The 144,179-nt window shown below is 45.6% G+C and overlaps 3 protein-coding genes across 7 annotated transcripts in view; 2 read left to right on the forward strand and 1 right to left on the reverse strand.

Moving 5' to 3' along the window:
• Positions 1–3,383: 3,383 nt before the first annotated feature.
• On the reverse strand, positions 3,384–9,388 carry dscc1 (DNA replication and sister chromatid cohesion 1). 2 transcript variants are annotated; one of them, XM_071395779.1, is made up of 9 exons: positions 9,089–9,388; positions 8,060–8,231; positions 6,099–6,233; positions 5,448–5,538; positions 5,122–5,260; positions 4,691–4,743; positions 4,388–4,542; positions 3,787–3,935; positions 3,384–3,593 (listed from the first exon to the last, which is right to left on the reverse strand). In XM_071395779.1, the coding sequence occupies exons 1-9, from the start codon at positions 9,259–9,261 to the stop codon at positions 3,482–3,484; spliced, it is 1,179 nt and encodes a 392-aa protein (XP_071251880.1). In that variant the 5' UTR covers positions 9,262–9,388; the 3' UTR covers positions 3,384–3,481. The 2 variants fall into 2 exon arrangements, with proteins under 2 accessions (XP_071251880.1, XP_071251881.1); XM_071395780.1 differs by lacking the exon at positions 9,089–9,388 and adding an exon at positions 8,365–8,725.
• Positions 9,389–9,494: 106 nt separating this feature from the next.
• On the forward strand, positions 9,495–90,509 carry deptor (DEP domain containing MTOR-interacting protein). Of its 2 annotated transcripts, none has more exons than XM_071395777.1 (11): positions 9,495–9,621; positions 10,591–10,674; positions 11,082–11,177; positions 18,782–18,960; positions 21,675–21,798; positions 30,981–31,162; positions 45,509–45,691; positions 55,086–55,223; positions 76,159–76,229; positions 81,655–81,759; positions 85,047–90,509. In XM_071395777.1, the coding sequence occupies exons 2-11, from the start codon at positions 10,661–10,663 to the stop codon at positions 85,173–85,175; spliced, it is 1,221 nt and encodes a 406-aa protein (XP_071251878.1). In that variant the 5' UTR covers positions 9,495–9,621; positions 10,591–10,660; the 3' UTR covers positions 85,176–90,509. The 2 variants fall into 2 exon arrangements, with proteins under 2 accessions (XP_071251878.1, XP_071251879.1); XM_071395778.1 differs by lacking the exon at positions 9,495–9,621 and adding an exon at positions 10,207–10,456.
• Positions 90,510–120,077: 29,568 nt separating this feature from the next.
• Positions 120,078–144,179, forward strand: part of col14a1a (collagen, type XIV, alpha 1a) — a 220,185-nt gene continuing 196,083 nt past the window's right edge. The window contains exons 1-3 of one of the 3 annotated variants that reach the window (XM_071395784.1): positions 120,078–120,441; positions 122,527–122,645; positions 135,639–135,755. In XM_071395784.1, coding sequence (XP_071251885.1) covers positions 122,555–122,645; positions 135,639–135,755 — 208 coding nt within the window. In that variant the 5' untranslated portion in view covers positions 120,078–120,441; positions 122,527–122,554. The remainder of the gene's footprint in view (positions 120,442–122,526; positions 122,646–135,638; positions 135,756–144,179) is intronic. The other 2 variants (XM_071395782.1, XM_071395781.1) reach the window with 2 other exon arrangements.

Here is a 144,179-nt window from a genome sequence, read left to right on the forward strand (position 1 = left end):
GGAAAATAACCTGTCACTAAATGTCAAGAAAACAAAGGAGATGATTGTGGACTTCAGAAAACAGCAGAGGGAGCACCCCCCATCCACATCGACAGAACCGCAGTGGAGAAGGTGGAAAGCTTCAAGTTCCTTGGTGTACATTTCACTGACTAACTAAAATATTCCACCTACACAGACAGTGTGGTGAAGAAGGCGCAACAGCGCCTCTTCAACCCCAAGAGGCTGAAGAAATTTGGCTTGGCACCTATAACCCTCTCAAACTTTTACAGATGCACACAATTGAGAGCATCCTGTCGGGCTGTATAAACGCCTGGTACGGCAACTGCACCGCCGGCAACCGCAGGGCTCTCCAGAGGGTGGTGTGGTCTGCCCAACGCATCACCAGGGGCAAACTACCTGCACTCCAGGACACCTACACCATCCGATGTCACAGGAAGGCCATAAAGATCATCAAGGACATCAACCACCGAGCCACTGCCTGTTCACCCGCTATCATCCAGAAGGCGAGGTCAGCTGGGACCGAGAGACTGAAAAACAGCTTCTATCTCAAGGCCTTCAGACTGTTAAATAGCCACCATTAGCCCCTTAGAGGCTGCTGGCCTAAATACATACTGTAGACTTGAAATCACTGGCCACTTTAATAATAGAATACCAGTCACTTTCATAATGTTTACATATTTTCCATTACTCATCTCATATGTATAAACTGTATTCTATTCAACTGTATTTTAGTCTCTGCCGCTCCGACATTTCTTGCCCAAATATTTATACATTCTTAATTCCATTACTTTAGATTTGTGTGTATTGTTGTGAAATTGTTATATTACTGCACTGTTGTAGCTAGAAACACAAGCATTACGCTACACCTGCAATAACATCTGCTAAACATGTGTATGTGACCAATACAATTTGATTTTACATAAATGTAGTCTTGGACTGACCATATCTAAGTCCAATTTCAAAGTGTATATTCTGTTTGACACTAGGGGGCCCTCCACTCACTCCTCCAGCACATGGTAGGTGTAGGGATGGACTTGGTAAGGGTCCAATGCCAAGTGTAAGCTATGGATGTTCTGATTGGCCGAGAAGTCTGGGGGGGCTCCAAGTCTCATCTTTCATTGCTCTGATTGGCCGAGGAGTCATGGGGCGTATTCTATGTTGCTTATGGACTTTATAAGCGCCTCTAAGACCAACTCTAATATACAGACCCCTTCACTTTTTCCATATTATGTTACGTCCTTATTCTAAAATGTATTAAATAGTCCCCCCCCCTCAATCTACACACAATACCCCAATGACAAAGCAAAAATAGGTTTTTAGAAATGTTTGCTAATTTATTAAAAATGTAAAACTGATCACATTTAAATAAGTATTCAGACCCTTTACTCAGTACTTTGTTGAAGCACCTTTGGCAGAGATCACAGCATTGAGTCTTCTTGGGTGTAACGCTAGAATCTTGGCACACCTGTATTTGGGGAGTTTCTCCCATTCTTCTCTGCAGATCCTCTCAAGCTCTGGATGGGGAGCGTTGCTGCACAGCTATTTTCAGGTCTCTCCAGAGATGTTCGATCGGGTTCTGGCTGGGCCACTCAAGGACATTCAGAGACTTGTCCAGAAGCCACTCCTGCATTGGAAGGTTAACCGTCGCCCCAGTCTGAGGTCCTGAGCAGATTTTCATCAAGGATCTCTCTGTACTTTGCTCCGTTCATCTTTGCCTTGATCCCAGTACCTGCTGCTGAAAAACATCCCCACAGCATGATGCTGCCACCACCATGATTCACCGTAGGGATGGTGCCAGGTTTCCTCCAGATGTGATACTTGGCATTCTGGCCAAAGTTCAGTCTTGGTTTCATCAGACCAGAGAATGTTGTTTCTCATGGTCTGATAGTTTGCCTTTTGGCAAACTCCAAGCGGGCTGTCATGTGTCTTTTATTGAGGAGTGGCTTCCGTCTGGCCACTCTACCATAAAGGGCTGATTGGTGGAGTGCTGCAGAGATGGTTGTTCTTCTAAAAGTTTCTCCCATCTCTACAGATTAACTTTAGAGCTCTGTCAAAGTGACCATCGGGTTCTTGGTCACCTCCGTGACCAAGGCCCTTCTCCCTTGATTGCTCAGTTTGGCCAGGCGTCCAGCTCTAGAAAGAGCCTTGGTGGTTCCAAACGTCTTCCATTTAAGAATGATGGAGGCCACTTTGTTCTTGGAGACCTTCAATGCTGCAGAAAATGTTTGGTACCCTTCCCCAGATCTGTGCCTCGACACAATCCTGTCTCAGCGCTCTAGTGGCAATTTATTCAACCTGGTGGCTTAGTTTCTGCTCTGACATGCACTATCAACTGTGGGACCTTATATAGACAGGTGTGTTCCTTTCCAAATCATGTCCAATCAATTGAACTTAGCACAGGTGGACTCCAATCAAGTTGTAAAAACATCGAGGAACAATGGAAACAGGATGCACCTGAGCTCAATTTCAAGTCTCATAGCAAAAGGTCTGAATACTTAAAGGTATCAGTTATTTTTAATACATTTGATAAATTTTCAACAACTAAAAATTAACTTTGTCATTATGGGGTATTGTGTGTAGATAGCTGAGGATTTTTTTATTTATTTAATATGGTGTAACAAAATTTGAAAAAAATCAAGGGGTCTGAATACTGAACAAAAATATAAACGCAACATGTGAAGTGTTGGTCCCATGTTTCATGAGCTGAAATAAAAGACCCCAGAAATGTTCCATATGCACAAAAAGCTTATTTCTCTCAATTGTGCACACATTTGTTTACATCCCTATTAGTGAGCATTTCTCCTTTGCCAAGATAATCCATCCACCTGACAGGTGTGGCATATCAAGATGCTGATTACACATGATCATTACACAGATGCACCTTGTGCTGGGGACAATAAAAGGCCACTAAAATGTGCAGTTGTGTCACACAACACAATGCCAGAGACATCTCACGTTGAGGTAGCGTGCAATTGGCATGCTGACTGCAGGAATGTCCACCAGAGAACTGAATGTTCATTTCACTACCATAAGCTGCCTCCAACGGCATTTTAGAGAATTTGGCAGTACGTCCAACCGGCCTTTTGACCAACCTTCGACCCCCGGGCCCCTCACGCACAATTTAAAAAAAATATTTAGGAGAAAATCATGTATTGTGCTTTTTGTTTATATTTTATCCTAACCTTGTTTCCAACAGTAAAATATTGGGTTGGATAATTTTTATGTTCTTTTAGAAATTAAAACAAATTTTATTTGAAAGCCTTCTTGTCACTGCCCTTCTGCCTCTTGCCACTGGAGGTCACTAAATGATCAAACTGTGACATTATGAATAAAGCAGAAGATATACAGTATAGGTGGGAGGAAAAACACAAAGTAGGTAATAATTACAAAAACATTAGATTTTTATTACAACATTTTAACAAATACAACAATACACAGATTCCAAACAACTTTGCTGGTCAATTAAGATATCCAATCGTCTTCATGTTGCCACTGTCCTTCTTGAATTGAAGACTTTAATTCCGTTTTGCGTGGACAAACGAGCGTATTTGGTCAGAAGAGCTCCAGTCGTTTGCTTTTCTCCACACAAGTCCCTGTATGAAAATAACAACGATTGATCCTCAATACTTTAACACAGAGAGCTTTCCAGATAAAGCAAGAAAGTTGGACCAACACTACCTAGCTGTGTCTGACACCACAAACATCTGGCACACAAGTCTAAATCTCTAAAAGTCATTATTGTACAGTACAGAAACAACGGTCATTCTGATGCGCAGTTTTACTCACTGTATGTAAGGGGTGATGTCCTCCTCGGTCCACTTCTCTCTCATGGTGAAGAGATGGGTGAATCTCTCCAGTGTGTCCTCGGGAAGATCTTCCACTCTCAGCAGAAATATGGTCTCTGGTTTGGAGCTGCGGTCCACAAGGGCTAGACTCTGTATACAAACCCATAACCATCTGGATGATCTGGTAATCATGTCTGCCAACAACCACCACGTCTTTAAAAATGTGTAATTACCATATTTCTAAAGCTAAAATAAAGCCTGCTGTAATGCCTAAAACGTAAACATCCATTATGAGATATTTTGCTGTAGAATCTGAGAATAGTCTTGTCCACATGTAAAAAAAACTGTGTCGTTAAAGACATGCTCTGGAATTTTGACTAGTAAGTATTTTTTCAACTTCCCGAGTTGGGCTGGATGTGTCAATGTGTAGTTCATACATGCATAATCTGTGCGCAGAAAAACATCCTAACCTCAAATTAGCCACGAAATCCCTAATTTTCTGGAAGCTATGTGGCGCCATTTTCCCTACATTTTCTGCACTAGGTTTAATCTGGAAAACTGGCCCATCCATCTGTGCGCTGCCAGTCTGTCCCCTTCCTCACCTTCAGCTGGTCCAGTCTAGTGCCCATGCCCTCTGGGACACTTTGCTGCCACACCTCCTGGAACTCTGCCATGTTGAACTTCACCGCGTTCTGCAGCAGCATCTGAGCTGTGGCTCTGCACACCTTGTCCTCGTTCAGCGCAAAGAACACCTCATCTGAAAAATATGACATTTTCGTTTCTGTTTAATATCAATTAAATAGCTGTGAAGAGCCAAAATAGTGCATGAGGGAAGAGGTACTTGGCTTGTGTGTCACTCTACAGCACACCAAAGCATTAAAAACGTTCAGTACTTTCTTACTTACCGTTGTCCGTGTAGCGCCTTCCATAACAGTTCAAGCTGTGCTCTATCATCTCCCTGGGCAGGAGAAGGGGTTTGGATGAGTATTAAACGAATACATGTATCCCCCCCACATGCATGCACACTTCAATGTTGTCATGACGATTACATCCAACAGAACAGAGCTTCCGCACTCTTCGGTTGAATGCACATTTAAAGATATTTGTTGTCCTGAGCCTTTAGTCAAATGTGGCCTTTGACAGAGCTTACAACATGATGACTACCTAAGTATTACATCAAACTACTCTCCACTTTTACATTTTATTTAACTAGGCAAGTCAGTTAAGAACAAATTCTTATTTACAATGACGGCCTACACCGGCCAAACCCGGACGACACTGGGCCAATTGTGCGCCGCCCTACGGGACAGCCGTAACGTTGCCTAACTGCACCTACTGTGGCTCCAGACGTCCTAACTCCTCCAGACTGACACGAAGAGGGACTTTACTGAAGGACCAGGACTCAGAGTCCACCAGCTGAGTGATGTGACCCAGTAGCCTCATCTCATAGTCAAAATCCAACAGCCTCCAGTAGCCTGGAATACACAAGAGGGGAACATGTGAAAAGAGCACAGGACAAACAAACACATCCTCATGCATGTGGATACACCAAGGCCAGAATGATATTTCATGTATAGGACACAAACCACATACAGTAGATCACATATCTAAATGGAAAGTGTGAGAAAATAAACATTTGGAAGATTTGAGAATCATTCTTACTGTTGACCTCACAGGCATGAATAGTCTGTAGCTGGGCCTCCAGTTCCTCCTCACTTGCTTGGATTCTTTCAAGCAGGTCTCCCATAGTGTACTGCCAAAAGGAAACGTTTTATCAAGCAGGTCTCCCATAGTGTACTGCCAAAAGGAAACGTTTTATCAAGCAGGTCTCCCATAGTGTACTGCCAAAAGGAAACATTTTATCAAGCAGGTCTCCCATAGTGTACATTTTACATTTGAGTCATTTAGCAGACTCTCTTATCCAGAGCCATACTTTTTTTTGTCCTGGTCTCTCGTGGGAATCGAACCCACAACTCTGGCGTTGCAAACTCCATATTCTACCAACTGAGCCACACGGGACTACCAAAAGGAAACGTTTTTTAAAAACAGAGAACGTTAGCGTAGAGGCAATGATCAACAATCCATAGGTTCATTTTACTCAGTGTACAATAGAGATGATGTTCTAGGGTGTACTAGCCTTTCTTGCACGTGTCTTTTCTTAGCGGCACTAACGTCGCTGATAGTTGCTTTATTGAGGAAAAGTTGTACCGACTATGAATGTGACAGTCCTACCTTAAGATTAATGGACTGTAAGTCTCTCTGGATAAAAGCGTCTGCTAAAATAGCATATAATATAGTAGAGTTAATAAGTACCTTCCCCTCCGGGACATCCTCCTGCCCACTGACACCTGGCCCCTCGTACGGATTCTCCATCAGAAGTTTCTTCAGCTTCTTTAGTTTGGGATGGCGCTTCCTCAACTCCCAGTAACTGTTAGAAAAGCCCCAAATCTGTTGGGGGGAAAAGGGTCATTTCTTAGTCCTGTATACATTTCAGCATGTTATTTCACACCGCAACATTCTGTAGGTACTGGAGAGCATTATTTGTGTGTAACATTTGGGGAAAGTCATACAGTATTGAGAACATTGAATGATGTGGGTCAGGTATTCCCAAACTGGGGTAACGACAAAATCTTTCACATTTACAAACAGTCCATTTATATTTTCCAACGGGGCTATACATTTGGGTGAGTTTTTTTCCCTCGCCTGAGTATCCTCGTTTCACTGCCAAAAATAAACTGAAACCATCTAGTGTTCAGCGAAATAACAACAGTGTCAAATACAGGTAGCCTAGTCAAATAATTAACATCCAATCACATTAAGCGTTACTCTCTCGCGGGAAACCTTCAACATTGCGCCGATATTTAGAAACGAAACATGACAACTTGAAAAATAAGCCTAGGGAGTTTGAGCGAGAATAAAGATGACTTTCGAGTAGTAAGACATGTATAAAAGCAACAGATACCATGAATAAGAAGGGGCTAGAAGAGTCTTATATGGTGAGCTACCGAGTAGCTAGGACAGGCAAGCCCCATACTATTGTGGAGGACTTAATTCTTCCTGCTGCTGCGGATATGGCTGGGACAATGCTGGGGGAAAAGGCCCCAAAAACTATACAGACAATGACTTCATCAAACAACACTGTTTCACGACACATCATTGACCTGGCAGGAGATGTTTTGAAACAATTACTGCTTCGTATACAAGCCAGTGAATTCTATGCGTTACAGCTGGATGAGTCAGCAGACGTGGCGGGTCTGGCACAGCTCCTGGTATATGTCTGTTACGTTTATGGGAGGTCAAATAAGGAAGAAATCCTCTTCTGCAAACCACTGGAAACCAGGACAACATGAGGATATTTTTAAAGTATTGGACAGCTTTGTGACATCAAATGGACTTTGGTTGTCCCTTTCATGCCCAGCCTCCAGTCCACTTACCGATATCTGAACAAGAGAGCCTCATAGAAATTGCAACAAGCGGTTCTGTGAATAAATTCTATTTAACCGGAAGCCACAGCCAGATTTCTGGATTGGGCTGCACTCAAGAGTATCCTGCCTTGGCAAATCGAGCTGTTAATACACAGATGCCATTTGCAACCACATACCTATGTGAGTGGATTCTTGGCCCTCACTAGCATGATAACTAAATACAGGCACAGACTGTGTGTGGAAAATGATTTAAGACTGAAACTCTCTCCAATACAGCCCAACATTGCAGAGCTATGTGCATCCTGTCAAGCACACCCTTCTCATTACAATTTTCAGTGAACAAATAAGGTTTTATATGTAAGATGGCTAAATAAAGAGCAAAATTATTGATTATCATTATATTATTATTTGTGCCTTGGTCCTATAAGAGCCATGTGTCACAACCCGGCTCATGGGAAGTGACAAAAACTCACACTCATTCTTATGTTTAATAAATGTATTGTGTAGTGTGTGTGTGGCAGGCTTACAATGATGACAAAAAAACAACATTTGAGAGTGCGCTGACCCTGGTGTTAGAGGGGGTACAGCTGGAGGTTGAATGCTTGAAGGGGTACGAGACTATGAAAAGTTTGGGACCCACTAATGTAGGTGAACACAGTGCATTAGAAAAACATTTAATACATCACAATGAACTGACTGTGTTATAATGTCTATAACTATTTAGTGTGCGGGTGTAAGCACGGTAACGTCATATCTACTGTACAGACATTCAATTCCAGATCAGTGATTTTCAAAATGGCTGTCACACAGGAGACATTCATTGTGTTCAGATAGTTGATAGACTCCTACCTGTGCATGGACCAGCTGAGAACTGGCCTGGTTGTCAGTAGTCAGCTGATCTGGAGTCAGGCAGCCAGGCACTAACAGCAGCAGGTTGGAGGTGTCGGCTATCTTCAGGTCATACGTCTTGTCTTCACTGCACAGGACAGCCCTCTCATCCAGGTCTCCTCTGATAACCAGGCTGCAGTGGAGAACAAGGATAAAGGAGAGAGATTGTTGACATCGTTGACGTGTAGAGAGACTCAACATTAAAACAGTCTCTCTACACGTCAACGTTAAACAGACTGTTTAATGTTGACGTGTTTAATGTTGACGTGTAGAGGAAGTGGCGACAGCTGGATGAGTTGTTTTCACCAGGGCTGGACAACCCTCCTCCTATAGAGGTAGTAGCTGGGTAGCCCTTGACCATCACATCACACATAAGAGTCATTGGATGAAAGGGTATTCTGAAGGTTTAAACAAGAGTTTAAACAAGAGACACGACGCTCAGTCTATACATTAACCCGCATCTCTTGGTAAGGTTTTTTTTATGTGATATGAAAAGTAGTGGGATTTAGGTTTCTAGGACTGTACTGCAATTGTGAATCGATTCAAGTTTAGTTTGAGTATTTGGCCGTTTTGGCTTCTGGAGCCAATTTGCCCTTTAAACAGAACATGTAAAGTCCTTGGACTAAGGAGTAACGGTAGACTCCATAAACCTTTAAATCCATCCCTGTTTCCGTCCAACACACCTGATTCAGTTTATCAAGGTCCTGATGGGGAAGCTCAAGCATAGAATCAGGTGTGTTGGAGCAAATGCCTGCAGACATCCGGTAAGACGCCAGATGGGTTGCCAACGCACACTACATACACGTAATCTGTGAACCCAGAACAAAATCTCGCGTAAACCAACCCGTCACCTGCGAATGTTTAGAAGAGACAACACACCGCACATATCTATTTACATAACTAGCTACGTCTATTAACGTAACTGTGTTTAATCTCTTAACTGTGTATTTATGTTGAATTAGCTACATTGTAACTATGCAGCTACTTTACCTCTTTCCTGCTTCTATGTGTTTACAGAGTGTGTCATCCAGTTCCATCAGGCAGTAGTCTCCGGACGAGACGCTTTCTCCAAAAGTTAAACAGTGAATTGTGTTCTGCAAATCATTCTCTTTTAGTTTGGCGATTTGTATGGTAGCCTGCACCTCTTCTAATGTTCTCGACATTTGGTTCTAATATATGCGCTAACTATAAATGTAATGAGAAATAATCTATTTTGTAGTGTACTCCAACCAAATATGATTCTCGCTAGATTAATTTTCCCGCAATATATACCGGAAGTACGAAGGCATATTTGATTGACATCGGCATAGGCCAATGAAATTCTCGATTACGTCACGTTGTCCCTCCTACAGTACAGTCGATTTATGTCCCCGCAGCACGCTGAGTTCACCCTACATGGGTGCACGGTGCTAAAAATCTACCACTGGAAATTATCAGATGGAACCCAACCTTCATCTACGGTCACTGAACCTAACCATAGCGCCAAGGGCGATGCGCTTGATTTAGCTCGTTTAGCACACCGAGTGAGTGCAGTTTGTTGGTTAGAGACTCGTCCACGTATCCGATTCTGTAACATTTTCATATATCGCGCCTTCTTGGTTTACTTCCACAGTGCCCACTTGTCTTGAGCGTTGCCAATTTAGCAACTTTGTCGCTATATTAAGCGAGTTTTCAGACCCCTCCAGCGACTTTTATTGGTAAAAGATTCTAGCGTCAAATTCTGATTTTCTTTTTCAGGCTGCCTTTGGGGTTTTGACACAGAGGGTTTCTATGATTTTGATAGCATTTAGCGACTTTTCCCACTCAATTCTGCCGCAAACAACAGTGGGAGAAGCTGTCTGTGCAACAGAAATCACATCAACGACGCACTCACATGCTGCGTTCACGTACTAGTTGAAACGAGGAAACTCTGATATTTCCTGGTTGCACGCGTGTATAACTACAACCTTGTGGCAAGTCGGACATTTCCGAGTTTCTTAGTTCCAACTAACACTTGAATGCGGCAATAATCAGAGAAGCACAACGTGCGGTGGGCGAGGGCGAAAACGCGACGTGGGGACCGCAGTTTTGCCGCATCAAGGCAAATTCGTGTTGTGACGTCGTCGCGGAAACGGTAAAACGTAATCTAGCGTCTTCTAGCGACAAATCAAGGAGCCAATAGCAGTAATCACCGAAAAAAAGTCGGCAACACTGCACGATGTCAACGTGCTGTTCATGGTAGGATCGCGTAGTAAACAGAGACAGAGGTGCGAGTGGAGTTCATTACTACTGAAGAAATCTATGCACATTTCACAAGGAATCGCTGTTCGTTGAATGAAGCTTTACCGACGAGAAAACAATATGGATACGTTTAGATGGGTAGCGGACCAGTTACATTTTTAGAATACAAAAGAAGTTAAACATCAAGCTAGTGTCCCCTCTTGCATAGCTATAGATAGCTTCTGTCCATTTTTCACTGTGTGAAACTTGTTTTTTTGAAATGCATTTCTCAGATTATGCTGCTGGTTTGCAAATCTAGGACAACGTGATCTCGAGGAACAATAAATCAGCTATTTTTCATCCATGGTGGTTGCAAGGTAAATTCTTTTTTTTTAATTATGCATTTAAATGTGCAAGTAATGATCAGCACATGTGTGTCAGAGATGGCCCACAGTAGGGGTGTTTTACCTGTGATCATGGAGGATATGATTGCACTGTGAGCTAACGTTATCTAAACTATCCCGTTTATTTCAATAGATTGTGCTGTTGATTTTCTGCAAATCTTTTTTATATACAAATGACTGGTTACGTCACAGTTATGACACTGACACAGTATAGCTACAGTCATTAGGACAGAATACAGTTGATCTATTCAGACGGCTTGTCAATGACATAAGGATAGGCAGCTATGTATGGTGTACTTTAGGTCGTTTTCACAGGCTATGATGCCTTTGGCTTGTGTACAGTATTTACGGTGCTGATCATTTTCCCGTTATTTTAACAGTTGTAAAGCGATGGATGGTATCGGGAATACAATGCAGAAGAAGGCTGCGGAGCTCGAGCGCATGGCCGAGGTTCTCGTCACCGGAGAGCAGTTGAGGTAGGAGTGGCTGGCTCGAGCTGAGAGCTCTGTATGATCCTGTTCAAACTGTGTTGCGGCTTTTCAAACAAAGGCGTGAATTGTACCCATTCAAACCAACGCACAGATACAATACCTTTTCTGCAATGCCAATGTGTATTGCGTTGTACTGGCCTAGTGCACACAATATGATTATTTCAAGTGTCAAAGGTTTTTTTGCATTGTGTAACTGAAAGCAATTCATTCATTGTGGTGTTAATCCGAAGATCACTGCTGCTTGTTTTAGTGGAAGAGAAGTAACACCTGCTATTTGTGGAACAGAGCATACACACACACACTCACACTCACACACACACACCCTTGGCCCATATTAGTGGTGCCATAAAAAGCATGATTGAGAGAACAGTAAGGGACAGCAGTGAGTGTAAAACGTCAGTGAAATGACTCATTATAATTGGCATTGAAACGTTTTATCACCTGTCAGGATGTGTGTGTGGAGGGGAAGTTGCTGTGTGTTTACAGATCTTTAACCTCATCATGGTCAAATCACATGGGTCAGTCAATAAACTCAATGTCAGTGTTCCCTATCACGGTTAATCTTTGACCCGCTCTAAAATTGTCACACTTAACTAGGGCTGTGATCATATCAGTATCGCATTTTTTTTTTCTATGGCGAAAATGAAAACAGGAAGCAGACCAAATCAAATGTATTTATATAGCCCTTCTTACATCAGCTGATATCTCAAAGTGCTGGGTGCAGCACCTCAGGAGTAAATGTCAGTTGGCTTTTCATAGCCGATCATTAAGAGTATCTCTACCGCTCCTGCTGTCTCTAGAGAGTTGAAAACTGCAGGTCTGGGACAGGTAGCACATCCGGTGAACCAAACTCTTTGGTTCTTTTAAAAACCTGCTTTGTGTAAAATATTGTGCGCTGTAACTTTGATAAATAAATACGTGTCTCTGAATGACAACGTAATGTTTTCCTAAAGAAGTTAAATCCGCTTTGTTACGTTTCCTTGCCACGATACTAACAAGTATTCTCCCGGCCCTACTTTTAACCTGCATGGCACAGTACTAGTCTGGTCTAGTTGGCATGTATTATAACCTGGCACACTACTATTCTGGTCTAGTTGGCATGTATTTTAACCTGCCACAGCATGGCACACTACTAGTCTGGTCTAGTTGGCATGTATTATAACCTGGCACACTACTAGTCTGGTCTAGTTGGCATGTATTATAACCTGGCACACTACTAGTCTGGTCTAGTTGGCATGTATTTTAACCTGCCACAGCATGGCACACTACTAGTCTGGTCTAGTTGGCATGTATTTTAACCTGCCACAGCATGGCACACTACTAGTCTGGTCTAGTTGGCATGTATTTTAACCTGCCACAGCATGGCACAGTACTAGTCTGGTCTAGTTGGCATGTTTTTCTCCCAACAAAGTAATGACCACATGCTTAATGTAACTAAGAACAGGAAGACTTGTGTCTCTAAATCATATCATTGACTAGAGGTCATCTGGGGATAGACTATGTCTGCCTCCCAAATGGCTCCCTGCTGCCTTTCTAGGGTATGGGAATAGAGTGCCCTGTCTTAGACATGCCGACACAGATGTTGCTGGCTACTGGCTAGCACTAGCAGCGCTGCCTGGGATAACTGGTCACAGCTGAACATGGTGCACCTGCCTCCTTTTTGGCCCAGTTGAACAAGAGTACAAGACATGCTGTTGTGCTGAAGATTAGCTCGTAGCTAATCGGCAGGTAGCCTAGTGGTCAGAGCGTTGGACTAGCGGGTAGCCTAGTGGTCAGAGCGTTGGGCTACATTTACATTTAAGTCATTTAGCAGACGCTCTTATCCAGAGCGACTTACAAGTTGGTGCATTCACCTTATGATATCCTGCGTTGGACTAGCAGGTAGCCTAGTGGTCAGAGCGTTGGACTAGCAGGTAGCCTAGTGGTCAGATCGTTGGACTAGCGGGTAGCCTAGTGGTCAGAGCGTTGGACTAGCGGGTAGCCTAGTGGTCAGAGCGTTGGACTAGCGGGTAGCCTAGTGGTCAGAGCGTTGGACTAGCGGGTAGCCTAGTGGTCAGAGCGTTGGACTAGCGGGTAGCCTAGTGGTCAGAGCGTTGGACTAGCGGGTAGCCTAGTGGTCAGAGCGTTGGACTAGCGGGTAGCCTAGTGGTCAGAGCGTTGGACTAGCAGGTAGCCTAGTGGTCAGAGCGTTGGGCTACATTTACATTTACATTTAAGTCATTTAGCAGACGCTCTTATCCAGAGCGACTTACAAGTTGGTGCATTCACCTTATGATATCCTGCGTTGGACTAGCAGGTAGCCTAGTGGTCAGAGCGTTGGACTAGCAGGTAGCCTAGTGGTCAGAGCGTTGGACTAGCGGGTAGCCTAGTGGTCAGAGCGTTGGACTAGCAGGTAGCCTAGTGGTCAGAGCGTTGGGCCAGTAACCGAAAGGTTGCTAGATCGAATCCCTGAGCTGACAAGGTAAAAATCTGTCGTTCTGCCCCTGATCAAGGCAGTTAACCCACTGTTCCTAGGCCGTCATTGTAAATAAGAATTTGTTCTTAACTGACTTGCCTAGTTAAATAAATAAAAAACTAGACATTATAACAGGATGTAAGCCTTCAATTCGGTAGGGTTAGAATGGTATTTTGACCCCTGCCTTTATAATTATAGTGAGGAAACCAAGCCGTGTGGATTCATGGCGGGTTGCCCTGTGGGTTTAGGTTACTCGCTACATAGTGCACTACTTTGACAAGAGCCCTATAGGGCCTCGAGGCTCGGACTGAGCTGCCAAATCTAATCCAGGAGACGCTAGACAGTAGTAGATTCTACAGAGACCTCTAATCCAGGAGACGCTAGCCAGTAGTAGATTCTACAGAGACCTCTAATCCAGGAGACGCTAGACAGTAGTAGATTCTACAGAGACCTCTAATCCAGGAGACGCTAGCCAGTAGTAGATTCTACAGAGACCTCTAATCCAGGAGACACTAGACAGTAGTAGATTCTACAGAGACCTCTAATCCAGGAGACGCTAGCCAGTAGTAGATTCTACAGAGACCTCTAATCCAGGAGACGCTAGACAGTAGTAGATTCTACAGAGACCTCTAATCCAGGAGACGCTAGACAGTAGTAGATTCTACAGAGACCTCTAATCCAGGAGACGCTAGCCAGTAGTAGATTCTACAGAAACCTCTAATCCAGGAGACTCTAGACAGTAGTAGATTCTACAGAGACCTCTAATCCAGGAGACGCTAGACAGTAGTAGATTCTACAGAGACCTCTAATCCAGGAGACGCTAGACAGTAGTAGATTCTACAGAGACCTCTAATCCAGGAGACGCTAGACAGTAGTAGATTCTACAGAGACCTCTAATCCAGGAGACGCTAGCCAGTAGTAGATTCTACAGAGACCTCTAATCCAGGAGACACTAGACAGTAGTAGATTCTACAGAAACCTCTAATCCAGGAGACGCTAGCCAGTAGTAGATTCTACAGAGACCTCTAATCCAGGAGACGCTAGACAGTAGTAGATTCTACAGAGACCTCTAATCCAGGAGACGCTAGACAGTAGTAGATTCTACAGAGACCTCTAATCCAGGAGACGCTAGCCAGTAGTAGATTCTACAGAAACCTCTAATCCAGGAGACTCTAGACAGTAGTAGATTCTACAGAGACCTCTAATCCAGGAGACGCTAGACAGTAGTAGATTCTACAGAGACCTCTAATCCAGGAGACGCTAGACAGTAGTAGATTCTACAGAGACCTCTAATCCAGGAGACGCTAGCCAGTAGTAGATTCTACAGAGACCTCTAATCCAGGAGACTCTAGACAGTAGTAGATTCTACAGAGACCTCTAATCCAGGAGACGCTAGCCAGTAGTAGATTCTACAGAGACCTCTAATCCAGGAGACGCTAGCCAGTAGTAGATTCTACAGAGACCTCTAATCCAGGAGACGCTAGCCAGTAGTAGATTCTACAGAGACCTCTAATCCAGGAGACGCTAGCCAGTAGTAGATTCTACAGAGACCTCTAATCCAGGAGACGCTAGACAGTAGTAGATTCTACAGAGACCTCTAATCCAGGAGACGCTAGCCAGTAGTAGATTCTACAGAGACCCAGAGGAGCCAGAGGAGCAGCTGTAATGAACAATGGCTGTTTTTGTTAACGTTCTCCATTTAACATTATAGTGAATCACCCCGATAAACACAAGGGCTATTCAGGACACGTCTTGAGGAAGATGCCTTTTATTCCTAGTTGTTCTTTAACTCATCTGCCGTCTAGTAGTTGTAGTGTTGTTCAGGGTCACTCTCACTGACCAGTCCAAGAGGCTACATAACATTTCCGTTACTCCGCTATGAACGTGTACTGTGGGTACACTTTGAGACAGTGTCCTTGTTAAGGTTAAAGGATCATTCATTTCGACATCTTGACTCACTTTCGTTGGCCAATCAATGAGTTTTGTCTTGTCTGCCTCATCCTCTACTCTCCTGCTCGGTTTAGTTGCACATCTGCTGTCTTTCGTCATCTTCGTACTGAAAGAGGAGCCAGAATACACAAGGAACCCAGAGTGTGTAAATAGTTCTTGTTCTATCCTGTCTGTCTGCTGAGGCCTGGGACATTTATTTAACTGTGCATTTAATGACCTGGATAGACACTCCAAATCACTCAGACCCGACTGATTTATATGACGTGCACCACCTACATAACAGCCCCTTATACATACTGTGGTGTCAGTTAAAAAAATGGTTAATCGTTCATTTTAATGTTTCAGTTAGTTAATTTGTAATGAGGACACCTGTCACATTTTATTGGAAGTGCAGCACCTACATAAGAACTTCTAAATCTCTTCATCCTCCTCAGACCTGTCTACTTAATCCCTCTGTCCGTCCTCCTCAGACCTGTCTACTTAATCCCCTCTGTCCATCCTCCTCAGACCTGTCTACTTAATCCCTCTGTCCATCCTCCTCAGACCTGTCTACTTAATCCCTCTGTCCGTCCTCCTCAGACCTGTCTACTTAATCCCTCTGTCCATCCTCCTCAGACCTGTCTACTTTATCCCTCTGTCCGTCCTCCTCAGACCTGTCTACTTTATCCCTCTGTCCGTCCTCCTCAGACCTGTCTACTTTATCCCTCTGTCCGTCCTCCTCAGACCTGTCCACTTTAGGGCATACAAACAGTATAGGGCATACAAACAGTATACAGTACCAGTCAAAAGTTTGAAAACACCTACTCTTTCAAGGGTTTTTTATTTTTACTATTTTCAAGACATCAAAACTATGAAATAACACACATGGAATCGTGTAGTAATGAAAAAAGTGTTTTATATTTAAGTAGCCACCCTTTGCCTTGATGACAGCTTTGCACACTCTTGGCATTCTCTTAACCAGCTTCACCTGGAATGCTTTTCCAACAGTTTTGAAGGAGTTCCCACAAATGCTGAGCACTTGTTGGCTGCTTTTCCTTCACGCTGCGGTCCAACTCATCCCAAACCATCTCAATTGGGTTGAGGTCGGGTGATTGTGGAGGCCAGGTCATCTGATGCAGCACTCCACCACTCCTTCTTGGTCAAATAGCCCTTACACAGCCTGGAGGTGTGTTGGGTCATTGTCCTGTTGAAAAACAAATGATAGTCCCACTAAGCCCAAACCAGATGGGATGGCGTATCGCTGCAGAATGCTGTGGTAGCCATGCTGGTTAAGTGTGTCTTAAATTCTAAATAAATCAGATGGTGCTTACCTTGTAACACCATAACACCTCCTCCTCCATGCTTCACGGTGGGAAATACACATGCAGAGATCATCCGTTCACCTACTCTGCATCTCATAATGACACAGTGGTTGGAACCAAAGGACAGATTTCCACCGGTCTAATGTCCAGTGTTCGTGTTTCTTGGCCCAAGCAAGTCTCTTCTTATTGGTGTCCTTTAGTAGTGGTTTCTTTGCAGAAATTCAACCATGAAGGCCTGATTCACACAGTCTCCTCTGAACAGTTGATGTGTCTGTTACTTAATAAACTCTGAAGCATTTATTTGGGCTGCAATTTCTGAGGCTGGTAACTCCAATGAACTTATCCTCTGCAACAGAGGTAACTCTGGGTCTACCTTTCCTGTGGCGGTCCTCATGAGAGACAGTTTCATCATAGCGCTTGATGGTTTTTGCGACTGCACTTGAAAAAGCTTTCAAAGTTCTTGAAATTGTCTGACCTCCATGTCTTAAAGTAATGATGGTCTGTCATTTCTCTTTGCTTATTTGAGCTGTTCTTCCCATAATATGGACTTGGTCTTTTACCAAATAGGGCTATCTTCTGTATACCACCCCTACCCTGTCACAACACAACTGATTGGCTCAAACGCAGTAAGAATGAAAGAAACGACACAAATGAACTTTTTAACAAGGCACACCTGTTAATTGAAATGCATTCCAGGTGACTACCTGGAGAGAATGCCTACAGGGTGCAATGCTGTCATCAAGGCAAAGGGTGGCTAATTTGAAGAATATCAAATATATTTAGATTTTTTTTTTGCTTACTATATACTTCCATATGTGTTATTTCATAGTTTTGATGTCTTCACTATTATTCTACAAATGTAGAAAATAGTAAAAATAAAAACCCTGAAATGAGTAGGTGTATCCAAACTTATGACTAGCACTGTACCTACATAAGGAAACCATAACACAATCCTAATTCATCCATAGACATCCTCCTCAGACCTGTCTAACGCAGTACTGACAGATGTCCTACCCGGCTACCACTTTATCTGAGGAGCAAAACCTACTAGGTCACACTGAGGCTTCATAACACATTGATAATCCACACACAGTGCACTCACAAGCAGAATGCTCTGAATATCCTCGTTACAGAACTTCAAATCAACAATTTAACATGAAGGATATAAAACACGTCTAGCTTATTGACTTCAACAAAAGGAAAAATAACAGCCTATACGGTGAGTCAGTCAGTTACACAACAGCATGCTGTCTAACATAACCACAGTTCAGAGGCCACCAATGTGCACCACACTGTTTGTTGTTGTCACTTCCTCTTGGAGACAACCGCCAAGAAACTGCAACATGTGATAGGAATACACAATACAGGTACATGCATGTCCTTCCTGAGAGAACATGGAGTACAGACCAGAGACCTAACAGCTAAAGCTGTGTTATAAGAGACTGTACAGGAGAGAGAGAGGGGGAGGGAGAGGGGGAGAGTGTGTGTGTACATAATATCATATTTGTAATGTCTTTATTCTTTTGGAACTTCTGTGAGTGTAATGTGTATTTCACTTTTGTATGTTATCTATTTCACTTGCTTTGGCAAAGTTAACACATGTTTTCCATGCTTATAAAGCCCCTTGAATTGAGAGAGGGCGAGAGGTATGTCACTAGGCTACATAATTGTGTAGATACAGTTACAACACATGACGGAGAGAGAGAGAAGCTACACTACTGTATGTCAATAGCCTGACGTTGTGTTCCACAGACGATGTAAGAATAGTCTACATTACTAGCTGTAGGCGTTATCTTTTCCTGAACAAGTGTACTGTAGTTACAACACATGACGGAGAGGCTACAGTTTTTCAATAGCCTGACGTTGTGTTGTTCGTTCCACAGGCTGCGTCTCCATGAAGGGAAGGTGGTTAAGGACCGCAGGCATCACCTGAGGACGTATCCCAACTGCTTTGTGGCCAAGGAGCTGATCGACTGGCTGCTGGAGCACAAGGAGGCGTCAGACAGAGACACGGCCATCAGGATCATGCAGAAACTCCTGGATCAGAGCATCATTCATCACGGTAGGGCCTTCTGACATGACCAGCCACGTCTGGGCTGTGTTCATTAGGCGCCAAATGGAAGGAAACGGACTGAAACGGGGAGAGATTTCCTGGACCTGTCCAATAAGAAACACTCATTTTCGTTTTCCATTGCTAACATTGTTTTGTTATGGTGTGCCCTAATTAATACTCCTCTGAGCTTGGGGTTTTCTGGGAACAGCCAGATCCTGCTTCTCTACAGTCTTCAAATAAAATTGTATTCGTCACATGCGCCGAATACAACAGGTATACCTTATAGTAAAATGCTTACTTATGAGCCCCTAACCAACAATGCAGTTTAAAAAAAAAATACGGATAAGAATAAGAAATAAAAGTAACAAGTAATTAAAGAGCAGCAGTAAAATAACAATAACAAACCTGCTTCTCTACAGCCTTCTGACATGACTTCTACAAACCTGCTTCTCTACAGCCTTCTGACATGACTTCTACAAACCTGCTTCTCTACAGCCTTCTGACATGACTTCTACAAACCTGCTTCTCTACAGCCTTCTGACATGACTTCTACAAACCTGCTTCTCTACAGTCTTCTGACATGACTTCTACAAACCTGCTTCTCTACAGCCTTCTGACATGACTTCTACAAACCTGCTTCTCTACAGTCTTCTGACATGACTTCTACAAACCTGCTTCTCTACAGTCTTCTGACATGACTTCTACAAACCTGCTTCTCTACAGCCTTCTGACATGACTTCTACAAACCTGCTTCTCTACAGCCTTCTGACATGACTTCTACAAACCTGCTTCTCTACAGCCTTCTGACATGACTTCTACAAACCTGCTTCTCTACAGCCTTCTGACATGACTTCTACAAACCTGCTTCTCTACAGCCTTCTGACATGACTTCTACAAACCTGTTCTCTACAGCCTTCTGACATGACTTCTACAAACCTGCTTCTCTACAGCCTTCTGACATGACTTCTACAAACCTGCTTCTCTACAGCCTTCTGACATGACTTCTACAAACCTGCTTCTCTACAGCCTTCTGACATGACTTCTATCTGGTTGTCATTCATTAGGGCACTCAACAGAACATGTTTTGCATCAGGTTTTTTGTTTTGTTTTTCTGTATGCAGATAGTCCCTGCCTGTTTCAAACGTTTTTTTGTTGTTTTGTTTAGTACCTAATGTTCTTCCATTTTTAATGTGAAGAGACGAATCCTCTGTCTCTCTCTAGTGCTGTTGGTTGTCTTTCTCTCAGCCTGTTCGGATGTAGCCTAGTACAACAATGTCTTATTGAAGGTTAATATATTAAGACATTGTTGTACTAGGCTACATCTGAGTTTAAAGGGTTATGTTAGCTACTCCGCTTTCTGGAAAGTCATAGGTCATCAGACAGAAGCTACACACTGTGTATCCTTGACAGAAAGCGGAGTAGCTAACATAACACTTTAAACTCAGACCTCACCACTCAAAGAACAGCAAAGTGCTTCATTTGGCAAATTTCGTTCACTTCAGAGGATTGACTGGCGCTGGGCTGTCGAGAAACGTAATGGCATTATTAACTACGAAGCTTTCGGGTAAACTCAGCTCTGTTTAGTGGGGGGGAAGAAGAGGCCATTAGCAGTTAGCTAACTCAGCTCTGTTTAGTGGGGGGGGAAGAAGAGGCCATTAGCAGTTAGCTAACTCAGCTCTGTTTAGTGTGGTGGGAAAGAAGAGGCCATTAGCAGTTAGCTAACTCAGCTCTGTTTAGTGGGCTGTTAGTGTGGGGGGGGGGGGGGAGATGAGGCCATTAGCAGTTAGCTAACTCAGCTCTGTTTAGTGGGCTGTTAGTGTGGGGGGGGGGGAAGAGGCCATTAGCAGTTAGCTAACTCAGCTCTGTTTAGTGGGCTGTTAGTGTGGGTGGGGGAAGAAGAGGCCATTAGCAGTTAGCTAACTCAGCTCTGTTTAGTGGGCTGTTAGTGTGGGGGGGAAAGAAGAGGCCATTAGCAGTTAGCTAACTCAGCTCTGTTTAGTGGGCTGTTAGTGTGGGTGGGGGAAGAAGAGGCCATTAGCAGTTAGCTAACTCAGCTCTGTTTAGTGGGCTGTTAGTGTGGGTGGGGGAAGAAGAGGCCATTAGCAGTTAGCTAACTCAGCTCTGTTTAGTGGGCTGTTAGTGTGGGGGGGAAGAAGAGGCCATTAGCAGTTAGCTAACTCAGCTCTGTTTAGTGGGCTGTTAGTGTGGGGGAAAGAAGAGGCCATTAGCAGTTAGCTAACTCAGCTCTGTTTAGTGGGCTGTTAGTGTGGGTGGGGGAAGAAGAGGCCATTAGCAGTTAGCTAACTCAGCTCTGTTTAGTGGGCTGTTAGTGTGGGGGGAAAGAATAGGCCATTAGCAGTTAGCTAACTCAGCTCTGTTTAGTGGGCTGTTAGTGTGGGGGGGAAGAAGAGGCCATTAGCAGTTAGCTAACTCAGCTCTGTTTAGTGGGCTGTTAGTGTGGGGGGGGGGGAAGAGGCCATTAGCAGTTAGCTAACTCAGCTCTGTTTAGTGGGCTGTTAGTGTGGGGGAAAGAAGAGGCCATTAGCAGTTAGCTAACTCAGCTCTGTTTAGTGGGCTGTTAGTGTGGGGGGGGGGGATGAGGCCATTAGCAGTTAGCTAACTCAGCTCTGTTTAGTGGGCTGTTAGTGTGGGGGGACAAAAATATGACGCAATTATCAGTTCGCCAAATGTAAACAAACATTGTTCCTCTTTTTGTGTTGCAGTTTGTGACGAGCACAAGGAGTTCAAAGACATGAAGCTGTTCTATCGCTTCCGGAAAGATGACGGGACGTTTCCTCTGGACAACGAAGCCAAGGTCTTCATGAGGGGACAACGGATTTATGAAAAGTAGGTTCTCTTTTCAAGTGATAATATATTAGTTTATCAATCATGTTGATGGAGAGAGAAATTATATCCAGAGGAAAAACCAAGTAAAAAGCTTTTACTCATTACAGTGAGTGCTGATTCGTTATATACAATCAATGAAATATGTTCTGAGCAGTATTGTTTTTAGGTGGTAGGCATCCTGTTTGTGTTGTTGTTACCAGTCTAGTACACGGTGTTGTTCAGCAGGCAGGCGAGAGTGGTTAGAGCCTAATAGTTTCCATAGAAACGCCCTCCTCAACCAGATAGATCTCGTTCAGTCAGCTACAGTCAGCTACAGTCAGCTACAGTCATCTCTCTGTCTCTCTGTCTCTCTGTCTCTCTGTCTCTCTCTGTCTCATGAGAAAACAAGTTTTGATCAGTCATGGACATAAAAGTGCTGAAAACAAATATTCTCCCTGTTTAAAAAGATGGAGAACAAGCTATGAAGGATAAATACTGGAGTTTTGGTGCAGCTACAGACAACTAGCTATGAAGGATAAATACTGGAGTTTTGGTGCACAAAAATAATAGTGCGATATTTTCAAAACGATACAATATTTCGTCAAATGAATAATATCACTAAATCAAACCCCAGTCGCCAAGGGGGATGAGTGGTCTGGAGTTGTCTGCATTACTGCTAGACCAGACCCCAGGACATTAGCAGACAGTACATTCTAGCAGCATAGCCCATAGCAACATGCTGTTTGATTTGATATGCAATTTGTAGTTGGACCGTATCAAATGTAATTCATTCAGGATGGTTTCTATGGAATGGACCTTTCCTGCTCTCTGTGTACTGTCAGCAAATATATATATATTTATATCACCTTTATTTAACCAGGTAGGCCAGTTGAGAACAGGTTCTCATTTACAACTGCGACCTGGACAAGATAAAGCAAAGCAGTGCTACACAAACAACAACACAGAGTTTCACATGGAATAAACAAATGTACAGTCAATAACACAATAGAAAAGTCTATATACAATGTGTGCAAATGTAGTAAGGTTAGGGAGGTAAGGCAATAAATAGGCCATAGTGGCGAAATAATTACAATTTAGCAATTAAACACTGGAGTGATAGATGTGCAGATGATGATGTGTAAGTAGAGATACTGGTGTGCAAAGGAACAAAAAGTAAATGCTTTGTTACAATGCGTTAACTGACAACTTAAATACTCCACTCATGACAGAGACCGTTGTTATCCCTGTTGCTCAGAGAAAGTGTTGTAGTTCAGTGTGTTGATTAGTTATGAGTATTACGACAGGTTTGGAAGGCGGTATGTTGAAATTCACCCTCAGGCATCTTGTATTGGCTGCTACTACCGACCTGACTACGCAGTAAGAATGTCTCTCTCTTAGTTTATTCTTTAAGGCTGGTCTCCCTGCCCCCTCTCCTCGGGCTGGCCTCCCTGCCCCCTCTCCTCGGGCTGGCCTCCCTGCCCCCTCTCCTCGGGCTGGCCTCCCTGCCCCCTCTCCTCGGGCTGGCCTCCCTGCCCCCTCTCCTCGGGCTGGCCTCCCTGCCCCCTCTCCTCAGGCTGGCCTCCCTGCCCCCTCTCCTCAGGCTGGCCTCCCTGCCCCCTCCTCAGGCTGGCCTCCCTGCCCCCTCCTCAGGCTGGCCTCCCTGCCCCCTCTCCTCAGGCTGGCCTCCCTGCCCCCTCTCCTCAGGCTGGTCTCCCTGCCCCTCTCCTCGGGCTGGCCTCCCTGCCCCCTCTCCTCAGGCTGGCCTCCCTGCCCCCTCTCCTCAGGCTGGCCTCCCTGCCCCCTCTCTTCAGGCTGGCCTCCCTGCCCCCTCTCCTCGGGATGGCCTCCCTGCCCCCTCTCCTCGGGCTGGCCTCCCTGCCCCCTCTCCTCGGGCTGGCCTCCCTGCCCCCTCTCTTCGGGCTGGCCTCCCTGCCCCCTCTCTTCGGGCTGGCCTCCCTGCCCCCTCTCTTCGGGCTGGCCTCCCTGCCCCCTCTCTTCGGGCTGGCCTCCCTGCCCCCTCTCTTCGGGCTGGCCTCCCTGCCCCCTCTCTTCGGGCTGGCCTCCCTGCCCCCTCTCTTCGGGCTGGCCTCCCTGCCCCCTCTCTTCGGGCTGGCCTCCCTGCCCCCTCTCTTCGGGCTGGCCTCCCTGCCCCCTCTCTTCGGGCTGGCCTCCCTGCCCCCTCTCTTCGGGCTGGCCTCCCTGCCCCCTCTCCTCGGGCTGGCCTCCCTGCCCCCTCTCCTCGGGCTGGCCTCCCTGCCCCCTCTCCTCGGGCTGGCCTCCCTGCCCCCTCTCCTCGGGCTGGCCTCCCTGCCCCCTCTCCTCGGGCTGGCCTCCCTGCCCCCTCTCTTCGGGCTGGCCTCCCTGCCCCCTCTCTTCGGGCTGGCCTCCCCGCCCCCTCTCTTCGGGCTGGCCTCCCCGCCCCCTCTCTTCGGGCTGGCCTCCCCGCCCCCTCTCCTCGGGCTGGCCTCCCCGCCCCCTCTCCTCGGGCTGGCCTCCCCGCCCCCTCTCCTCGGGCTGGCCTCCCCGCCCCCTCTCCTCGGGCTGGCCTCCCCGCCCCCTCTCCTCGGGCTGGCCTCCCCGCCCCCTCTCCTCGGGCTGGCCTCCCCGCCCCCTCTCCTCGGGCTGGCCTCCCTGCCCCCTCTCTTCGGGCTGGCCTCCCTGCCCCCTCTCTTCGGGCTGGCCTCCCTGCCCCCTCTCCTCGGGCTGGTGCTGTGTTTTCATTACATTCTCAATTCAGATTGAGTTTCACTAGGACATCATGATGTCCACCATTATGTTGTAAATTACACTTGTTATTGCAGTTTTACACACCTGCAGAATGTAGGTCTAGTGCCTCTCTAGTTCAGTAATACGGTCTGACTGTGTTGTAGCTCTCTGCCAGCTCCACAGAAACCTTCTTTGTGCCAGCTCCGGCTCCAGCTCCTGCTCCTGCTCCAGCTCCAGCCCCTGTGGTGGTTGAGCCATCCTCCCCCTGAGCTGTGTGTGTGTGGCGTAACAGGAAGACAGGCAGGGCCAGTGTTAGGGTGTATTTATGTAGTCACCATGGTAGAGGGACACACAGCCTGGTTTAGTGGAAGTATGCAGGCTACACCTCAGTCTTCACACTCACCAGACTAGAGACTGGGGCCGCGACTCAAACAAGCACAGCTACAAACAAACTACCTGTGAAATGTGTGTCCTGGAATCCCAGCCTAAGTTCCCGGAATCCCAGCCCAAGTTCCCAGTACAGGAAGAGCTGTTGTATTGTTGTTGTGCCCAGTCTGGAAACAACGGGATAAGTCAACGGGGATAACCTCAAGGGGATATTTAACCACCTTGTTTGACTGACTGTTGTCTTCCTGACTGAACAACCAGGGTGAAGATAAACTTTACTTCCTGGTTGCCTGGTAAATGGGCCTATAGTGTTTAGAGGGTGGTGAACGAACACTTTGGAGAATCAACAAAGCAAACCTTTCCTTCTCAACAACAAGCAGGGTGGTCTCAGCCCTTAACCCAGGACTGTGTCCTTCCTCCTGCACAAGCAGTTTAATGTTTCCACTTGTCTCATTTGAAGGAGTTGTAAAGTCTACAGTGGTGATTACACGTTGGGAAGTCTACAGTGGTAATTACACGTTGGGAAGTCTACAGTGCACAGTGGTAATTAAACGTAAAGTCTACAGTGTATATTAAACGCTGGGAAGTCTACAGTGGTAATTAAACGTTGGGAAGTCTACAGTGGTAATTACACGTTGGGAAGTCTACAGTGGTGATTACACGTTGGGAAGTCTACAGTGGTGATTAAACGTTGGGAAGTCTACAGTGGTGATTAAACGTTGGGAAGTCTACAGTGGTGATTAAACATTGGGAAGTCTACAGTGGTGATTACACATTGGGAAGTCTACAGTGGTGATTACACATTGGGAAGTCTACAGTGGTGATTACACATTGTGAAGTCTACAGTGGTGATTAAACGTTGGGAAGTCTACAGTGGTGATTAAACGTTGGGAAGTCTACAGTGGTGATTAAACGTTGGGAAGTCTACAGTGGTGATTAAACGTCGGGAAGTCTACAGTGGTGATTAAACGTCGGGAAGTCTACAGTGGTGATTAAACGTTGGGAAGTCTACAGTGGTGATTAAACGTTGGGAAGTCTACAGTGTATATCTAACAGTGGACAGCGAGCAGGGCTCCTGTCCCAGGGTAGTACAGTCGACAGTGTATATTTAACGTTGGGAAGTCTACAGTGTATATTTAACAGTGTACAGCGAGCAGGGCTCCTGTCACAGGGTGGTACAGTGGTAATTAAACGTTGGGAAGTCTACAGTGTATATTTAACAGTGTACAGAGAGCAGTGCTCCTGTCCCAGGGTAGTACAGTCTACAGTGTATATTTAACAGTGTACAGCGAGCAGGGCTCCTGTCCCAGGGTAGTGGTGATTACGTTGGGAAGTCTACAGTGTATATTTAACAGTGTACAGCGAGCAGGGTTCCTGTCCCAGGGTAGTACAGTCTACAGTGGTGATTAAACGTTGGGAAGTCTACAGTGTATATTTAACAGTGTACAGCGAGCAGGGCTCCTGTCCCAGGGTAGTACAGTCTACAGTGTATATTTAACAGTGTACAGCGAGCAGGGCTCCTGTCCCAGGGTAATACAGTATCCATGTATCCTGTTATGGGTTGACTCATGGCTGTCACTGTCTAACTGCCCGCTTGGGATGAATAAAGTTTATTGAACAGAACAGAATGGAGTTGAATGTGGACAGGCTTTTCTGTGGACCATTCAGTAGTGTAATCCTGCTGGGCCTGATTTTGTTTTATATCTTGATACCAGCCGGGTCAAACGCTGCAAACTTCTATTTACTGTTCTGTTGATAAGAAAAACAAATAATTGTTTTTGAAGGATGGAGCTCAGACCGTGGCGTGATTCAGACTCGTGTTTTCCCTTTAATATATACGGCACACTTTTTGTTTTCCATTCTCCATTCTAAGTCGATAATGATTTATAAATTCTGCGTTACTGATTCTTAGAAATAACTTGGCTATAGTCTGTCTTTGTGAATTATTATCATAAAATCAAAGATGAACAACAGCGTTCATTTCAACAATAGGTTTGAAACTTCTTACAAACGTAGTCCAAGAAATCATAAAGAAACATTGCAAAGGTTTTTAATACAAACTAACGCTATTATGAATCCTCCCACCCACTGCTGATCTGCAGTGATTGGACCAGAGCCAGTTGGGCTAGCAGGGCTAAAGCTGACAGTCTGACCGTCACAGGAGACAGTGTTGGCACCCTAAACGGCACCCTATCCCCTACACCCTATCCCCTACACAGTGCACTACTTCTGACCAGAGCTCTAAGGGCACTAGATAGGAATACACCGAGTGGACAAAACATTAGGAACACCTGCTCTTTCCATGACAGACTGACCAGGTGAAAGATATGATCCCTTATTGATGTCATCTTCATAAATCCACTTCAATCAGTGTAGATGAAGGGGAGGAGACGGGTTAAAGAAGGAGTTTTAAGATAATTGAGACATGGATTGTGTGTGTCGTTGAGGGGCGGCAGGTAGTCTAGTGGTTAGAGCGTTAGACTAGTAACCGAAAGGTTGCAAGATCGCATCCCCGAGCTGACAAGGTAAAAATCTGTTGTTCTGCCCCTGAACAAGGCAGTTAACCCACTGTTCCTAGGCCGTCATTGAAAATAAGAATTTGTTCTTAACTGACTTGCCTCGTTAAATAACGGTAAAATGAGGGTGAATGGTTAAGACAGATGTGGATTCACGCTGCGTTCTGAAAGGTACACTATTACTTACCTTGGTCTAAAGTAGTGCACTATATAGGGAATAGGGCTCTGGTCTAAAGTAGTGCACTATATAGGGAATAGGGCTCCATTTGGGATGTGTCCTGGGTGTGTGGGTCAGATGTCGGCTTGTTGATCTTCCACACGTCAAGCTTCCAGACTAACGTGAGGTTAATGGATGGGTTAGTTGACTCAGTGATAAGGCGGTGAAACTTCAAACAGTCACACGTCATTTGCATTCTATGGAAAGAGGAATTAAGTTGTAAAGAAAGAATCGGTGCCCCGCCTTGGAGAAAACACCCCTCTATACTGTAGCCACACCATGATGACGTGGTCTGCCTTTGTCTCAATACAAGCAGTAACATGTACATTATAGTTTTCACTGCGTTGTTCATATATATATATATATATATTCCCATCATAGATCCACCTGTTTCCACACGGGTCTGATATTTACTGTGTGTGTGTGTGTACCAAACATGGCACGTGTATTCTCTGTCTGTTGGGATTCCACCCTTGTCGTCTTGGGATATTTATCTTGTACCAGGATCACTCAGTAGGAGGGTGCTGTGGTTAACTGACATCTATATTGTACCAGGATCACTCAGTAGGAGGCTGCTGTGGTTAACGGACATCTTGTACCAGGATCACTCAGTAGGAGGCTGCTGTGGTTAACTGACATCCATCTTGTACCAGGATCACTCAGTAGGAGGGTGCTGTGGTTAACTGACATCTTGTACCAGGATCACTCAATAGGAGACTGCTGTGGTTAACTGACATCTATCTTGTACCAGGATCACTCAGTAGGAGACTGCTGTGGTTAACTGACATCTTGTACCAGGATCACTCAGTAGGAGGGTGCTGTGGTTAACTGACATCTATATTGTACCAGGATCACTCAGTAGGAGGCTGCTGTGGTTAACTGACATCCATCTTGTACCAGGATCACTCAGTAGGAGGCTGCTGTGGTTAACTGACATCTATCTTGTACCAGGATCACTCAGTAGGAGGCTGCTGTGGTTAACTGACATCTTGTACCAGGATCACTCAGTAGGAGACTGCTGTGGTTAACTGACATCTATATTGTACCAGGATCACTCAGTAGGAGGCTGCTGTGGTTAACTGACATCTTGTACCAGGATCACTCAGTAGGAGGCTGCTGTGGTTAACTGACATCTTGTACCAGGATCACTCAGTAGGAGACTGCTGTGGTTAACTGACATCTTGTACCAGGATCACTCAGTAGGGGACTGCTGTGGTTAACTGACATCTTGTACCAGGATCACTCAGTAGGAGACTGCTGTGGTTAACTGACAAACATCTTGTACCAGGATCACTCAGTAGGAGACTGCTGTGGTTAACTGAACTGGTTGACCTGAAGTCCTAGTGCTCTTCCTGGAAGTTCAGCTTTATAAATAGTACAGGGGTGGCCAAGCTGCCCTCCTCCTGGGGACATGGGAAATACCCATCAGCAAGGTTTTCATTCCAGCCCTACGCTAACACACCTGGTTTTACTTCATCATTCATTAGCTAAATCAGGTGTGTGATTGGTCGGAGCAAAAGCCTGCACAGATAACTATTTAGATAGAAGTTGATGGGGAAAAGTCTGTTATTGTGTTGAATCAGGATGGAAAACGACAACAACGAACAATGTACACCTGATTTACACATCGTATAAAGTAGTCTGTATAAAAACACAATGTACACCTGATTTACACATCGTATAAAGTAGTCTGTATAAAAACACAATGTACACCTGATTTACACATCGTATAAAGTAGTCTGTATAAAACAACGTACAGATTTACACATCGTATACAGTAGTCTGTATCTAAATCTGATTTACACATCGTATACAGTAGTCTGTATTAAATCTGATTTACACATCGTATACAGTAGTCTGTATAAAACAACGTAGACCTGATTTACACATCGTATAAAGTAGTCTGTATCTAAATCTGATTTACACATCGTATAAAGTAGTCTGTATAAAACAACGTAGACCTGAATTACACATCGTATAAAGTAGTCTGTATTAAATCTGATTTACACATCGTATAAAGTAGTCTGTATCTAAATCTGATTTACACATCGTATACAGTAGTCTGTATCTAAATCTGATTTACACATCGTATACAGTAGTCTGTATCTAAATCTGATTTACACATCGTATACAGTAGTCTGTATCTAAATCTGATTTACACATCGTATACAGTAATCTGTATCTAAATCTGATTTACACATCGTATACAGTAGTCTGTATTAAATCTGATTTACACATCGTATACAGTAGTCTGTATTAAATCTGATTTACACATCGTATACAGTAGTCTGTATTAAATCTGATTTACATATCGTATACAGTAGTCTGTATCTAAATCTGATTTACACATCGTATACAGTAGTCTAAATCTGATTTACACATCGTATACAGTAGTCTGTATATAACACCTGATTTACACATCGTATACAGTAGTCTGTATATAACACCTGATTTACACATCGTATACAGTAGTCTGTATAAAACAACGTAGATCTGATTTACACATCGTATAAAGTAGTCTGTATAAAACAACGTAGACCTGATTTATACAGCGTATAAAGTAGTCTGTATAAAACAACAACGTAGACCTGATTTACACACATCGTATAAAGTAGTCTGTATTAAATCTGATTTACACATCGTATACAGTAGTCTGTATTAAATCTGATATACACATCGTATAAAACAACGTAGACCTGATTTACACATCATATACAGTAGTCTGTATCTAAATCTGATTTACACATCGTATACGGTAGACTGTATTAAATCTGATTTACACATCGTATACGGTAGTCTGTATCTAAATCTGATTTACACATCGTATACGGTAGACTGTATTAAATCTGATTTACACATCGTATACGGTAGACTGTATTAAATCTGATTTACACATCGTATACGGTAGTCTGTATTAAATCTGATTTACACATCGTATACGGTAGTCTGTATTAAATCTGATTTACACATCGTATACGGTAGTCTGTATTAAATCTGATTTACACATCGTATACGGTAGTCTGTATTAAATCTGATTTACACATCGTATACGGTAGTCTGTATTAAATCTGATTTACACATCGTATACGGTAGTCTGTATTAAATCTGATTTACACATCGTATACGGTAGTCTGTATTAAATCTGATTTACACATCGTATACGGTAGTCTGTATTAAATCTGATTTACACATCGTATACGGTAGTCTGTATTAAATCTGATTTACGCATCGTATACGGTAGTCTGTATCTAAATCTGATTTACGCATCGTATACGGTAGTCTGTATTAAATCTGATTTACGCATCGTATACGGTAGTCTGTATCTAAATCTGATTTACACATCGTATACAGTAGTCTGTATTAAATCTTCTCAACAGGCTAATGATGAACACAGAGACGTCCATCCTAGCGACTCGGGAAGAAGAGGGTGAGACGTTTGAACGGACGCTGGTGGCCTCCGAGCTTGTTGATTGGCTGCTGGCGGAGGGAGAGATGGCGACCCGAGAGGAGGCGGAGCATCTTGGACGGAGGCTTCTGGAACACGGGATCATGCAGCACGGTGAGTGGAAGGAGCGTTTTCATCTGTCCTATTTTTTATTTTGTTGAGACATCCCAACTAACATAAGGTCACGGTCAGTACCCCAACTAACATAAGGTCACGGTCAGTATCCCAACTAACATAAGGTCACGGTCAGTACCCCAACTAACAAAAGGTCACGGTCAGTACCCCAACTAACATAAGGTCACGGTCAGTACCCCAACTAACATAAGGTCACGGTCAGTACCCCATCTAACATAAGGTCACGGTCAGTACCCCAACTAACATAAGGTCACGGTCAGTACCCCAACTAACATAAGGTCACGGTCAGTACCCCAACTAACATAAGGTCACGGTCAGTACCCCAACTAACATAAGGTCACGGTCAGTACCCCAACTAACATAAGGTCACGGTCAGTATTCCAACTAACAAAAGGTCACGGTCAGTACCCCAACTAACAAAAGGTCACGGTCAGTATCCCAACTAACAAAAGGTCACGGTCAGTACCCCAACTAACATAAGGTCACGGTCAGTACCCCAACTAACATAAGGTCACGGTCAGTATTCCAACTAACAAAAGGTCACGGTCAGTACCCCAACTAACAAAAGGTCACGGTCAGTACCCCAACTAACATAAGGTCACGGTCAGTACCCCAACTAACATAAGGTCACGGTCAGTATCCCAACTAACATAAGGTCACGGTCAGTACCCCAACTAACAAAAGGTCACGGTCAGTACCCCAACTAACATAAGGTCACGGTCAGTACCCCAACTAACATAAGGTCACGGTCAGTACCCCAACTAACATAAGGTCACGGTCAGTACCCCAACTAACATAAGGTCACGGTCAGTACCCCAACTAACATAAGGTCACGGTCAGTACCCCAACTAACATAAGGTCACGGTCAGTACCCCAACTAACATAAGGTCACGGTCAGTACCCCAACTAACATAAGGTCACGGTCAGTATTCCAACTAACAAAAGGTCACGGTCAGTACCCCAACTAACAAAAGGTCACGGTCAGTATCCCAACTAACAAAAGGTCACGGTCAGTACCCCAACTAACATAAGGTCACGGTCAGTACCCCAACTAACATAAGGTCACGGTCAGTATTCCAACTAACAAAAGGTCACGGTCAGTACCCCAACTAACATAAGGTCACGGTCAGTATCCCAACTAACATAAGGTCACGGTCAGTACCCCAACTAACATAAGGTCACGGTCAGTATCCCAACTAACAAAAGGTCACGGTCAGTATCCCAACTAACATAAGGTCACGGTCAGTACCCCAACTAACATAAGGTCACGGTCAGTACCCCAACTAACATAAGGTCACGGTCAGTATCCCAACTAACATAAGGTCACGGTCAGTACCCCAACTAACAAAAGGTCACGGTCAGTACCCCAACTAACATAAGGTCACGGTCAGTACCCCAACTAACATAAGGTCACGGTCAGTACCCCATCTAACATAAGGTCACGGTCAGTACCCCAACTAACATAAGGTCACGGTCAGTACCCCAACTAACATAAGGTCACGGTCAGTACCCCAACTAACATAAGGTCACGGTCAGTACCCCAACTAACAAAAGGTCACGGTCAGTACCCCAACTAACATAAGGTCACGGTCAGTACCCCAACTAACAAAAGGTCACGGTCAGTACCCCAACTAACATAAGGTCACGGTCAGTACCCCAACTAACATAAGGTCACGGTCAGTACCCCATCTAACATAAGGTCACGGTCAGTACCCCAACTAACAAAAGGTCACGGTCAGTACCCCAACTAACATAAGGTCACGGTCAGTACCCCAACTAACATAAGGTCACGGTCAGTATCCCAACTAACATAAGGTCACGGTCAGTACCCCAACTAACAAAAGGTCACGGTCAGTACCCCAACTAACATAAGGTCACGGTCAGTACCCCAACTAACATAAGGTCACGGTCAGTACCCCATCTAACATAAGGTCACGGTCAGTACCCCAACTAACATAAGGTCACGGTCAGTACCCCAACTAACATAAGGTCACGGTCAGTACCCCAACTAACATAAGGTCACGGTCAGTACCCCAACTAACACAAGGTCACGGTCAGTACCCCAACTAACATAAGGTCACGGTCAGTATTCCAACTAACAAAAGGTCACGGTCAGTACCCCAACTAACAAAAGGTCACGGTCAGTATCCCAACTAACACAAGGTCACGGTCAGTACCCCAACTAACATAAGGTCACGGTCAGTACCCCAACTAACATAAGGTCACGGTCAGTATTCCAACTAACAAAAGGTCACGGTCAGTACCCCAACTAACATAAGGTCACGGTCAGTATCCCAACTAACATAAGGTCACGGTCAGTACCCCAACTAACATAAGGTCACGGTCAGTATCCCAACTAACAAAAGGTCACGGTCAGTATCCCAACTAACATAAGGTCACGGTCAGTACCCCAACTAACATAAGGTCACGGTCAGTACCCCAACTAACATAAGGTCACGGTCAGTATCCCAACTAACATAAGGTCACGGTCAGTATCCCAACTAACATAAGGTCACGGTCAGTATCCCAACTAACATAAGGTCACGGTCAGTACCCCAACTAACATAAGGTCACGGTCAGTACCCCAACTAACATAAGGTCACGGTCAGTACCCCAACTAACATAAGGTCACGGTCAGTACCCCAACTAACATAAGGTCACGGTCAGTACCCCAACTAACATAAGGTCACGGTCAGTACCCCAACTAACATAAGGTCACGGTCAGTATCCCAACTGTCACACTGATGAAATGACATATCTCTGAGTCCTGAGTAAGTTTAGTCCTGCAGTTTGGGAACCACTTCCCTCAGCAAATGTAATTATAGACCATTTTTACTGAAGCAGTTATGAAAGATGAATCTTTAGCTCATGCAGTACTTCTACTAGTCTACTATTTATCCCTACCTGGTATTTACTGAGGATTTACATGGTAATATGGTAATAATATGGTCAAATGGTAATTACACAATAATTACCTATCGTGGTAATAACATTTTACGCTGTTGTCAGTTGCTTCTTTAATTCTATGGCGCTGTAATTTCTAAGTTGACTTTGTTAGGTGAAAGAGGAGACTTGGGAGTGTTGATGTTAACACATGGTGGGCAGTCACATTGGGTCCTTCCCTTCCAAAGGGAATGCTGTACGGATCCTATTTTAGTCAGGGAACACGTTGTCTCTGATCAACGGCATACTGGTATCATCATCACCCACTTGGATTGGATCTGTCCTGTTTTTTCACACACACACACACACACACACACACACACACACACACACGCGTTTATTTTACTATTCTTGTTGGGACCAAACAATTGATTTCCATTCAAAATTGTATTTTTGATAACCTTAACCCTTTAATTCTTAACCCTAATTGTAAACTTAACCCCCTAAGCCTAAAATGTCCACACTTGTCCAAATTTTCCTTGTTTTACCATCCGGTCCCCACAAGGATGGTAAAACCAAACAACAAACAACACACACACACACATACACACGTTTTGAAAGTTTAGCAGAGACTTCTACTTGGCTCCCAGTATTTCAGATTCACAGAATATTGAGTTAACGTTGGATATGTTTTTATCGCACAACAAAGTTTCATAAAAAAACCACGTCACATTTATCTGTGAGAAACGCGTGCTTCCTGCCCCATGATCCTCAAATGACAGGCACAGGGCTCTGGTCAAAACCAGTATAGGGAATAGGATGCCATTTTATTATGTGCCCTAGTCTGGCTCACATGACTGGCTGAAAGGACTTGTGTTGTCACGGTGACATGACTGAGTGTCTGGTCACAGTAGATCATTATGGGATGTTAGTCTCTCTCTCTTTCGTCAGAGGTCAGCTGTGGTCTGTTGGCCAAGGTCAGGACTGGGGAGGAACACAGTAAAAGGTTTCTCTTATCAGGCCTGGTGGAATTCCTCTCTGTATAGTAACAGGACAGTCATTGGAATTAGTCTAGTAGAACACTGAAGAGGTGAATCACATCTCCAATTGGCCCTTCGCTCCACTAGGAGCTAAAAGCAGGAAGTCACACCAGTTACTCATGTACAGGGCATGGCCACCTGCATGGCTACAGAGTGACTGTCCTGAGTCTTCTGACAGTAATGTTCCTGTACTACTGCAGCTTAGGACAGGTTTTACAGCTGAGTTGTGCTGAGAGGTGGTTCCACTACGGGGGCTGAACCCCTGATCAGAGACAGATGGACGTCATGCCTCTGGGCTCTGGCCAGGGTGTTCCCGACAGAGAGCAGCTGCTCACCTCTGGACAACGGTGTGTGTGAACCGACCTATATTCACATACAACACACACACACACACACACACACACACACACACACACACACACACACACACACACACACACACACACACACACACACACACACACACACACACAATCATCGACCCAGACACACACACACACACAATCATCGACCCAGACACACACACACACACACACACACAATCATCGACCCAGACACACACACACACACACACATACAGCACACACAATCATCGACCCAGATACACACACCCACGCAGTGTATCTGGGTGGCATGTATTGCACACATGCGCGGCATACCAATGTCACGTGCACACCCACTAGACGCTCTCTGTCCTACACTCTGTCCTGCTCTCTGTGTCCTGCTCTCTGTGTCCTGCTCTCTGTGTCCTGCTCTCTGTGTCCTGCTCTCTGTGTCCTGCTCTCTGTGTCCTGCTCTCTGTGTCCTGCACTCTCTGTCCTGCACTCTCTGTCCTGCACTCTCTGTCCTGCTCTCTCTGTCCTCTACACAGGCTGCTGCTGCTGGGCTTCCTCTGTGTGACAGAGACAGACTAAAACACAGCAGGGAGTAGAGCTGTTACTGAGCCAGTCAACCTCCTCTTTCTACAGGATCACCTCTCTATTACTGAGCCAGTCAACCTCCTCTTTCTACAGGATCACCTGTCTCTATTACTGAACCAGTCAACCTCCTCTTTCTACAGGATCACCTGTCTCTATTACTGAGCCAGTCAACCTCCTCTTTCTACAGGATCACCTGTCTCTATTACTGAGCCAGTCAACCTCCTCTTTCTACAGGATCACCTGTCTCTATTACTGAACCAGTCAACCTCCTCTTTCTACAGGATCACCTGTCTCTATTACTGAACCAGTCAACCTCCTCTTTCTACAGGATCACCTGTCTCTATTACTGAACCAGTCAACCTCCTCTTTCTACAGGATCACCTGTCTCTATTACTGAACCAGTCAACCTCCTCTTTCTACAGGATCACCTGTCTCTATTACTGAACCAGTCAACCTCCTCTTTCTACAGGATCACCTGTCTCTATTACTGAACCAGTCAACCTCCTCTTTCTACATGATCACCTGTCTCTATTACTGAACCAGTCAACCTCCTCTTTCTGCAGGATCACCTGTCTCTATTACTGAACCAGTCAACCTCCTCTTTCTACAGGATCACCTGTCTCTATTACTGAACCAGTCAACCTCCTCTTTCTACAGGATCACCTGTCTCTATTACTGAGCCAGTCAACCTCCTCTTTCTACAGGATCACCTGTCTCTATTACTGAACCAGTCAACCTCCTCTTTCTACAGGATCACCTGTCTCTATTACTGAACCAGTCAACCTCCTCTTTCTACAGGATCACCTGTCTCTATTACTGAACCAGTCAACCTCCTCTTTCTGCAGGATCACCTGTCTCTATTACTGAACCAGTCAGCCTCCTCTTTCTACAGGATCACCTGTCTCTATTACTGAGCCAGTCAACCTCCTCTTTCTACAGGATCACCTGTCTCTATTACTGAACCAGTCAACCTCCTCTTTCTACAGGATCACCTGTCTATTACTGAGCCAGTCAACCTCCTCTTTCTGCAGGATCACCTGTCTCTATTACTGAACCAGTCAACCTCCTCTTTCTACAGGATCACCTGTCTCTATTACTGAACCAGTCAACCTCCTCTTTCTGCAGGATCACCTGTCTCTATTACTGAACCAGTCAACCTCCTCTTTCTACAGGATCACCTGTCTCTATTACTGAACCAGTCAACCTCTTTCTACAGGATCACCTGTCTCTATTACTGAACCAGTCAACCTCCTCTTTCTACAGGATCACCTGTCTCTATTACTGAGCCAGTCAACCTCCTCTTTCTGCAGGATCACCTGTCTCTATTACTGAACCAGTCAACCTCCTCTTTCTACAGGATCACCTGTCTCTATTACTGAACCAGTCAACCTCCTCTTTCTACAGGATCACCTGTCTCTATTACTGAACCAGTCAACCTCCTCTTTCTACAGGATCACCTGTCTCTATTACTGAACCAGTCAACCTCCTCTTTCTGCAGGATCACCTGTCTCTATTACTGAACCAGTCAACCTCCTCTTTCTACAGGATCACCTGTCTCTATTACTGAACCAGTCAACCTCCTCTTTCTACAGGATCACCTGTCTCTATTACTGAGCCAGTCAACCTCCTCTTTCTACAGGATCACCTGTCTCTATTACTGAACCAGTCAACCTCCTCTTTCTACAGGATCACCTGTCTCTATTACTGAACCAGTCAACCTCCTCTTTCTACAGGATCACCTGTCTCTATTACTGAACCAGTCAACCTCTTTCTACAGGATCACCTGTCTCTATTACTGAACCAGTCAACCTCCTCTTTCTACAGGATCACCTGTCTCTATTACTGAACCAGTCAACCTCTTTCTACAGGATCACCTGTCTCTATTACTGAACCAGTCAACCTCTTTCTACAGGATCACCTGTCTCTATTACTGAACCAGTCAACCTTTTTCTACAGGATCACCTGTCTCTATTACTGAACCAGTCAACCTCTTTCTACAGGATCACCTGTCTCTATTACTGAACCAGTCAACCTTTTTCTACAGGATCACCTGTGTCTCGCTCTGTGTCTCTCGCTCTGTGTCTCTCGCTCTGTGTCTCTCGCTCTCTGTCTTTCTGTCAATAAATGAATGCAGTGGTAGATAGAAGGACCATCTGTCGCACCGATTTAAAGCCTGCTGCCTCCCATCCTCTCCCCCCTCCCCCCGCCCCCTCTCTCCCCCCCCGCCCCCTCTCCTCTTCCCCCCCCCCGCCCCCTCTGTCATCTCTCCATCCACTGCTCTACAGCACTGATCCAGTGTATTAAAGCAAGGTGATGCTGCCCTGACCACCCACAGGGTCGTGGACTCATTACACAGACGGCATCTTTAACAGGAGCTAGAGGGTGGAGACATGGGTGATATGTCTACAGTATTACAGTCCTGCATCCTGCCCACACACTACTGCAGTAGGGAAGACCAGCATCAACCCTCTTCAGATAATTTATGACTTGTTAATAATGTCTTTGAGAGCTTGAGGGCTGTTAGGTTCAGACTTACTTGGTCAAACCACATCCTCAACACTGCAGCATGTCACTCAACTAGATTTCTACATTTCTATTTGACTGTATGGTAAAAAGACAGGGCTTTTCTATGGCTAGTCGGAGAGGTTTTCTCTAGTCAGTCTGAAGGAGTTGTAGGTATGTTGGTGTAAAGACTGCAGCCTGTCGTGTCGTCAGAGGCTCAACAGAACTGTTCATCTGAGCATTCACACTCTGTGTGTTCATCTGAGCATTCAGACTCTCTGTGTTCATCTGAGCATTCAGACTCTCTGTGTTCATCTGAGCATTCAGACTCTGTGTGTTCATCTGAGCATTCAGACTCTCTGTGTGTTCATCTGAGCATTCAGACTCTCTGTGTGTTCATCTGAGCATTCAGACTCTCTGTGTGTTCATCTGAGCATTCAGACTCTCTGTGTGTTCATCTGAGCATTCAGACTCTCTGTGTGTTCATCTGAGCATTCAGACTCTCTGTGTGTTCATCTGAGCATTCAGACTCTCTGTGTGTTCATCTGAGCATTCAGACTCTCTGTGTGTTCATCTGAGCATTCAGACTCTCTGTGTGTTCATCTGAGCATTCAGACTCTCTGTGTGTTCATCTGAGCATTCAGACTCTCTGTGTGTTCATCTGAGCATTCAGACTCTCTGTGTGTTCATCTGAGCATTCAGACTCTCTGTGTGTTCATCTGAGCATTCAGACTCTCTGTGTGTTCATCTGAGCATTCAGACTCTCTGTGTGTTCATCTGAGCATTCAGACTCTCTGTGTGTTCATCTGAGCATTCAGACTCTCTGTGTGTTCATCTGAGCATTCAGACTCTCTGTGTGTTCATCTGAGCATTCAGACTCTCTGTGTGTTTATCTGAGCATTCAGACTCTCTGTGTGTTCATCTGAGCATTCAGACTCTCTGTGTGTTCATCTGAGCATTCAGACTCTCTGTGTGTTCATCTGAGCATTCAGACTCTCTGTGTGTTCATCTGAGCATTCAGACTCTCTGTGTGTTCATCTGAGCATTCAGACTCTCTGTGTGTTCATCTGAGCATTCAGACTCTCTGTGTGTTCATCTGAGCATTCAGACTCTCTGTGTGTTCATCTGAGCATTCAGACTCTCTGTGTGTTCATCTGAGCATTCAGACTCTCTGTGTGTTCATCTGAGCATTCAGACTCTCTGTGTGTTCATCTGAGCATTCAGACTCTCTGTGTGTTCATCTGAGCATTCAGACTCTCTGTGTGTTCATCTGAGCATTCACACTCTCTGTGTGTTTATCTGAGCATTCACACTCTCTGTGTGTTTATCTGAGCATTCAGACTCTCTGTGTGTTCATCTGAGCATTCAGACTCTCTGTGTGTTCATCTGAGCATTCAGACTCTCTGTGTGTTCATCTGAGCATTCAGACTCTCTGTGTGTTCATCTGAGCATTCAGACTCTCTGTGTGTTCATCTGAGCATTCAGACTCTCTGTGTGTTCATCTGAGCATTCAGACTCTCTGTGTGTTCATCTGAGCATTCAGACTCTCTGTGTGTTCATCTGAGCATTCAGACTCTCTGTGTGTTCATCTGAGCATTCAGACTCTCTGTGTGTTCATCTGAGCATTCAGACTCTCTGTGTGTTCATCTGAGCATTCAGACTCTCTGTGTGTTCATCTGAGCATTCAGACTCTCTGTGTGTTCATCTGAGCATTCAGACTCTCTGTGTGTTCATCTGAGCATTCAGACTCTCTGTGTGTTTATCTGAGCATTCAGACTCTCTGTGTGTTCATCTGAGCATTCAGACTCTCTGTGTGTTCATCTGAGCATTCAGACTCTCTGTGTGTTCATCTGAGCATTCAGACTCTCTGTGTGAAAGTGAAGTCGGAGGGAAGCATTTAACAATGCCACCCTCTCTGCCCTCCTCTCTGCTCTCATTTCAGCCCAGGCTCCCAACCCAGTCTCAGGATCTATCCCAAGTGGCACCCTAGACATTCCCTTTATAGTGCACTACTTTTGGCCAGATCCCCATTGGCCCTGGTCAAAATAAGTGTCCCATAAAGGGAATAGGGTGCCATTTTGGACAGAGCCTCAGTGTCTTGTCCTGACTTGAGCTGAACGGTGAACCTGACACTGATTCAGACACGGAGGATAATTACTGGTAATTAAATAGTTGACATGGAGAGGAAGATCAATCATTACGGGGACTTTGAAATGTACTGTGTGATTCCACTTGCTACAATAGGATGACAAGTCCCATGTACTGTTCACCTTGTCGTCATGGTCACCTTGTCGTCATGGTCACCTTGTCGTCATGGTCACCTTGTCATCATGGGCACCTTGTTGTCATGGTCACGTGTTCAGCACTAATATAATCAGCTCTGGTTCTCTTGACTGTGGCACATCAGAATGGTCTCCCATCCTAGGAGCGGCCAGGCCCAACCCTGCTTATCTGTCATCAGAGACAAGCCAGCAGCGGCCTGCAGCAGGATGGTACTGTGTGGGCACTGCTTGCTGCCTGCTGGCTCAGTACAGGCTCTGAGATACAATCTGTTTCCTGTGTGCTGGGCTGTGTAGTGCAGAATGTCTGTTTCCAGTGTGCTGGGCTGTGTAGTGCAGAGTGTCTGTTTCCTGTGTGCTGGGCTGTGTAGTGCAGAATGTCTGTTTCCAGTGTGCTGGGCTGTGTAGTGCAGAGCGTGTCTGTTTCCTGTGTGCTGGGCTGTGTAGTGCAGAGTGTCTGTTTCCTGTGTGCTGGGCTGTGTAGTGCAGAGTGTCTGTTTCCTGTGTGCTGGGCTGTGTAGTGCAGAGCGTGTCTGCAGTGTGCTGGGCTGTGTAGTGCAGAGTGTCTGTTTCCAGGGTGCTGGGCTGTGTAGTGCAGAATGTCTGTTTCCTGTGTGCTGGGCTGTGTAGTGCAGAGTGTCTGTTTCCTGTGTGCTGGGCTGTGTAGTGCAGAGAGTCTGTTTCCAGTGTGCTGGGCTGTGTAGTGCAGAGTGTCTGTTTCCAGTGTGCTGGGCTGTGTAGTGCAGAGAGTGTCTGTTTCCAGTGTGCTGGGCTGTGTAGTGCAGAGCGTGTCTGTTTCCTGTGTGCTGGGCTGTGTAGTGCAGAGCGTGTCTGTTTCCAGTGTGCTGGGCTGTGTAGTGCAGAGTGTCTGTTTCCAGTGTGCTGGGCTGTGTAGTGCAGAATGTCTGTTTCCAGTGTGCTGGGCTGTGTAGTGCAGAGAGTCTGTTTCCAGTGTGCTGGGCTGTGTAGTGCAGAATGTCTGTTTCCAGTGTGCTGGGCTGTGTAGTGCAGAGTGTCTGTTTCCAGTGTGCTGGGCTGTGTAGTGCAGAATGTCTGTTTCCAGTGTGCTGGGCTGTGTAGTGCAGAATGTCTGTTTCCAGTGTGCTGGGCTGTGTAGTGCAGAGTGTCTGTTTCCAGTGTGCTGGGCTGTGTAGTGCAGAGTGTCTGTTTCCAGTGTGCTGGGCTGTGTAGTGCAGAATGTCTGTTTCCTGTGTGCTGGGCTGTGTAGTGCAGAATGTCTGTTTCCAGTGTGCTGGGCTGTGTAGTGCAGAAGCCTGTCTGTTTCCAGTGTGTTCTTCTCGGGCCCTGTGTCTGTGTGACAGCAGGACAATGGGCTAACCAGGGAGCAGGCAGCAGGGCTCTAACCCCAGAGAGACTGCATCACCGCTGGGTTAACACCCACCACACACACCCTGCCTGTGGCTCCTGCCTCTGTCTGCATTCCTCTCCACCGCTGGCACAGACCACACTGGTACCAAACCAATAAGTAGCCTAGTGATTTTTGCTGCACTTGTTCATGGTCTTAGATCAGCGGAGGAGAAATCTGATGTGTCTCATATCTCGCAAAGGATCATGGGATGGATCAGAAGTAGTCCGGCTACAATGAGCTGCCATAACATTAGAACATATTACCTAGGCGACATCGTCTGCTGAACCCCATTCCTGCCTCAAAACTGTCTGAAGGAATATTAGCTAAAACAGTAAATATGTCAATTTATTTAATTTATAAAAAATAATAATTGGTGAGTAAGTCTTAGTAGCTACATTTGACATCTAGCTAATGATGATTGTGCTTCAATGAGAAGTATTTCTGATGTTTGACTATGGGCAGGAGAACTATCATAAAACAGTGGAGCCAGTATTTCTGATGTTTGACTACAGGCACGAGAACTATCATAAAACAGTGGAGCCAGTATTTCTGATGTTTGACTATAGGCAGGAGAACGATCATTAAACAGTGGAGCCAGTATTTCTGATGTTTGACTATGGGCACGAGAACGATCATAAAACAGTGGAGCCAGTATTTCTGATGTTTGACTATGGGCACGAGAACGATCATAAAACAGTGGAGCCAGTCGTCGAAAGGATCTTTGACTGAAACTATGCTTCTAACCAACCAGCGATCTACATTGCTGCACACACAATGTTGACATCTTCCAACACAAGCTAGCTAGCAAGCTACTGTAGAGAGGTTGACTAACACAGAGGGCCTAACTACAGAGGCGAGGGCCTAACTACAGAGGCGAGGGCCTAACTACAGAGGCGAGGGCCTCACTGCAGAGGCGAGAGGGCCTCACTGCAGAGGCGAGAGGGCCTCACTGCAGAGGCGAGAGGGCCTCACTGCAGAGGCGAGAGGGCCTCACTGCAGAGGCGAGAGGGCCTCACTGCAGAGGCGAGAGGGCCTCACTGCAGAGGCGAGAGGGCCTCACTGCAGAGGCGAGAGGGCCTCACTGCAGAGGCGAGAGGGCCTCACTGCAGAGGTTGACTAACTACAAAGAAATGAACAAAGACTGAGATGCTTCTGGCCTCTCAGAATCAACTTGATACCTCTCTCCTGAGGATTTATCAAGGCCGCTTGACAGAACCCAGCCGTGACCCGGTTGGCGCTGCCACCTGGGGTTGGAGTGTGGAAGTGTGCCATAGTAGTGTGTCTATGTCCTAACACTAACCTTCCCCCACATCATAACAATACACACACACACACGCACCCGACAGCGTACACACACACACACACACACACACTGCATACTTTAAATGTCTGAACTGTAGAACAATAGCAGCCCTGCCTGGATGGATCCACATTGTGGGTTGTTTTGGGTCAGTTGCCCCACACAATCACTGCATTCCTGGTTGATGGACTCACACAGAGAGCTGCTGATTTGATCTTCGTGGCTCAACACCATGTGCAACCGAGTCAATGGGCGGATGAATACACATAACCTAGAGTCACTGGGCGGATGAATACACATAACCTAGAGTCACGGAACATGTTGTTGTTTGGTTCGATTATATTTGAATTACAGTCAGCTGATATTTAGATCTTTGTGAATCAACACCATGGCAACAAGCGTTCTGAATACACATAATCAACCCCCTTTAATCCTGATCGTCCCCTTTTGGGGCACCAGGTGCTGAAACATAATCAACCCCCTTTAATCCTGATCGTCCCCTTTTGGGGCACAAGGTGCTGAAACATAATCAACCCCCCTTTAATCCTGATCGTCCCCTTTTGGGGCACAAGGTGCTGAAACATAATCAACCCCCTTTTAATCCTGATCGTCCCCTTTTGGGGCACCAGGTGCTGAAACATAATCAACCCCCTTTTAATCATGACCGTCCCCTTTTGGGGCACCAGGTGCTGAAACATAATCAACCCCCTTTTAATCCTGATCGTCCCCTTTTGGGGCACCAGGTGCTGAAACATAATCAACCCCCTTTTAATCATGACCGTCCCCTTTTGGGGCACCAGGTGCTGAAACATAATCAACCCCCTTTTAATCCTGATCGTCCCCTTTTGGGGCACCAGGTGCCGAAACATAATCAGAAACTGTTGTTTGGTTACGGACCAGATTATGATTGAATCATTATGGACTCTTTGGATTGCTGAAATGTGTCTGTGTTAACTGCTGTGTTTTTAGACGAGGGAATTGCAATGGACTGTCACTCTACTAACGTAAGGAGAACACTTCCTCCTGGGATAAAAAACTAACCTCAGATGAGGAATATTTCAATCCATCACTATAAACCACAGGATCAGAGACACTTCATACAGTCACAGCAGCTTTATAGCAGCACAAGGTGCATCCATAACCAACCTAGTAAGTAGAACATACCGGCTGTATTTCTGTATTTTGAAAGTTTTTATATATCTTGAAAACTTGTTTGCTGACATGCAAAACATTTTGGGACTATATCAACAATGGACTAATGAAACAAATACCAAAATATTGTTTTTGGGTGGAGTGTTCCTTTAAATCCTGAGTCCTAACCCCTTGGCACAGTTATGCAGGCTTTATGGCTTAGTTACACAAGTGACAGTCAGATTTTGATTCTTGGATGGCTTTAGTCGTATAGTCAGTCAGAGTTGGTTTTATGTCTTTCAAGGGATTTGGAGATTTAAGGGGCATTCAGAGCCTCCCCCGTACTGAGCGTTAGCCAAGTGAGTGTTGGCACAATGACGGCCCAAGCTAAGAGAGGGAGAGTGTGTGTTTGAGTCCAACCCTAAGAGACTAAGCTGATTACTGGCATTGGAGGCATCATTAGAGGTGTTCTGTGTGATAGGAATAATTGAAGAGTTACAAGATTTAGAACTGAACTACCTCCTGTTCTATAGATACCAGGATTTACAGTCAGTAACTGTAGTTACCAGGATTTACAGTTTGTAACTGTAGTTACCGGGATTTACAGTCTGTAACTGTAGTTACCAGGATTTACAGTCAGTAACTATAGTTACCAGGATTTACAGTCAGTAACTGTAGTTACCAGGATTTACAGTCAGTAACTGTAGTTACCAGGATTTACAGTTTGTAACTGTAGTTACCGGGATTTACAGTCTGTAACTGTAGTTACCGGGATTTACAGTCTGTAACTATAGTTACCAGGATTTACAGTTTGTAACTGTAGTTAACGGGATTTACAGTCGGTTATATGAAACAGTAACTGATCCTAACAATGGTTTTGTTCTGTGTTTCTCCCTGACAGTGACCAACAAGCAGCACTTTGTGGATGGAGGGCTGCTGTACCAGTTCAGACTGAACTTCAGAAGGAGACGGCGTCTGATGGAGCTGCTGAACGAGCGCTGCCGTACCATCCCAGAGAGCCACGACAGCCCCTTCTGTCTCCGCAAGCAGAACCCAGAGGGAGGCAACACCAGCTTCCTGTCTGGTAAACCTCAATGTCTAGCAATCAAATGTCTTTATAAAGCCCTTTTTACAGCAGGAGTTGTTGTACCCACACCATCTACTGTCAGACTGGGGCTGAATCCCACTATAACCCTTAGCCCCTACTCCCTACTCACTATCTACTGTCAGACTGGGGCTGAATACCACTATAACCCTTAGTCCCTACTCACTACTCACTATCTACTGTCAGACTGGGGCTGAATCCCACTATAACCCTTAGCCCCTACTCACTACTCACTATCTACTGTCAGACTGGGGCTGAATCCCACTATAACCCTTAGCCCCTACTCCCTACTCACTATCTACTGTCAGACTGGGGCTGAATCCCACTATAACCCTTAGCCCCTACTCCCTACTCACTATCTACTGTCAGACTGGGGCTGAATACCACTATAACCCTTAGCCCCTACTCCCTACTCACTATCTACTGTCAGACTGGGGCCGAATCCCACTATAACCCTTAGCCCCTACTCCCTACTCACTATCTACTGTCAGACTGGGGCTGAATACCACTATAACCCTTAGCCCCTACTCCCTACTCACTATCTACTGTCAGACTGGGGCTGAATCCCTCTACAACCCTTAGCCCCTACTCCCTACTCACTATCTACTGTCAGACTGGGGCTGAATCCCACTATAACCCTTAGCCCCTACTCACTACTCACTATCTACTGTCAGACTGGGGCTGAATCCCACTACAACCCTTAGCCCCTACTCCCTACTCACTATCTACTGTCAGACTGGGGCTGAATCCCACTATAACCCTTAGCCCCTACTCACTATCTACTGTCAGACTGGGGCTGAATCCCACTATAACCCTTAGTCCCTACTCACTACTCACTATCTACTGTCAGACTGGGGCTGAATCCCACTATAACCCTTAGCCCCTACTCACTATCTACTGTCAGACTGGGGCTGAATCCCACTATAACCCTTAGTCCCTACTCACTACTCACTATCTACTGTCAGACTGGGGCTGAATCCCACTATAACCCTTAGCCCCTACTCCCTACTCACTATCTACTGTCAGACTGGGGCTGAATCCCACTATAACCCTTAGCCCCTACTCCCTACTCACTATCTACTGTCAGACTGGGGCTGAATCCCACTATAACCCTTAGCCCCTACTCCCTACTCACTATCTACTGTCAGACTGGGGCTGAATCCCACTATAACCCTTAGCCCCTACTCCCTACTCACTATCTACTGTCAGACTGGGGCTGAATCCCACTATAACCCTTAGCCCCTACTCCCTACTCACTATCTACTGTCAGACTGGGGCTGAATACCACTATAACCCTTAGCCCCTACTCCCTACTCACTATCTACTGTCAGACTGGGGCTGAATCCCACTACAACCCTTAGCCCCTACTCCCTACTCACTATCTACTGTCAGACTGGGGCTGAATCCCACTATAACCCTTAGCCCCTACTCACTATCTACTGTCAGACTGGGGCTGAATCCCACTACAACCCTTAGCCCCTACTCCCTACTCACTATCTACTGTCAGACTGGGGCTGAATCCCACTATAACCCTTAGCCCCTACTCACTATCTACTGTCAGACTGGGGCTGAATCCCACTATAACCCTTAGTCCCTACTCCCTACTCATTATCTACTGTCAGACTGGGGCTGAATCCCACTATAACCCTTAGTCCCTACTCCCTACTCACTATCTACTGTCAGACTGGGGCTGAATCCCACTATAACCCTTAGTCCCTACTCACTACTCACTATCTACTGTCAGACTGGGGCTGAATCCCACTATAACCCTTAGCCCCTACTCCCTACTCACTATCTACTGTCAGACTGGGGCTGAATCCCACTATAACCCTTAGCCCCTACTCCCTACTCACTATCTACTGTCAGACTGGGGCTGAATCCCACTATAACCCTTAGCCCCTACTCCCTACTCACTATCTACTGTCAGACTGGGGCTGAATACCACTATAACCCTTAGCCCCTACTCCCTACTCACTATCTACTGTCAGACTGGGGCTGAATCCCACTATAACCCTTAGCCCCTGCTCACTATTAGGGTTTACATTATCAACATCAGGGTTACTCCTGAGGGAGGGCTGTATAGTATATGGATGAAGGCAGTCAGTAGGTTAGTGGACCTGAGGGAGAGCTGTATAGTATATGGATGAAGGCAGTCAGTAGGTTTGTGGACCTGAGGGAGAGCTGTATAGTATGTGGATGAAGGCAGTCAGTAGGTTTGTGGACCTGAGGGAGAGCTGTATAGTATATGGATGAAGGCAGTCAGTAGGTTTGTGGACCTGAGGGAGAGCTGTATAGTATATGGATCAAGGCAGTCAGTTGGTTTGTGGACCTGAGGGAGAGCTGTATAGTATGTGGATGAAGGCAGTCAGTAGGTTTGTGGACCTGAGGGAGAGCTGTATAGTATATGGATGAAGGCAGTCAGTAGGTTTGTGGACCTGAGGGAGAGCTGTATAGTATATGGATGAAGGCAGTCAGTAGGTTTGTGGACCTGAGGGAGAGCTGTATAGTATATGGATGAAGGCAGTCAGTAGGTTTGTGGACCTGAGGGAGAGCTGTATAGTATATGGATGAAGGCAGTCAGTAGGTTTGTGGACCTGAGGGAGAGCTGTATAGTATGTGGATGAAGGCAGTCAGTAGGTTTGTGGACCTGAGGGAGAGCTGTATAGTATATGGATGAAGGCTGTCAGTAGGTTTGTGGACCTGAGGGAGAGCTGTATAGTATGTGGATGAAGGCAGTCAGTAGGTTTGTGGACCTGAGGGAGAGCTGTATAGTATATGGATGAAGGCTGTCAGTAGGTTTGTGGACCTGAGGGAGAGCTGTATAGTATATGGATGAAGGCAGTCAGTAGGTTTGTGGACCTGAGGGAGAGCTGTATAGTATATGGATGAAGGCAGTCAGTAGGTTTGTGGACCTGAGGGAGAGCTGTATAGTATGTGGATGAAGGCAGTCAGTAGGTTTGTGGACCTGAGGGAGAGCTGTATAGTATGTGGATGAAGGCAGTCAGTAGGTTTGTGGACCTGAGGGAGAGCTGTATAGTATATGGATGAAGGCAGTCAGTAGGTTTGTGGACCTGAGGGAGAGCTGTATAGTATATGGATGAAGGCAGTCAGTAGGTTTTAAGCCCCATAATGAGAAGCTGACTTCAGCTAAATGAACGACCTCGTCCACTACATTCCTTTAACATCCTCTTTCTTCAGCAGGAGCTGGCAGACGACGCAATGATATCAAACGCTTACCGCCTCCTAATAAATAGAATCTTCCAAGGTTACAGAGGAAAGTGCAGTAGTGTGAGTTCCTCTGCGCTCCAGTTAGCGGGTCTGTCTCTTATCGTTGAGATTCACTGGAATGAGGAAGCAACGAGGGAACAGCCCCTCCACAACCTACAGATGTGTGATACCTGCTGCTGGCTTTAGTTCCTGACAGAAACATCTGGAATGAGGAAGGAACGAGGGAACAGCCCCTCCACAACCTACAGATGTGTGATACCTGCTGCTGGCTTTAGTTCCTGACAGAAACATCTGGAATGAGGAAGGAACGAGGGAACAGCCCCTCCACAACCTACAGATGTGTGATACCTGCTGCTGGCTTTAGTTCCTGACAGAAACATCTGGAATGAGGAAGGAACGAGGGAACAGCCCCTCCACAACCTACAGATGTGTGATACCTGCTGCTGGCTTTAGTTCCTGACAGAAACATCTGGAATGAGGAAGGAACGAGGGAACAGCCCCTCCACAACCTACAGATGTGTGATACCTGCTGCTGGCTTTAGTTCCTGACAGAAACATCTGGAATGAGGAAGGAACGAGGGAACAGCCCCTCCACAACCTACAGATGTGTGATACCTGCTGCTGGCTTTAGTTCCTGACAGAAACATCTGGAATGAGGAAGGAACGAGGGAACAGCCCCTCCACAACCTACAGATGTGTGATACCTGCTGCTGGCTTTAGTTCCTGACAGAAACATCTGGAATGAGGAAGGAACGAGGGAACAGCCCCTCCACAACCTACAGATGTGTGATACCTGCTGCTGGCTTTAGTTCCTGACAGAAACATCTGGAATGAGGGAGGAACGAGGGAACAGCCCCTCCACAACCTACAGATGTGTGATACCTGCTGCTGGCTTTAGTTCCTGACAGAAACATCTGGAATGAGGAAGGAACGAGGGAACAGCCCCTCCACAACCTACAGATGTGTGATACCTGCTGCTGGCTTTAGTTCCTGACAGAAACATCTGGAATGAGGGAGGAACGAGGGAACAGCCCCTCCACAACCTACAGATGTGTGATACCTGCTGCTGGCTTTAGTTCCTGACAGAAACATCTGGAATGAGGAAGGAACGAGGGAACAGCCCCTCCACAACCTACAGATGTGTGATACCTGCTGCTGGCTTTAGTTCCTGACAGAAACATCTGGAATGAGGAAGGAACGAGGGAACAGCCCCTCCACAACCTACAGATGTGTGATACCTGCTGCTGGCTTTAGTTCCTGACAGAAACATCTGGAATGAGGAAGGAACGAGGGAACAGCCCCTCCACAACCTACAGATGTGTGATACCTGCTGCTGGCTTTAGTTCCTGACAGAAACACCTGGAATGAGGAAGGAACGAGGGAACAGCCCCTCCACAACCTACAGATGTGTGATACCTGCTGCTGGCTTTAGTTCCTGACAGAAACATCTGGAATGAGGGAGGAACGAGGGAACAGCCCCTCCACAACCTACAGATGTGTGATACCTGCTGCTGGCTTTAGTTCCTGACAGAAACACCTGGAATGAGGAAGGAACGAGGGAACAGCCCCTCCACAACCTACAGATGTGTGATACCTGCTGCTGGCTTTGGTTCCTGACAGAAACACCTGTATGTGAGGGTTTTCTGCACAACATGATGCTATGAACACTGTTCCGCTGGGTTCTCTATGTTCCGCTGGGTTCTCTATGTTCAGCAGGGTTCTCTATGTTCCGCTGGGTTCTCTATGTTCAGCAGGGTTCTCTATGTTCCGCTGGGTTCTCTATGTTCAGCAGGGTTCTCTATGTTCCGCTGGGTTCTCTATGTTCAGCAGGGTTCTCTATGTTCCGCAGGGTTCTCTCTGTTCAGCAGGGTTCTCTATGTTCCGCTGGGTTCTCTCTGTTCCGCTGGGTTCTCTCTGTTCCGCAGGGTTCTCTCTGTTCAGCAGGGTTCTCTATGTTCCGCAGGGTTCTCTCTGTTCAGCAGGGTTCTCTATGTTCCGCAGGGTTCTCTCTGTTCCGCAGGGTTCTCTATGTTCCGCAGGGTTCTCTCTGTTCCGCAGGGTTCTCTCTGTTCCGCAGGGTTCTCTCTGTTCAGCAGGGTTCTCTATGTTCCGCTGGGTTCTCTATGTTCCGCAGGGTTCTCTCTGTTCCGCAGGGTTCTCTCTGTTCAGCAGGGTTCTCTATGTTCCGCTGGGTTCTCTATGTTCCGCTGGGTTCTCTATGTTCAGCAGGGTTCTCTATGTTCCGCTGGGTTCTCTATGTTCCGCTGGGTTCTCTCTGTTCCGCTGGGTTCTCTCTGTTCCGCAGGGTTCTCTCTGTTCCGCAGGGTTCTCTCTGTTCAGCAGGGTTCTCTCTGTTCCGCAGGGTTCTCTCTGTTCCGCAGGGTTCTCTCTGTTCCGCAGGGTTCTCTCTGTTCCGCAGGGTTCTCTCTGTTCCGCAGGGTTCTCTCTGTTCCGCAGGGTTCTCTCTGTTCAGCAGGGTTCTCTATGTTCCGCAGGGTTCTCTCTGTTCAGCAGGGTTCTCTATGTTCCGCAGGGTTCTCTCTGTTCCGCAGGGTTCTCTCTGTTCCGCAGGGTTCTCTCTGTTCCGCAGGGTTCTCTCTGTTCCGCAGGGTTCTCTCTGTTCCGCAGGGTTCTCTCTGTTCAGCAGGGTTCTCTATGTTCCGCTGGGTTCTCTATGTTCCGCTGGGTTCTCTATGTTCCGCTGGGTTCTCTATGTTCCGCTGGGTTCTCTCTGTTCCGCTGGGTTCTCTCTGTTCCGCAGGGTTCTCTCTGTTCAGCAGGGTTCTCTCTGTTCCGCAGGGTTCTCTCTGTTCCGCAGGGTTCTCTATGTTCCGCTGGGTTCTCTCTGTTCCTCCAGGGTTCTCTCTGTTCCGCAGGGTTCTCTCTGTTCAGCAGGGTTCTCTATGTTCCGCTGGGTTCTCTATGTTCCGCTGGGTTCTCTATGTTCCGCAGGGTTCTCTCTGTTCAACAGGGTTCTCTATGTTCCGCTGGGTTCTCTATGTTCCGCTGGGTTCTCTCTGTTCCGCAGGGTTCTCTCTGTTCCGCTGGGTTCTCTCTGTTCCGCAGGGTTCTCTCTGTTCAGCAGGGTTCTCTCTGTTCCGCAGGGTTCTCTATGTTCCGCTGGGTTCTCTCTGTTCCGCTGGGTTCTCTCTGTTCCGCAGGGTTCTCTCTGTTCAGCAGGGTTCTCTATGTTCCGCAGGGTTCTCTCTGTTCAGCAGGGTTCTCTATGTTCCGCAGGGTTCTCTCTGTTCCGCAGGGTTCTCTATGTTCCGCAGGGTTCTCTCTGTTCCGCAGGGTTCTCTCTGTTCAGCAGGGTTCTCTATGTTCCGCTGGGTTCTCTATGTTCCGCTGGGTTCTCTATGTTCCGCAGGGTTCTCTCTGTTCAGCAGGGTTCTCTATGTTCCGCTGGGTTCTCTATGTTCCGCAGGGTTCTCTCTGTTCAGCAGGGTTCTCTCTGTTCCGCAGGGTTCTCTCTGTTCCGCAGGGTTCTCTCTGTTCCGCAGGGTTCTTTATGTTCCGCTGGGTTCTCTCTGTTCCGCAGGGTTCTCTCTGTTCCGCAGGGTTCTCTCTGTTCCGCAGGGTTCTCTCTGTTCAGCAGGGTTCTCTATGTTCCGCAGGGTTCTCTCTGTTCAGCAGGGTTCTCTATGTTCCGCTGGGTTCTCTATGTTCCGCTGGGTTCTCTATGTTCCGCTGGGTTCTCTCTGTTCCGCTGGGTTCTCTCTGTTCCGCAGGGTTCTCTCTGTTCCGCAGGGTTCTCTCTGTTCCGCAGGGTTCTCTCTGTTCCGCAGGGTTCTCTATGTTCCGCTGGGTTCTCTGTTCAGCAGGGTTCTCTATGTTCCGCAGGGTTCTCTCTGTTCCGCAGGGTTCTCTATGTTCCGCAGGGTTCTCTCTGTTCCGCAGGGTTCTCCCTGTTCAGCAGGGTTCTCTATGTTCCGCAGGGTTCTCTCTGTTCCGCAGGGTTCTCTCTGTTCCGCAGGGTTCTCTCTGTTCCGCAGGGTTCTCTCTGTTCCGCAGGGTTCTCTCTGTTCCGCAGGGTTCTCTATGTTCCGCAGGGTTCTCTATGTTCCGCAGGGTTCTCTCTGTTCCGCTGGGTTCTCTCTGTTCCGCAGGGTTCTCTCTGTTCAGCAGGGTTCTCTATGTTCCGCAGGGTTCTCTCTGTTCAGCAGGGTTCTCTATGTTCCGCAGGGTTCTCTATGTTCCGCAGGGTTCTCTCTGTTCCGCAGGGTTCTCCCTGTTCAGCAGGGTTCTCTATGTTCCGCAGGGTTCTCTCTGTTCCGCAGGGTTCTCTATGTTCCGCAGGGTTCTCTCTGTTCCGCAGGGTTCTCTCTGTTCCGCAGGGTTCTCTCTGTTCCGCAGGGTTCTCTCTGTTCCGCAGGGTTCTCTCTGTTCCGCAGGGTTCTCTCTGTTCCGCAGGGTTCTCTCTGTTCCGCAGGGTTCTCTCTGTTCCGCAGGGTTCTCTCTGTTCCGCAGGGTTCTCTCTGTTCCGCAGGGTTCTCTCTGTTCCGCAGGGTTCTCTATGTTCCGCAGGGTTCTCTCTGTTCAGCAGGGTTCTCTCTGTTCAGCAGGGTTCTCTATGTTCCGCAGGGTTCTCTATGTTCCGCAGGGTTCTCTATGTTCCGCAGGGTTCTCTCTGTTCCGCAGGGTTCTCTCTGTTCCGCAGGGTTCTCTCTGTTCCGCAGGGTTCTCTCTGTTCCGCAGGGTTCTCTCTGTTCCGCAGGGTTCTCTCTGTTCCGCTGGGTTCTCTCTGTTCCGCTGGGTTCTCTATGTTCCGCAGGGTTCTCTATGTTCCGCAGGGTTCTCTCTGTTCCGCAGGGTTCTCTATGTTCCGCAGGGTTCTCTATGTTCCGCAGGGTTCTCTCTGTTCCGCAGGGTTCTCTATGTTCCGCAGGGTTCTCTATGTTCCGCCGGGTTCTCTATGTTCAGTAGCACATTCCACGATGACATCATTCTTTAGACTTTGCCCAACCACCTGCCACAGTCGAGGTGTACTGCTTTATGGAGGCAATATAGACCTTACCTGGAAAGAGGTGTACTGCTTTATGGAGGCAATATAGACCTTACCTGGAAAGAGGTGTACTGCTTTATGGAGGCAATATAGATCTTACCTGGAAAGAGGTGTACTGCTTTATGGAGGCAATATAGACCTTACCAGTCTAGAGGTGTACTGCTTTATGGAGGCAGTATAGACCTTACCAGTCTAGAGGTGTACTGCTTTATGGAGGCAGTATAGACCTTACCTGGAAAGAGGTGTGCTGCTTTATGGAGGCAGTATAGACCTTACCAGTCTAGAGGTGTACTGCTTTATGGAGGCAATATAGACCTTACCAGTCTAGAGGTGTACTGCTTTATGGAGGCAGTATAGACCTTACCAGTCTAGAGGTGTACTGCTTTATGGAGGCAATATAGACCTTACCTGGAAAGAGGTGTACTGCTTTATGGAGGCAGTATAGATCTTACCTGGAAAGAGGTGTACTGCTTTATGGAGGCAGTATAGACCTTACCTGGAAAGAGTGCTTTCATTATAGACTGATTAGATACACCTACACATCCTTTCACAACTAACAACACAAACCTCTGATGACAGCAACGCTGCTTTTACACAGTCCTTTTCCATTTGGTGCACTACTATTGACTAGGACCCATAAGGCTCTGGTCCCAAGTAGTGCACTGTATAGAGGAAAGGGTTCCATTTGGTGCACTACTATTGACTAGGACCCATAAGGCTCTGGTCCCAAGTAGTGCACTGTATAGAGGAAAGGGTTCCATTTGGGGCATAATTAGTGTTCGCTCTGAAAAGAAACAAACGTTGAATTGGAAAAAAAGTCTCTCAGATCTTCACCATTTGTTTTGACTACATCAAGGGGGAAAAATGTGCTAACGAATAAAGGACGTCCTCTCTCTCTCTCTCTCTCTCTCTCTCGCTCTCGCTCTCGCTCTCTCTCTCGCTCTCGCTCTCGCTCTCTCTCTCTCTCTCGCTCTCGCTCTCGCTCTCGCTCTCGCTCTCGCTCTCGCTCTCGCTCTCTCTCTCTCTCTCTCTCTCTCTCTCGCTGTCTCTCGCTGTCTCTCGCTGTCTCTCTCTCTCTCTCGCTGTCTCTCTCTCTCTCTCTCTCTCTCTCTCTCTCGCTGTCTCTCTCTCCTCTCTCAGTGAGTCCTACTAAAGAGATGAAGATGATAGTGGGTATCCGTCGTAGCAGCATGAGCAGCAGCTGTGGCAGCAGTGGTTACTATAGCAGCAGTCCCACCCTCAGTAGCAGCCCCCCGGTGCTCTGTAACCCAAAGTCAGGTAAGAGGCTCTCCATTCTCCCCGAGTGACCTTACACTCACACACACACACACACACACACACACACCACAGTCTGGTAAGAGGCTCTCCATTCTCCCCGAGTGACCTTACACACACACACACACACACACACACACACACACACACACATACACACCACAGTCTGGTAAGAGGCTCTCCATTCTCCCCGAGTGACCTTACACACACACACACACACACCTACACACATACACACACACCACAGTCAGGTATGTGTCTGAATAGGAGCCCTGTGCACAGCAGGGTGTCTTCAATGTGCTGGTACCCTCTCCTCCCCAAGAGGTTCTGGTCAGGAACTACTGACTATGCAGAACACATGGAAAAACACTTGGAGTGTTTTGGACCCTCAGTTTAGGTAATAGTAACAGTATCATGCAGACAGAACCAGCCTGTTCTGGACTGCCCTCTGTACTAGTGACTAGTGGTCACACGGACAGAACCAGCCTGTTCTGGACTGCTGTCTGTACTAGTGACTAGTGGTCACACGGACAGAACCAGCCTGTTATGGACTGCTTTCTGTACTAGTGACTAGTGGCCACACGGACAGAACCAGCCTGTTCTGGACTGCTGTCTGTGCTAGTGACTAGTGGTCACACGGACAGAACCAGCCTGTTCTGGACTGCCCTCTGTACTAGTGACTAGTGGCCACACGGACAGAACCAGCCTGTTCTGGACGGCTGTCTGTACTAGTGACTAGTGGTCACACGGACAGAACCAGCCTGTTCTGGACTGCTGTCTGTACTAGTGACTAGTGGCCACACGGACAGAACCAGCCTGTTCTGGACTGCTGTCTGTACTAGTGACTAGTGGCCACACGGACAGAACCAGCCTGTTCTGGACTGCTGTCTGTACTAGTGCCTAGTGGTCACACGGACAGAACCAGCCTGTTCTGGACTGCTGTCAGTACTAGTGACTAGTGGCCACACGGACAGAACCAGCCTGTTCTGGACTGCTGTCTGTACTAGTGACTAGTGGTCACACGGACAGAACCAGCCTGTTCTGGACTGCTGTCTGTACTAGTGACTAGTGGTCACACGGACAGAACCAGCCTGTTCTGGACTGCTGTCTGTACTAGTGACTAGTGGTCACACGGACAGAACCAGCCTGTTCTGGACTGCTGTCTGTACTAGTGACTAGTGGCCACACGGACAGAACCAGCCTGTTCTGGACTGCTGTCAGTACTAGTGACTAGTGGCCACACGGACAGAACCAGCCTGTTCTGGACTGCCCTCTGTACTAGTGACTAGTGGCCACACGGACAGAACCACCCTGTTCTGGACTGCTGTCTGTACTAGTGACTAGTGGCCACACGGACAGAACCAGCCTGTTCTGGACTGCCCTCTGTACTAGTGACTAGTAGTCACACGGACAGAACCAGCCTGTTCTGGACTGCCCTCTGTACTAGTGACTAGTGGTCACACGGACAGAACCAGCCTGTTCTGGACTGCCCTCTGTACTAGTGACTAGTGGTCACACGGACAGAACCAGCCTGTTCTGGACTGCTGTCTGTACTAGTGACTAGTGGTCACACGGACAGAACCAGCCTGTTCTGGACTGCTGTCTGTACTAGTGACTAGTGGTCACACGGACAGAACCAGCCTGTTCTGGACTGCTGTCTGTACTAGTGACTAGTGGTCACACGGACAGAACCAGCCTGTTCTGGACTGCCCTCTGTACTAGTGACTAGTGGTCACACGGACAGAACCAGCCTGTTCTGGACTGCCCTCTGTACTAGTGACTAGTGGTCACACGGACAGAACCAGCCTGTTCTGGACTGCCCTCTGTACTAGTGACTAGTGGTCACACGGACAGAACCAGCTTGTTCTGGACTGCTGTCTGTACTAGTGACTAGTGGTCACACGGACAGAACCAGCCTGTTCTGGACTGCTGTCTGTACTAGTGCTTACTGCTACATGACCTCTGACATCTTGAGTCTGGGAAGAATCCCACCACACGTGGTTCAGCCACAGTGCAGTGGAACATGTCATCATCTGTAAGATGATCTCATGGATGCATTATCTGAAGTGTACAATCTGTTTAACCCTTTAGTTTTCTATCCTGTGGGTCAGACTTCTAAACCCTTCTCCGTTCTGCTGCCTTTTAGCCTAAAGATATCCAGGCTCTAGTCTTATATAGAAGGCTGTGTTTCAGATATCCAGGCTCTAGTCTTATATAGAAGGCTGTGTTTCAGATATCCAGGCTCTAGTCTTGTATAGGAGACCTGTGTTTCAGATATCCAGGCTCTAGTCTTGTATAGGAGGCTGTGTTCTAGATATCCAGGCTCTAGTCTTGTACAGGAGACCTGTGTTTCAGATATCCAGGCTCTAGTCTTGTATAGGAGGCTGTGTTTCAGATATCCAGGCTCCAGTCTTGTATAGGAGACCTGTGTTTCAGATATCCAGGCTCTAGTCTTGTATAGGAGGCTGTGTTTCAGATATCCAGGCTCTAGTCTTGTATAGGAGGCTGTGTTTCAGATATCCAGGCTCTAGTCTTGTATAGGAGGCTGTGTTTCAGATATCCAGGCTCTAGTCTTGTATAGGAGGCTGTGTTTCAGATATCCAGGCTCTAGTCTTGTATAGGAGGCTGTGTTTCAGATATCCAGGCTCTAGTCTTGTATAGGAGGCTGTGTTTCAGATATCCAGGCTCTAGTCTTGTATAGGAGACCTGTGTTTCAGATATCCAGGCTCTAGTCTTGTATAGGAGACCTGTGTTTCAGATATCCAGGCTCTAGTCTTGTATAGGAGACCTGTGTTTCAGATATCCAGGCTCTAGTCTTGTATAGGAGGCTGTGTTTCAGATATCCAGGCTCTAGTCTTGTATAGGAGGCTGTGTTTCAGATATCCAGGCTCTAGTCTTATATAGGAGACTGTGTTTCAGATATCCAGGCTCTAGTCTTGTATAGGAGGCTGTGTTTCAGATATCCAGGCTCTAGTCTTATATAGGAGACTGTGTTTCAGATATCCAGGCTCTAGTCTTATATAGGAGACTGTGTTTCAGATATCCAGGCTCTAGTCTTATATAGGAGGCTGTGTTTCAGATATCCAGGCTCTAGTCTTATATAGGAGGCTGTGTTTCAGATATCCAGGCTCTAGTCTTGTATAGAAGCCTGTGTTTCAGATATCCAGGCTCTAGTCTTGTATAGGAGACCTGTGTTTCAGATATCCAGGCTCTAGTCTTATATAGGAGGCTGTGTTTCAGATATCCAGGCTCTAGTCTTATATAGGAGGCTGTGTTTCAGATATCCAGGCTCTAGTCTTGTATAGAAGCCTGTGTTTCAGATATCCAGGCTCTAGTCTTGTATAGGAGGCTGTGTTTCAGATATCCAGGCTCTAGTCTTGTATAGGAGACCTGTGTTTCAGATATCCAGGCTCTAGTCTTGTATAGGAGGCTGTGTTTCAGATATCCAGGCTCTAGTCTTGTATAGGAGGCTGTGTTTCAGATATCCAGGCTCTAGTCTTGAATAGGAGGCTGTGTTTCAGATATCCAGGCTCTAGTCTTGTATAGGAGGCTGTGTTTCAGATATCCAGGCTCTAGTCTTGTATAGAAGACCTGTGTTTCAGATATCCAGGCTCTAGTCTTGTATAGGAGGCTGTGTTTCAGATATCCAGGCTCTAGTCTTGTATAGGAGACCTGTGTTTCAGATATCCAGGCTCTAGTCTTGTATAGGAGGCTGTGTTTCAGATATCCAGGCTCTAGTCTTGTATAGAAGACCTGTTTCAGATATCCAGGCTCTAGTCTTGTATAGGAGGCTGTGTTTCAGATATCCAGGCTCTAGTCTTGTATAGAAGACCTGTGTTTCAGATATCCAGGCTCTAGTCTTGTATAGGAGGCTGTGTTTCAGATATCCAGGCTCTAGTCTTGTATAGGAGACCTGTGTTTCAGATATCCAGGCTCTAGTCTTGTATAGGAGGCTGTGTTTCAGATATCCAGGCTCTAGTCTTGTATAGGGGGCTGTGTTTCAGATATCCAGGCTCTAGTCTTGAATAGGAGGCTGTGTTTCAGATATCCAGGCTCTAGTCTTGTATAGGAGGCTGTGTTTCAGATATCCAGGCTCTAGTCTTGTATAGAAGACCTGTGTTTCAGATATCCAGGCTCTAGTCTTGTATAGGAGGCTGTGTTTCAGATATCCAGGCTCTAGTCTTGTATAGGAGACCTGTGTTTCAGATATCCAGGCTCTAGTCTTGTATAGGAGGCTGTGTTTCAGATATCCAGGCTCTAGTCTTGTATAGAAGACCTGTTTCAGATATCCAGGCTCTAGTCTTGTATAGGAGGCTGTGTTTCAGATATCCAGGCTCTAGTCTTGTATAGAAGACCTGTGTTTCAGATATCCAGGCTCTAGTCTTGTATAGGAGACCTGTGTTTCAGATATCCAGGCTCTAGTCTTGTATAGGAGGCTGTGTTTCAGATATCCAGGCTCTAGTCTTGTATAGAAGACCTGTGTTTCAGATATCCAGGCTCTAGTCTTGTATAGGAGACCTGTGTTTCAGATATCCAGGCTCTAGTCTTGTATAGGAGGCTGTGTTTCAGATATCCAGGCTCTAGTCTTGTATAGAAGACCTGTGTTTCAGATATCCAGGCTCTAGTCTTGTATAGAAGCCTGTGTTTCAGATATCCAGGCTCTAGTCTTGTATAGGAGGCTGTGTTTCAGATATCCAGGCTCTAGTCTTGTATAGGAGACCTGTGTTTCAGATATCCAGGCTCTAGTCTTGTATAGGAGGCTGTGTTTCAGATATCCAGGCTCTAGTCTTGTATAGGAGGCTGTGTTTCAGATATCCAGGCTCTAGTCTTGAATAGGAGGCTGTGTTTCAGATATCCAGGCTCTAGTCTTGTATAGGAGGCTGTGTTTCAGATATCCAGGCTCTAGTCTTGTATAGAAGACCTGTGTTTCAGATATCCAGGCTCTAGTCTTGTATAGGAGGCTGTGTTTCAGATATCCAGGCTCTAGTCTTGTATAGGAGACCTGTGTTTCAGATATCCAGGCTCTAGTCTTGTATAGGAGGCTGTGTTTCAGATATCCAGGCTCTAGTCTTGTATAGAAGACCTGTTTCAGATATCCAGGCTCTAGTCTTGTATAGGAGGCTGTGTTTCAGATATCCAGGCTCTAGTCTTGTATAGAAGACCTGTGTTTCAGATATCCAGGCTCTAGTCTTGTATAGGAGACCTGTGTTTCAGATATCCAGGCTCTAGTCTTGTATAGGAGGCTGTGTTTCAGATATCCAGGCTCTAGTCTTGTATAGAAGACCTGTGTTTCAGATATCCAGGCTCTAGTCTTGTATAGGAGGCTGTGTTTCAGATATCCAGGCTCTAGTCTTGTATAGGAGACCTGTGTTTCAGATATCCAGGCTCTAGTCTTGTATAGGAGGCTGTGTTTCAGATATCCAGGCTCTAGTCTTGTATAGGAGGCTGTGTTTCAGATATCCAGGCTCTAGTCTTGAATAGGAGGCTGTGTTTCAGATATCCAGGCTCTAGTCTTGTATAGGAGACCTGTGTTTCAGATATCCAGGCTCTAGTCTTGTATAGGAGGCTGTGTTTCAGATATCCAGGCTCTAGTCTTGTATAGAAGACCTGTGTTTCAGATATCCAGGCTCTAGTCTTGTATAGGAGGCTGTGTTTCAGATATCCAGGCTCTAGTCTTGTATAGGAGACCTGTGTTTCAGATATCCAGGCTCTAGTCTTGTATAGGAGGCTGTGTTTCAGATATCCAGGCTCTAGTCTTGTATAGGAGGCTGTGTTTCAGATATCCAGGCTCTAGTCTTGAATAGGAGGCTGTGTTTCAGATATCCAGGCTCTAGTCTTGTATAGGAGGCTGTGTTTCAGATATCCAGGCTCTAGTCTTGTATAGAAGACCTGTGTTTCAGATATCCAGGCTCTAGTCTTGTATAGGAGGCTGTGTTTCAGATATCCAGGCTCTAGTCTTGTATAGGAGACCTGTGTTTCAGATATCCAGGCTCTAGTCTTGTATAGGAGGCTGTGTTTCAGATATCCAGGCTCTAGTCTTGTATAGAAGACCTGTTTCAGATATCCAGGCTCTAGTCTTGTATAGGAGGCTGTGTTTCAGATATCCAGGCTCTAGTCTTGTATAGAAGACCTGTGTTTCAGATATCCAGGCTCTAGTCTTGTATAGGAGGCTGTGTTTCAGATATCCAGGCTCTAGTCTTGTATAGGAGACCTGTGTTTCAGATATCCAGGCTCTAGTCTTGTATAGGAGGCTGTGTTTCAGATATCCAGGCTCTAGTCTTGTATAGGGGGCTGTGTTTCAGATATCCAGGCTCTAGTCTTGAATAGGAGGCTGTGTTTCAGATATCCAGGCTCTAGTCTTGTATAGGAGGCTGTGTTTCAGATATCCAGGCTCTAGTCTTGTATAGAAGACCTGTGTTTCAGATATCCAGGCTCTAGTCTTGTATAGGAGGCTGTGTTTCAGATATCCAGGCTCTAGTCTTATATAGGAGACTGTGTTTCAGATATCCAGGCTCTAGTCTTATATAGGAGGCTGTGTTTCAGATATCCAGGCTCTAGTCTTGTATAGAAGCCTGTGTTTCAGATATCCAGGCTCTAGTCTTGTATAGGAGACCTGTGTTTCAGATATCCAGGCTCTAGTCTTATATAGGAGGCTGTGTTTCAGATATCCAGGCTCTAGTCTTGTATAGAAGACCTGTGTTTCAGATATCCAGGCTCTAGTCTTGTATAGGAGGCTGTGTTTCAGATATCCAGGCTCTAGTCTTATATAGGAGGCTGTGTTTCAGATATCCAGGCTCTAGTCTTATATAGGAGGCTGTGTTTCAGATATCCAGGCTCTAGTCTTGTATAGAAGACCTGTGTTTCAGATATCCAGGCTCTAGTCTTGTATAGGAGGCTGTGTTTCAGATATCCAGGCTCTAGTCTTGTATAGGAGACCTGTGTTTCAGATATCCAGGCTCTAGTCTTGTATAGGAGGCTGTGTTTCAGATATCCAGGCTCTAGTCTTGTATAGAAGACCTGTTTCAGATATCCAGGCTCTAGTCTTGTATAGGAGGCTGTGTTTCAGATATCCAGGCTCTAGTCTTGTATAGAAGACCTGTGTTTCAGATATCCAGGCTCTAGTCTTGTATAGGAGACCTGTGTTTCAGATATCCAGGCTCTAGTCTTGTATAGGAGGCTGTGTTTCAGATATCCAGGCTCTAGTCTTGTATAGAAGACCTGTGTTTCAGATATCCAGGCTCTAGTCTTGTATAGAAGACCTGTGTTTCAGATATCCAGGCTCTAGTCTTGTATAGGAGACCTGTGTTTCAGATATCCAGGCTCTAGTCTTGTATAGGAGGCTGTGTTTCAGATATCCAGGCTCTAGTCTTGTATAGGAGGCTGTGTTTCAGATATCCAGGCTCTAGTCTTGAATAGGAGGCTGTGTTTCAGATATCCAGGCTCTAGTCTTGTATAGGAGGCTGTGTTTCAGATATCCAGGCTCTAGTCTTGTATAGAAGACCTGTGTTTCAGATATCCAGGCTCTAGTCTTGTATAGGAGGCTGTGTTTCAGATATCCAGGCTCTAGTCTTGTATAGGAGACCTGTGTTTCAGATATCCAGGCTCTAGTCTTGTATAGGAGGCTGTGTTTCAGATATCCAGGCTCTAGTCTTGTATAGAAGACCTGTTTCAGATATCCAGGCTCTAGTCTTGTATAGGAGGCTGTGTTTCAGATATCCAGGCTCTAGTCTTGTATAGAAGACCTGTGTTTCAGATATCCAGGCTCTAGTCTTGTATAGGAGACCTGTGTTTCAGATATCCAGGCTCTAGTCTTGTATAGGAGGCTGTGTTTCAGATATCCAGGCTCTAGTCTTGTATAGAAGACCTGTGTTTCAGATATCCAGGCTCTAGTCTTGTATAGGAGGCTGTGTTTCAGATATCCAGGCTCTAGTCTTGTATAGGAGACCTGTGTTTCAGATATCCAGGCTCTAGTCTTGTATAGGAGGCTGTGTTTCAGATATCCAGGCTCTAGTCTTGAATAGGAGGCTGTGTTTCAGATATCCAGGCTCTAGTCTTGTATAGGAGGCTGTGTTTCAGATATCCAGGCTCTAGTCTTGTATAGAAGACCTGTGTTTCAGATATCCAGGCTCTAGTCTTGTATAGGAGGCTGTGTTTCAGATATCCAGGCTCTAGTCTTGTATAGGAGACCTGTGTTTCAGATATCCAGGCTCTAGTCTTGTATAGGAGACCTGTGTTTCAGATATCCAGGCTCTAGTCTTGTATAGGAGGCTGTGTTTCAGATATCCAGGCTCTAGTCTTGTATAGGAGGCTGTGTTTCAGATATCCAGGCTCTAGTCTTGTATAGGAGGCTGTGTTTCAGATATCCAGGCTCTAGTCTTGTATAGGAGGCTGTGTTTCAGATATCCAGGCTCTAGTCTTGTATAGAAGACCTGTTTCAGATATCCAGGCTCTAGTCTTGTATAGGAGGCTGTGTTTCAGATATCCAGGCTCTAGTCTTGTATAGAAGACCTGTGTTTCAGATATCCAGGCTCTAGTCTTGTATAGGAGACCTGTGTTTCAGATATCCAGGCTCTAGTCTTGTATAGGAGGCTGTGTTTCAGATATCCAGGCTCTAGTCTTGTATAGAAGACCTGTGTTTCAGATATCCAGGCTCTAGTCTTGTATAGAAGCCTGTTTCAGATATCCAGGCTCTAGTCTTGTATAGGAGGCTGTGTTTCAGATATCCAGGCTCTAGTCTTGTATAGGAGACCTGTGTTTCAGATATCCAGGCTCTAGTCTTGTATAGGAGGCTGTGTTTCAGATATCCAGGCTCTAGTCTTGTATAGGAGGCTGTGTTTCAGATATCCAGGCTCTAGTCTTGTATAGGAGGCTGTGTTTCAGATATCCAGGCTCTAGTCTTGTATAGGAGGCTGTGTTTCAGATATCCAGGCTCTAGTCTTGTATAGAAGACCTGTGTTTCAGATATCCAGGCTCTAGTCTTGTATAGGAGGCTGTGTTTCAGATATCCAGGCTCTAGTCTTGTATAGGAGACCTGTGTTTCAGATATCCAGGCTCTAGTCTTGTATAGGAGGCTGTGTTTCAGATATCCAGGCTCTAGTCTTGTATAGAAGACCTGTTTCAGATATCCAGGCTCTAGTCTTGTATAGGAGGCTGTGTTTCAGATATCCAGGCTCTAGTCTTGTATAGAAGACCTGTGTTTCAGATATCCAGGCTCTAGTCTTGTATAGGAGACCTGTGTTTCAGATATCCAGGCTCTAGTCTTGTATAGGAGGCTGTGTTTCAGATATCCAGGCTCTAGTCTTGTATAGAAGACCTGTGTTTCAGATATCCAGGCTCTAGTCTTGTATAGGAGGCTGTGTTTCAGATATCCAGGCTCTAGTCTTGTATAGGAGACCTGTGTTTCAGATATCCAGGCTCTAGTCTTGTATAGGAGGCTGTGTTTCAGATATCCAGGCTCTAGTCTTGTATAGGAGGCTGTGTTTCAGATATCCAGGCTCTAGTCTTGAATAGGAGGCTGTGTTTCAGATATCCAGGCTCTAGTCTTGTATAGGAGGCTGTGTTTCAGATATCCAGGCTCTAGTCTTGTATAGAAGACCTGTGTTTCAGATATCCAGGCTCTAGTCTTGTATAGGAGGCTGTGTTTCAGATATCCAGGCTCTAGTCTTGTATAGGAGACCTGTGTTTCAGATATCCAGGCTCTAGTCTTGTATAGGAGACCTGTGTTTCAGATATCCAGGCTCTAGTCTTGTATAGGAGGCTGTGTTTCAGATATCCAGGCTCTAGTCTTGTATAGGAGGCTGTGTTTCAGATATCCAGGCTCTAGTCTTGTATAGGAGGCTGTGTTTCAGATATCCAGGCTCTAGTCTTGAATAGGAGGCTGTGTTTCAGATATCCAGGCTCTAGTCTTGTATAGGAGGCTGTGTTTCAGATATCCAGGCTCTAGTCTTGTATAGAAGACCTGTGTTTCAGATATCCAGGCTCTAGTCTTGTATAGGAGGCTGTGTTTCAGATATCCAGGCTCTAGTCTTGTATAGGAGACCTGTGTTTCAGATATCCAGGCTCTAGTCTTGTATAGGAGGCTGTGTTTCAGATATCCAGGCTCTAGTCTTGTATAGGAGGCTGTGTTTCAGATATCCAGGCTCTAGTCTTGAATAGGAGGCTGTGTTTCAGATATCCAGGCTCTAGTCTTGTATAGGAGGCTGTGTTTCAGATATCCAGGCTCTAGTCTTGTATAGAAGACCTGTGTTTCAGATATCCAGGCTCTAGTCTTGTATAGGAGGCTGTGTTTCAGATATCCAGGCTCTAGTCTTGTATAGGAGACCTGTGTTTCAGATATCCAGGCTCTAGTCTTGTATAGGAGGCTGTGTTTCAGATATCCAGGCTCTAGTCTTGTATAGAAGACCTGTTTCAGATATCCAGGCTCTAGTCTTGTATAGGAGGCTGTGTTTCAGATATCCAGGCTCTAGTCTTGTATAGAAGACCTGTGTTTCAGATATCCAGGCTCTAGTCTTGTATAGGAGACCTGTGTTTCAGATATCCAGGCTCTAGTCTTGTATAGGAGGCTGTGTTTCAGATATCCAGGCTCTAGTCTTGTATAGAAGACCTGTGTTTCAGATATCCAGGCTCTAGTCTTGTATAGGAGGCTGTGTTTCAGATATCCAGGCTCTAGTCTTGTATAGGAGACCTGTGTTTCAGATATCCAGGCTCTAGTCTTGTATAGGAGGCTGTGTTTCAGATATCCAGGCTCTAGTCTTGTATAGAAGACCTGTGTTTCAGATATCCAGGCTCTAGTCTTGTATAGGAGGCTGTGTTTCAGATATCCAGGCTCTAGTCTTGTATAGAAGACCTGTGTTTCAGATATCCAGGCTCTAGTCTTGTATAGGAGGCTGTGTTTCAGATATCCAGGCTCTAGTCTTGTATAGAAGACCTGTGTTTCAGATATCCAGGCTCTAGTCTTGTATAGGAGGCTGTGTTTCAGATATCCAGGCTCTAGTCTTGTATAGAAGACCTGTGTTTCAGATATCCAGGCTCTAGTCTTGTATAGGAGGCTGTGTTTCTATTGAAGACTGCTGATTTAAAAGATGGAAAACATGTTATTATTAAGCTGTGTGTAGCTGTGTGTTAAAGTATGAGATTCTTCGGGACATTGTGTTCTCCTATTTCTCTAAATGAGAGAGAAGGGTGTTGAAAGCGGCTGTTGAAAGTTGTGTGGGTGACAGGGTTTGAGGCCAGGGTTAGGTCAGGGGAAAGTTGTGGGTGACAGGGTTTGAGGCCAGGGTTAGGTCAGGGGAAAGTTGTGGGTGACAGGGTTTGAGGCCAGGGTTAGGTCAGGGGAAAGTTGTGGGTGACATGGTTTGAGGCCAGGGTTAGGTCAGGGGAAAGTTGTGGGTGACATGGTTTGAGGCCAGGGTTCGGTCAGGGGAAAGTTGTGGGTGACAGGGTTTGAGGCCAGGGTTCGGTCAGGGGAAAGTTGTGGGTGACAGGGTTTGAGGCCAGGGTTCGGTCAGGGGAAAGTTGTGGGTGACAGGGTTTGAGGCCAGGGTTCGGTCAGGGGAAAGTTGTGGGTGACAGGGTTTGAGGCCAGGGGAAAGTTGTGGGTGACAGGGTTTGAGGCCAGGGTTCGGTCAGGGGAAAGTTGTGTGTTTTTGTCTGTGACCGTAAACGTTTCATCAGCTCGTGTGCGAGCGTGCCTGGATATTTCAGGTTAGCCACGGGGGAGTCCTGCTATGTCTTCCTGTTGAACTCTCTCCTGACCTACCGTCACCTAGAACATGAGAAATGAAAAGTGTGTGTCTACAGTATGAACCATATGACCCAATAAGGGTTGTTCTAGCAAGAGCTGGAACAGGGGGAGTAGCTGTTAGTTGGCAGTCATACACACACACACACACACACACACACACACACACACACACACACACACACACACACACACATACAGTGGGGAGAACAAGTATTTGATACACTGCCGATTTTGCAGGTTTTCCTACTTACAAAGCATGTAGAGGTCTGTAATTTTTATCATAGGTACACTTCAACTGTGAAAGACGGAATCTAAAACAAAAATCCAGAAAATCACATTGTATGATTTTTAACTAATTAACTTGCATTTTATTGCATGACATAAGTATTTGATCACCTACCAACCAGTAAGAATTCCGGCTCTCACAGACCTGTTAGTTTTTCTTTAAGAAGCCCTCCTGTTCTCCACTCATTACCTGTATTAACTGCACCTGTTTGAACTCGTTACCTGTATAAAAGACACCTGTCCACACACAATCAAACAGATTCCAACCTCTCCACAATGGCCAAGACCAGAGAGCTGTGTAAGGACATCAGGGATAAAATTGTAGACCTGCACAAGGCTGGGATGGGCTACAGGACAATAGGCAAGCAGCTTGGTGAGAAGGAAACAACTGTTGGCGCAATTATTAGAAAATGGAAGAAGTTCAAGATGACGGTCAATCACCCTCGGTCTGGGGCTCCATGCAAGATTTCACCTCGTGGGGCATCAATGATCATGAGGAAGGTGAGGGATCAGCCCAGAACTACACGGCAGGACCTGGTCAATGACCTGAAGAGAGCTGGGACCACAGTCTCAAAGAAAACCATTAGTAACACACTACGCCGTCATGGATTAAAATCCTGCAGCGCACGCAAGGTCCCCCTGCTTAAGCCAGTGCATGTCCAGGCCTGTCTGAAGTTTGCCAATGACCATCTGGATGATCCAGAGGAGGAATGGGAGAAGGTCATGTGGTCTGATGAGACAAAAATAGAGCTTTTTGGTCTAACTCCACTCGCCGTGTTTGGAGGAAGAAGAAGTATGAGTACAACCCCAAGAACACCATCCCAACCGTGAAGCATGGAGGTGGAAACATCATTCTTTGGGGATGCTTTTCTGCAAAGGGGACAGGACGACTGCACCGTATTGAGGGGAGGATGGATGGGGCCATGTATCGCGAGATCTTGGCCAACAACCTCCTTCCGTCAGTAAGAGCATTGAAGATGGGTCGTGGCTGGGTCTTCCAGCATGACAACGACACGAAGCACACAGCCATGGCAACTAAGGAGTGGCTCCGTAAGAAGCATCTCAAGGTCCTGGAGTGGCCTAGCCAGTCTCCAGACCTGAACCCAATAGAACATCTTTGGAGGGAGCTGAAAGTCCGTATTGCCCAGCGACAGCCCCGAAACCTGAAGGATCTGGAGAAGATCTGTAGGGAGGAGTGGGCCAAAATCCCTGCTGCAGTGTGTGCAAACCTAGTCAAGAACTACAGGAAACGTATGATCTCTGTAATTGCAAACAAAGGTTTCTGTACCAAATATTAAGTTCTGCTTTTCTGATGTATCAAATACTTATGTCATGCAATAAAATGCAAATTAATTACTTAAAAATCATACAATGTGATTTTCTGGATTTTTGTTTTAGATTCCGTCTCTCATAGTTGAAGTGTACCTATGATAAAAATTACAGACCTCTACATGCTTTGTAAGTAGGAAAACCTGCAAAATCGGCAGTGTATCAAATACTTGTTCTCCCCACTGTATATACACACAATCACTCACTGTGGGGCAGCTTGGGACTTACACCAGCAGGCCAGCCTGAGGTGCTGCACTCCCCACCGAGACAGAGGGGGACTGTTTATACCGTCGCACGTCACCGGGACAGAGGGGGACTGTTTATACCGTCGCACGTCACCGGGACAGAGGGGGACTGTTTATACCGTCGCACGTCACCGGGACAGAGGGGGACTGTTTATACCGTCGCACGTCACCGGGACAGAGGGGGACTGTTTATACCGTCGCACGTCACCGGGACAGAGGGGGACTGTTTATACCGTCACACGTCACCGGGAAAGAGGGGGACTGTTTATACCGTCACCCCCCCCCCACCCCCCACTACGACAAATCCCAGCAGCATTGCAACGGAGCGGGGGTCTCTGCCGTGGCCAGAACGGAGCGGGGGTCTCTGCCGTGGCCAGAACGGAGCGGGGGTCTCTGCCGTGGTCACAACGGAGCGGGGGTCTCTGCCGTGGTCAGAACGGAGCGGGGGTCTCTGCCGTGGTCAGAACGGAGCGGGGGTCTCTGCCGTGGTCAGAACGGAGCGGGGGTCTTTGCCGTGGTCAGAACGGAGCGGGGGTCTCTGCCGTGGTCAGAACGGAGCGGGGGTCTCTGCCGTGGTCAGAACGGAGCGGGGGTCTCTGCCGTGGCCACAACGGAGCGGGGGTCTCTGCCGTGGTCAGAACGGAGCGGGGGTCTCTGCCGTGGTCAGAACGGAGCGGGGGTCTCTGCCGTGGTCAGAACGGAGCGGGGGTCTCTGCCGTGGTCAGAACGGAGCGGGGGTCTCTGCCCTGGTCAGAACGGAGCGGGGGTCTCTGCCGTGGTCAGAACGGAGCGGGGGTCTCTGCCGTGGTCAGAACGGATTGTAACAGCTGGAATAAAAATACCTTATCACTGTCTTACACCGGGACACAGACTTTGACCCAGAACAATACACTGATTATTCACATACTGTTCATTCACAACATGGACGTGTTTATCATATCTGATAGATTACTCTTTTACAACCAACTGGCACATGGAGGTTGGCATGTATAGTTAGACAAGCTACTAAAAGCTTACTAAAGTGATAAACTAAATCACATCTGCTTTAGTTTAACTCAGATACTCTCAACTCCTCCTCAGCCTTTTTGGTGAATTACTAACTTTTCACAAATACAGAGGAAAAGGTTTAGGCCTGTGGTCTCTCTGTCCATTTAAAGGTTTAGGCCTGTGGTCTCTCTGTCCATTTAAATGTTTAGTCCTGTGTGGTCTCTCTGTCCATTTAAAGGTTTAGGCCTGTGTGTTCTCTCTGTCCATTTAAAGGTTTAGGCCTGTGTCCATTTAAAGGTTTAGGCCTGTGTTCTCTCTGTCCATTTAAAGGTTTAGGACTGTGGTCTCTCTGTCCATTTAAAGGTTTAGGCCTGTGTGGTCTCTCTGTCCATTTAAAGGTTTAGGCCTGTGTGGTCTCTCTGTCCATTTAAAGGTTTAGGCCTGTGTGGTCTCTCTGTCCATTTAAAGGTTTAGGCCTGTGGTCTCTCTGTCCATTTAAAGGTTTAGGCCTGTGTGGTCTCTCTGTCCATTTAAAGGTTTAGGCCTGTGTGGTCTCTCTGTCCATTTAAAGGTTTAGGCCTGTGTGGTCTCTCTGTCCATTTAAAGGTTTAGGCCTGTGTGGTCTCTCTGTCCATTTAAAGGTTTAGGCCTGTGTGGTCTCTCTGTCCATTTAAAGGTTTAGGCCTGTGTGGTCTCTCTGTCCATTTAAAGGTTTAGGCCTGTGTGGTCTCTCTGTCCATTTAAAGGTTTAGGCCTGTGTGGTCTCTCTGTCCATTTAAAGGTTTAGGCCTGTGTGGTCTCTCTGTCCATTTAAAGGTTTAGGCCTGTGTGGTCTCTCTGTCCATTTAAAGGTTTAGGCCTGTGTGGTCTCTCTGTCCATTTAAAGGTTTAGGCCTGTGTGGTCTCTCTGTCCATTTAAAGGTTTAGGCCTGTGTGGTCTCTCTGTCCATTTAAAGGTTTAGGCCTGTGTGGTCTCTCTGTCCATTTAAAGGTTTAGGCCTGTGTGGTCTCTCTGTCCATTTAAAGGTTTAGGCCTGTGTGGTCTCTCTGTCCATTTAAAGGTTTAGGCCTGTGTGGTCTCTCTGTCCATTTAAAGGTTTAGGCCTGTGTGGTCTCTCTGTCCATTTAAAGGTTTAGGCCTATGGTCTCTCTGTACATTTAAAGGTTTAGGCCTGTGGTCTCTCTGTCCATTTAAAGGTTTAGGCCTGTGTTCTCTCTGTCCATTTAAAGGTTTAGGCCTGTGGTCTCTCTGTCCATTTAAAGGTGTAGGCCTGTGGTCTCTCTGTCCATTTAAAGGTGTAGGCCTGTGGTCTCTCTGTCCATTTAAAGGTTTAGGCCTGTGTGGTCTCTCTGTCCATTTAAAGGTTTAGGCCTGTGGTCTCTCTGTCCATTTAAAGGTTTAGGCCTGTGTGGTCTCTCTGTCCATTTAAAGGTTTAGGCCTGTGTGGTCTCTCTGTCCATTTAAAGGTTTAGGCCTGTGTGGTCTCTCTGTCCATTTAAAGGTTTAGGCCTGTGTGGTCTCTCTGTCCATTTAAAGGTTTAGGCCTGTGGTCTCTCTGTCCATTTAAAGGTTTAGGCCTGTGTCCATTTAAAGGTTTAGGCCTGTGGTCTCTCTCTGTCCATTTAAAGGTTTAGGCCTGTGGTCTCTCTCTGTCCATTTAAAGGTTTATGCCTGTGGTCTCTCTCTGTCCATTTAAAGGTTTAGGCCTGTTCTCTCTGTCCATTTAAAGGTTTAGGCCTGTGGTCTCTCTCTGTCCATTTAAAGGTTTATGCCTGTGGTCTCTCTCTGTCCATTTAAAGGTTTAGGCCTGTGGTCTCTCTCTGTCCATTTAAAGGTTTAGGCCTGTGGTCTCTCTCTGTCCATTTAAAGGTTTAGGCCTGTGTTCTCTCTCTGTCCATTTAAAGGTTTAGGCCTGTGTTCTCTCTGTCCATTTAAAGGTTTAGACCTGTGTTCTCTCTCTGTCCATTTAAAGGTTTAGGCCTGTGTTCTCTCTGTCCATTTAAAGGTTTTGTCCTGTGTTCTCTCTGTCCATTTAAAGGTTTAGGCCTGTGGTCTCTCTCTGTCCATGTAAAGGTTTAGGCCTGTGGTCTCTCTCTGTCCATGTAAAGGTTTGTCCATGTAAAGGTTTAGACCCGTGTTCTCTCTGTCCATTTAAAGGTTTTGTCCTGTGTTCTCTCTGTCCATTTAAAGGTTTTGTCCTGTGTTCTCTCTGTCCATTTAAAGGTTTAGGCCTGTGTTCTCTCTGTCCATTTAAAGGTTTAGGCCTGTGTTCTCTCTGTCCATTTAAAGGTGTAGGCCTGTGTTCTCTCTGTCCATTTAAAGGTGTAGGCCTGTGGTCTCTCTGTCCAGTTATAAAGGAGATTTAAACACTCAGCAGCCATATGGAGGAGAGGAGCTGGAAGGCCAGAGAGGCTATATACAATTGTTCTGGAATACACAGGAAGTCTTTGAATCAGATTCTTGGAAAAGATTGGAAGGGTTTTTCTCAGTAAGTCCCCAACACTGGGAGGTGAGGGTGAGAAACGCAGGCAGCTGCTCTCAGCTTCCTGCCCCTTCCTGCTATTTTTCCTCTATAGCTATAGATGAGCCTTGGTGATTTAGATAGGCGTTGAGGAAATGTATGGGATTAAAGTGTGATTGACAACACTTGACAAACACTTGACAAAACAAACGTACTTTTCGGGGGGGAAATGTGATATGTGGTTGTCTCACCCAGCTATTACTGTGATATGTGGTTGTCTCACCCAGCTATTACTGTGATATGTGGTTGTCTCACCCAGCTATTACTGTGATATGTGGTTGTCTCACCCAGCTATTACTGTGATATGTGGTTGTCTCACCCAGCTATTACTGTGATATGTGGTTGTCTCACCCAGCTATTACTGTGATATGTGGTTGTCTCACCCAGCTATTACTGTGATATGTGGTTGTCTCACCCAGCTATTACTGTGATATGTGGTTGTCTCACCCAGCTATTACTGTGATATGTGGTTGTCTCACCCAGCTATTACTGTGATATGTGGTTGTCTCACCCAGCTATTACTGTGATATGTGGTTGTCTCACCCAGCTATTACTGTGATATGTGGTTGTCTCACCCAGCTATTACTGTGATATGTGGTTGTCTCACCCAGCTATTACTGTGATATGTGGTTGTCTCACCCAGCTATTACTGTGATATGTGGTTGTCTCACCCAGCTATTACTGTGATATGTGGTTGTCTCACCCAGCTATCTGTAGATGACTGCACTAACAGTAAGTCGATCTGGATAGGAGTGTCTGCTAAATGACTCAATGTCATGTAAATGAGTGTTGAGAGGGATGACGTCTGTTTGGCGAGAGGGATGCCGTCAGGGATGCCGTCTGTTTGGCGAGAGGGATGCCGTCAGGGATGCCGTCTGTTTGGCGAGAGGGATGCCGTCAGGGATGCCGTCTGTTTGGCGAGAGGGATGCCGTCTGTTTGGCGAGAGGGATGCCGTCTGTTTGGCGAGAGGGATGACGTCTGTTTGGCGAGAGGGATCACGTAACGTCTGATTGGTGAGAGTTGTGAGAGGCTTAAGCCTGTAGATTCCATTAGTGGTCCCAGATCACTCATCATGGCCTCATTGACTTGAGTAGGGAGGCTGTTCTTGTAATTGTATTTCTATGGCTGCGGCCTCCCTGAACACAGCTCTATTCTTCCTGTATTCCAGCTGTGGGGTGGACGAGAATCTAGGTCACTGCAGTGTCCAGAGGTTGCCTGAGGTCAACGTTAGTGAGTCACTCTCTAGGAAGAGAGGAACCCTTTCATACTGACTCAGTGCTGCTACCACCAAAACAAGGAATTGTGGGTGGGCAAGAGAACCGGTTTGAGTTTGAAGGACGTACGTTGGTTATAAGCGTTGATAGAGTTCATCTATACTGAGTGTACAGTAGCTACCTACGGTGCATTCAGGAAGTATTCAGACCCCTTGACTTTTTCCACATGTTGTTACGTTACAGCCTTATTCTAAAATGGATTACATCGTTTTTGTTCCTCATCAATCTACATACAATACCCCTTAATGACATTTTTACAAATGTATTAAAAATAACAGAAATAGCTTATTTACATAAGTTTGCAGACCCTTTGCTATGAGACTCAGTTGATCTCAGGTGCATCCTGTTTCCATTGATTCTCCTTGAGATGTTTCTACAACTTGATTAGAGTCCACCTGTGGTAAATTCAATTGATTGGACATGATTTGGAAAGGCAAACACCTGTCTATATAAGGTCCCACAGTTGACAGTGCATGTCAGAGCAAAAACCAAGCCATGAGGTCGAAGGAATTGGGAGATGGGAGAGATGTGAGAACCTTTCAGAAGGACGACCATCTCTGCAGCACTCCACCAATCAGGCCTTTATGGTAGAGTGGCCAGATGGAAGCACAAGACAGCCCGCTTGCAGTTAATCTGGTCTGATGAAACCAAGATTGAACTCCTTGGCCTGAATGCCAAGTGTGACGTTTGGAGGAAACCTGGAACCATCCCTACGGTGAAGCATGGTGGTGGCAGCATCCCTACGGTGAAGCATGGTGGTGGCAGCATCATGCTGTGGGGATGTTTTTCAGCGGCAGGGACTGGGAGACTAGTCAGGATCGGGGGAAAGATGAACGGAGCAAAGTACAGAGAGATCCTTGATGAAAACCTGCTCCAGAGTGCTCAAGAGCTCAGACTGGGGCGAAGGTTCACCTTCCAACAGGACAACAACCCTAAGCACACAGCCAAGACAATGCAGGAGTGGATTCGGGACAAGTCTCTGAATGTCCTCGAGTGGCCCAGCCAGAGCCCGGACTTGAACCTGATCGAACATCTCTGGAGAGACCTGAAAATAGCTGTGCAGAGACACTACCCATCCAACCTGACAGAGCTTGAGAGGATCTGCAGAGAAAAATGGGAGAAACTCCCCAAATACAGGTGTGCCAAGCTTGTAGAGTCACACCCAAGAAGACTAGAGGCTGTAATCGCTGCCAAAGGTGTTTCAACAAAGTACTGAGTAAAATGTCTGAATATGTTTTTTTATTTGTAATACATTTGCAAAAATGTCTAAACCTATTTTTGCATTGTCATGGAAGTTACCTGTATTCATCTCCTAAACAGTACTATACTGAGTATACAGTAGTTACCTGTATTCATCTCAACAGTACTATACTGAGTATACAGTAGTTACCTGTATTAATCTCAACAGTACTATACTGTATACAGTAGCTACCTGTATTCATCTCAACAGTACTATACTGTATACAGTAGCTACCTGTCATCTCCTCAACAGTACTATACTGAGTATACAGTAGCAACCTCTATTCATCTCAACAGTACTATACTGAGTATACAGTAGCAACCTGTATTCATCTCAACAGTACTATACTGAGTGTACAGTAGCTACCTGTATTCATCTCAACAGTACTATACTGAGTGTACAGTAGCTACCTGTATTCATCTCAACAGTACTATACTGAGTATACAGTAGCAACCTGTATTCATCTCAACAGTACTATACTGAGTATACAGTAGCAACCTGTATTCATCTCAACAGTACTATACTGAGTATACAGTAGCAACCTGTATTCATCTCAACAGTACTATACTGTGTACAGTAGTTACCTGTATTCATCTCAACAGTACTATACTGAGTGTATGGAAGTTACCTGTATTCATCTCAACAGTACTATACTGTGTACAGTAGTTACCTGTATTCATCTCAACAGTACTATACTGAGTGTACAGTAGCTACCTGTAACAATATTTCCTTCAGTTTAAATATAACGTGTTAGTACTGTATGCAGTTCCATTGTTCTCTGTGGATGTTTCTCCTCATGTCTGAGTTTATGGTCACACCACTATGAGCAGAGACGGACACACACACACACACACACACACACACACACACACACACACACACACACACACACACACACACACACACACACACACACACACAGTGAATGTCTTGAAACCAGCTCTAGGAAACAGGGAAATTGTTTCCATTGAGGCACGGTCATGTGACTGCATGCTTTCCTCTGGTCCGTTAAACAACAGTAGCCATGTTGTCCTCCTCCTGCACACAGGACAACATGATGAGACTATAGTTACTGCTGCAGGAGGAATGTTCAACAGTAGCCATGTTGTCCTCCTCCTGCACACAGGACAACATGATGAGACTATAGTTACTGCTGCAGGAGGAATGTTCAACATTAGCCATGTTGTCCTCCTGCTGCAGGAGGAATGTTCTGCAGCGGGTGTGTGTGTCATTACATTCATTATCCTCCCCAACTCGTGTGTGTGTGTGTGTGTGTGTGTGTGTCAGTACTTACAGTGTGTTTGCCTTTCAGTGTTGAAGAGGCAAGTGAGTCCTGAGGAGCTGCAGACCCCAGGAGGCCCGTACATAAAGAAGACATTCACAGTACGTCACACACACACACACACACACACACACACACACACACACACACACACACACACACACACACACACACACACACACAGGAGGTAGGGAGGGTAATGAATGTAATGACATGCCCAAGCCATAGATGGTTCTCTCTTCTTCCGCATGGCAAAGCGGTACCGGTGCATCAAGTCTGACACCAGCAGGTTCCTGAACAGCTTCTGTCCCCAAGCCATCAGACTGATACACAGCTTCTATGCCCAAGCCATCAGACTGATACACAGCTTCTATCCCCAAGCCATCAGACTGATACACAGCTTCTATCCCCGAGCCATCAGACGGATACACAGCTTCTATCCCCGAGCCATCAGACGGATACACAGCTTCTATCCCCGAGCCAGCAGACTGATACACAGCTTCTATCCCCGAGCCATCAGACTGATACACAGCTTCTATCCCCAAGCCATCAGACTGATACACAGCTTCTGTCCCCGAGCCATCAGACTGATACACAGCTTCTATCCCCGAGCCATCAGACTGATAGACAGCTTCTATCCCCGAGCCATCAGACTGTAACACAGCTTCTATCCCCAAGCCATCAGACTGATACACAGCTTCTGTCCCCAAGCCATCAGACTGATACACAGCTTCTGTCCCCAAGCCAGCAGACTGATACACAGCTTCTGTCCCCAAGCCATCAGACTGATACACAGCTTCTGTCCCCGAGCCATCAGACTGATACACAGCTTCTGTCCCCGAGCCATCAGACTGATACACAGCTTCTGTCCCCGAGCCATCAGACTGATACACAGCTTCTGTCCCCGAGCCATCAGACTGATACACAGCTTCTGTCCCCGAGCCATCAGACTGATACACAGCTTCTGTCCCCGAGCCATCAGACTGATACACAGCTTCTGTCCCCGAGCCATCAGACTGATACACAGCTTCTGTCCCCGAGCCATCAGACTGATACACAGCTTCTATCCCCGAGCCATCAGACTGATACACAGCTTCTATCCCCGAGCCATCAGACTGATACACAGCTTCTATTCCCGAGCCATCAGACTGATACACAGCTTCTATCCCCGAGCCATCAGACTGATACACAGCTTCTATCCCCGAGCCATCAGACTGATACACAGCTTCTATCCCCGAGCCATCAGACTGATACACAGCTTCTGTCCCCGAGCCATCAGACTGATACACAGCTTCTGTCCCCGAGCCATCAGACTGATACACAGCTTCTGTCCCCGAGCCATCAGACTGATACACAGCTTCTGTCCCCGAGCCATCAGACTGATACACAGCTTCTGTCCCCGAGCCATCAGACTGATACACAGCTTCTGTCCCCAAGCCAGCAGACTGATACACAGCTTCTATCCCCGAGCCATCAGACTGATACACAGCTTCTGTCCCCAAGCCAGCAGACTGATACACAGCTTCTATCCCCGAGCCATCAGACTGATACACAGCTTCTGTCCCCGAGCCGTCAGACTGATACACAGCTTCTGTCCCCGAGCCGTCAGACTGATACACAGCTTCTGTCCCCGAGCCGTCAGACTGATACACAGTCTGATGGTGTTGGATTTGCCCCAAACATAACGCTTTGTATTCAGGACATACAGGACATTTCTCCGGTTTTCCCTGACCTGTGATTGAATCTGTGTTTGAAATTCACTGTTCAACTGAGGGACCTTTCCAGATAATTGTATGTGTGGGGTACAGAGATGAGGCAGTCATTCAAAACACATGTTAAACACTATTATTGCACACAGAGTGAGTCCATGCAACTTCTAAAGCACAGTTTTACTCCTGGACTTATTTAGACTTCCCATAACAAAGATGTTGAATACTTATTGACTCAAGACATTCAGCTTTTCATTTTTTATTCATTTGTTTAAAAAAAGAATTAAAAAACATAATTCCACATTGACATTATGGGGTAGGGTGTGTAGACCAGTGACACGACATCTCAATATAATTCATGTTTAATCCAGGCTGTAACACAACTAAACGCTGAATAATTCATGTTTAATCCAGGCTGTAACACAACTAAACGCTGAATAATTCATGTTTAATCCAGGCTGTAACACAACTAAACGCTGAATAATTCATGTTTAATCCAGGCTGTAACACAACTAAACGCTGAATAATTCATGTTTAATCCAGGCTGTAACACAACTAAACGCTGAATAATTCATGTTTAATCCAGGCTGTAACACAACTAAACGCTGAATAATTCATGTTTAATCCAGGCTGTAACACAACTAAACGCTGAATAATTCATGTTTAATCCAGGCTGTAACACAACTAAACGCTGAATAATTCATGTTTAATCCAGGCTGTAACACAACTAAACGCTGAATAATTCATGTTTAATCCAGGCTGTAACACAACTAAATGCTGAATAATTCATGTTTAATCCAGGCTGTAACACAACTAAACGCTGAATAATTCATGTTTAATCCAGGCTGTAACACAACTAAACGCTGAATAATTCATGTTTAATCCAGGCTGTAACACAACTAAACGCTGAATAATTCATGTTTAATCCAGGCTGTAACACAACTAAACGCTGAATAATTCATGTTTAATCCAGGCTGTAACACAACTAAACGCTGAATAATTCATGTTTAATCCAGGCTGTAACACAACTAAACGCTGAATAATTCATGTTTAATCCAGGCTGTAACACAACTAAACGCTGAATAATTCATGTTTAATCCAGGCTGTAACACAACTAAATGCTGAATAATTCATGTTTAATCCAGGCTGTAACACAACTAAACTCTGAATAATTCATGTTTAATCCAGGCTGTAACACAACTAAACGCTGAATAATTCAAGCAGGGTGGAGACTTTCTGAAGCCGGTGTAGGAACTTTCTCCTGCTCTTCTTACTTGTAGATCTCCTGTGTTGTTGTTCCACCTTGGTATTTAAGTACTACATTGATATTGATTACTGCATTGTTGGGTTTAGAGTTTGCAGGAAAGGCATTTCCCTGTCGATGTGCACGTGACATTGAAACTTGAAACACACACACACACACACACACACACACACACACACACTCCGTCCCCTCGCCCTTCTACCACTGTTCACATGCTTTGGCTGACACAGAGCTTTAACACTGACTACGGTCGCAAAGTTACCGGTAATTTACCAAAGTTACAGGAATCTTCGGCAGTCTATGGTAATCACTGGCAATCTATTGTAATATATGGTCATTTTATACTTTAACTTTTAAAAAATTATTCATATATATAGTGTACATTTTTCTGTCTGTGTCCATGAGTTTCTAGTAAAATAGACCATATATGGTTTAAGAGAAAATTGCCTAATTAATGAAAAAGCATCTAATCAACATTGGCATTATTTTTAATTAACTCTCAACTTCCAACTTTTGTCTTTCATCACAACTGACACCAGTTTGGCGGCAAAACATTTACAATAAATAAATATAAAGGATATTTCATGCTGAAACTCTTATATTAAACACCAATGGTATTCACTAAGTTGATGGTTATATTTAGGATGTTTTACAGCTTTGTCATTCTATTTTAAAACACTTATCTTATTTTATATATTTTACATGTGATAAGGACACAGAGGACCAGAAATAACACACAACTGTGATATTTTTTTATATTTGTAAATCCTTGAAAGTTACCAAAATAATGGTAGTTTACTGGTAAAGTTTCCAGTAATTATACCCTCCCTTTGCCACCCTAAACCACAAACATTCTGTCACCCGAAGATGGCATGGCCACATCCCACACATAGTAAACACACACTGTGGAAAACACTCTGGCCTGCATGGTCTGATCCACAGACGATTGTCCTCCTTACTGGGTCTGATATTCACCAGGGAATCGGGCTGAATACACTACTGATACCAGTTGATGTTAGACTGGGTGGGACACATCATCACTCCTAACAGACTGACTGGATTGGCTCTGGGCTCTGCCTTAGATGACCCTCTTGTGTTCTGGAATGGAATGTCTGAGTAGATTCTTAGAAGCCTCGTGAGAGCTCTGATAAGGGCTATGATACAGCACGTGCAAACACACCGCACAAACACACAAACACACAAACACATACACACACACACAGCATACAGTGTTTTACTATCCTTGTGGGGAACAAAAAATATATTTCCATTCAAAATCCAATTTTTTCCATAATCCTTACTGTAAACCTACCCCCTAACCCTAAAATAGCCTCTGTTCTCGTGGGGGCGTAGGAAATGTCCCCTACTTTTGGGGAATTCCAGTATCCACGAGGATAGTAATATACATGAACAGACATACACACACACACACACACACACTGCACACACAGTTAAAAACAACACATGTTACTTCTGCATAACAAACATTACAGTTCCTGACAGATACATTTTAGAGAATGTTGAAACATCAAAATCCTCCTACAACACTGTTGCATCTCATGTCATGCCCCTGTAGCACGGCGCCCGGCCCCTGTAGCACGGCGCCCGGCCCCTGTAGCACGGCGCCCGGCCCCTGTAGCACGGCGCCCGGCCCCTGTAGCACGGCGCCCGGCCCCTGTAGCACGGCGCCCGGCCCCTGTAGCACGGCGCCCGGCCCCTGTAGCACGGCGCCCGGCCCCTGTAGCACGGCGCCGGCCCCTGTAGCACGGCGCCCGGCCCCTGTAGCACGGCGCCTGTCCCTGTAGCACGGCGCCTGCCCCTGTAGCACGGCGCCTGTCCCTGTAGCACGGCGCCTGCCCCTGTAGCACGGCGCCTGCCCCTGTAGCACGGCGCCTGCCCCTGTAGCACGGCTCCGGCCCCTGTAGCACGGGATGCCGGCCCCTGTAGCACGGCTCCGGCCCCTGTAGCACGGCTCCGGCCCCTGTAGCACGGGATGCCGGCCCCTGTAGCACGGGATGCCGGCCCCTGTAGCACGGGATGCCGGCCCCTGTAGCACGGCTCCGGCCCCTGTAGCACGGGATGCCGGCCCCTGTAGCACGGGATGCCGGCCCCTGTAGCACGGGATGCCGGCCCCTGTAGCACGGCGCCCGGCCCCTGTAGCACGGGATGCCGGCCCCTGTAGCACGGGATGCCGGCCCCTGTAGCACGGGATGCCGGCCCCTGTAGCACGGGATGCCGGCCCCTGTAGCACGGCGCCCGGCCCCTGTAGCACGGCGCCCGGCCCCTGTAGCACGGCTCCGGCCCCTGTAGCACGGCTCCGGCCCCTGTAGCACGGCTCCGGCCCCTGTAGCACGGCTCCGGCCCCTGTAGCACGGGATGCCGGCCCCTGTAGCACGGGATGCCGGCCCCTGTAGCACGGGATGCCGGCCCCTGTAGCACGGGATGCCGGCCCCTGTAGCACGGTGCCCAGCCTTTTTAATCACACCAACCCTGTTGTTTTCTAGATCTCTACTTTGCTCTTTTAAATACATTTTGACTTGACTGCCTCCTCAGATCGTGGGGGACGCGGTGGGCTGGGGCTTCGTGGTGCGGGGCAGTAAGCCCTGCCACATCCAGGCTGTCGACCCCAGTGGTCCCGCAGCTGCAGCTGGGATGAAGGTATGTAACACACACACACTCACACACATACCATCACACGCACCATGGTACACACACTCCACTGCCAGCTGGGAGTAGAGAGCACTGACCTAAACAATGGGGAGGGGAGGTGGGATGTGGGGAAGGAAGGGAGAGGGGCCAAGGAAATTAGTGAGGGGGGCAGGCTGAGGAGAGGGGGCAGGGGAAGGAGTGAGTGAGGGAGGGAGGGGAGAGGAGGAAGGAAAGGAGAGATGTGGAAGAGAGGGGCAGGGTGAGGAGAGGAGAGAAACCAGGGGAAGGAGTGAGGGAGGGGAACGGAGAGAGGGAGAAAGGGGGAGGAGAGCAGAAGGAAGGGGGAGGAGAGAAATGAACTAAGACGAAGGAGCCGTAGCTAAATTAACTTTAGTAAATAATAAATAAAAAGCTGTTTTCGATATGGAAGATATAGTATCACTTCTGTCACATTTTATCACCATAGAAACATGTGCTTTGTTTCTCCCCTCTCCCCTTTCTCATCTCCTCTCATCTCTTCTCTCTCCCTCTTCCCCTCCCTTTCTCCTCTCCTCGTCTCCTCTAAGTCGAGAGCAGAGCTGGCTCCATCCCATAGAAATCAAGCTGATGCAGTAATAACGGATCTGTGCAGCCAGGGGATTGTATCCCAAATGGCACCCTATGCCCTATGTAGTGCACTACTTTAGACCATAGACCTATGGGTCCTGTTCAAACGTAGTGCACCACATAGGGAATATGGTGATATTCTGGACACAAGCAGTCAGTTACGCAACACTAAATGCTGTTCTCTCTGCATGGTTGTTGATGCTTCTTATATAAGCCATGTTGGCCAGCCAGTCTGAAGACTTGTGTTTACTGCCTGCCTTTCCTCTGTGGTAAAACAGGCTCTGACTGAAGCCTTGTGTTTTACTACCTGCCTTTCCTCTGTGGTAAAACAGGCTCTGACTGAAGCCTTGTTTTACTGCCTGCCTTTCCTCTGTAGTAAAACAGGCTCTGACTGAAGCCTTGTTTTACTGCCTGCCTTTCCTCTGTAGTAAAACAGGCTCTGACTGAAGCCTTGTTTTACTACCTGCCCTTCCTCTGTGGTAAAACAGGCTCTGACTCTCACATTGATCACATGCTGCTGCCTCTTAACCTCTTAACAGTGGCTATCCACTCGGTATGGCACTAAAAGCGAGTCACAGCTCTTGAAGTGGCCCATAAACTCTCATTCTATGGGGACCTTTGGAAGGAGATGATGACAGAGAGAGTTGACTCACTGCTTCCAAATGTTACGTCTAACGTTGCTAGAGCGACAGTTTTAAATGTTGGTCTAACGTTGCTAGAGCGACAGTTTATAATGTTGGTCTAACGTTGCTAGAGCGTCAGTTTATAATGTTGGTCTAACGTTGCTAGAGCGTCAGTTTATAATGTTGGTCTAACGTTGCTAGAGGGTCAGTTTATAATGTTGTTCTAACGTTGCTAGAGCGTCAGTTTATAATGTTGGTCTAACGTTGCTAGAGCGGCAGTTTTATAATGTTGGTCTAACGTTGCTAGAGGGTCAGTTTATAATGTTGGTCTAACGTTGCTAGAGGGTCAGTTTATAATGTTGGTCTAACGTTGCTAGAGCGTCAGTTTATAATGTTGGTCTAACGTTGCTAGAGCGTCAGTTTATAATGTTGGTCTAACGTTGCTAGAGCGGCAGTTTATAATGTTGGTCTAACGTTGCTAGAGCGTCAGTTTATAATGTTGGTCTAACGTTGCTAAGAGGGTCAGTTTATAATGTTGGTCTAACGTTGCTAGAGCGTCAGTTTATAATGTTGGTCTAACGTTGCTAGAGGGTCAGTTTATAATGTTGGTCTAACGTTGCTAGAGCGTCAGTTTATAATGTTGGTCTAACGTTGCTAGAGGGTCAGTTTATAATGTTGGTCTAACGTTGCTAGAGCGTCAGTTTATAATGTTGGTCTAACGTTGCTAGAGCGTCAGTTTATAATGTTGGTCTAACGTTGCTAGAGCGTCAGTTTATAATGTTACGTCTAACGTTGCTAGAGCGTCAGTTTATAATGTTAGTCTAACGTTGCTAGAGGGTCAGTTTATAATGTTGGTCTAACGTTGCTAGAGCGTCAGTTTATAATGTTGGTCTAACGTTGCTAGAGAGTTGAGGTCATTTATAATATGAATGAGGCAGAACATCTCCGTCATGGCAACCACAGTTATGTAATACATATAATCAGACCATAACACAACAGGAGACAGTAGAGGTCTGCTGAGACTCGGACCACAACAGGAGACAGTAGAGGTCTGCTGAGACTCGGACCACAACAGGAGACAGTAGAGGTCTGCTGAGACTCGGACCACAACAGGAGACAGTAGAGGTCTGCTGAGACTCGGACCACAACAGGAGACATTTAGCTAAACAGATTCAGCAGGTACACGATGAACTTAAATTTAAAAGCAGAAGTTTCATGCTGTAAACCACCTGGATTAACATCTCAAATGTATAATATCCTAGTCCCAGTATAGTAACATTTAGAGTACAGCCGAATTAATCTGCTTGAGTCACCAGTCAAATGTTCTTCTATCCGTCTCCAATCATCTGGAATGATTGGTAAAGAAAAATATAACCGCAGTGGTAACACAGATCAATGACTTATGCTCCTTCTCTAGAAATTCTCTGCAGCCTAAGATCCAGTATCTCATTCATTTCAGCCACGGCCTGGCCATGAAACGGTTAACAAAAGCTTTTTCTTAGAAATCCTCAAGTGCCCTTTTCTAGGAGTATTAACTCCAGAGTGACTGGGGCCTTCTGGGTAACGGTTGACCCGTTGCCAAGAAAAACAAGGGATTGTGTTTTGATGTAATTGCAGCGAGGGGATGCTCTAGAATTCATTCACTGCATGAAATTAGGGTGAAGTTGAGACAATGGCTTGCCATGTGGCAGCCATAGAACCATGTTGCAAAACAGTCCTTAAACATCTTTGTTTTTGCCAACACTGTTGCAATAGTGAGTCAGCAATCAAATAAGAAAGGTGTGTTTCTGTTTAGTCCATAATAGAGCTAACTCTCCACTCCCTTTCTCTGTTTATCCCATCGAGAGCTAACTCTCCTCTCCCTTTCTCTGTTGTTTATCCCATCGAGAGCTAACTCTCCTCTCCCTTTCTCTGTTGTTTATCCCATCGAGAGCTAACTCTCCTCTCCCTTTCTCTGTTGTTTATCCCATCGAGAGCTAACTCTCCTCTCCCTTTCTCTGTTGTTTCTTCCATACAGAAATGCATGTGTAGACATGGCTAACTCCTCTGTTCCTCTCCCTCCTCTAGGTGTGCCAGTTTGTGGTCTCGGTCAACGGGCTTAACGTGCTGTCTCTGGACTACAGGACAGTCAGTAACCTCATCCTGACCGGGCCCAGGACCGTTGTCATGGAAGTCATGGAGGAAGCAGATTACTGAAGAGGCAGGCTATCACGTGGCAGGGGGCGTGGCTGAGCAGAGTAGACCCAAGGCAGACCCTAAAGACACCATGGAGATAGAAGTGCCTTTTATGGAACTCTATGGAAAACTCTCTCTGGGCTTCTAACTCTATGGAAAACTCTCTCTGGGCTTCTAACTCTATGGAAAACTCTCTCTGGGCTTCTAACTCTATGGAAAACTCTCTCTGGGCTTCTAACTCTATGGAAAACTCTCTCTAGGCTTCTAACTCTATGGAAACTCTCTCTGGGCTTCTAACTCTATGGAAAACTCTCTCTGGGCTTCTAACTCTATGGAAAACTCTCTCTAGGCTTCTAACTCTATGGAAACTCTCTCTGGGCTTCTAACTCTATGGAAAACTCTCTCTGGGCTTCTAACTCTATGGAAAACTCTCTCTGCGCTTCTAACTCTATGGGAAACTCTCTCTCTGTGCTTCTAACTCTATGGAAAACTCTCTCTGGGCTTCTAACTCTATGGAAAACTCTCTCTGGGCTTCTAACTCTATGGGAAACTCTCTCTGGGCTTCTAACTCTATGGGAAACTCTCTCTGGGCTTCTAACTCTATGGGAAACTCTCTCTGGGCTTCTAACTCTATGGAAAACTCTCTCTGGGCTTCTAACTCTATGGAAACTCTCTCTGGGCTTCTAACTCTATGGAAAACTCTCTCTGGGCTTCTAACTCTATGGAAAACTCTCTCTGCGCTTCTAACTCTATGGGAAACTCTCTCTCTGTGCTTCTAACTCTATGGAAAACTCTCTCTGGGCTTCTAACTCTATGGAAAACTCTCTCTGGGCTTCTAACTCTATGGAAAACTCTCTCTGGGCTTCTAACTCTATGGAAAACTCTCTCTAGGCTTCTAACTCTATGGAAACTCTCTCTGGGCTTCTAACTCTATGGAAAACTCTCTCTGGGCTTCTAACTCTATGGAAAACTCTCTCTGGGCTTCTAACTCTATGGAAAACTCTCTCTGGGCTTCTAACTCTATGGAAAACTCTCTCTGCGCTTCTAACTCTATGGAAAACTCTCTCTGGGCTTCTAACTCTATGGGAAACTCTCTCTGGGCTTCTAACTCTATGGGAAACTCTCTCTGGGCTTCTAACTCTGTGGGAAACTCTCTCTGGGCTTCTAACTCTATGGGAAACTCGCTCTGGGCTTCTAACTCTATGGAAAACTCTCTCTGGGCTTCTAACTCTATGGAAAACTCTCTCTGGGCTTCTAACTCTATGGGAAACTCTCTCTGGGCTTCTAACTCTATGGGAAACTCTCTCTGGGCTTCTAACTCTATGGGAAACTCTCTCTGGGCTTCTAACTCTATGGGAAACTCTCTCTGGGCTTCTAACTCTAGGAAAGACTCAGTCAAGCTCTGCCAGCCACCACCCACTGTCTCTTACCTATTGGACACTGCTTCCCTCTGATGGCCTCCAATAGAACTGCTTGGAGAAGATAGGGAGGACTTTAGCTACTCTGTTAGATACACACATCTTGTCATTGTCCTCCTGTCTCATCGGTCTAGTTGATGTTGAGACATCAGATGGACCCTGATAACATAACAGTCCCCTGCTCCATGATTAGGGGGCCGTGCCCTGCTGTCCCCTTCTGGTTTCTCACTGTCTCCTGTGGGCTGGGCTGTGTGTTTTCGTTATGTATTGATGGTACTACCTACCCATGTGTGAAGCTGTGTGGGGAGAGACAGTTCTGGACCTGTCTGTCTTTCTCTATCCCAGGATGATATGTGGTGAAGTTGAGGACAGGCCTGAAGGAGACAGACAGCATATCATTCGGGACAGGCCTGAAGGAGACAGACAGCATATCATTTGGGACAGGCCTGAAGGAGACAGACAGCATATCATTCGGGACAGGCCTGAAGGAGACAGACAGCATATCATTTGGGACAGGCCTGAAGGAGACAGACAGCATATCATTCGGGACAGGCCTGAAGGAGACAGACAGCATATCATTTGGGACAGGCCTGAAGGAGACAGACAGCATATCATTTGGGACAGGCCTGAAGGAGACATACAGCATATCATTCGGGACAGGCCTGAAGGAGACAGACAGCATATCATTTGGGACAGGCCTGAAGGAGACAGACAGCATATCATTTGGGACAGGCCTGAAGGAGACAGCCAGCATATCATTTGGGACAGGCCTGAAGGAGACAGCCAGCATATCATTCGGGACAGGCCTGAAGGAGACAGACGGCATATCATTCGGGACAGGAGTGTGAAGCATTAGCAAGTGACTGTTCAATCCGCTGGGCCACATGATGATGCAAACCACATCCAACTTATCCAAAGCTGTTTGGGCGTGACACAGACACCAGCCTGGTTACTGTCGTTGGCTAGAGATCACTCACTATACATTGTGGTAGTTGTGTGAAGTTGGCCTTAGTTTAACCAAGCAAACAGGGTTGTATAATGTTCATGTTTATGCAGGACTAATTGTTGTCAATGATGTGTCTTTTCCCAGTACACTTAGGGCGAGTTTCCCGGACAACAAATCCTGGACTAAAAAGTCTAAATCAATGAATAATCTCCATTTGAACGTTTTTTATCTTTTTTTTAAATCCAAGATTATTCTTTGTTCGGGAAACCGTCCCTTGAAGACAAAGTAGGTAGCTACTAGTTAGTTAATGATGTAACACTAGACTGGATGGTTCTGTTCTACTGTCTGTAGGCCTGAATATCATAGTTATAATTACCACATAAAGGATATGACTCAGTATGTAGACCAAAAGGTTGTGCTACTAACAACTACCTTCACTCTGTCATGACACAACAAACCATTACCCATCAGGCCCCTTTCCCAGACATGCATTTTGCCTAGTCTTGGACGAGAAAGCAAGCTGAAATGGAGAATCTCCGTTGAAAGAGCTTTTTAGTCCAGGGAAACTGCTCATAGTGATTATAAATGGGGTGGTTTGCATAGTTTTCTAAGATTTATAATGTGCAATGACAGTGATGAGTCTGTTTTTTTAGCACCGGCGTTGAGGCCTGTGACGACACCCACCTGTTACCAATAGCCGAATGTGGATGTCGTATATCCACTGTAGTCCCTAGTCGTTCAGAAGTGGCATGTTCTACACTACCGTCAATTCTATAAGATATGGATATGTTAACATATATATATATAGTTAATGTAGATCTATGTATGGATTTAGGCTGACTAAGGCACTTTAAATATGAAAACAACTGTTTGCATCAGTTTGTTTTCTAGTTAAAATGTCAGAAAATAGTTAATGTGTTAAGACGTCACTATACTGTACCATCCTGAAACCTAAACATATTAAGAATTATCAACCCATTTTGTTTTTGTTGCCATCAGACCCGATCTACTTGTATTTAAGAAGGAAAAAGGGTTTTATTTTCGGTAGCTAGCTGTGAATTTAAAGTAGAATAACTATTGATGGCATGAGAAAAACAATCTATGGCAGTATTTAATAACTGTATGATAACAGAATCGTCTGTAGCTCAGTGTACCAGGGTCAACTGTTGTCTTATGACATCACTTCCTGGTCAGATAAAGTAGCCTAGATTCATTGTAAGATTTAAAAAGAATAAAAGAATAGCAGCACAAGCTCTCTGTTCCTGTTCACCTGTCTTCAATATGCAGTGGTGTTGTTTACCATAATGTCAAGCCTCAAATCATAGGTTTGGTTTTGTTTTTTTGGAAAACAGTCACTTTTTGACAAGCTAGGATTCTGTCTCTTTTATAATGTGCTTAAATGTGTAAAGCAACGAAATGCATAATTCAAGAAACGATGTAAGTGTTTGTAGCGCTTGTTTACAATCCAGGGCTCTTTTTTCACGACTGATACAATATCATTGGTTAGCTCTCACTAACATTAGACATCAGTGATTGGGTGAATGGCTGCTCTCACTAACATTAGACATCAGTGAATGGCTGCTCTCACTAACATTAGACATCAGTGATTGGGTGAATGGCTGCTCTCACTAAGAACATTAGACATCAGTGATTGGGTGAATGGCTGCTCTCACTAACATTAGACATCAGTGATTGGGTGAATGGCTGCTCTCTCTAGGAACATTAGACATCAGTGATTGGGTGAATGGCTGCTCTCTCTAGGAACATTAGACATCAGTGATTGGGTGACCCACTGCAATGCATGATGTTTTCGTGGTATGTTTGTTTTACACATTTCTACTCCACCACCTAGTTTCACTTTCGTCCTGTAATTATTGGTTCTGTCGTACAAGGAAAGGCTCGTGTAGTTTGGTAAGCGAGAACTTAGAGAAAAGCATCATTACAATGAGTGATTTTATACCTCAGCTGTTTTTGGTTACACTTTACTGAAAGCATCCAGGTTAAAATGCATGATAACTTGTTATTCGCATGATCCTTTTATAATGTCTTATAATCAGGCGTATAAAAATGCTTATGTATTAATACCTGTGTGCTTTAAACAGACACAATGACCAGAAAGAGCTGGACATCCAGTCACTATTGGACTTTTTAAATATGCCATGTTATAATCTTGAAACATTTGCCTTAATAACTTTTGATTGTGCTGCTATAAGTCTTCTTTTCAGTTGGTGGTCATCTAATATTTTGAATATCTTCTCTTAAAGGGTTCACTATGCTATCCACTTCCTGATCTGTCTTACTCTACTAACCTTCTGCTGCTTATTTTACGGACGGATCATCTTTTGTCTCGACAATCAGTGTTCTGTTGATACACACGGTCTGCATCCAGATGGTAGTGCACTACTTTTGACCAGGGCCCAGTGGGGAGGGTTATATCACTATATAGGGAATAGAATGCTGCACTACTTTTGACCAGGGCCCAGTGGGGAGGGGGGGGGGTTATATCACTATATAGGGAATAGAATGCCATTTGAGACACAACCGAGATCTGAACAGCACATGGACCGACTGCAGTATGGATAGAGCTACAACCTGCCACGTACTCTCTGCTTCCTAGAAGGTTTTACTAATGGTAATGAATCAATGACTTGATTAAAGATTAAAAATTAAATAATGTTTTGTAAAAATAATCAGTCAGCAGCTCATTTAAAGGGATTAATTAATCTACAGATCATTATGTTCATTAATAATCTATGTACATTAAATTATCTAGATTACACTCTGGGCTCACGAAGTGACTATATAAAGGCTTTAATAGCAGTTTGTGTACATACATTTTATAAAATACATTGTGTGGATGAATGTCAGGACAATGAAAATAAATAAGCTCACGTGTGGTATCACGTCTGTGTTGTGCAATGCAGCTAAAGGCATACAGTTCAAATGTAAAGTTCATATGTGTTTTAATAAACATACTGGTTTGGTTCAAAATATATCTTTACTTATTTACGGCAACATACTTCCATACTGACCAAAGTTAGTTTGGTCAAATGACTTACCTAATCATGTATTATTTAATGGTTAGTAAATAGTCACAAACTAAGGCCCAGTCTCAGATGGAGCACTAGGCCTTATATCAGGTGTATTCAACTCTGACCCTACGAGGTCTGGAACCTGCTGGTTTTCTGTTCTACCTAATCATTCATTACAACCACCTGGTGTCTCCGGTCTAAATCAGCCTCTGTTTAGAGTGGAACAATGACTGGTGTCCCAGGTCTAAATCAGCCTCTGATTAGAGGGGAACAATGACTGGTGTCTCAGGTCTAAATCAGCCTCTGATTAGAAGGGAACAATGACTGGTGTCCCAGGTCTAAATCAGCCTCTGATTAGAAGGGAACAATGACTGGTGTCCCAGGTCTAAATCAGCCTCTGATTAGAAGGGAACAATGACTGGTGTCTCAGGTCTAAATCAGCCTCTGATTAGAGTGGAACAATGACTGGCGTCTCATCTCAGGTCTAAATCAGTCCCTTATTAAAGGGAAACAATGACAGGTTATTCCCTACCACCGCTAATCCCTACTATTGTGACGCAGAGTTGTCATAATACTTCAGTAATTGTACATTACACCAGGGGCGTCAGTAGACACAATATAAGTAGCCTAATTCATGTCCCTTTAACTGCCCTGAATGCCTCTACTGATCCTACAGCTATTGTATGCAGTAATCATGTGCCTATGAACCAGATGTATACTGTTAGCACTGAGCCGGTGTGCCCTAGGAGGAAGTCCACTGTGAGCAGCTCACCCTGCACTAACATAAAGAACATGAGCACATCTACTGCTGCTGAGCTTCCCAGTAAAGCAATGAAACCAAGTAAGCTTCCCAGTAAAGCAATGTAAGCTTCCCAGAAGAAAAGTGCTCAAAATAACCCACGGTAATATATGTAGCTTAAGAAACGAGGTTCATGAAATCAATCATTTTGCTAGTAACAGATGACATTCATATTCTGACTATCTCTGAAACTCAGTTGACGATACAGTGGTAGCAATACAAGGTTAGACCATTTATAGAAAATATAGGAATACCAATGGTGGAGGTGTTGCTGAGGGTGCTAGAGTGGGCTAGACAGGCTGAGAGAAGGTGACCTTTCCAAAGTGACTGGCCTGGACAACAGTCCTGCCAGATTTGTAAAGGATGCTGTGGTAATTATCACCCCCTGTGTAACTCACATTGTGAATCAGTCTATTGAACTAGGGGGTTTTCCCAGTCAACTAAAACTTGGAAGGGTCATTCCTTTATACAATTTTTTTTTGAATAAGTTAGATCATGGAAACTATCGGCCTGTCTAAATCCTGTGTGCTTGATCGAAGGTCATGGAAAAGATTATGTTCAAACAGATGACAGACAGTTATATTTCCTTACATAACCTATTCTATGAGTTCCAATCTGGCTTCAGGAAATTCCATTCCACTGACATCTGCCTACTATATCTGACTGACCACATAAGGACGGAAGTAGACGGAGGGAAATTCTGTGGTATGGTTATGTTTGATCTCCAATAGACGTTGGACACAGTGGATCATGAGATTCTGTTAATCAAACTAAGAGTCATGGGCGTTAATAACTTAGCAGTAAAATGGGTCAGCTCTTACCTGCAAGGAAGAAAACAGATGGTGGATGTGGATGGGACCCTGTCTAAACCCAGAATCTTGAACTGCGGGGTACCCCAAGGGATTGTTCTGGGTCCACTTTTATTTCTATTGTATATAAATTATCTGAAATCTGCCTCTACATGTGACCTTTTCCTATATGCAGATGCACTGTTGGTTTCCCACAAAGACAACAATGTGGTTGAGAAAGCCCTCAGTGCTGATCTTCTGAATGCCAGTAAATGGCTATAGGACAATAAGCTGGAACTTCACCTTGGAAAAACAGAGTCCATCTTGTTCAGGTCCAAAGTGAAACTGAGGAAATCCCCAGAATTTTAAAGGTGGTAGTCGGTGACGTAGTAGTCGCACCAAAGACTCTGTTAAGTATCTTGGATGTGTACTAGATGACCATCTGACAGGGGACATCATGGCACAAAATGTTATTGCCAAAGTGAACCATAAAATTAGGTTCCTGGCTAGAACCTCCAAATATCTGGATAAGAATACAATGGGCAGAATACATTGGCAGGTGCTCTTGTTCAGTGGCACTTTGACTATGCATGGTACAATAGTGCCCCCAAGATATAAAAAAATAGATTGCAGGCATCTCAGAACAAATTAGTCAGGATTATTCTTAAACTTCCGCAACGAGGGGGCCCAGTCTGGGGCCCGCAACGAGGGTCCCCAGTCTGGGGTCGGCGACGAGGGTCCCCGCACCAGAGGTGCCACCAAAGTGGGGTGAGCCAGTGGTGGAGCAGGGTCTGCGTCCCGAACCTGAGCCGCCACCGCGGATAGATGCCCACCCAGACCATTCCCTATAGGTTCAGGTTTTGCGGCCGGAGTCCGCACCTTTGGGGTGGGCATGTTTTGTTTTTCTATGATTTTGTATTTCTATGTTTTGGCCGGGTATGGTTCTCAATCAGGGTCAGCTGTCTATCGTTGTCTCTGATTGGGAACCATACTTAGGTAGCCCTTTTCCCTCCTTTCTTGGTGGGAAGTTAACTTTGTTTGTGGCACTATAGCCTTAAGCTTCACGGTTGTTTTGGTATTGTTTATTGTTTTTCTCGGCGTCATCCTAATAAAAAGGAATATGTACGCTGACCACGCTGCACTTTGGTCTACTTCATTCGACGGCCGTGACAAAGATGGAGAGCATTATGTCCATGATAAGGCGCTGCTCTACCTTCTTGACAGCACTGTCAACAAGACAGGTCCTACAGGCCTAGTTTTGTCACACCTGGACTACTGTTCAGTCGTGTGGTCAGGTCCCACAATTTTTTGGGGGGGAAAATTGCAATTGGTTCAGAACAGGGCAGCACGGCTGGCCCTTGGATGTACACAGAGAGCTAATATTAATAATATGCATGTCAATCTCTCCTGGCTCACAGTGGAGGAGAGATTGACTTCATCACTGCTTGTATTTATGAGAGGCATTGACATGTTGAATGTACCGAGCTGTCTGTTTGAACTACTGGCGCACAGCTCGGTCACCCATGCATACCCCACAAGACATGCCACAAGAGGTCTCTTCCCAGTCCCCAAGTCCAGAGCAGACTATGGAAGGCGCGCAGTACTAAATAGAGCCATGACTACATGGAACTCTATTCCACATCAAGTAGCTCATGCAAGCAGTAATTTGATTTTAAAAATAGATTAAGCAACACAAACATAGGCACAGATACATGCATATACACACATGATAACATACGCACTATACACACACATACACATGGATTTTGTACTATATATATGTGGTAGTGGTGGAGTAGGGGCCTGAGGGCACACAGTCTAATGTTTTAAAATTGTATAAACTGCCTTAATTTTGCTGCCTTGGCAGCAGCTAATGGGGATCCATAATAAATATCAATACTGGTGCCTCAGATCTAAATCAGTCTCTGATTAGAGGGGAACAATGACTGGTGTCCCAGGTCTAAATCAGTCTCTGATTACAGGGGAACAATGACTGGTGTCCCAGGTCTAAATCAGTCTCTGATTACAGGGGAACAATGACTGGTGTCCCAGGTCTAAATCAGTCACTGATTACAGTGGAACAATGACTGGTGTCCCAGGTCTAAATCAGTCTCTGATTACAGGGGAACAATGACTGATGTCCCAGGTCTAAATCAGGCCCTGATTAGAAGTAAACAATGACTGGTGTCCCAGGTCTAAATCAGGCCCTGATTAGAAGTAAACAATGACTGATGTCCCAGGTCTAAATCAGTCTCTGATTACAGGGGAACAATGACTGATGTCCCAGGTCTAAATCAGGCCCTGATTAGAAGGGAACAATGAAGAAATGCAGTGGAACTGGCTTCGAGGTCCGGAGTTGAGTTTGAGGGCCCTGTGCACTAGAGATCGGAAAGGATTAGCCTAATATAAGCAATATGGTGAAACATCCACCTAGCCTATCAGAAGGCAGGGTGGAGCTACTACCAGATTGGTTGCACCTGTCAAATCCTCTCAGATCTCCACAAGTGCGTAGGGTCTAGGGGTCATCTTCGTCAAATCATATTTGCTGTACTCATTTTCAATGTTCCTGCAATGATCCCTGGTTTTTAATGTGTAATGTACTATATCACCAACTGGGGGGCAGTGTTACACTATATTTGGTCAATATTGGTACCCTCCTTACTATACACACTGATTCTCAGAGTCAGACCTGGCTACAGGCCTTAAAGCTGTAGAATCCTCTCCCTACCAACTCCATTACTTCGAGGTGACAGGTGACAGGTTAACAGAAGACTTTGTTTGGCCCTCTAGACTTGTTCCTCTGGTCAACAGTAGTCCTCTATAGGGAATAGGGTGTCATTTGGGACCTACAGCTGGGCTAAAATTCCAGACCTGTCCCTGTCCCACCTCTGTCACAGATCCGTAGGTAAGCCTGAGAGAGATGGATTTGACGTCCCTGAGCCCCTTTACTCACCACTAGGCAGTTGTGTAGAGATGAGGGGAGTGGATAGGTGTAAACAACATGGTTCTTGTCTTCTGATTAACTGGGGGTATCGCTGCCATATTGCTTTCACATGTCCAGCCACCTTCAGATCTACAGGGTCACTTTGGAATTCATTCAACGATACCGTCTCTCTCTCACTGTTTTATTCCACTGTTAGATCCATAGACCTCACAACATTGTCACCTAGCAACAGAGCCCCATATTTTTATATATATATATATATCTATATATATATTTTTTTAAATATATATAGTATTTTCTGGGGGGGCTTGCCTGTTTTGCATGTTATTTTGACATAAATACGTGTCACATATCAGTTTGCACAAAAAAATATATATCGTTGAGTTAATGAAGCCGCATACAAACAGGAAGCACTAAAATGCAGGTGTTTCAGCCTAGCTCAGTGCTTTCTGTGGTGGTGGGGCAGGCCAGCAGAAAATATGAGCATTGCACCGTGATTGGCTCAGTGTTCTGTCACTCATGAGGACGCTACGTCACCCGCCTTTAGTAAGTGTAGACTTCAAGAATGTGAGCCCAACTCTGAATTGTAAATCTTTCTCTTTCTTTGATGACAAAATTTGCCAGTGTAGGACCGCCGCGTACAACAAGGTGAGTCCAAAAATGTCTTATATCCTGCTGCATAAACGATGTAATATACCAGGGAGATATGGTCAGCCATATTAGCTAGGGTTTTTAAAAGGCAGTAAACGAGGCTGATTGAATTGTTTGGCTGCCGGACAAGGCTCCGCTGATAGCCAGGTGTAGCGGTGGTAAGGATGGACTCCATGGTGCTGGAAAGAAAGCTCTGCTGTTGGGACAGCTTTATGTAGGCCCTAACAGTTTGTCACCGTTATAGTGCAATTCATGTATTGTTTAGTGTTGAGTTGTGTAGTGGCTTTGCTGGCATGCATCTAAAAAAAACACACCAAGATTTACATGCTAAAATGGCCACTGTATATATATATTTTATTTGACCTTTATTTAACTAGGCAAGTCAGTTAAGAACAAATTCTTATTTACAATGATGGCCTAGGAGCAGTGGGTTAACTGCCTTGTTCAGGGGCAGAACGACAGATTTTTTCAGCTCGGGGATTCGATCTTGCAACCTTCCGGTTACTAATCCAAGACCACTAGGCTACCTGCCGCCCCATATATCATATGATGTGGTTAGCTCAACTGATATGTTAAACACCTATACAGACGGTTTGTAGTCGAGGAGGAACTGGAGCAAAGCCAAAGGCCATCATATCATCCCTGTTACATCAGCAGACTGAGGAGGAGGGACTGACAGGTGATCCCTGTTACATCAGCAGACTGAGGAGGAGGGACTGACAGGTGATCCCTGTTACATCAGCAGACTGAGGAGGAGGAGGGACTGACAGGTGATCCCTGTTACATCAGCAGACTGAGGAGGAGGGACTGACAGGTGATCCCTGTTACATCAGCAGACTGAGGAGGAGGGACTGACAGGTGATCCCTGTTACATCAGCAGACTGAGGAGGAGGGACTGACAGGTGATCCCTGTTACATCAGCACACTGAGGAGGAGGGACTGACAGGTGATCCCTGTTACATCAGCAGACTGAGGAGGAGCGACTGACAGGTGATCCCTGTTACATCAGCAGACTGAGGAGGAGGGACTGACAGGTGATCCCTGTTACATCAGCAGACTGAGGAGGAGGGACTGACAGGTGATCCCTGTTACATCAGCAGACTGAGGAGGAGGGACTGACAGGTGATCCCTGTTACATCAGCAGACTGAGGAGGAGGGACTGACAGGTGATCCCTGTTACATCAGCAGACTGAGGAGGAGCGACTGACAGGTGATCCCTGTTACATCAGCAGACTGAGGAGGAGGGACTGACAGGTGATCCCTGTTACATCAGCAGACTGAGGAGGAGGGACTGACAGGTGATCCCTGTTACATCAGCAGACTGAGGAGGAGCGACTGACAGGTGATCCCTGTTACATCAGCAGACTGAGGAGGAGGGACTGACAGGTGATCCCTGTTACATCAGCAGACTGAGGAGGAGGGACTGACAGGTGATCCCTGTTACATCAGCAGACTGAGGAGGAGGGACTGACAGGTGATCCCTGTTACATCAGCAGACTGAGGAGGAAGGACTGACAGGTGATCCCTGTTACATCAGCAGACTGAGGAGGAGGGACTGACAGGTGATCCCTGTTACATCAGCAGACTGAGGAGGAGGGACTGACAGGTGATCCCTGTTACATCAGCAGACTGAGGAGGAGGGACTGACAGGTGATCCCTGTTACATCAGCAGACTGAGGAGGAGGGACTGACAGGTGATCCCTGTTACATCAGCAGACTGAGGAGGAGGGACTGACAGGTGATCCCTGTTACATCAGCAGACTGAGGAAGAGGGACTGACAGGTGATCCCTGTTACATCAGCAGACTGAGGAGGAGGGACTGACAGGTGATCCCTGTTACATCAGCAGACTGAGGAGGAGGGACTGACAGGTGATCCCTGTTACATCAGCAGACTGAGGAGGAGGGACTGACAGGTGATCCCTGTTACATCAGCACACTGAGGAGGAGGGACTGACAGGTGATCCCTGTTACATCAGCAGACTGAGGAGGAGGGACTGACAGGTGATCCCTGTTACATCAGCAGACTGAGGAGGAGGGACTGACAGGTGATCCCTGTTACATCAGCAGACTGAGGAGGAGGGACTGACAGGTGATCCCTGTTACATCAGCACACTGAGGAGGAGGGACTGACAGGTGATCCCTGTTACATCAGCAGACTGAGGAGGAGGGACTGACAGGTGATCCCTGTTACATCAGCAGACTGAGGAGGAGGGACTGACAGGTGATCCCTGTTACATCAGCAGACTGAGGAGGAGGGACTGACAGGTGATCCCTGTTACATCAGCAGACTGAGGAGGAGGGACTGACAGGTGATCCCTGTTACATCAGCAGACTGAGGAGGAGGGACTGACAGGTGATCCCTGTTACATCAGCAGACTGAGGAGGAGGGACTGACAGGTGATCCCTGTTACATCAGCAGACTGAGGAGGAGGGACTGACAGGTGATCCCTGTTACATCAGCAGACTGAGGAGGAGGGACTGACAGGTGATCCCTGTTACATCAGCAGACTGAGGAGGAGGGACTGACAGGTGATCCCTGTTACATCAGCAGACTGAGGAGGGATAAAAACACTACCTTTACCAAAGATAACAGTCTGGTGGTCCAGTCTGCTTGTAGCCTCGCCAGCCAGCCTGATCTCACCAGGCTACATGCATGGCTCTCTACACAGAAACTGATAGTGCAGCAGTAATCAGCCTGGTAATAAGAGGCTATAGATACTGATAGATAGTGCAGCAGTAATCAGCCTGGTAATAAGAGGCTACAGATACTGATAGATAGTGCAGCAGTAATCAGTCTGGTAATAAGACGCTACAGATACTGATAGATAGTGCAGCAGTAATCAGCCTGGTAATAAGAGGCTACAGATACTGATAGATAGTGCAGCAGTAATCAGCCTGGCAATAAGAGGCTACAGATACTGATAGATAGTGCAGCAGTAATCAGCCTGGTAATAAGAGGCTACAGATACTGATAGATAGTGCAGCAGTAATCAGCCTGGTAATAAGAGGCTATAGATACTGATAGATAGTGCAGCAGTAATCAGCCTGGTAATAAGAGGCTACAGATACTGATAGATAGTGCAGCAGTAATCAGTCTGGTAATAAGAGGCTACAGATACTGATAGATAGTGCAGCAGTAATAAGAGGCTATAGGTACTGATAGATAGTGCAGCAGTAATCAGCCTGGTAATAAGAGGCTACAGATACTGATAGATAGTGCAGCAGTAATCAGTCTGGTAATAAGAGGCTACAGATACTGATAGATAGTGCAGCAGTAATCAGTCTGGTAATAAGAGGCTATAGATACTGATAGATAGTGCAGCAGTAATAAGAGGCTATAGATACTGATAGATAGTGCAGCAGTAATCAGCCTGGTAATAAGAGGCTACAGATACTGATAGATAGTGCAGCAGTAATCAGCCTGGTAATAAGACTCTACAGATACTGATAGATAGTGCAGCAGTAATAAGAGGCTATAGATACTGATAGATAGTGCAGCAGTAATCAGTCTGGTAATAAGACTCTACAGATACTGATAGATAGTGCAGCAGTAATAAGAGGCTATAGATACTGATAGATAGTGCAGCAGTAATCAGTCTGGTCATAAGAGGCTACAGATACTGATAGATAGTGCAGCAGTAATAAGAGGCTATAGATACTGATAGATAGTGCAGCAGTAATCAGCCTGGTAATAAGAGGCTATAGATACTGATAGATAGTGCAGCAGTAATAAGAGGCTATAGATACTGATAGATAGTGCAGCAGTAATAAGAGGCTATAGATACTGATAGATAGTGCAGCAGTAATCAGCCTGGTAATAAGAGGCTACAGATACTGATAGATAGTGCAGCAGTAATCAGTCTGGTAATAAGAGGCTACAGATACTGATAGATAGTGCAGCAGTAATAAGAGGCTATAGGTACTGATAGATAGTGCAGCAGTAATAAGAGGCTATAGATACTGATAGATAGTGCAGCAGTAATCAGCCTGGTAATAAGAGGCTACAGATACTGATAGATAGTGCAGCAGTAATCAGCCTGGTAATAAGAGGCTATAGATACTGATAGATAGTGCAGCAGTAATCAGCCTGGTAATAAGACTCTACAGATACTGATAGATAGTGCAGCAGTAATAAGAGGCTATAGATACTGATAGATAGTGCAGCAGTAATCAGCCTGGTAATACGACTCTACAGATACTGATAGATAGTGCAGCAGTAATAAGAGGCTATAGATACTGATAGATAGTGCAGCAGTAATCAGTCTGGTAATAAGACTCTACAGATACTGATAGATAGTGCAGCAGTAATAAGAGGCTATAGATACTGATAGATAGTGCAGCAGTAATCAGCCTGGTAATAAGACTCTACAGATCCTGATAGATAGTGCAGCAGTAATCAGCCTGGCAATAAGACTCTACAGATACTGATAGATAGTGCAGCAGTAATAAGAGGCTACAGATACTGATAGATAGTGCAGCAGTAATAAGAGGCTACAGATACTGATAGATAGTGCAGCAGTAATAAGAGGCTACAGATACTGATAGATAGTGCAGCAGTAATCAGCCTGGTAATAAGAGGCTATAGATACTGATAGATAGTGCAGCAGTAATCAGCCTGGTAATATGACGCTACAGATACTGATAGATAGTGCAGCAGTAATAAGAGGCTATAGTTACTGATAGATAGTGCAGCAGTAATCAGCCTGGTAATAAGACGCTACAGATACTGATAGATAGTGCAGCAGTAATAAGAGGCTATAGATACTGATAGATAGTGCAGCAGTAATCAGCCTGGCAATAAGACTCTACAGATACTGATAGATAGTGCAGCAGTAATCAGCCTGGCAATAAGAGGCTACAGATACTGATAGATAGTGCAGCAGTAATCAGCCTGGCAATAAGACTCTACAGATACTGATAGATAGTGCAGCAGTAATCAGCCTGGCAATAAGACTCTACAGATACTGATAGATAGTGCAGCAGTAATCAGCCTGGTAATAAGACTCTACAGATACTGATAGATAGTGCAGCAGTAATAAGAGGCTATAGATACTGATAGATAGTGCAGCAGTAATCAGTCTGGTAATAAGACTCTACAGATACTGATAGATAGTGCAGCAGTAATAAGAGGCTATAGATACTGATAGATAGTGCAGCAGTAATCAGCCTGGTAATAAGACTCTACAGATCCTGATAGATAGTGCAGCAGTAATCAGCCTGGTAATAAGACTCTACAGATCCTGATAGATAGTGCAGCAGTAATAAGAGGCTACAGATACTGATAGATAGTGCAGCAGTAATCAGCCTGGTAATAAGAGGCTATAGATACTGATAGATAGTGCAGCAGTAATCAGCCTGGTAATATGACGCTACAGATACTGATAGATAGTGCAGCAGTAATAAGAGGCTATAGATACTGATAGATAGTGCAGCAGTAATCAGCCTGGTAATAAGACGCTACAGATACTGATAGATAGTGCAGCAGTAATAAGAGGCTATAGATACTGATAGATAGTGCAGCAGTAATCAGCCTGGTAATAAGAGGCTACAGATACTGATAGATAGTGCAGCAGTAATCAGCCTGGTAATAAGAGGCTACAGATACTGATAGATAGTGCAGCAGTAATCAGTCTGATAATAAGACGCTACAGATACTGATAGATAGACTCCCATGTGTTTCTTCGTTGTCATGGCAGCAGTTGGCTACAGCACATACAGAAATAATCACGTGAACAAAATATGAAGGTAACAGTTGATAAATATTCATCATGGATCTCAAACAAGCTTTCAAAGTCAAAATACACCTGAAAATAAATCCCCTTTGATTATTCAGGAGATTACGTTCTATTTGACTGACTTCTTTTACAATCTTAAATTCTATCGTTGCCATGCAGATCTAAGAGGGTCTTGTCGAACGTTGTTGTTGATGTTTTTGGAGGGTTTGTCTGTTTTACAAGTGAAATACCGTCACTCTGGCCAACAAACGACCAGTAATAACATTTTAATTCTGTTTGAAAAACAAAATGCCAGCGGCTCAGTACAAGAAGCAATTATTCCTTATATGTAGATGGAAAAACATTTTAAACCCTTTGAAAACAAACAACATAAGTGTGTAAATAGTCATTAAGCAAAATAATATATTTATGGTTTGTCGACAAATCCAATATGATACAAAGTGGTGATTTATTGTAACCTTTTAGGGTCAGGATGAGTGTGTGTTGTCAGGCCTGTGGGGGAAATGACCCCTATCACCTCTTGAATAACCATTCAACAAAAAATTGTTTCAAATACTTCCACAAAGAGAGATCTGAATTATGAAATGATTGAATGAAGAGTGATTTAAAGCAGTTTTTGGAGGTATTGGGCGCGTTCCTCTGCCAAAGGCCTTGCTGACAGGTATTTGTCTGGATCAGTATTTATCGTATAAGCTAACCCAATGATATGTTAAAGCAATCTGTCAGTCGAGGAAACAGTCGATGACGTGACACGCAACCATTGGTTGATGCATGCAACGTCTGAGCAGGGGAACGCGACCATTCTCACCTCCTAAAGGTCATAGGTCAGAGGTGAGTGTGTGAGGCCTGTGGAGGGAATGACCCAATTGATTCCTGTCATAACCATAACCCCTGTCAGACCTGGAAACCACTTTCCCAAACATGACCCTGTCCAGAAACATCCTTGGCCCCTGGACTACTCCTGAACAATTCCTAGACAACTCCTAACCCCTATCATACTGGGATTCTCTGCCTCTAACCCTATTACAGGGGCTGAGTCACTGGTTTACTGGTGCTCTTCCATGCCGTCCCTAGGAGGGGTTGAGTCACTGACGTGATCTTCCTGTCTGGGTTGGCGCCCCCCCGTGGGTTGTGCCGTGGCGGAGATCTTTGTGGGCTATACTCTGCCTTGTCTCAGGATGGTAAGTTGGTGGTTGAAGATATCCCTCTAGTGGTGTGGGGGCTGTGCTTTGGCAAAGTGGGTGGGGTTATATCCTTCCTGTTTGGCCCTGTCCGGGGGTATCATCGGATGGGGCCACAGTGTCTCCTGACCCCTCCTGTCTCAGCCTCCAGTATTTATGCTGCAGTAGTTTATGTGTCGGGGGGCTAGGGTCAGTTTGTTATATCTGGAGTATTTCTCCTGTCTTATCCGGTGTCCTGTGTGAATTTAAGTATGCTCTCTCTAATTCTCTCTTTCTCTCTTTCTTTCTCTCTCTCGGAGGACCTGAGCCCTAGGACCATGCCTCAGGACGACCTGGCATGATGACTCCTTGCTGTCCCCAGTCCACCTGGTCATGCTGCTGCTCCAGTTTCAACTGTTCCGCCTGCGGCTATGGAACCCTGACCTGTTCACCGGACGTGCTACCTGTCCCAGACCTGCTGTTTTCAACTCTCTAGAGACCGCAAGAGCGGTAGAGATACTCTTAATGATCGGCTATGAAAAGCCAACTGACATTTACTCCTGAGGTGCTGACTTGCTGCACCCTCGACAACTACTGTGATTATTATTATTTGACCATGCTGGTCATTTAAGAACATTTGAACATCTTGGCCATGTTCTGTTATAATCTCCACTTGGCACAGCCAGAAGAGGACTGGCCACCCCTCATAGCCTGGTTCCTCTCTAGGTTTCTTCCTAGGTTTTGTCCTTTCTAGGGAGATTTTCCTAGCCACCGTGCTTCTACACCTGCATTGCTTGCTGTTTGGGGTTTTAGGCTGGGTTTCTGTACAGCACTTTGAGATATCAGCTGATGTACGAAGGGCTATATAAATAAATTTGATTTGATTTGATATAACCACTAGACAACTCCTTCTATCATATAACCACTAGACAACTCCTCCTATCATATAACCACTACACAACTCCTCCTATCATATAACCACTAGACAACTCCTCCTATCATATAACCACTAGACAACTCCTCCTATCATATAACCACTAGACAACTCCTCCTATCATATAACCACTAGACAACTCCTCCTATCATATAACCACTAGACAACTCCTCCTATCATATAACCACTAGACAACTCCTCCTATCATATAACCACTAGACAACTCCTCCTATCATATAACCACTAGACAACTCCTCCTATCATATAACCACTAGACAACTCCTATCATATAACCACAAGACAACTCCTATCATATAACCACTAGACAACTCCTATCATATAACCACAAGACAACTCCTCCTATCATTTGGCCGTTGTGTAGACCTGACAGGATGAGATAAGTAAAAACAATATGGTGGAAATTCCACTTCAGAGGACAAGGTGGGGCTCAGCCTAATACCATATTTTATTCTTGTTGTATTTGGGGTTCCCGAGTAACGCAGCGGTCTAAGGCCATGCATCTCAGTGCAAGAGGTGTCACTACAGACACCCTGGTTCAAATCCAGGCAGTATCACAAGTATCACTTGGCCGTCACTGTAAATAAGAATTTGTTCTTAACTGGCTTGCCAGGTTAAATAAACTCATGTTTTATTAGCATCCCCTGTTAGCTGCTGCAGCGACTTCTCTTCCTGGGGTCCAAACAAGAAACAACACAACAAATAAAATACATAATTATACATACATATCACTAGATTTACATTACAATTCAGCCATCCAGCAGACGTCCCCATCCAGAGAGACTCATAGACCTCTGGTTGCATTTAGTTTAGTTTATTCATTGGACCATTTTAAAAAACAAGCACACATTCAACTTGAAAAAGCCATACATGCACATGAATAAAATCATGTAGGTTAACACACAATAAAGTCTGGGACTTATTTCCATTGTGGTCCTCTTGAGACAAGATGGCTAGACAAGATGGAACACAGTATGGCAGTGAAATAATAAAACAAAAACAGAGAAGAAGAACATCTATCTCATCATTCCAGTTACATCATAGGGGTTATTCATATGGGCACAGAAGACATCAAACATATTTTTACTTCATGTCACGCATGTCTTGTGTGATACCGATGAGTGTCTGACCTGTGTGCCAACTGCTGAAACAGACAGTTTAACACATTAACACCTGGCACAAAGACCGACAGTGATGCAGTCAATCTCTCCTCAACTTTGAACCAGGGGCAGATTGACATCACTGACATTCGCCACTCCATGTACATCGAAGTGCAATACGTGCCTCTCTGTTCTGAACCAACTGCTCATGTCCTTCTTTGCTGCAGCTGACCACACAACTGGACAGTAGTCCAGGTACGACCAAGCTAGGGCCTGTAGGACTGAGTTGACTGAGACATCATGAAAGCAGAGCAACGCCTTATCGTGGACAGACTTCTTCCCATTTTAGTAACCTTTGAGTCTATATGTTTTGACCATGATACCGTGGCGTGCTAGTTGCTATCTAGGGTGACACACCCAGCAGTTTGGTCTCTTCAATATTGGGAATAACTCTCCTATCCTTTGTATATCTATATGAAGTCCCTACACTCCAACCACCTCAGGTCTCTTGGCCCTCCCAGCCATACGGGAGGGCAGCTCCCTCTCAGCCCAGTCCAAGCTCTTCTCTGTCCTGGCACCCCAATGGTGGAACCATCTTCTTCCTGAAGTTAGGACAGCAGAGTCCCTGCCCATCTTCTTCCTGAAGTTAGGACAGCAGAGTCCCTGCCCATCTTCCTAAAACATCTGAAACCCCCACCTCTTCAAATAGTATTTTAAACAATCCCACAGGACACCCCCTTCCTATAATTATAATAATTTATACACCGTAAATTGACAACAACTAAGACCAAAAAGAGATTATATTTGAGAAGAACAATATTTCCTACCTTGATGACATTGAGACACCATCACGTCTTTTTTTTTAATTTGTGGGAATACTTGGGAACAGATTCCCGAAATTAAACTAATTAAACAAATGTAATGAATTCCTGGTGATTATACAATATTTTTTGCCCCAAAACAAAACAAAAATTACAATATATGTATATATATATTACATGACCAAAAGTATGTATATCATTTTTTGTTGTTTGTTTCTGGACAGGAGCTGTGTTGACACAGCTGTTTTCTCCAGCACCAAGTCTTCCTGTTGAAACACATTCACATCCTCCTCTTCAATAGAAGCCAGTAAAGTGTAAACTTCAGAGAGATTCCTTTGTAGGTTCTGGCTGTCTCCCCCCTGTAAATATACCTCACTAGTTACACTAACCTGAGCACACTGACAGACTAACTAGTTACATTAACCTGAACACACTGACAGACTAACTAGTTACACTAACCTGAACACACTGACAGACTAACTAGTTACACTAACCTGAACACACTGACAGACTAACTAGTTACACTAACCTGAGCACACTGACAGACTAACTAGTTACACTAACCTGAACACACTGACAGACTAACTAGTTACACTAACCTGAACACACTGACAGACTAACCTGAACACACTGACAGACTAACTAGTTACACTAACCTGAGCACACTGACAGACTAACTAGTTACACTAACCTGAACACACTGACAGACTAACTAGTTACACTAACCTGAGCACACTGACAGACTAACTAGTTACACTAACCTGAACACACTGACAGACTAACTAGTTACACTAACCTGAGCACACTGACAGACTAACTAGTTACACTAACCTGAGCACACTGACAGACTCACTAGTTACACTAACCTGAACACACTGACAGACTAACTAGTTACACTAACCTGAACACACTGACAGACTAACTAGTTACACTAACCTGACCACACTGACAGACTAACTAGTTATGCTAACCTGAGCACACTGACAGACTAACTAGTTACACTAACCTGAACACACTGACAGACTAACTAGTTACACTAACCTGACCACACTGACAGACTAACTAGTTACACTAACCTGAACACACTGACAGCTGTGTTTCTTCATACCCTCCACTTCAACTAAGAGGTGTATTCATGAAACTAAACCCCACTTTAATGGTTGTTTGCTTTGTTACAGCATGCAGCAAACTCACACCGAGGGCTACACAGAGGCCCCGACCCTTGAACCCAGGTCCGGCCAGCTAATTACAAGATGGAGGACAAATATCAGGGTTGTGTTGTGGAGCTAAGTGACTATAGTGCCCAGACCTAATGATGAGGCCACAGTTCATCGTTATTACCCGTCTTCACCAGGCTTGTTATTTGGAAGTAAGACTTTGAGAATGTGAGAGAGCTGGCTGATCCAGATCCCCAGGGCCGAGTCCCTTTATGTAGAGAGCTGGCCGTTCCAGAGCCCCAGGGCTGAGTCCTTTTATGTAGAGAACTGACCGTTCCAGATCCCCAGGGCTGAGTCCCTTTATGTAGAGAGCTGGCCGTTCCAGATCCCCAGGGCTGAGTCCCTTTATGTAGAGAACTGGCCGTTCCAGAGCCCCAGGGCCGAGTCCCTTTATGTAGAGAGCTGGCCGTTCCAGATCCCCAGGGCTGAGTCCCTTTATGTAGAGAGCTGACCGTTCCAGATCCTCAGGGCTGAGTCCCTTTATGTAGAGAGCTGGCCGTTCCAGATCCCCAGGGCTGAGTCCCTTTATGTAGAGAGCTGGCCGTTCCAGAGCCCCAGGGCTGAGTCCCTTTATGTAGAGAGCTGGCCGTTCCAGAGCCCCAGGGCTGAGTCCCTTTATGTAGAGAGCTGGCCGTTCCAGATCCTCAGGGCTGAGTCCCTTTATGTAGAGAGCTGACCGTTCCAGATCCCCAGGGCTGAGTCCCTTTATGTAGAGAGCTGGCCGTTCCAGATCCCCAGGGCTGTGTCCCTAACGGTATTCTATTCTCTTTATTCTGCGTTACGTTTGACTAGGACCCATAGGGCTCTGGTCAAAAGCAGTGAACTACAGTATCCTACAGAATAGGGTGCGATTTGGGACGCACTTCCAGACATACTATAGACACTCTGACAATGGAAACACGTGTCACTTTGATTGAACTGCAGTGACTGTCATCCATACTGTGGAAATGTACTGACTCAAGGATCTGCTCAGCTGTTTACATAATCAATACAGCAAATGTACTACAGTCAGGTCAATACTCTAGGTGGAAAAGACAACAGAAAATATGTCCTGTACATTCTAACCCTTGTAAAAGAGACCCCCCCCCCCTTAAATAAAGGTCAAATGTGCATACCAGAGATTGTAAAACAATGAAATTGGGTGTTTCCCTGTACAGGCCCCAGGACATACTGCTACTGGTCCCCTGGGGAAGACAAGAAGAGGACAGGAGATGGACACGTTACGTCCCTATATAGTGCATTACTTTTGACCAGGACTCATACTGTATGTTACCCAGTGGGAAGCAGCATGACAATCTGTCATATTTAAAACCCTTTCAGGTTAGAGGTGAGACATGTGACATAATAATCTGACTGTAAGATGGAAAAGGTATCTGGGAATGAGGACAAGGGAGTGTGTGCGTGCGTGCGTGCGTGCGTGCATGCGCATTCATGTGAAACATTAAAATGATTGTTTGTCACATTTCCCACAAAGAAAAACCATCTCACACTTTACATTCGGTTGTATAGTTTCTCTCCGATGCTCCAGAACAGCAGTTTGAATAAGAAATCAGAATAGCCTACGGTATCTAGACAGACTGTTGAATCCCAATGACCTTTAAATAGTTTATGACGGAGACAGACGGCAGAGAGAGAGAACCATATGGTCGAGGCTCAGTGAACTCCGTATCAACTCTAAAGTTGCAATCCAAATTGAGCCTTGTTCCCTACACAGTGCACTACATTTAGGGCTCTGGTCAAACCTAGTGCACTATGGGTAGGGAATATGGTGCCATTTGGGACTCAGAACTAATGCATTTATTCATTCTATATTCGATCCTGTTCTGTTCAGGAAGGCGGGTTCATGAGGAGTGCAGATCTGTTGTCCGACTCGATTCCTGGGGTCCTGAGAGGAGCTGTCACTCAGGGTCCGCTGGGAACTGAACGAAAGGAGGCACTGAGCTCGGAGAGAGAAATAAGAGAGAGAAGAGAGAAAGAAAGAAGAGAGAGAGAGAGAGAGAGAGAGAGAGAGAGAGAGAGAGAGAGAGAGAGAGAGAGAGAGAGAGAGAGAGAGAGAGAGAGAGAGAGAGAGAGAGAGAGAGAGAGAGAGAGAGAGAGAGAGAGAGAGAGAGAGAGAGAGAGAGAGAGAGAAAGAGAAAGAGAGAGAGACAGACAGAGAGAGAGAAAGAAAGAGAGAAAGAAAGAAAGAAAGAGAGAGAGAGAGAGAGAGAGAGAGAGAGAGAGAGAGAGAGAGAGAGAGAGAGAGAGAGAGAGAGAGAGAGAAGAGAGAGAGAGAGAGAGAGAGAGAGAGAGATGCTTAGCTTGTTGAAATGTAGTTGGGTACTTTGAGCTAAAGGTTAAAGTTTTTCATTTCAACATTTCTTAGAAAGGCAGAAAAATGTCTCACTTTCACATAAAATTTATTCAGAAAGTTAACAATTGCTGGGCTTTTCTGGTTGGAGTCTGTAATGTTGTGCTGCATGTACAGTAGTCCTGAACAGAGAATAATGTCTAATGTGTAGAGGGCCTAGGAGATATATAAGGAAACATGTCTAATGTGTAGAGGGCCTAGGAGATATATAAGGAAACATGTCTAATCTGTAGAGGGCCTAGGAGATATATAAGGAAACATGTCTAATGTGTAGAGGGCCCAGGAGATATATAAGGAAACATGTCTAATGTGTAGAGGGCCCAGGAGATATATAAGGAAACATGTCTAATCTGTAGAGGGCCCAGGAGATGTATAAGGAAACATGTCTAATGTGTAGAGGGCCCAGGAGATATATAAGGAAACATGTCTAATGTGTAGAGGGCCCAGGAGATATATAAGGAAACATGTCTAATGTGTAGAGGACCCAGGAGATATATAAGGAAACATGTCTAATGTGTAGAGGGCCCAGGAGATATATAAGGAAACATGTCTAATGTGTAGAGGGCCCAGGAGATATATAAGGAAACATGTCTAATCTGTAGAGGGCCCAGGAGATGTATAAGGAAACATGTCTAATGTGTAGAGGGCCCAGGAGATATATAAGGAAACATGTCTAATGTGTAGAGGGCCCAGGAGATATATAAGGAAACATGTCTAATGTGTAGAGGGCCCAGGAGATATATAAGGAAACATGTCTAATGTGTAGAGGACCCAGGAGATATATAAGGAAACATGTCTAATGTGTAGAGGGCCCAGGAGATATATAAGGAAACATGTCTAATGTGTAGAGGGCCCAGGAGATATATAAGGAAACATGTCTAATCTGTAGAGGGCCCAGGAGATATATAAGGAAACATGTCTAATGTGTAGAGGGCCCAGGAGATATATAAGGAAACATGTCTAATGTGTAGAGGACCCAGGAGATATATAAGGAAACATGTCTAATGTGTAGAGGACCCAGGACATATATAAGGAAACATGTCTAATGTGTAGAGGGCCCAGGAGATATATAAGGAAACATGTCTAATGTGTAGAGGACCCAGGAGATGTATAAGGAAACATGTCTAATGTGTAGAGGACCCAGGAGATATATAAGGAAACATGTCTAATGTGTAGAGGGCCCAGGAGATATATAAGGAAACATGTCTAATGTGTAGAGGACCCAGGAGATATATAAGGAAACATGTCTAATGTGTAGAGGACCCAGGAGATATATAAGGAAACATGTCTAATGTGTAGAGGGCCCAGGATATATATAAGGAAACATGTCTAATGTGTAGAGGGCCCAGGAGATATATAAGGAAACATGTCTAATGTGTAGAGGACCCAGGAGATATATAAGGAAACATGTCTAATGTGTAGAGGGCCCAGGAGATATATAAGGAAACATGTCTAATCTGTAGAGGACCCAGGAGATATATAAGGAAACATGTCTAATGTGTAGAGGGCCCAGGAGATATATAAGGAAACATGTCTAATCTGTAGAGGGCCCAGGAGATATATAAGGAAACATGTCTAATGTGTAGAGGGCCCAGGAGATATATAAGGAAACATGTCTAATGTGTAGAGGACCCAGGAGATATATAAGGAAACATGTCTAATGTGTAGAGGGCCCAGGAGAGATATAAGGAAACATGTCTAATGTGTAGAGGGCCCAGGAGATATATAAGGAAACATGTCTAATGTGTAGAGGGCCCAGGAGATGTATAAGGAAACATGTCTAATGTGTAGAGGGCCCAGGAGATATATAAGGAAACATGTCTAATGTGTAGAGGGCCCAGGAGATATATAAGGAAACATGTCTAATGTGTAGAGGGCCCAGGATATATATAAGGAAACATGTCTAATGTGTAGAGGGCCCAGGATATATATAAGGAAACATGTCTAATGTGTAGAGGGCCCAGGATATATATAAGGAAACATGTCTAATGTGTAGAGGGCCCAGGAGATATATAAGGAAACATGTCTAATGTGTAGAGGGCCCAGGAGATATATAAGGAAACATGTCTAATGTGTAGAGGGCCCAGGATATATATAAGGAAACATGTCTAATGTGTAGAGGGCCCAGGATATATATAAGGAAACATGTCTAATGTGTAGAGGGCCCAGGATATATATAAGGAAACATGTCTAATGTGTAGAGGGCCCAGGAGATATATAAGGAAACATGTCTAATCTGTAGAGGGCCCAGGATATATATAAGGAAACATGTCTAATGTGTAGAGGGCCCAGGAGATATATAAGGAAACATGTCTAATGTGTAGAGGGCCCAGGATATATATAAGGAAACATGTCTAATGTGTAGAGGACCCAGGAGATATATAAGGAAACATGTCTAATGTGTAGAGGGCCCAGGAGATATATAAGGAAACATGTCTAATGTGTAGAGGGCCCAGGAGATATATAAGGAAACATGTCTAATGTGTAGAGGGCCCAGGAGATATATAAGGAAACATGTCTAATCTGTAGAGGGCCCAGGAGATGTATAAGGAAACATGTCTAATGTGTAGAGGGCCCAGGAGATATATAAGGAAACATGTCTGTGTAGAGGGCCCAGGAGATATATAAGGAAACATGTCTAATGTGTAGAGGACCCAGGAGATATATAAGGAAACATGTCTAATGTGTAGAGGGCCCAGGAGATATATAAGGAAACATGTCTAATGTGTAGAGGGCCCAGGAGATATATAAGGAAACATGTCTAATCTGTAGAGGGCCCAGGAGATGTATAAGGAAACATGTCTAATGTGTAGAGGGCCCAGGAGATATATAAGGAAACATGTCTAATGTGTAGAGGGCCCAGGAGATATATAAGGAAACATGTCTAATGTGTAGAGGGCCCAGGAGATATATAAGGAAACATGTCTAATGTGTAGAGGGCCCAGGAGATATATAAGGAAACATGTCTAATCTGTAGAGGGCCCAGGAGATATATAAGGAAACATGTCTAATTTGTAGAGGGCCCAGGAGATATATAAGGAAACATGTCTAATCTGTAGAGGGCCTAGGAGATATATAAGGAAACATGTCTAATCTGTAGAGGGCCCAGGAGAGATATAAGGAAACATGTCTAATGTGTAGAGGGCCCAGGAGAGATTGAGAGCCTAGTATCTGTCAGGCCAGGGCTTGAATATGGCAGACAGAGACCTGTTGTTCAGACAGTGCAGGGCTTGAATATTGCAGACAGAGACCTGTTTTTCAGACAGTGCAGGGCTTGGATATGGCAGACAGAGACCTGTTGTTCAGACAGTGCAGGGCTTGGATATGGCAGACAGAGACCTGTTGTTCAGACAGTACAGGGCTTGGATATGGCAGACAGAGACCTGTTGTAGAACAGTGCAGGGCTTGGATATGGCAGACAGAGACCTGTTGTTCAGACAGTGCAGGGCTTGGATATGGCAGACAGAGACCTGTTGTTCAGACAGTGCAGGGCTTGGATATGGCAGACAGAGACCTGTTGTAGAACAGGCCAGGACAAACTTCACACAGTTTCTTTCAAACCTCAAACGCTCCAGTTCTGTTTGAAGCTACCTAGCTGTGATTACTGCTCTGTTTTCTACTATGGTGGTCGACTGGTTGTGTTTCCAATTTAGTAGAAGTTGGATGAGACCCTGCAATTGTACATGTCCTTTTTATCTGAAGGAAATAAGGCTGTTACTCACACAACTGGTATCCAATAAACACACACAAAATGGGAACGGGGGACTGACTGGATTTAGGGGAAATATCTGTTACTGTCCACTATAAAGTTGAGAATACTTGATATGGTAGCCCCCCCCCCCCTCTCTCTCTCTCTCTCTCTCTCTCTCTCTCTCTTTATCTCTCTCTTTATCTCTCTCTCTCTCTATCTCTCTCTCTCTCTCTCTCTCTCTCTCTCTCTCTCTCTCTCTCTCTCTCTCTCTCTCTCTCTCTGTCTCTCTTTCTCTCTCTCTCTCTCTCTCTTTATCTCTCTCTCTCTCTATCTCTCTCTTTATCTCTCTCTCTCTCTCTCTCTCTCTTTATCTCTCTCTCTCTCTCTCTCTCTCAATTAAATTCAAAGGGACTTTATTGGCATGGGAAACATATGTTTACATTGCCAAAGCATGTGAAATAGATAATAAACAAAAGTGAAATAAACAATTAAAAAAATGAACAATAGACATTACACTCACAATAGTTCCAAAATGCAGAATAGTTTACCTTTGTTGTACCACAATTATAGAATATTCTATTTGTTTATACAAAATGCATAATAGCCCTATATAAAGCGACATTTCAAATGTCATATTATGTCTATGTACAGTCTTTGTGGGTCTGTGTGATCTGAGGGAAATATGTGTCTCTAAGTGTGCACATAGTCTGTCTTCTCTTGAGAGCCAGGTCTGCCTACATCGGCCTTTCTCAATAGCAAGGCTATGCTCACCGAGTCTGTACATCAAAGCTTTCCTTAATTTTGGTTCAGTCACAGCGGTCAGGTATTCTGCCACTGTGTACTCTCTGTTTAGGGCCAAATAGCATTCTAGTTTTCTCTGTTTTTTTGTAAATTCTTTCCAATGTGTCAAGTATGTCAGGTTTTGGCCAGGACTGTTCTGGTTTTTTGTCACTAGATGTCCCCATTGCACCTTTTTTGTACCTTTTGTTTTTCCCTTGCTCTATTATTGTTTGCACCTGTATGTCGTTCCCTTGTTAGTATTTAATCCCTGTGTGTTCCTTAGTTCCTTGCTCAGTGTTTGTATGTTAGCACCCAGCCCCAGCCCAAGCCTTGTTGTGAACATATATTTTTCTCTTGTTGGATTTTCCAGAGGTTCTCTGGTTTTGTTCTTTTGTATTTTGGATTAGTCTTTTAGGTTTGTTTTTTCCCTTGCTGTTTTTACCACTTTGTGGATTTTCTTTGTATTTTGGAAGTTATCTATTTTTTATTAAACCACCATCTCTAGTACTGCTGTGTCTGCCTCATCTTCTGGGTTCTGCCGATTTAGTGACTGTTTCTCGCACCGGGTCCTGACAGAAACACTGAGCCATTAAAATGAACCCAGAGGCAGCCAGTACCCAGGACTTTTTTCCCATGCTGTCCCACCACGAGGGGACTGTCCAACGTCACGAAGCTGCTCTGGTTCAGCAAGAGGCCTTAATGGCTGGACATTCTCAACTTCTGTCGGAGATGATGACTTCCATAAAGCAGATTTCTGATCAACTTTCTCCTGCAACCGCTTCTGCTCCAGTTCATCAGATTCAAGTGCCTGTGGCAGTTAACCCCCTGGCTGAACCTCGTCTGCCGCCTCCCCAACGGTTCTCAGGTGATCCGAGTGGTTGTAAGGGGTTTTTCACCCAATGTTCTCTCTCCTTCGAGCTGCAACCCTCGTCATTTCCCACCGACCGGTCCAAGATAGCATATATCATCACCCTGCTGTCGGAAAAAGCCCTAGCCTGGGCTACTGCTGTGTGGGATGCCCAAAGTCCCTGCTGTGCCAGCTACTCTACCTTTGCTGATGAATTCAAGCGAGTGTTTCAAGGTCCTACCAGCGGTCCTGACTCAGCCAAACAGCTCCTGACTCTCCGCCAAGGTCGGCGCAGCGTGACGGACTATGCCATCCAGTTCCGCACGGTGGCAGCAGCGAGTGGCTGGAATGACGAGGCGCTCACAGTGTGCTTTTTGAAGGGTCTTTCCGACACCATCCAAGATGAACTGGCCACTCGGGAACCACCGGACAACCTCGAGTCCCTGATCAAGTTGGCTTCACGCATAGACCAGCGTCTGAGAGAGAGAGAGCTCAACCGTAGATCTCTCACCCTAGCTCCTATCGGTCCCAGCTCCGAGTCTCCACCTTTATCCCCGCTGACTCCACCGGAACCCATGCAGGTTGGACGCATCTCCCAGGCTGAGAGAGACCGCCGGATGAGGGAGCGATGCTGTCTATATTGCGGCAAACCGGGCCATTTCCTCTCCACGTGTCCCGGGCTCCAGGGAAAACGCACTCTCCCGTGCAGGCCTGGGAGGACTGTAACGGGAAACATAACCTCCTCCCATCCATCCAACTCCCGCCTGCTCATTCCAGTTACCCTTTCCTGGGACAACCACGAGCTTCCCCTTCAAGCCTTGGTAGACTCTGGAGCCGCAGGTAACTTCATGGATGGTGTCTGGGCGAAGGAGAATGGCGTTCCCTCTGAACCTCTAAGTGACCCCATAAGGGTTACTACGTTGGATGGAAGCCCTTTGGGATCTGGACTTGTCACTCGTGTCACTACCCCCTTGCGTCTTTCAGTTTCCCAACACCAGGAAGTGATGAACTTTCATCTGACCTCGTGTTCCGAGTTCCCTCTCGTCCTTGGATACCCCTGGCTTCACAGCCATAACCCTCACATCGACTGGTCTGTGGGCACTATCAAGCAGTGGGGTCCTACGTGCCAAGCCACTTGTATCTTCCCAAGTTCCCCGAGTTCCCCTCCCGAGTCTCTAGAATCCATCGACCTGTCCCGAGTTCCCGAGTGTTACCATGACCTCAAACCGGTATTTAGCAAACAGAGGGCCACCAAACTACCACCCCATAGACCTTACGATTGCCCCATCGACCTGTTTCCGGGCACCTGCCCCCCCAGGGGTCGGATCTTTTCCCTATCTCCTCCCGAACGAGCTGCTATGGAGACCTACATCAAGGACGCTCTGGCAGCAGGCCTCATGCGTCCATCCACCTCGCCGGCGGGAGCAGGGTTTTTCTTTGTGGCCAAAAAAGACGGGGGATTACGTCCTTGCATCGACTACCGGGGACTTAATGCCATAACCGTCCGTAACCGCTACCCGCTACCCCTTATGGCCACAGCCTTTGAGCTGCTCCAGGAAGCAGTGGTCTTCACTAAGCTTGACCTGCGGAACGCATACCATCTTGTGCGGATCAAACCCGGTGACGAGTGGAAGACCGCTTTCAACACGCCTACTGGTCACTACGAATACTTGGTGATGCCCTTCGGCCTGACCAACGCCCCGGCTGTGTTCCAAGCGCTCATAAACGATGTGCTTAGGGATATGCTTAACATTTTCGTGTTTGTTTACTTGGATGACATCCTCATCTTTTCGAGCTCCCTTCAAGAACACACTAAGCATGTCAGACAAGTGCTCAAACGCCTCCTAGACAGCCATTTGTACGTTAAGCCGGAAAAGTGTGAATTCCATTCCTCTCGAGTACAGTTCCTGGGATTTGTAGTGGAACCCGGTCGAGTCCAGATGGACCCCAAGAAGGTAGGGGCGGTAGCAGATTGGCCCACCCCCAAGTCCGTTAAGGAAGTTCAGCGTTTCCTGGGCTTCACTAACTTCTACCGCAAGTTCATCAAGAACTTCAGCTCGGTGGCAGCCCCTCTCTCAGCTTTAACCAAGGGTGGCAACACAAGGTTTCTGTGGGGAAGAGAAGCTGAGACGGCCTTCCAAGGACTCAAGCAGCGCATCCTCTCTGCTCCCATCCTGACACTACCGACGGCGGATGAACCTTTTGTGGTGGAGGTAGACGCATCAGAGGTTGGTGTTGGAGCTGTCCTGTCTCAGAGGGGTGAAGACAAGAGGCTTCATCCTTGCGCCTTCTTCTCTCACCGGCTTACCCCGGCCGAGAGGAATTACGATGTGGGGGATCGTGAACTCCTAGCGGTTAAGATGGCATTGAAGGAATGGAGACACTGGCTCGAGGGGGCTTCTCAACCGTTTCAAGTGCTTACGGACCACAAAAATCTGGAGTATATCCAGCAGGCGAAGCGGCTGAACTCCAGACAAGCTCGATGGTCTCTTTTCTTCAGCCGATTCCAGTTTATTCTCACCTATAGACCCGGGTCGAAGAATCTCAAACCGGATGCCTTGTCACGAGTCTACTCTCCTGCCATTCGAGAAGATACTGACATGACTGTTCTTCCTGCCGCTAAGATCGTGGCTCCGATCTCGTGGCAAGTGGAGGATACCGTGAAACAAGCTCAAGCCATCGAACCGGGCCCTGGAGGAGGTCCTGCTAATCGGTTGTTTGTTCCCAAGGCAGCAAGGTCCCAAGTCCTTCTGTGGGGGCACTCCTCTCGCCTCACCTGTCACCCGGGCGTAGGTCGCACCTTGGAGTTCATCCAGCGTAAGTTCTGGTGGCCCACCATAAAAGAAGACGTTGCCACTTTCGTCAAGGCCTGTTCCGTGTGCTGCCAGGGCAAATCTTCTCACCTCCGCCCTCAAGGACTCCTTCACCCTTTATCTATTCCCCACCGACCCTGGTCCCATATCTCGCTGGACTTTATTACTGGCCTTCCTCCGTCCCATGGTAATACTACGATCCTAGTCATCATCGACAGGTTTTCTAAGGCGGCCAGGTTTGTTCCCTTGACCAAATTACCTTCTGCCAAGGAAACAGCTGAGTTGGTGATTAACCATGTGTTCCGAGTCTTTGGCATCCCGCAAGATATGGTTTCCGACAGAGGTCCCCAGTTCGCCTCAAGGTTTTGGAAGGCCTTCTGCCAACTCATAGGGGCCACGGCCAGTTTATCTTCAGGGTACCATCCGGAGTCCAACGGCCAAACTGAGAGGATGAATCAGGAGCTGGAAACCACCCTCAGATGTATGGTTTCCAACAACCCATCCACATGGTCATCCTTCATTGTTTGGGCTGAGTACGCGCACAACACCTTGTGCTCCTCCTCCACTGGTATATCCCCGCACGAGTGTCAGTTTGGCTATGCTCCTCTATTGTTCCCGGACCAGGAGGCAGAAGTCAGAGTGCCTTCAGCCTCGAGGTTCATCAGACGCTGTCGGCTTACGTGGAAGAAGGCCCGTCTTAATCTTCTGCGTTCTTCTCAGCAGTACCAACGACAAGCCAACAGACGTCGCCGTCCCGGTCCTACCCTGTACCCCGGCCAGAGAGTATGGCTCTCAACAAAAAACTTACCGCTACGGGTGGAGTCTCGCAAGCTGTCCCAGAGATTCATCGGACCCTTTAAGATTGCCAGGAGAGTCAATCCCGTTACTTTTCGCCTGCACTTACCCAGATCCCTTAAAATCAATCCCACATTTCACATTTCTTTATTAAAACCTGTTGTTTTTTCTCCCCTTATTCCGGCAGGCAGACCTCCCCCTCCGCCCCGTGTCATCGGAGGCCAGTCGGCTTATACCGTCCACCGGATACTGGACTCCCGCCGGGTGCAGCGGTCCTGGCAGTATCTGGTGGACTGGGAAGGCTACGGTCCCGAGGAGCGCTCCTGGGTTCCTGCCAAGGACATACTGGACCCTGACCTCATTCGTCAGTTCAGGGCCCTCCACCCTGAGAAGGCTGGTAGGAACGTCAGGAGCCGTTCCTAGGAGGGGGATTCTGTCAGGTTTTGGCCAGGACTGTTCTGGTTTTTTGTCACTAGATGTCCCCATTGCACCTTTTTTGTACCTTTTGTTTTTCCCTTGCTCTATTATTGTTTGCACCTGTATGTCGTTCCCTTGTTAGTATTTAATCCCTGTGTGTTCCTTAGTTCCTTGCTCAGTGTTTGTATGTTAGCACCCAGCCCCAGGCCAAGCCTTGTTGTGAACATATATTTTTCTCTTGTTGGATTTTCCAGAGGTTCTCTGGTTTTGTTCTTTTGTATTTTGTATTAGTCTTTTAGGTTTGTTTTTTCCCTTGCTGTTTTTACCACTTTGTGGATTTTCTTTGTATTTTGGAAGTTATCTATTTTTTATTAAACCACCATCTCTAGGACTGCTGTGTCTGCCTCATCTTCTGGGTTCTGCCGATTTAGTGACTGTTTCTCGCACCGGGTCCTGACAAAGTATTTATCTTTTTGTTTTCTCATGATTTGTTTGGGTCTAATTGTCCCCCCCCCCCCCCCCCCCCCGCACCCCCACACAGACAATCTATATATTCAGCAGCATCTCATTGCAGTGTCATAGTGTTGAAAGGAACTGATTCCTACCCAGCAGCCATTGGATGCTCCCAGCCTAGTCAAAGACAGGTGAGGTGACATCATTGGGACTGTCAAACATTTTGGTTCCCCTGTCTCTGGGAGCAGCTGGGAGGGTCTAGGTTTCCCTCTCTCTCTGGGAGGGTCTAGGTTTCCCTCTCTCTCTGGGAGGGTCTAGGTTTCCCTCTCTCTGGGAGCAGCTGGGAGGGTCTAGGTTTCCCTCTCTCTGGGAGCAGCTGGGAGGGTCTAGGTTTCCCTCTCTCTGGGAGCAGCTGGGAGGGTCTAGGTTTCCCTCTCTCTCTGGGAGCAGCTGGGAGGGTCTAGGTTTCCCTCTCTCTCTGGAAGGGGCTGGCTGGGAGGGGAGAGGTGTTATGAGCGGGGAGGCAGCGTAGCCTAGTGGTTAGAGTGTTGGACTAATAAACGAAAGGTTGCAAGATCGAATCCCTGAGCTGACAAGGTGCAAATCTGTCGTTCTGCCCCTGAACAAGGCAGTTAACCTACTGTTCCTAGGCCGTCATTGTGAATAAGAATTTGTTCTTAACTGACTTGCATGGTTAAATAAAGGTAAAATTCAATAAAATAAAAAGGAGGACAGACAGACCAGAATAGTGCACTATATAGGGAAAATGGTGCTCTTTTGGTTCTGATCAAACGAAGTGCACTATATAGGGAATATGGTGCCATTTGGGATGGTGGGTAGAGGATGAGGGGCATTGATCGCTGCGGTACACCTGGTGTAAAGTGTAGTTTATTCCAGAGCCGCAATGCTGCACAATTCACTATTACCCACGTTTCAAATTCCGCTGTCCCAAAAGACAAGTCAACTAAAATAAGGCCCTATTCCTAGGGAATTTGCAAATGTTCATTAGATATTACGCAACAACTTAACGTAGATGTATGTTTAAATGTATAGTCACTTGGTGCGTTCACAGCCTCAGAGCACCAGAGAGCGCGCAACAGAATTTGCCGAAGCACCTGCTCAGCTTCCACAATTCCAATCCAGTCGGTGTCAGACATAACAATGCTATGAAAACTAACGATAGAGCCAAATTACCATTTCCTGAGTGTTAAAACCTACATTCGGTTACAAGTCGTTTACTTGACAAGTCCTGTCGAGGGAAAGTGCCTGAGGGTTTTGTCGAATTCCACCCTCCCGTTTCGCTCCTTCCTTCTGTTCAGCAGCAATTGGTCGATTTTTTTTCCCCACGTCAGTCCACAGGATGAAATGAGGTGAAGGAAGGAGAGAGAGAAGTAGAAGGGGGATGAATAGCCGAAGGGATGGGTGAATAACGACGCAAGAAACACCCAGCCCCAGTTTTAGTCTGGACTGACTGACGGAATAGTTGACTGAGAGAGGCTGAAACAAACCAGGGAGACAGACACTCTGGGGATTGAGAGGATCCGTGGGAAATAGGAGCGTTTAGGATTTGATGATTTGTGAGTTATGGATTGCTATTTCATGAATGCAGTATGGAATCTGTTTTGTTTGGAGTGCTTAGCCTATATTTATTATGGTCCTTTACTCTGCGCTCTCAAAGGCAATCAAGTGGATAGGTTGACTTGATCAAGTATACTGATAAATTACCAAATGAATTGTAAACGAATTGAAAGTTCTAGAATTTAACTAAACTTGTGGGCAATCTTCTCATCAGTTTCCTGTCGGGTGCAGAAGTTAACAATTAACTTGTGAAGTAGGCACTGCGATAGTTGCACAACTGGAGTAATTTAAGCCATTCAAATGTTTTTTGTGTGCCTATAAATCAAGTCAGAAATTATTTTTATGTATTACTAACTATCATTATTATGGTCTTCCTTGGAATTTCATTGTAAATACAAAAAAAGAAAAGAAATATGTCTATTTTCCGGTTGTTTCCAGGGCGACAAGATGCGTTTTGTCTCTATCTCATCTTCTATTGACGTGTAGGCTACATATTTCAGATTGATGAGGTTTATTTTGATTGGACTGCGTTTAGGGATTACTACTTAACGAGTTTCATCAGCAGTTTCAGCTTTCACATTGAATGTGCTGATTCGTGTATACTTTCTCTTTTGAAGATAATTGGCCAAGGGTTTACAAGTAGGGAAAAAAACATCCGATGTTTGTCAGCAAATAGTTACTTCCCATTGGACACAAACTGGTTGAATCAACGCTGTTTACAACAATAAATAAACGTGATGACATTGAAACAACGTCGGAACCTGTCATGGAACTGTAAAAAAAAACATATCCCTTTTTCACCCAACTTTTAACCTAAATCTAATGACAATATATTTTTTGTCTTGGTTAAATTGTATTGCATAAGTATAGCAAATAATGTTTTTTGAAGAAAACATGTTATGCTTTTGCTTGTATAAAATTGTTCAATGTCTAAATTATATCTCTGTCATGAAGTCAATGTCCAGGCTTAGTTTGATGGACACAGATGCTAGAATTATGATGTACAGTATCTCTGTATATAAAGACACATTTTGACACGTTATTCACTTATATGTCCAGGGATGTTGATTGGAAATCTATTTTCATCATCAATGCTGTTTGAGTATAATGAATGCATTGAATATAGTCATAGATTTTCTTTTACACAAGTGAGTAAAGCTGGTCATTTTCAGCCTACTGCCCTATAGTAGTCCTATGTGGCAGTATTGTACTAGCTTCCTCCATTCCTGTGCTGCTGTTACAATCTGCCTGTCTGGTCAAAGCCTTAATGATGAGTGACAGACACGTTGAGCTCTGCTTGTTCTCAATGTCAACAATGGCACTCAGGAAATGTTCTCTTGGGCCTGTCCGTCAAAATGTAACAAAGTCCTCTACTGTTCTGTTTCCAACTTCCCATTCTCAAAGTGACTCTGATCTTCCCCTTTTTCCCCTCACTCCCTGCTGCCTGCCCCCACTTGAGACAGGCTGGGCCTCGACACTGAAAAAGCCCTATAGCTATGGACGTCTGTTACTACTCAATGCTGGTTTCTCTCTCTCTCTCTCTCTCTCTCTCTCTCTCTCTCTCTCTCTCTCTCTCTCTCTCTCTCTCTCTCTCTCTCTCTCTCTCTCTCTCTCGCTCTCTCAATTTCAATTTTCAATTTAAGGGGCTTTATTGGCATGGGAAACATATGTTTACACTCTCACTCTCATACACGCTCTCTCTCTCTCTCTCTCTCTCTCTCTCTCTCTCTCTCTCTCTCTCTCTCTCTCTCTCTCTCTCTCTCTCTCTCTCTCTCTCTCTTTCTCTCTCTCTCTCATTCTGTCTCTCTGTCCTTCTATCTCATTATCGCTCTCTCTCTCTCATTTTCTCTCTCATTCTCTCTCATTCTCTGTCTCTCTGTCCTTCTTTCTCATTCTCTCTCTCATTCTCTCTGTCTCTCTGTCTCTCTCTCTCTCTCTCTCTCTCTCTCTCTCTCTCTCTCGCTCTCTCTCTCTCTCTCATGCATCATTATTCCTAAAACCTCTTTCTAGCGCTCTCCAAAGCCCACAGCTGTGGCAGTCGGGCAGCGTTAAATAGTCTGTATTTGTCCTCCTCTCCCCGCTAGGTGCAGAAGGAGCATCACAGTAGTAAGGATGCTGATTGTAGGACTCCCAATAAGGACGTGGTGTCCTCTGCTCTTCCTGGTGTTGGCTGTACATTTCCCAGCCCCTGCCCAGGGTCAAGGTAAGGACTACACTGTGATTGGAGGATTACCCAAATGCTTCCGTTGATGGTCTCCTCTGTCAGTTCCTCTTTTGTTGGGCAGATTTGGTCCCATTTCATTCCATCTCTTACTGTATGTGGACATGCCATTTCACCCTCACACCATGTCTTTGTTTTACATTCAAATAATACAATTTGATTCTTGTTTTGTGTTTGTCATGCTTTTTTTGTAAAGAACATTATTTGGGTGTAATCATATACATTTTTACATGGAGAATAAACCGAGCGTTATAATGAGATATAAGACCCAGTCACAGAAGCACATCTGATTGCTATCATGCAGATCTGATTGCTATCAGCTGGGCTGCCGACTTGATATCCTCAAGATGATTCTTTAATCAGTCATCTATCATGTAACAACCTTCACCTGTGGTCAATGGAAGAACCCTGTGCAGGTGGTCTCGTTTGGTCTGGTCTCGTTTGCTCTGGTCTGGTCTGGTCTCGTTTGGTCTTGTCTGCTCTGGTCTTGGAGACAAACTGGGTGTAAATACTACTAAATACTATACTTTAAAAAAATCTGTGCTTGATTGAGCCTGCCTGGTTTAATTGGGCAATAGAATAATCTCAAAATGGCAAACCCTCAAACCTATCTGGCACTCTAGGCAGACTCAGTCACCCCCCCCCCCCAAATAGTTGAAAGATTTTGAATAGTATGTGAACCCAGGTCTGCTGTGAGCGGATCGGAAAGGGAAAACATTCAGGATCTTATCAGAGGGGGGGATCATCACATGATAACGTCCTCCAGGGACATATCAACATTTAATTGTCCTGGCTGTGTGCTGCTTGGACGTAGCTCAGCTTAACATTCCATCCAGGCCTCGGAGCGAAAAGATCCCGATGGCCAGAAGTAATGCTTGCGTCCCAAATGACACCCTATTCCCTATGTAGTGCACTACTTTTAACCAGGGCCCATAGGGCTCATAGGGCTCTGGTCAAAAGTAGTGCACTATATAGGGAATAAGGTGCCATTCGGGATGCAGGCAAAGTAAAGCATCTGGTGTGGGAGTGGAGGCTCTGTGGACTGGTGTGGAGCAGACCTGGGTTCATCTGGTGTGGGAGTTGAGGCTCTGTGGACTGGTGTGGAGCAGACCTGGGTTCATCTGGTGTGGGAGTGGAGGCTCTGTGGACTGGTGTGGAGCAGACCTGGGTTCATCTGGTGTGGGAGTGGAGGCTCTGTGGACTGGTGTGGAGCAGACCTGGGTTCATCTGGTGTGGGAGAGCAGGATAGCCCCAACTCCCAAGAGTGTCATCCCTGTCCATCTGGCAGTCCAGGCAGGCTCAATCAAACCATTAACAAATACTATTTGAACCCAGGTCTGGTGTGAAGAGGGGGATTTCTGGCTCCTGTCAGTGGAGGGTGTATATATAATGTATATCTGGTCTGCACGTCTCTCCCCCACAGCTCTCTGCTCGGATCAAGCTAGGCCACTTACCGTTTCCTGTATATATAATACACTGGGAGTTCCATTTGTTGCAAAAAGGAAGTGATTTTAGGTTATTTGAACCCCCAGTCACCACTGTCTTTCGTCTCCTATTGTAGTGGACACTGGACACAACTATCTGCTACAAGCTGTAACAGCGAACCTCTTTATCTGTCTCTGGGCACCACAGTGTGTTGTCTGGTCAGGCTCTGGGGTCAGTGACTTGCTGTTTCATATGACCGAGTCCTTCGCTAATGATTCTCTATTGATTCCATGTCTGACTGTACGGGTCAGCTTCGTGCTGTACTCCAAATGGCATCAGATTAGCTTCTAGTTACCTAATTAGAAAAACAAGGTGTTTCATTTGAGCGTGTTAAAATCTAGATTGGTGAATTTGTATGTTTAGGTTAGAGATGCTGATGAGAGTGTCAGAAAAACAGTTCAATAAAACCAAAACAGATTGGTGTGTTTTTAATTACCTACACAGTAGAGTATACTCTTACAATAAGAGGTTTCAAAAGGGTTCTTCTGCTGTCCCCATTGGAGCACCCTTTTTGGTTCCAGGTAGAACACTTTTGGATTCCATGTAGAACCCTTTTGGGTTCCATGTAGAACCCTTTTGCGTTCCATGTAGAACCCTCTGTGGAAAGGGTTCTACATGGAGCCTCAAAAGGTTTACCTGGAACCAAAATGGTTCTTCAAAGGGTTTTCCTATGGGGACAGCCGAAGAACCCTTTTAAGGTTCTAGATAGAACCCTTTTGTTCTAGGAGTGTAGAGCGTAGAGTGGTCATAATGGCCTGTGTTGTTAATGCTACTGTGTTAATGTTCATTTTAAATCCATGTCTGGCGTTTCATTTAGGCCTGGATGAGTAGAATGAAGAACATATTGACATTCTATGTGAACCTAATTCACATGATCCAAATAACTCTTGGTCAATATGTCTTCTCTAATCCCCACATTTGTAGTATTTAACATGACAGTACTCTTAACCAACTTTGACTGAACGGCCACGGATGTATACTGCAGCCTCATTCTCCACGTGGTGTGATCGAGGACGAGCAGAACACAGTCTTCATATTTAAATACCCTCAGCAGGGATTTACGCACCATGCTGGTAACAGATAAATGTTCAAAACAGATGAAGCTAGGCCTTAGTCAGGTAGGTGAGCAGCGTGCCGAGAGAGGGAAGACATACAGACAGATAGACAGACAGGTAAAGGGCTCAGAGGATTCAGGGGTAAGTGCTATCTGCCACAACAGAAGACTCCTCACATGGAGGAGAGGAGGAGAGTGAGGAGAGGAGGAGAGGGAGGAGAGGAGAGAGGGAGGAGAGGAGAGGGATGAGAGGAGAGAGATAGAGAGAGGAGAGAGAGATGAGAGGAGAGAGGGAGGAGAGGAGAGAGGGATGAGATGAGAGAGGGAGGAGAGGAGAGGGATGAGAGGAGAGAGATAGAGAGAGGAGAGAGAGATGAGAGGAGAGAGGGAGGAGAGGAGAGAGGGATGAGATGAGAGAGGGAGGAGAGGAGAGGGATGAGAGGAGAGAGGGATGAGATGAGAGAGGGAGGAGAGGAGAGGGATGAGATGAGAGAGGGAGGAGAGGAGAGGGATGAGAGGAGAGAGGGAGGAGAGGAGAGAGGGATGAGATGAGAGGAGAGAGGGATGAGATAAGAGAGAGGGATGAGAGGAGAGAGAGATGAGAGGAGAGAGGGATGAGAGGAGAGGGATGAGAGGAGAGAGGGATGAGAGGAGAGATAAAACCACTTGAAAGGGCTGCTTGTTTCTGTATCGTTGTCTGTTCTAATGTATATTATAATGTACCTGTCATGGAGTCACTTTGTGTTTAATCATTGAGAAGTCAGAGGATTGTAGGGAACAGGTGGAATAATGACATGCTGCTAGTCAAGGGTGGAATAATGACATGCTGATAGTCAAGGGTGGAATAATGACATGCTGATAGCCAAGGGTAGAATAATGACATGCTGATAGCCAAGGGTGGAATAATGACATGCTGATAGTCAAGGGTGGAATAATGTCATGCTGATAGTCAAGGGTGGAATAATGTCATGCTGATAGCCAAGGGGGGAGTAATGACAGGCTGATAGCCAAGGGTGGAATAATGTCATGCTGATAGCCAAGGGTGGAATAATGACATGCTGATAGTCAAGGGTGGAATAATGAAATGCTGATAGTCAAGGGTGGAATAATGTCATGCTGATAGTCAAGGGTGGAACAATGACATGCTGATAGCCAAGGGTGGAATAATGTCATGCTGATAGCCAAGGGTGGAATAATGACATGCTGATAGCCAAGGGTAGAATAATGACATGCTGATAGCCAAGGGTGGAATAATGACATGCTGATAGTCAAGGGTGGAATAATGTCATGCTGATAGTCAAGGGTGGAACAATGACATGCTGATAGCCAAGGGGGGAGTAATGACAGGCTGATAGCCAAGGGTGGAATAATGTCATGCTGATAGCCAAGGGTGGAATAATGACATGCTGATAGTCAAGGGTGGAATAATGAAATGCTGATAGTCAAGGGTGGAATAATGTCATGCTGATAGTCAAGGGTGGAACAATGACATGCTGATAGCCAAGGGTGGAATAATGTCATGCTGATAGCCAAGGGTGGAATAATGACATGCTGATAGCCAAGGGTGGAATAATGACATGCTGATAGTCAAGGGTGGAATAATGACAGGCTGATAGTCAAGGGTGGAATAATGACATGCTGATAGTCAAGGGTGGAACAATGACATGCTGATAGCCAAGGGTGGAATAATGACATGCTGATAGTCAAGGGTGGAATAATGACATGCTGATAGTCAAGGGTGGAATAATGTCATGCTGATAGCCAAGGGGGGAGTAATGACAGGCTGATAGCCAAGGGTGGAATAATGACATGCTGATAGTCAAGGGTGGAATAATGACATGCTGATAGTCAAGGGTGGAATAATGACATGCTGATAGCCAGGGGGGGAATAATGACATGCTGATAGCCAAGGGTGGAATAATGAAATGCTGATAGCCAAGGGTGGAATAATGAAATGCTGATAGCCAAGGGTGGAATAACGACATGCTGATAGCCAAGGGTGGAATAATGACATGCTGATAGCCAAGGGTGGAATAATGACATGCTGATAGCCAAGGGTGGAATAATGACATGCTGATAGCCAAGGGTGGAATAATGACATGCTGATAGCCAAGGGTGGAATAATGACATGCTGATAGCCAAGGGTGGAATAATGAAATGCTGATAGCCAAGGGTGGAATAATGACATGCTGATAGCCAAGGGTGGAATAATGACATGCTGATAGCCAAGGGTGGAATAATGACATGCTGATAGCCAAGGGTGGAATAATGACATGCTGATAGCCAAGGGTGGAATAATAACATGCTGATAGCCAAGGGTGGAATAATGACATGCTGATAGCCAAGGGTGGAATAATAACATGCTGATAGCCAAGGGGGGAGTAATGACATGCTGATAGCCAAGGGTGGAATAATGACATGCTGATAGTCAAGGGTGGAATAATGTCATGCTGATAGTCAAGGGTGGAATAATAACATGCTGATAGCCAAGGGGGGAGTAATGACATGCTGATAGTCAAGGGTGGAATAATAACATGCTGATAGCCAAGGGGGGAGTAATGACATGCTGATAGTCAAGGGTGGAATAATGACATGCTGATAGCCAAGGGTGGAGTAATGTCATGCTGATAGCCAAGGGTGGAATAATGACATGCTGATAGCCAAGGGTGGAATAATGACATGCTGATAGCCAAGGGTGGAATAATGACATGCTGCTAGCCAAGGGTGGAATAATGACATGCTGATAGCCAAGGGTGGAATAATGACATGCTGATAGCCAAGGGTGGAATAATGACATGCTGATAGCCAAGGGTGGAATAATGACATGCTGATAGCCAAGGGTAGAATAATGACATGCTGATAGCCATGGGTGGAATAATGACATGCTGATAGCCAAGGGTGGAATAATGACATGCTGATCGTCAATTGTGGAACAATGACATGCTGATAGTCAAGGGTGGAATAATGACATGCTGATAGCCAAGGGTGGAATAATGACATGCTGATAGCCATGGGTGGAATAATGACATGCTGATAGCCAAGGGTGGAATAATGACATGCTGATCGTCAATTGTGGAACAATGACATGCTGATAGTCAAGGGTGGAATAATGACATGCTGATAGCCAAGGGTGGAATAATGACATGCTGCTAGCCAAGGGTGGAATAATGACATGCTGATAGCCAAGGGTGGAATAATGACATGCTGATAGCCAAGGGTGGAATAATGACATGCTGATAGCCAAGGGTGGAATAATGACATGCTGATAGCCAAGGGTAGAATAATGACATGCTGATAGCCATGGGTGGAATAATGACATGCTGATAGCCAAGGGTGGAATAATGACATGCTGATCGTCAATTGTGGAACAATGACATGCTGATAGTCAAGGGTGGAATAATGACATGCTGATAGCCAAGGGTGGAATAATGACATGCTGATAGCCAAGGGTGGAATAATGACATGCTGATAGCCAAGGGTGGAATAATGACATGCTGATAGCCAAGGGTGGAATAATGACATGCTGATAGCCAAGGGTGGAATAATGACATGCTGATAGCCAAGGGTGGAACAATGACATGCTGATAGCCAAGGGTGGAATAATGACATGCTGATAGCCAAGGGTGGAACAATGACATGCTGATAGCCAAGGGTGGAACAATGACATGCTGATAGCCAAGGGTGGAATAATGACATGCTGATAGCCAAGGGTGGAATAATGACATGCTGATAGCCAAGGGTGGAATAATGACATGCTGATAGCCAAGGGTGGAACAATGACATGCTGATAGCCAAGGGTGGAATAATGACATGCTGATAGCCAAGGGTGGAATAATGACATGCTGATAGCCAAGGGTGGAGTAATGACATGCTGATAGCCAAGGGTGGAACAATGACATGCTGATAGCCAAGGGTGGAGTAATGACATGCTGATAGCCAAGGGTGGAATAATGTCATGCTGATAGCCAAGGGTGGAGTAATGACATGCTGATAGCCAAGGGTGGAACAATGACATGCTGCTAGCCAAGGGTGGAATAATGACATGCTGATAGCCAAGGGTGGAGTAATGTCATGCTGATAGCCAAGGGTGGAGTAATGTCATGCTGATAGCCAAGGGTGGAATAATGACATGCTGATAGCCAAGGGTGGAATAATGACATGCTGATAGCCAAGGGTGGAATAATGACATGCTGATAGCCAAGGGTGGAATAATGACATGCTGATAGCCACGGGTGGAATAATGACATGCTGATAGCCAAGGGTGGAATAATGACATGCTGATAGCCAAGGGTGGATCAATGACATGCTGATAGCCAAGGGGGGAATAATGACATGCTGATAGCCAAGGGTGGAATAATGACATGCTGATAGTCAAGGGTGGAATAATGACATGCTGATAGCCAAGGGTGGAATAATAACATGCTGATAGCCAAGGGTGGAGTAATGACATGCTGATAGCCAAGGGTGGAATAATGACATGCTGATAGCCAAGGGTGGAATAATAACATGCTGATAGCCAAGGGGGGAGTAATGACATGCTGATAGCCAAGGGGGGAGTAATGACATGCTGATAGCCAAGGGTGGAACAATGACATGCTGATAGCCAAGGGTGGAATAATGACATGCTGATAGCCAAGGGTGGAACAATGACATGCTGATAGCCAAGGGTGGAATAATGACATGCTGATAGCCAAGGGTGGAACAATGAAATGCATCACATCGTGAAGGAATCCCTCTCACAGCTGACGTATTAATCTGTGGAAACCTCGACTCACAATAGTGTTCCACTCTTCCTCTGGGAATCCTCCACACCCTCATCCTCACACAGAGCAAATGGACGTATATGTTCCGATACATTATTCAGATCTCACGTACAGTTGAGTCAGGCTGACAGATGCTCCCATGCACTCGGGGGGGGGGGATCTATCAGGGAATGAGCCGGAGGGTTGCTGGCATCAATATCTCAGGTGCCACATACTGCCGATGTTCCCTTGACAGGAACGTAACCCCCGCACCAGCCTCTCCGACCTTCTGTGTGTATCTCAGCGGGTTGACAAAAGCAGAAGACTAATGTCTATCTGGACTAATAAACATCCTATCCTCCGGCAACTCAATTCATGTGCAGTGAGTCAGACGGTACAAATGGAAAGTACTTAAAGATGGGAATTTATGAATTTGTAGCTACTTCTGGCCAGGCAGTTGGTGTTAAATACCTCACATTAAATTCACATCTAGTATCCAGTCATTATTTAATTGTCTTTTCTGTTTCCCAGATGGTTTAAAATACCTCACATTATATTCACATCTAGTATCCAGTCATTATTTAATTGTCTTTTCTGTTTCCCAGGTGGTTTTAAATACCTCACATTATATTCACATCTAGTATCCAGTCATTATTTAATTGTCTTTTCTGTTTCCCAGGGGGTTTTAAATACCTCACATTAAATTCACATCTAGTATCCAGTCATTATTTAATTGTCTTTTCTGTTTCCCAGGGGCTGTTCTAGGCCTGTATAACTGTTTAAGGTGTCACCAAATGTCTCTATTCATTACAAACCTGTTTATACACACGGTTGGATAAAACACTAGAGATCACAGCATATGTTCAGGTTATGTACTGAACAGGAATTTCAGGATATATTTACTCAGCACAAATTTATACACATTTAAAACTGAAATATCACGTTTTCATAATAAGTATTCAGACCCTTTATTCAGTACTTTGTTGAAGCACCTTTGGCAGCGCTTACAGCCTCAAGTCTTCTTGGGTATGACTCTACAAGCTTGGCACACCTGCATTTGGGGAGTTTCTCCCATTCTTCTCTGCAGATCCTCTCAAGCTCTGTCAGGTTGGATGGGGAGCGTCGCTGTACAGCTATTTTCAGGTCTCTCCAGAGATGTTCGATCGGGTTCAAGTCCGGGCTCTGGCTGGGCCACTCAAGGACATCCTTGCTTCTACACCTGCATTGCTTGCTGTTTGGGGTTTTAGGCTGGGTTTCTGTACAGCACTTTGTGACATCAGCTGATGTAAGGCTTTATAAATACATTTGATTTGATTCAGAGACTTGTCCCAAAGCCACTCCTGCATTGTCTTGGCTGTGTGCTTAGGGTTGTTGTCCTGTTGGAAGGTGCACCTTTGCCCCAGTCTGAGGTCCGGAGAGCTTTGGAGCAGGTTTTCATCAAGGATCTCTCTGTACTTTGCTCTGTTCATCTTTCCCTCAATCCTGACTAGTCTCCCAGTCCCTGCCGCTGAAAAACATCCCACAGCATGATGCTGCCACCACCATGCTTCACTGTAGGGATGGTGCCAGGTTTCCTCTAGACGTGACGCTTGGCATTCAGGCCAAAGAGTTCAATCTTGTTTTCATCAAACCAGAGAATCTTGTTTCTCATGGTCTGAGAGTCCTTTAGGTGCCTTTTGGCAAACTCCAAGCGGGCTGTCGTGTGCCTTTTACTGAGGAGTGGCTTCCGTCTGGCCACTCTACCATAAAGGCCTGATTGGTGGAGTGCTGCAGAGATGTTTGTCCTTCTGGAAGGTTCTCCCTTCTCCACAGAGGAAATCTGGAGCTCTGTCAGAGTGACCATCTGGTTCTTGGTCACCTCCCTGACCAAGGCCCTTCTCCCCCAATTGCTCAGTTTGGCCGGGCGGCCAGCTCTAGGAAGAGTCTTGGTGGTTCCAAACCTCTTCCATTTAAGAATTATGGAGGCCACTTTGTTCTTGGGGATCTTCAATGCTGCAGAATGCTTTTTGGTACCTTTCCCCAGATCTGTGCCTCGACACAATCCTGTCTCGGAGCTCTACGGACAATTCCTTTGACCTCATGGCTTGGTTTTTGCTCTGACATGAACTGTCAACTGTAGGACAGGTGTGTGCCTTTCCAAACCATGTCCAATCAATTGAATTTACCACAGGTGGACTCCAATCAAATTGTAGAAACATCTCAAGGATGATCATTGGAAACAGGATGCACTTGAGCTCAATTTAGAGTCACATAGCAAAGGGTCTGAATACTTATGTACTTAAGTTATTATTATAATTTTTTTTATGTATACATTTGAAAAAAAGTTTTCGCTTTGTCATTATGGGTTATTGTGTGTAGATTGACGAAGAACAAAAACTATGTAATCCATTTTAGAATAAAGCTGTAACATAACAAAATGTGGAAAAAGTCAAGGGGTCTGAAAACTTTCCGAATGCACTGTATTTACTCAACACAGAAAGAAAAAAACAGATGAGTTCCTATCAGGTTTATAGGAGATATTTACTGAACACAGAAACAACCCCCAGATGAGGTCCTATCAGGTTAGTGATTATATATATCTATTTCTCTGAACTAAAACTTTCCCTTTATCCTTCATCATTTATTTATAGCTTGTACCAGATTGTATATAACTTTACATGCCTATATTCTTCCTAATAAACAGCTTCAAGTCCCTATATGGTAGATACTGTAGTAGATTCATAGATTTATAGGCATGTAAAGATTACATTGGTACCCATTCTACTACTTGCAAGGAGGAACAAACACCACTGTATTTGTTGGCCTGGGCATTGAGCCTTGTCTTTTCAACTTCTCAGTGTCTTCTCAACTTCTCAGTGTCTTCTCAACTTCTCCTTGTCTTCTCAACTTCTCCTTGTCTTTTCAACTTCTCCTTGTCTTTTCAACTTCTCCTTGTCTTCTCAACTTCTCCTTGTCTTTTCAACTTTTCAGTGTCTTTTCAACTTCTCATTGTCTTCTCAACTTCTCATTGTCTTCTCAACTTCTCATTGTATTCTCATCTTCTCAACTTTTCATTGTTTTCTCAACTTCTCATTATATTCTCATCTTCTCAACTTCTCATTGTCTTCTCAACTTCTCATTGTCTTCTCAACTTCTCCTTGTCTTCTCAACTTCTCATTGTCTTCTCAACTTCTCATTGTCTTCTCAACTCAAAAGGTGGGAATGTAGTAGTGTGGTTCTGGTGACTAGTTTGTAGTTCAACTAACATAGAATGTAGACCAAGTGAATGGTGAAAGTGCTATGCAACAACCTTATAAATAGTTCTGCGTCAATCTCAGATAGTAGTATTTAACCATACTACTGGAATAATGTCTGTCCATAGTTGGGGGAAAAAGAGAACCACTTTTCATTTGGTTGATCTTATTGGCTACGAGAAACACCATGCTGTTACATGGTACTAAGAAGTAAGAGCAACTTCATGTAAAAACAAGTCTCATTCACTTCCTCATAGCAGCCTGCGTATAGAAACGGCAGATCGCATCAATATCTAGCTATAGCCTGGCTGCTCTAACGTAATCCTAAGAGAATGTCTTCCACTGACTGTTCTTTCCATCGGGACAGCAGGTGAAGCTGATTGATTCTCCATCAACTGAGAGATCAAACATTTACTGACTCTTAACAGTCTGCAGCACCTGTCTTTTTGAAAGGAAATGTCGATGCTGTCATCGGCTTAGAAACGCTAGCCTGGAATCCCATCTGATTCGCTCTGTTTCACAATTATTTTACATGAAACAAAGTTTATCAGTTGGGTTTTCAGGCTATAAAAATGACCCTCCCTCCCTCCCTCCCTGTCTCAAAAAGTAAGAGAATATGACTGACATTTAAGAACCCTCTCTGTCTATAACTGTTTGTTTTGCAACATGTTATTGGACAACAATATGTTATTTTACAGCAATATTTTATTCTACAACAATATGTTATTTTACAGCAATATTCTATTCTACAACAATATGTTATTTTACAGCAATATTTTATTCTACAATAATATGTTATTTTACAGCAATATGTTATTTTACAGCAATATTTTATTCTACAACAATATGTTATTTTACAGCAATATTTTATTCTACAACAATATGTTATTGCAGAACAATATGTTATTGGACAGCAATATGCTATTGGACAACAATATGCTATTTTACAACAATATGTTATTGGACAACAATATGCTATTCTACAACAATATGCTATTTTACAACAATATGTTATTTTACAGCAATATTTTATTCTACAACAATATGTTATTTTACAGCAATATTCTATTCTACAACAATATGTTATTTTACAGCAATATTTTATTCTACAACAATATTTTATTTTACAGCAATATGTTATTTTACAGCAATATTTTATTCTACAACAATATGTTATTTTACAGCAATATTGTATTCTACAACAATATGTTATTGCAGAACAATATGTTATTGGACAGCAATATGCTATTGGGCAACAATATGCTATTTTACAACAATATGCTATTCTACAACAATATGCTATTCTACAACAATATGCTATTTTACAACAATATGCTATTTTACAACAATATGTTATTAGACAACAATATGTTATTAGACAACAATATGTTATTGGACAACAATATGTTATCCAATATGTTTTCCAATATGTTTTCCAATATGTTTTCCAATATGTTTTCCAATATGTTATCCAATATGTTATCCAATATGTTATCCAATATGTTTTCCAATATGTTTTCCAATATGTTTTCCAATATGTTATCCAATATGTTTTCCAATATGTTATCCAATATGTTTTCCAATATGTTTTCCAAATATGTTATCCAATATGTTATTGGACAACAATATGTTATCCAATATGTTATCCAATATGTTATCCAATATGTTATCCAATATGTTTTCCAATATGTTATCCAATATGTTATCCAATATGTTTTCCAATATGTTTTCCAATATGTTTTCCAATATGTTATCCAATATGTTTTCCAATATGTTTTCCAATATGTTATCCAATATGTTATCCAATATGTTATCCAATATGTTTTCCAATATGTTTTCCAATATGTTTTCCAAATATGTTATCCAATATGTTATTGGACAACAATATGTTATCCAATATGTTATCCAATATGTTATCCAATATGTTATCCAATATGTTTTCCAATATGTTATCCAATATGTTTTCCAATATGTTATCCAATATGTTATCCAATATGTTTTCCAATATGTTTTCCAATATGTTTTCCAATATGTTTTCCAATATGTTATCCAATATGTTTTCCAATATGTTTTCCAATATGTTATCCAATATGTTTTCCAATATGTTATCCAATATGTTTTCCAATATGTTATCCAATATGTTATTGTGTTATACCAGAATGGGTTTTCTTTGTAGACGTCTGTTTAATGTCTGTGTGTGATTAACCTGGCTGATGTGTAGTTCTGTAGTGGCACTAACACCTGCTGGGGTTTGTATCTGCCTCCCAAATCTTACCATACTCCGTCTGTGGTGCACTACCTTCAATCAGAGTCCTATGGGCCCTGGTCAGAAGTAATGCACTAAATAGAGAATAGGGTGCTATTTGGGACAAAAATCTGTATTCAACATATTAATCATCAATACACAAACTGTAACTGAATGAGTCAGTATTAATGATAGTCTATTGTTGTTCTGTTTCAGTTCCAGCTCCCAGAAGATTACGTTTTAAAGTGCTGGCTACCAGCAAATTACATGTGTCTTGGAAAGAGCCGAAAGGGGATGTCGACGGCTACAGAGTTTTCTACCACAGTGAACCAGGTAAGATGTCTAATAATCTGTCTATGCCTTTAGTTGATGTACGCATTCTACTGTATATAGTTCAGAGTAGTAGAAGCTCTGTATCAGTCTGGTCCCATGCTGTATCAGTCTGGTCCCATGCTGTATCAGTCTGGTCCCATGCTGTATCAGTCTGGTTCCATGCTGTATCAGTCTGGTCCCATGCTGTATCAGTCTGGTCCCATGCTGTATCAGTCGGGTCCCATGCTGTATCAGTCTGGTCCCATTCTGTATGGGCTGTATCAGTCTGGTTCCATGCTGTATCAGTCTGGTTCCATGCTGTATGGGCTGTATCAGTCTGGTTCCATGCTGTATGAGTCTGGTCCCATGCTGTATCAGTCTGGTCCCATGCTGTATGGGCTGTATCAGTCTGGTTCCATGCTGTATGGGCTGTATCAGTCTGGTTCCATGCTGTATGAGTCTGGTCCTATGCTGTATCAGTCTGGTCCCATGCTGTATGGGCTGTATCAGTCTGGTCCCATGCTGTATCAGTCTGGTTCCATGCTGTATGGGCTGTATCAGTCTGGTCCCATGCTGTATCAGTCTGGTCCCATGCTGTATCAGTCTGGTTCCATGCTGTATGGGCTGTATCAGTCTGGTCCCATGCTGTATCAGTCTGGTCCCATGCTGTATCAGTCTGGTCCCATGCTGTATCAGTCTGGTCCCATGCTGTATCTGTCTGGTTCCATTCTGTATCAGTCTGGTTCCATGCTGTGTGGGCTGTATCAGTCTGGTTCCATGTTGTATGGGCTGTATCAGTCTGGTCCCATGCTGTATCAGTCTGGTCCCATGCTGTATCAGTCTGGTCCCATGCTGTATCAGTCTGGTTCCATGCTGTATGGGCTGTATCAGTCTGGTTCCATGCTGTATCAGTCTGGTTCCATGCTGTATCAGTCTGGTTCCATGCTGTATCAGTCTGGTCCCATGCTGTATCAGTCTGGTCCCATGCTGTATCAGTCTGGTCCCATGCTGTATCAGTCTGGTTCCATGCTGTATCAGTCTGGTTCCATGCTGTATCAGTCTGGTCCCATGCTGTATCAGTCTGGTTCCATGCTGTATGGGCTGTATCAGTCTGGTCCCATGCTGTATCAGTCTGGTTCCATGCTGTATCAGTCTGGTTCCATGCTGTATCAGTCTGGTCCCATGCTGTATCAGTCTGGTCCCATGCTGTATCAGTCTGGTCCCATGCTGTATCAGTCTGGTCCCATGCTGTATCAGTCTGGTTCCATGTTGTATCAGTCTGGTCCCATGCTGTATCAGTCTGGTCCCATGCTGTATCAGTCTGGTCCCATGCTGTATCAGTCTGGTTCCATGCTGTATCAGTCTGGTTCCATGCTGTATCAGTCTGGTCCCATGCTGTATCAGTCTGGTTCCATGCTGTATCAGTCTGGTTCCATGTTGTATCAGTCTGGTCCCATGCTGTATCAGTCTGGTTCCATGCTGTATCAGTCTGGTCCCATGCCGTATCAGTCTGGTCCCATGCTGTATCAGTCTGGTCCCATGCTGTATCAGTCTGGTCCCATGCTGTATCAGTCTGGTTCCATGCTGTATCAGTCTGGTTCCATGCTGTATCAGTCTGGTTCCATGTTGTATCAGTCTGGTCCCATGCTGTATCAGTCTGGTTCCATGCTGTATCAGTCTGGTTCCATGTTGTATCAGTCTGGTCCCATGCTGTATCAGTCTGGTTCCATGCTGTATGGGCACACCAGCTGTTATTGACAAATAGACAGACACCCCTCGTCTTACCAGACGTAGCTGTTCTGTCCTGCCGATGCACAGAAAACCCAGCCAGCTGTATGTTATCCATGTCGTCGTTCAGCCACGACTCGGTGAAACATAAGATATTACAGTTTTTAATGTCCCGTTGGTAGGATAGTCTCGAACTGAGATCATCCAGTTTATTCTCCAGTGATTGCACGTTGGCCAATAGAACGGACGGTAGAGGCGAGTAACCCAGTCGCCGACTAATTCTCACAAGGCACCCCAATCTCCGCCCCCTGTATTTCCGTATTTTCTTCATGCGAATGACAGGGATTTTGGGCCTGGTCTCGGAGAACCAGTAAATCCTTCGTGTCCGACTCATTAAAGATAAAATCTTTGTCCAGTTTGAGGTGAGTAATCACTGCTCTGATATCCAGAATGTCTTTTCAGTCATAAAAGACGGTAGCAGAAACATTATGTACAGAATAAGTTACAAACAATGCAACAACAAAAAACACACAAAATAGCACAATTGGTTAGGAGCACGTTAAACGGAAGCTATCCCCTCTGGCGCCACTATGAATGAACCCAGGGTAATGATAATGAATGAACACAGGGTAATAATAATGAATGAACCCAGGGTGATGATAATGAATGAACACAGGGTAATAATAATGAATGAACCCAGGGTAATGATAATGAATGAACACAGGGTAATAATAATGAATGAACCCAGGGTAATGATAATGAATTAACACAGGGTAATAATAATGAATGAACCCAGGGTAATGATAATGAATGAACACAGGGTAATAATAATGAATGAACCCAGGGTAATGATAATGAATGAACACAGGGTAATAATAATGAATGAACCCAGGGTAATGATAATGAATGAACACAGGGTAATAATAATGAATGAACCCAGGGTAATGATAATGAATGAACACAGGGTAATAATAATGAATGAACCCAGGGTAATGATAATGAATGAACACAGGGTAATAATAATGAATGAACACAGGGTAATGCTAATGAATTAACACATGGTAATGATAATGAATGAACACAGGGTAATGATAATGAATGAACCCAGGGTAATAATAATGAATGAACCCAGGGTAATGATAATGAATGAACACAGGGTAATAATAATGAATGAACACAGGGTAATGATAATGAATGAACACAGGGTAATAATAATGAATGAACACAGGGTAATGATAATGAATGAACACAGGGTAATGATAATGAACGAACACAGGGTAATGATAATGAATGAACACAGGGTAACAATAATGAATGAACCCAGGGTAATGATAATGAATGAACACAGGGTAATGATAATGAATGAACACAGGGTAATAATAATGAATGAACACAGGGTAATAATAATGAATGAACCCAGGGTAATGATAATGAATGAACACAGGGTAATAATAATGAATGAACCCAGGGTAATGATAATGAATGAACACAGGGTAATAATAATGAATGAACACAGGGTAATGATAATGAATGAACACAGGGTAATGATAATGAATGAACACAGGGTAATGATAATGAATGAACCCAGGGTAATAATAATGAATGAACCCAGGGTAATGATAATGAATGAACACAGGGTAATAATAATGAATGAACACAGGGTAATGATAATGAATGAACACAGGGTAATGATAATGAATGAACACAGGGTAATGATAATGAATGAACCCAGGGTAATGATAATGAATGAACACTGGGTAATGATAATGAATGAACACAGGGTAATGATAATGAATGAACACAGGGTAACGATAATGAATGAACCCAGGGTAATAATAATGAATGAACCCAGGGTAATGATAATGAATGAACACAGGGTAATGATAATGAATGAACACAGGGTAATGATAATGAATGAACCCAGGGTAATGATAATGAATGAACACAGGGAAGAGTTGGCTAAACACACTGGACCACAGAAGATATGTTTTGAAAAAGGGGCTTATTTGATCTTGAGTAAAGTTAAACACCCCCATACAGCTGAATGAATGAATCTTGACAACTCCCATTGCCATTGACAACATTGAGTTGATAAGACAGCACCAACAGTTGTGAGACCCGGCTTAGAGAGTTTTAGGGAATATTTACCCTGCCTGTCTGTAAGGAAGGTCAGTGTTGTCTAACAAAGCCTGTCAGACATCTTGGATTAAACAATGAGGACAGAGATAACATCAACACACACACACACACACACACACACACACACACACACACACACACACACACACACACACACACACACACACACACACACACACACACACACACACACACACACACACACACACACACACACACACACACAGGTCCACCCTCCCCCAACCTGATGTTCAGTGAAAAGTCATTATGTGGTCTATTGACCAGGCCCTGTGGGCCCCCTCCCTTTGTTAAAGACACAACAAAAGAATTTGACCCGATGTGTCGTTGATTGATCCTGGACTTCATCCTGGGAGATCACCTATGCGTTAGTTAAAGTCAATGCAGTATTCTTAAATGAGAACAGAGAGATTATCATTGTTGCACGAATCCACTCCAGTTCCAATGTTCCCTAATGTTCCACCTCGGGGAAGCCTACGGTTTCTGTTTGACTAATTAGAGATGCTAGGGTTGGAGCAGGACAGGTGATTCTTTGGGTTTCAGGGCTCGACATTTACGCTTGTCCGCTTGCCCCGGGGGGCAAGTGAAACAAATAGTTGTACAAGCAGATTATAGATTTAAGTTGTAAAACAAAAATCCCAATATCAAACAGTTAGGCTACTTCAATCAGAATCAGATCACAGTGTCCTCTGGATGCAATGTTGTGCTCACTGTCCTCCCAGTCTCTGTTGAGCGCATCGGAGCGGACTTTCTATCAGCTAGTCGCGAGATGTGTTTTTGAGATCAAAGCGAGTCGTGTTTGAACATTTGTTGATTAATAGTTGCTAGGGAGTTATTTGCCTGTTTCTAGCAGATTTGGCCAGTATGGTGCATCACCTGGGTGTGTGGCAGTGGGCCATTGAGAGAGAGAGAGCGAGAGAGAGAGAGAGAGAGAGAGAGAAAGAGAGAGAGAGAGATGTCATGTCCCATATTCTAAAATAACTTTCCACCGGTTCTCCTGTAGAACCACACATGACCAGCATGCAGTTGTTACGGATGCACCATTGATGAAACCAATGCTGCAGACTCTGCTTGTAAAATCGTCTCAAGCGCTCACAATTGACTAAGATTCTCCTCTATTCAATAGTGACCATGAAATTATGACAAAGTAAAACAATATTCTTAGAATAATCTAATTGGGTGGCCAGCCCTCCTCCTGGAGAGACCAGGAGAGATACTGAGTGTGCAGGGTGGCCAGCCCTCCTCCTGGAGAGACCAGGAGAGATACTGAGTGTGCAGGGTGGCCAGCCCTCCTCCTGGAGAGACCAGGAGAGATACTGAGTGTGCAGGGTGGCCAGCCCCCCTCCTGTAGAGACCAGGAGAGATACTGAGTGTGCAGGGTGGCCAGCCCTCCTCCTGGGGAGACCAGGAGAGATACTGGGTGTGCAGGGTGGCCAGCCCTCCTCCTGGAGAGACCAGGAGAGATACTGAGTGTGCAGGGTGGCCAGCCCTCCTCCTGGGGAGACCAGGAGAGATACTGAGTGTGCAGGGTGGCCAGCCCCCCTCCTGGGGAGACCAGGAGAGATACTGGGTGTGCAGGGTGGCCAGCCCTCCTCCTGGAGAGACCAGGAGAGATACTGAGTGTGCAGGGTGGCCAGCCCTCCTCCTGGGGAGACCAGGAGAGATACTGAGTGTGCAGGGTGGCCAGCCCTCCTCCTGGGGAGACCAGGAGGGATACTGAGTGTGCAGGGTGGCCAGCCCTCCTCCTGGGGAGACCAGGAGAGATACTGAGTGTGCAGGGTGGCCAGCCCCCCTCCTGTAGAGACCAGGAGAGATACTGAGTGTGCAGGGTGGCCAGCCCTCCTCCTGGGGAGACCAGGAGAGATACTGGGTGTGCAGGGTGGCCAGCCCTCCTCCTGGAGAGACCAGGAGAGATACTGAGTGTGCAGGGTGGCCAGCCCTCCTCCTGGGGAGACCAGGAGAGATACTGAGTGTGCAGGGTGGCCAGCCCTCCTCCTGGGGAGACCAGGAGAGATACTGGGTGTGCAGGGTGGCCAGCCCTCCTCCTGGAGAGACCAGGAGAGATACTGAGTGTGCAGGGTGGCCAGCCCTCCTCCTGGGGAGACCAGGAGAGATACTGAGTGTGCAGGGTGGCCAGCCCTCCTCCTGGGGAGACCAGGAGAGATACTGGGTGTGCAGGGTGGCCAGCCCTCCTCCTGGAGAGACCAGGAGAGATACTGAGTGTGCAGGGTGGCCAGCCCTCCTCCTGTAGAGACCAGGATAGATACTGAGTGTGCAGGGTGGCCAGCCCTCCTCCTGTAGAGACCAGGATAGATACTGAGTGTGCAGGGTGGCCAGCCCTCCTCCTGGAGAGACCAGGAGAGATACTGAGTGTGCAGGGTGGCCAGCCCTCCTCCTGGAGAGACCAGGAGAGATACTGAGTGTGCAGGGTGGCCAGCCCCCCTCCTGTAGAGACCAGGAGAGATACTGAGTGTGCAGGGTGGCCAGCCCTCCTCCTGGGGAGACCAGGAGAGATACTGGGTGTGCAGGGTGGCCAGCCCTCCTCCTGGAGAGACCAGGAGAGATACTGAGTGTGCAGGGTGGCCAGCCCTCCTCCTGGGGAGACCAGGAGAGATACTGAGTGTGCAGGGTGGCCAGCCCTCCTCCTGGGGAGACCAGGAGAGATACTGGGTGTGCAGGGTGGCCAGCCCTCCTCCTGGAGAGACCAGGAGAGATACTGAGTGTGCAGGGTGGCCAGCCCTCCTCCTGGGGAGACCAGGAGAGATACTGAGTGTGCAGGGTGGCCAGCCTTCCTCCTGGGGAGACCAGGAGAGATACTGGGTGTGCAGGGTGGCCAGCCCTCCTCCTGGAGAGACCAGGAGAGATACTGAGTGTGCAGGGTGGCCAGCCCTCCTCCTGGGGAGACCAGGAGAGATACTGAGTGTGCAGGGTGGCCAGCCCTCCTCCTGGGGAGACCAGGAGAGATACTGGGTGTGCAGGGTGGCCAGCCCTCCTCCTGGAGAGACCAGGAGAGATACTGAGTGTGCAGGGTGGCCAGCCCTCCTCCTGTAGAGACCAGGATAGATACTGAGTGTGCAGGGTGGCCAGCCCTCCTCCTGTAGAGACCAGGATAGATACTGAGTGTGCAGGGTGGCCAGCCCTCCTCCTGGAGAGACCATGAGAGATACTGAGTGTGCAGGGTGGCCAGCCCTCCTCCTGGAGAGACTAGGAGAGATACTGAGTGTGCAGGGTGGCCAGCCCCCCTCCTGTAGAGACCAGGATAGATACTGAGTGTGCAGGGTGGCCAGCCCTCCTCCTGTAGAGACCAGGAGAGATACTGAGTGTGCAGGGTGGCCAGCCCTCCTCCTGGAGAGACCAGGAGAGATACTGAGTGTGCAGGGGGGGCCAGCCCTCCTCCTGTAGAGACCAGGATAGATACTGAGTGTGCAGGGTGGCCAGCCCTCCTCCTGGAGAGACCAGGAGAGATACTGGGTGTGCAGGCTTTTGCTCCAGCCCTGCTCGAACACACCGCATTGTAAAACAAATCAGCTGCTCAACAGTAACTTGATAAGCTGACTCTGGTGTGTTTGAGCAGGGTTGGATAAAAAGCCTGCACACCCAACAGCTCTCCAGATGGAGGGATTTCGGACCACGTGTTTTATACAGTAGCCGATCAGTGCAGTATTTTACTTTGCGGGGGGTAAGTGCCTTGCTGAAGGCCACAACGGCAGGAGATATACTACATGGGATCAGAGACCAGCAGCCTTACATTGACAATACCAGTGATAATAATGAAGGTTATTTGGGGAAGTGGTTCCTTGCATCACCTTTTTGGCCCATGGTGTTACAGACCTTTGAGCTTTCTGACAAATAAACATGATGTCCTACATGTCTGAAGGACAGGTGGCTAAAAATGTTAGGTGTCAAGCCCTGGGTTTGTATCAGCCATCATCCCGCCTGGTCTCCTGTTGAGCTCTCTGTCTCTGGGTCTAATGAGGTATAATATTACTCCTGTTGGGTCTAATGTGGTATAATACTACTCCTGTTGGGTCTAATGAGGTATAATACTACTCCTGTTGGGTCTAATGAGGTATAATACTACTCCTGTTGGGTCTAATGAGGTATAATACTACTGTATGGTCTAATGAGGTATAATACTACTCCTGTTGGGTCTAATGAGGTATAATACTACTCCTGTTGGGTCTAATGAGGTATAATACTACTGTATGGTCTAATGAGGTGTAATACTATTCCTGTTGGGTCTAATGAGGTATAATACTACTCCTGTTGGGTCTAATTCGGTATAATACTACTCCTGTTGGGTCTAATTCGGTGTAATACTACTCCTGTTGGGTCTAATTCGGTATAATACTACTCCTGTATGGTCTAATGAGGTATACTACTACTCCTGTATGGTCTAATGAGGTATAATACTACTCCTGTTGGGTCTAATGAGGTATACTACTACTCCTGTATGGTCTAATGAGGTATAATACTACTCCTGTATGGTCTAATGAGGTATAATACTACTCCTGTTGGGTCTAATGAGGTATACTACTACTCCTGTATGGTCTAATGAGG

This window comes from Salvelinus alpinus, chromosome 4, assembly GCF_045679555.1.
Source record: "Salvelinus alpinus chromosome 4, SLU_Salpinus.1, whole genome shotgun sequence".
Lineage (NCBI taxonomy): Eukaryota > Metazoa > Chordata > Actinopteri > Salmoniformes > Salmonidae > Salvelinus > Salvelinus alpinus.

Excerpts from the sequence above, each read along its gene's own strand:
- dscc1 (XM_071395779.1), bottom strand. The coding sequence starts at position 9,261 with ATGTCGAGAACATTAGAAGAGGTGCAGGCTACCATACAAATCGCCAAA. Across the intron at positions 3,936-4,387 it reads CTAGACTGGACCAGCTGAAG|AGTCTAGCCCTTGTGGACCG; the intron begins GTGAGGAAGGGG and ends GTTTGTATACAG. Across the intron at positions 3,594-3,786 it reads GACATCACCCCTTACATACA|GGACTTGTGTGGAGAAAAGC; the intron begins GTGAGTAAAACT and ends ATTTTCATACAG.
- deptor (XM_071395777.1), top strand. Across the intron at positions 45,692-55,085 it reads CAACACCAGCTTCCTGTCTG|TGAGTCCTACTAAAGAGATG; the intron begins GTAAACCTCAAT and ends CTCCTCTCTCAG. Across the intron at positions 55,224-76,158 it reads GCTCTGTAACCCAAAGTCAG|TGTTGAAGAGGCAAGTGAGT; the intron begins GTAAGAGGCTCT and ends TTTGCCTTTCAG.